Source organism: Nerophis lumbriciformis, linkage group LG20 (genome assembly GCF_033978685.3).
Source record: "Nerophis lumbriciformis linkage group LG20, RoL_Nlum_v2.1, whole genome shotgun sequence".
NCBI lineage: Eukaryota > Metazoa > Chordata > Actinopteri > Syngnathiformes > Syngnathidae > Nerophis > Nerophis lumbriciformis.
The window spans coordinates 29,888,214-30,015,000 of record NC_084567.2 but is presented as its reverse complement, the minus strand read 5'-3'; the positions used below and the strand labels follow the sequence as shown (position 1 = coordinate 30,015,000).

Below are 126,787 nucleotides of genomic sequence, written 5' to 3'. Positions count from 1 at the left end.
CGTGTTGACAGCCTGTTCACACGTCCGCTTTCCCACAATATAAACAGCTAATGATCGAGGGCGAGTTCTTGGTTTCTTATGTGGGTTTATTGTTAGGCAGTTTCATTTACGTCCTCCCAGCGCGGTAACAACACACAACAACATCAGTCAAGTTTCCGTCTACCATAAAGCAGTTCGTCTGCCGTAAACAGCAATGTTGTGACACTTTTAAACAGGACAATACTGCCATCTACTGTACATGCATATGTGACCCACCCATAATGTGTCACATTTTTGTGTTGATTTATTTATTTTATTTTGTGGTTTGAATTCGTTTTTGGAGCTGTCATTACACATTTATCAGTATTCACATTGGTCAGTAGGGGGCAGTAGGGCGTTTCTTCCCAATTGAATGCTATCACCTGCAGACCAGAAGTGTCTTGTCATTCTGATGAGCGCGACCAGTCTGTGAACAATTGAAACGTCCTGTGTGCTTTTTCCTCCTGTATAACAGATTAGTTTTGGTGAATCAACTCACTGAATAATATCCATGTGATCTTTATAAGTTTAAGTACACATTTTGATGGTGGAGCCTAACTCTAAAGTGTTTGTGAGTTGTAGTTTGTATTTGTGAATGAATCCAGTGCACAGCTGCAGTAATCAATACAAAATGGCGACGTGAGTACGCAATGTTTATATAGGAACTTCTGATCCTAATTCAGACTCCCAAATTAGAGCTCCCGTTTTCTTATTGATTTTATAATGTATATTTGTATAATGTGTGTGTTCTGAAATAGTGACAGAGAATAGAACAAGGATGGACAATTCAACCCTTAACTCAACAATGAGTAGATGAGTGTTGTGTGTGTATATGTGTAAATAAATGAACACTGAAATTCAAGTATTTCTTTTATTTATTTTTATATATATATATATATATATATAGCTAGAATTCACTGAAAGTCAAGTATTTCTTATATATATATCTTAACCACGCCCCCCACCCCCCACCTCCCGAAATCGGAGGTCTCAAGGTTGGCAAGTATGCATGTCTGTGTAATCATGTTTTGTTTTAGTCATGTTTTGTTTTGTTTAGTTATTGACTCTTTAGTTTCTGGCTTTTCACTCCCTTGTCTTGTTTCCATGGTTACCCATTAGTTTCACCTGTTCCACGTTTGGACTCATTATGCACTCTTGTTTGTCACCATAGCAACCCATTAGTTTTCACCTGTCATGTCACGCACCTGTTTTGAGTCACACACCTGTTGTTAATCATGTCTGTGTTATTTAAGCTTTTCATTTTCTGTTGTTCATCCTGGTGTCATATCTTTTCTAACCCTGCTATCCTCTCGTATCAAGCCCTGTTCACGGTCCCATGCCACAGTAAGTGTTTTTTATTTCGTGTTCATAGTTTCTGCCTTTGTGCAAGTTTTGTTTTCATTCGCCAAGTCTTTTTTTTTACGTCCGCCATTGTGCGCGCTTTTCGTTTGTTCCTTTTTGATAGTAATAAATAAATCATGTACCCACCTTCAAGCCATGTCCGATCCAAATTCACTTGCATCTTGGGAAAACAAAAACTCCATAGTCCACGTTCTGACAATGCTATACGTTTACCAAACAATCTGTCACTCCTAATCGCTAAATCCCATGAAATCTTATACGTCTAGTCTCTTACGTGAATGAGCTAAATAAGATTATTTGATATTTTACGGTAATGTGTTAATAATTTCACACAAGTCGCTCCTGAGTATAAGTCGCACCCCCGGCCAAACTATGAAAAAAACTGCGACTTATAGTCCGAAAAATACGGTATTAGTAAGTAAGCAAACAAAGGCTCCTAATTTATCTGCTGACATATGCAGTAACATATTGTGTCATTTTCCATTCTATTATTTTGTCAACATTATTAAGGACAAGTGGTAGAAAATGGATTATTAATCCACTTGTTCATTTACTGTTAATATCTGCTTACGTTCTCTTTTAACATGTTCCATCTACACTTCTGTTCAAATTTAATAATCACTTAGTTGTTTGGATGCTTTACATTAATTTAGGTATCGACCCGATACCAAGTAGTTACAGGATCATACATTGGTCATATTCAAAGTCCTCATGTGTCCAGGGACATATTTCCTGAGTTTATAAACATAATATAAATTTAAAAAAAAAACGAAAGAAGATGTTGTGATGCCAAAAAATATCAATGTAATCATAGTAGTATCGACTAGATACGCTCGTGTACTTGGTATCATTACAGTGGATGTCAGGTGTAGCTCCACCAATGGCGTTTGTTTACATTGTGACGCCGGTGAGCTACGGTGTGTAGTGAAGCATGTTTATTCCTCGTCCTGCAGGGATGATACTTGTAAGAAACTTACTTTATTTGTCGCCATGGAGACAAGGATTAGTGATTTAGAAGTAGCTGTATGTAAGTAGTCTGTGATTGTGCGCTGCCGAACATGCTCGTCTGCTGGCAAACCAGCAATGACACGAAGTGACGACGACGGGTACTTTTTAGAGGCAGTATAGCATACTTGCCAACCCTCCCGAATTTTCCGGGAGACTCCCGAAATTCAGCGCCTCTCCCGAAAACCTCCCGGGACAAATATTTTCCCGAAAATCTCCCGATTTTCAGCCGGAGCTGGAGGCCACGCCCCTCCAGCTCCATGCGGACCTGAGTGAGGACAGCCTTTTTTCCCAACGGGAGGACAACAGGGTGACAAGAACTAAATCATCCAAACTACAGATACATTTTATTATTATGTTTATCTTACCTAAAAATAAATATATTTATTAATTAAAAAAAAAAAAAAAAACTAATCACATTTTTACTATATTTTGCTAAAAACATCAAAATTAATTGTATTTTTATTTGTATTTTTTCTGACACCTTATTACATCCAGCCATAGAATTATACATTAAAATAAACATATTTGAAATAATTAATTTTAAATTATCATAATAATTCATTTAAATGACCATATTTAATTATTAAAATAATTGCTTGTTTATCAACAACTTTAGCATTTTATTCATTACATTTTGAAGCTCTCAGAAGCCAAGTTATGTTATATTCCTTAATATTTATTTATACAAGTTTGAAGTATCAATTATCTAAACAGTTTTGTTTGCATATTTTCAGGATGTAGATATATATATATAGCTGTCAATATATATATATATATATATATATATATATATATAGCTGTCAATATATATATATATATATATATACGGTATATATATATATATATATAGCTGTCAATATATATATATATATATATATATATATATATATATATATATATATATATAATATATAGCTGTCAATATACTCCTCCCCTCCTAACCACGCCCCCACCACCTCCCGAAATCGGAGGTCTCAAGGTTGGCAAGTATGCAGTATAGTACCAAATATGATTCATTAGTATCGCGGTACTATACTAATACCGGTATACCTTACAACCCTAGTATCTAGTGAATACTGTCATATTAGGGAGCTACATTAGTTATGAACAGGTACTACAAGAAACCATTTTTGTTTTGTGTTTCTACATCATCATTAAACTTTATTTTGGGCAGAAACATAGCTCGTGTTACAGTAAAAATGAAACAACGAGATGTTTAAAAAAATAAAAAAAAAGTTCATTTAATGCCATACAAGTGTTTCCAAAGACTTGGAGAAGAACCTGATTGAGCTTTGTACATGGTTGGTCAGAGTGCATACTTGTAGAGTCTGTTAGCCTTCAAACACCACTGCACATATACCAGTGTACATACACATATAGCTGTACATACGCATAGGAATGTACTACACAATAAGTGTACTTACATATACAACTGTACATATGTGTGTATGTACATAAGTACATAAATAGGTATACATTGGCATTTTCTCTGTGAGGTTCAAGAGGTAGTCACCCGCAATGGTTTTCACTTCACAGGTGTGCTTGAAGGTCATGGAGAGAATGCCAAGAGTGTGCAAAGCAGTAATCAGAGCAAAGGGTGGCTATTTTGAATATAAAACGTGTTTTCAGTTATTTCACCTTTTTTTGTTAAGTACATAACTCCACATGTGTTCATTCATAGTTTTGATGCCTTCAGTGACAATCTACAATGTAAATAGTCATGAAAATAAAGAAAACGCATTGAATGAGAAGGTGTGTCCAAACTTTTGGCCTGTACTGTATATATATATATATATATATATATATATATATATATATATATATATATATATATATATATATATATATATATATATATATATATATAATATTGTGCTGAAAAGTCTCCATTAGAGTATATATTATGATGTTTATTTATCATTATTTGTGTGTCACTGCCTTTTATTTAATTAGTTTCCTGTGGGTTTTCCCTCCTTTTGTAAATGGTACGCAATTTTAAATAAATGTTAAAAAGCCAGACAAAGGGCATGTTTCTCGCTAGTGTTTCTTTTAATAAACAATCAAACTGAGCGTTTTTCTCTTGTTTGGTGGAAAGTTGTACATTAAGTTATAGAATATAGCAAGCTACTTTTGCCATGTAGCTGGTAGTGTAGCTTGCTATAATTCTATAATTGCTATAATTCTCTGGGGATAGCTTTCACTCACTCACTCAGTCACTCACTCACTCACTCACGCATTCCCTCACCCATTCATTGATTCATCCACCCACTCACTCACTCACTCACTCACTCACTCACTCACTCACTCACTCACTCACTCATTCATCCACTCACTCACTCACTCACTCACTCACTCACTCACTCATTCACTCACTCACTCATTCAATAATTCATCCACTCACTCACTCACTCACTCACCCACTCACTCACTCATACATCCACTAACTCACACTCCTTCTCTCACTACTCACTCATTCCCTCACCCATTCATTGATTCATCCACTCATTCACTCACTCACTCACTCACTCACTCACTCACTCACTCACATTCATTCCTTCACTAGTCACTCATTCCCTCACCCATTCATTGATTCATCCACTCACTCACTCACTCACTCACTCACTCACTCATTCATCCACTCACTCACTCACTCACTCACTCATTCAATAATTCATCCACTCACTCACTCACTCACTCACCCACTCACTCACTCATACATCCACTAACTCACACTCCTTCTCTCACTACTCACTCATTCCCTCACCCATTCATTGATTCATCCACTCATTCACTCACTCACTCACTCACTCACTCACTCACTCACTCACTCACTCACTCACTCACTCACTCACATTCATTCCTTCACTAGTCACTAATTCCCTCACCCATTCATTGATTCATCCACTCACTCACTCACTCACTCACTCACTCACTAACCCATTCATTAATCCATTCAATAACTCACATTCATTCTCCCACTACTCACTCATTCCCTCACTCATTCATTGATTCATTCACTCACTCACTCACTCACTCATTTAATAACTCATCCACTCACTCACTCACTCACTCACTCACTCACTCACTAACCCATTCATTAATCCATTCACTAACTCACATTCATTATCCCACTACTCACTCACTCACTCACTCACTCACTCACTCACTCACTCACTCACTCACTCACACTCATTCCTTCACTAGTCACTCTTTCCCTCACCCATTCATTGATTCATCCACTCACTCACTCACTCACTCACTAGTAGTTAGTCCATCACTGTCGTGGGGTTACCTCCCGTGGTAGGAGACTTCCCCGAAGTATGGATGCTATTATTTTTATTTTTATTTTTATTTGTATATGCAAGTGAAGCCTTTATAAACCCTCCACACAGATTTCATACACTCACTTATGAACTCTTCCTATGCTTTTTAAAAATGTCACTCTAAAACTTACAAAATTTTAACATGAAACTTTATTGGGTACTGAAATCTCAACATACTCAATAGTACTTTAAAATCAACATACTCAATAGTACTTTAAAATCAATGTACTCAATAGTACTTTAAAATTGATGTAGTAGTTTTAAAAAGAATGAATGGATCAATTATTAATAGACTTTGACGTCCATATGGCACCAGATGCTGCAAAGTGTTGGACCCAGATAGATTACATTAATTTTGTGAAAAAACACAAAAATGAGAGAGACTTAATGTGATTTGAGTATCAGATGTCATTGTTCAAACACTAAATCGTGACACAAGGCTACTGAGAGAACAGATGACACAAATTAAATGTGCTAGAAAAGTGGACCCCATTAAAATGTTCTTCTCGTTGTCAATGGCAACAAAGTTATTGATGGTTCATTCAGTGAATGCTAGAAAATAGTTGTATGTTGTCCATCTCTCACACTTTCATAGCTTCAAAAGTATTTAGACACTGATATTGTTTTTTATCATTTTGCCTTTAAAACTCACCATAATAAATGTGGAATAAAACAATCCACATATGATGGAAGAGTAGACTTTCAAATTCATTTGAGAATTTTTCACAAAAATATGCTAATAACTTTCAGGAAATACGAACATTCTTCATGCTGGCTGAGACATCTATTTTGTTTACATTTAAAATTCATCTGCTTTTATTACTGTTGATATATTTGCTTATTAAGATGGTTCACAAGAACAATAAGGCAGTAATTCACTTTCATAAAAATGGTACCAAATAACTATTGTTCGCATCTATTTACTTTTATGACATTAAATACAACATCCTACATCACATTCTGTTTTGTCTGAAAGTCCACTTTGGACACATTTTTGATCTTTGATATGTAATCCCACATATTGGTAGCCTCATTCATCCATCCATCCATCCATTATATACTCACTCACTCACTCACTCACTCATTGATTCATCCACTCACTCACTCACTCACTCACTCACTCACTCACTCACTCACTCTCTAACCCCTTCATTCATCCATCCACTAACTCACACTCACTCACTCACTCACTCACTCACTCACTCATTGATTCATCCACTCACTCACTCACTCACTCACTCACTCACTCACTCACTCACTCACTCACTCACTCACTCTCTAACCCATTCATTCATCCATCCACTAACTCACACTCACTCACTCACTCACTCACTCATCCATTCATACATTAATTCATTCATTCACTCACTCACTCACAAACTCATTTCCACTCACTAACCTACTCACTCGTTCCCTAACCCATTCATTAATACATCTGCTCACTCACTCACTCACTCACTCACTCACTCACTCACTCACTCATTGGTTCATCCACTCACTCACTCACTCACTCACTCACTCACTCACTCACTCTGTAACCCATTCATTCATCCATCCACTAACTCACACTCACTCACTCACTCACTCACTCACTCACTCACTCACTCATTCTGTAACCCATTCATTCATCCATCCACTAACTCACACTCACTCACTCACTCACTCACTCACTCACTCATCCATTCATACATTAATTAATTCATTCACTCACTCATTCACTAACTCATTTCCACTCAATAACCTACTCACTCATGCCCTCACCCATTCATTAATACATCTGCTCACTCACTCACTCACTCACTCACTCACTCACTCACTCACTCACTCATTGGTTCATCCACTCACTCACTCACTCACTCACTCACTCACTCACTCACTCACTCACTCACTCACCCCTATTTTTTTTTTTTTTTTCTTGTTTTTAAACACTGACTTTTTGCAGTGTGTAATGTTCTATATTTTCAATGGAACATATAAAATGTTGGTGTTGTTTACTTGAGTCATATTGCAGTCTACACGTATCTCTTATGTGTGACTGCCATCTACTGGTCACACTTATCATTTCACCATGTACCAAATAAAATAGCTTTGAGGTCGGTAAGCAAAACCAGAATTATTTCAGCGCATTATAAGGCGCACTGTCGAGTTTTGAGAAAATGAAAGGATTTTAAGTGCGCCTTATAGCTCGGAAAATACGATATTTATTGAATCAGGCCCACAATTGTTTACCTTATGCACACTACTTATGACTTGTTATTTGAACCTTAGGAGATTAAGTTAAATTAAAGTTAAAGTACCAATGATTGTCACACACACACTACACTGCAAAAACTGAAATCTAAGTAAGATTAAATATCTCAAATAAGGGTGATATTTGCTTATTTTCTGTCTGAAAAGATAATTCTTCTCAATAAGCAGATTTTATGTTAGAGTGTTTTACTTGTTTTAAGGGTTTTGGTCCTAAATTATCTCAGTAAGATATTACAGCTTGTTGCTGAGTTTTGATGACCTATATTGAGTAAAACATGCTTGAAACTAGAATATCAACTGTTGCAAAGCTGTGTCATCAACACTCACAAGTATAAAACTACTTTTTTAAAGTAATAATTTCTTATTTCAAGCATGAACAAAAAAATCATGACAGACACAATTGTGTCTCATAATTAAAACAGATGACAGCCAAATGGACTTTGCTGTTTTATTTTCTATGAAACATGAGAAAATACATACTCATAAAGTAGTGCAGTTGGCACAGTTAATATTTAAACATTTAACATGTGACATTTCAAACTATTTTGAACAGAAATAGTTCATGCACATTCAGGTAAATTCTTCAAAATTACAATTAACAAAAATTGGGCTGGGGGCCGGGCTGTGTATATATATATATATATATATATATATATATATATATATATATATATATATATATATATATATATATATTCCTTGCGCACTAATGACTGAAAGAGCGCGATGATGTCATGTTATCGATGGAAAAATGCATCTTTAGACAATATGATTTGCCTGAGCGGCTAGGAGACCCCGAGAGTAACAAGCGGACCTTGTTGCCTTTCCATTAAGAAAAATAAACTAGTTTTTAGTATAAGTTTGCTGGTTTCAAGAAATGTAATGCCGAGCGCATATCATTATGTCAAGATAATAGCCCTAACATTTACTTCATTTAAGAATTTTTTTCAACAAATTGAGCAAAAAGGTCTCTTTTTTTTCTATCAAGAAAAGTGCACTTGTTATTAGTGAGAATATACGTATTTTAAGGTATTTTGGGTTCATTGAAGTTAGCTAATTTTATTTGTTTTGGAAAGTCTTGACAAGCCAAATTTTCTTGTTCTATTGGCAGATACTTTTGCTTAGTTCAAATAAAATACCCCTCATTTTTGTATTTTTGTTTTCAACACTGACTTTTTGCAGTGTAGGTCTGGTGAAATTTGTCCTTTGCATTTGACCCATCCCCTTGGGAATCATTTTTGGTGATTTAACCCCCAATTCCAACCCTTCATGCTGAGTGCCAAGCAGGGAGGTAATGGGTCCCGTTTTTAAAGTCTTTGGTATGACTCGGCCGGGGTTTGAACTCACAACCTAACGATCTCAGGGCGGACACTCTAACCACTAGGCCACTGAGAGGGCTAATAACTCAGACTCTATCTCACTTTTTAGGCTTTGGAAACCCCTTCAGTGTGAAAACAAAAAGTAAAGATACAGCAGAACACTAGTTTTTATTCTGCAATCATAGATACAGAAGATTCTAGAATATATTACAGTTCAGCAGAGATGATAAACAATGTCATGACAAAGCAGAGCAGATTGTCCTAGACTTCCCAGCACGGTCGGTAGACTCGTCCCACCATGCACCTCATGGTGTCCCGCCTCAGGATGGGGAAGCTCAGGTCCTGGTTGGCGGTTCTGTGTTCACCGGTCTGGCTCTGGTCGTCGGCTCGCCGCTTGTAGAGGGCCATGCCGTTGCGCAACACTTGCAGCTCCCGCCAAAGACTGGGATCGGCGACGACGATGACCCTGGACCCTCTGGCTTTGCCGTCTTCCGCCGGGTCCGCCTCGCCGCGGCTCTTTTCCGCCGCCTCCTCGCTCATCAGGGAGGCGAAGGCGTCCTGCTCCAAGGAGCCGTCCTCCACCAGGCCGGTTGGCGACGAAGAAGAAGAAGAAGACTGCAACAAGATTGCAGCGGCAAGTATGACGGACATGAGGGACTGTCTCATGGTAAGGATCTGTTCAAAGACTGATCAGGTTCACGGAGGAATCTCTCTCTGGAGGTCTGGATGGGACTTGAAGATCCGCCTTGCTCTTTTATACTAGTTGGTTTGTCCACGTTGGCATCATCAAAGTTCCTCCTTTTGTGTTCAGGAAATGAGCAGAAAGTCGTAAAACAGAGCCGAGTGGACATCCGGCGGCGTCCAAGCGTGTCGTCTCAACGCCCGTTAATTAAAGTTCTCTTAAGTGCGATGGAGGACGTCAGAGCGTGGATAATGAAACAGTAGGATCCCGAGGAGCCGGTGAGAACATGGGGAAAGGTAATCCAAAATGGCTAGCCTTTAAAATAATGGCGATGGATTAAACCACCCGTGAAGCGCATTGTGCTTTGATACACTCGTTCACTTTTGTTGTCGCCAACGTCGAAGCGGATTAATCGCGACTGAATGGTCGCTGAGGTGTTTGTTTGGTCCCCAGTGACACATCCTGTCAGCGTGTCGGAGCCGACATCACACCATCATATAACGAATCAATTTTAAAGTCCTTTTATTTGCTTTTAAATGTCTAAACAACCTCGCGCCAACCTATCTCTCCGACCTCCTTCAGCCTTACTGCCCCACCCGATCCTTAAGATCAGCCGATCAGCTGCTGTTGACGGTCCCTGACACAAGGCTGAAGCTTAGAGGTGACAGAGCTTTCGCCGTTGCTACTCCCAAGCTCTGGAACGACCTACCTCTGAGTATTAGACAAGCCTCCGCTCTTCCCGTTTTTAAATCTCTCTTAAAAACATACTTTTATTTCATGGCTTTTAACACTGAGTGATATCCATCCTGCAATGGCGCCCCATAATACACATGCTGTGAACCTGTTTTTATGTTTTTATGTTTTTATTCATCCATCCATCCATCCATCCATCCATTTTCTACCGCTTATTCCTTCGGGGTCGCGGGGGGCGCTGGAGCCTATCTCAGCTACAATCGGGCGGAAGGCGGGGTACACCCTGGACAAGTCACCACCTCATCGCAGATGTTTTTATTTATTCAATTTTTTATTTTTTATTTTTTATCGTGTTCTGTTTGTGTTGTGTTGTGTTTGCTCGGTACTCGTATTATCTTTTAACCTGCCCATTGTACAGCACTTTGGCTACCCCTGTGGTAAATTTTAAATGTGCTTTATAAATAAAGTTGATTGATTGATTGATAACATACTTGCCAACCTTGAGACCTCTGATTTCGGGAGGTGGGGTGGGGGGGCATGGTTGGGGGCGTGGCTAAGAGGGGAGGAGTATATTTACAGCTAGAATTCACCAAGTCAAGTATTTCATATATATATATATATATATATATATATATATATATATATATATATATATATATATATATAAAAGAAATACTTGAATTTCAGTGTTCATTTATTTACACATATACTTGTTGAGTTAAGGGTTGAATTGTCCATCCTTGTTCTATTCTCTGTCACTATTTTTCGAACCATGCTGAACACCCTCTCTGATGATGCATTGCTGTGTGGCATGCACAAAAGTGCTTTCATCAAATGCACTAGATGGCAGTATTGTCCTGTTTAAGAGTGTCACAACATTGCTGTTTACGGCAGACGAACTGCTTTACGGTAGACGAAAACGTGACTGCTGTTGTTGTGTGTTGTTGCCGCGCTCGGAGGACGTTATTGAAACTGCCTAACAATAAACCCACATAAGGAACCAAGAACTCGCCTTCGATCATTCTACGGTTATAACGTCATTGGGCAGGCACACCGTTTATATTGTGGGAAAGCGGACTCAGGTCCGCATGGACCTGAGTCCGCCTGAATTTCGGGAGATAATTTGTCCAGGGAGGTTTTCGGGAGAGGCGCTGAATTTCGGGAGTCTCCCGGAAAATCCGGGAAGGTTGGCAAGTATGTCATATAATCACAAATATAAACAAAATCCAAAACCAGTGAAGTTGGCACGTTGTGTAAATGGTAAATAAAAGCAGAATACATCCATCCATCCATTTTCTACCGCTTATTCCCTTCAGGGTCGCAGGGGGCGCTGGAGCCTATCTCAGCTACAATCGGGCGGAAGGCGGTGTACACCCTGGACAAGTCGCCACCTCATCGCTGGCCCAACACACTAGGGCCAATTTAGTGTGGCCAATCAACCTATCCCCATGTGCATGTCTTTGAAGGTGGGAGGAAGCCGGAGTACCCGGAGGGAACCCACGCAGTCACGGGGAGAACATGCAAACTCCACACAGAAAGATCCCGAGGCAGGGATTGAACTCACGACTACTCAGGACCTTCGTATGATTTGCAAATCCTTTTCAACCTATATTCAATTGAATAAACTGCAAAGACAAGATACTTAACGGTCGAACTGGAAATATTGTAATTGCTTGTTTTTTTGCAAATATTAGCTCATTTGGTATTTGATGCCTGCAACATGTTTCAAAAAAGCTGGCACAAGTGGCAAAAAAAGACTAATAAAGTTGAGGAATGCTCATCAAACACTTATTTGGAACAAAACACAGGTGAACAGGCTAATTGGGAACAGGTGGGTGCCATGATTGGGTGTATAAGCAGCTTCCATGAAATGCTCAGTCATTCACAAACAAGGACGGGGCGAGGGTCACCACTTTGTGAACAAATGCGTAAGCAAATTGTCGAACAGTTTAAGAACATTTCTCAACGAGCTTGTGGAGGTCTTCCTCCCTCCGGGTTCCATGGACCACCAAGAACAGACATGACGGCGAGCAGTTTCGTGACTTTGTTTATTTTTCAATAAACCTCTGTGCCCGTCGGGTCACTTTTCAGCTCCTCCTCCAACTGTTGCTTTTCAGCCGCCCACGTTGTCTTCTGCGTCTCGCTATTGGTCGCTTTCGCTCTGCATCCACTGGCTCTCCAACTCCTTCTCTGCTGCTGCCTTTTTACACACTGACAGGTGATTACAAAATTGCGCCCAGGTGGGCGATCCACGTACCTGTCGTCCATCTCAAAGCCGGTCCGGGCCTCGCTGCAGGTCTGCCGACCACGCCTTCTCGCAGAGCTATTGCAAGGAATTTAGGGATTTCACCATCTATGGTTCATAATATCATCAAAAGGTTCAGGGAATCTGGAGAAATCATTGCACGTAAGCGATGATATTACGCACCTTCGATCCCTCAGGCGGTACTGCATCAAAAAGCGACATCAGTGTGTAAAGGATATCACCACGTGGGCTCAGGAACACTTCAGAAAACCACTGTCAGTAATTACAGTTTGTCGCTACATCTGTAAGTGCAAGTTAAAACTCTACTATGCAAAGACAAAGCCATTTATCAACAACACCCAGAAACGCCGCCGGCTTCGCTGGGCCCGAGCTCATCTAAGATGGACTGATGCAAAGTGGAAAGGTGCTCTGTGGTCTGACGAGTCCACATTTCAAATTGTTTTTGGAAACTGTGGACGTTGTGTCCTCCAGAAAAAAGAGGAAAAGAACCATTCGGATTGTTATAGGCGCAAAGTTCAAAAGCCAGCATCTGTGAAGGTGTGAGGGTGTATTAGTGCCCAAGACATGGGTAACTTACACATCTGTGAAGGCGCCATTAATGCTGAAAGGTACATACAGGTTTTGGAGCAACATATGTTGCCATCCAAGAAACGTTATCATAGACGCCCCTGCTTATTTCAGCAAGACAATGTCAAGACACGTGTTACAACAGTGTGGCTTCATAGTAAAAGAGTGCGGGTACTAGACTGGCCTAGTTGTAGTTTTCATTACCAGACGAGGAGGCGTTGAAATCGCCATATAAAATCATTAATGCTAATTAGCAGCATTTATATCCATCGAACTAGCGCCTTTTGAAAAGTGGAGCCTTATTTTTGAGCGCTTTGTATCAGATACGCTTGGTTTGATGGCATGGATAATTCAATATTACATATACGCCGGTTTGCCTGCCAAGTGTTTGAGCCAGTGATGTCACGTAAAGCAAAGATATCAAAATATGATACTTTTGATTTTATCTGAATAGGTTGTTGCCTATAAAAGTACCAAATTCAGCAACCATCCCTATCTAAAAGTGACACAAGCACATTTTGTATTTATCAATTAGTATATGAATACTTTATGAGAGTAATATTAACAGAGTAACTAAATCAATGCTTGCGTGATTATCGATACCGTGGAATCGATACTTCAGTTGGGCATTTGTTTTCTTTGAACTCTTCTTATTTATTTTCAATGATTCTGACATAAACTCAAAACTGCTTTTGCAACAACACACAAGTGATAATTAGAGATGTCCGATAATATCGGCAGGCCGATATATGCGTTAAAATGTAATATCGGAAATTATTGGTAACGTTTTTATTATTATCGGTATCACGTTTTTGTTGTTGTTTTTTTAAAATTAAATCAACACAAAAAATACAAGATACACTTACAATTAGTGCACCAACCCAAAAAACTTTCCTCACCCACTCATTCACACTCATTCACACAAAAGGGTTGTTTCTTTCTGTTATTAATATTCTGGTACCTACATTATATATCAATATATATCAATACAGTCTGCAAGGGATACAGTCCGTAAGCACACATGATTGTGCGTACTGCTGGTCCACTAATAGTACTAACCCTTAACAGTTAATTTTACTCATTTTTATTAATTACTAGTTTCTATGTAACTGTTTTTATATTGTTTTACTTTCTTTTTTATTCAAGAAAATGTTTTTAATTTATTTATCTTATTTTATTTTATAATTTTTTTTTTTAAAGTACCTTATCTTCATCATACCTGGTTGTCCAAATTAGGCATAATAATGTGTTAATTCCACGACTGTATATATCGGTTGATATCGGTATCAGTTGATATCGGTATTGGTAATTAAAGAGTTGGACAATATCGGAATATCGGATATCGGCAAAAAGCCATTATCGGACATCCCTAGTGGTAATGATGAAGTTAATACCACAACAGATAATTTTTTCATAGACATTGCTCCTATGGACCTTCATTTTTATGTTAATAAAACCATTGGAGCACTTTTTATAAATAAAATATGACATGATATTTAAAAAAACAGGTTCCACTGTAAGCATGCTAATATATCCTCCTTATGGCTGCCAGATGATTAAAGGATTTGCAACATAATTCATGCAAGTGAGATGAGAATCTCTGCGTGCCCACATGCAAACATCTTCGACCTGCTTTTTTTGCCACCTTTTGAATGCCTATTTGATCCAATTATCTTTTTTTTTGCAGGGTGGGGGGTGGGGGGGGGGGCGGGTTGCATAACATGATTTATCATCCGTATAGTAAATGTTAAAGGGCTGAGGTACTGGTGTAGATATCAGACCTAAAAGTACACAAGATTGTTAGCGTATTTTCTGGACCATAGATTATAAAGCGCACTGCCGATGAGTGGGTCTATTCAGGTCTATTTTCACACAAAAGGCGCACCGGATTATAAGGCTCATTAAAGGGATCATATTATGATTTTTTTCTACATTTAAAACTTTTCCTTGTGGTCTACATAACATGTAATGATGGTTATTTGGTCAAAATGTTGCATAGATTATGTTTTACAGATCACCTTCAAGCCGCTTTCTGACAGTCTGTTCAGAATGTGCCGTTTTGTGGGTGGTCTTATTTACGTGGCTCAACTTCGGCAGCGTCCTCTCCCCGCCATCTTTGTTGTAGCGGTGTAGCGTGCAAGGACGGGAGTGGAAGAAGTGTCAAAAGATGGAGCTAACTGTTTTAATGACATTCAGACTTTACTTAAATCAATAACGGAGCTGCATCTCCTCATCCATGGCTTACTAGTGCACCCAATGCGGGACTCCCGGCGAGCTTCGGGGTGGCTCGGGGTGAGCCCTGTAGAAGTCTTTGATAAGGGAGCGGCCGGCACCCCAGGATCTATCCTCTGGTTCATAGCCCTCCCAGTCTACGAGGTAGACCCATCCTCTTCCCCGTCGTCGGACCTTGAGAATCTCCTTGACGGTCCAAACCCGGTCCCCATCCTCGAGGACCCTCGGCAGAGGGGGAGCAGGGGTGAGGAGGGGACAGGGAACTGCTGACTACTGGCTTGACCTGGGAGACGTGAAACACAGGGTGAGATCTCATGGAATTAGGAAGGTCCGAGCAAACTGCGGCAGGGTTGATCCTGGAGTTGACCGTGTAAAGCCCAACGTAACGAGGTGCTAGCTTCTGGGAGGAGATCGGAAGGTGGAGGTCCTTGGCCCGGAGCAGCACCTGCTGCCCGGGCTGGTAGTCGGGAGCCAGGATGCGCGCACTCCCTTTACTAGTGAGCTTGTTTCCTTAGGCCGTGTAGGGCAAGTCTGGATCACATGCCCCACACAATATAGAGACAAAGGCGCTGCCAAAACCTCCACTCTCGTTCCTTCGTGGATAGACAAGTCCTGCAGAGTCGTATAAGCTCCTCCACTCTAGTGGGTGCGAGGAGGAATCCAAACTGGTCTGCCAAGTAAGCTCCTCCCTGCGGTCTGTGTCCTCTACGGACTGCCTGCCTTTGTTTGGCAGACCGCTCCCTGAGTCTCTGGTCTATGCGCTGCACTAGTTGTATGAGGTTTTGGTAGGTGGCAGGACGGTCTCGCAGTAGTCTGTCCTTGATCTCGTCGTTTAGGCCCCGACGATAGGCGCTCAGTAAGGCCTCGTTCTCCCATCCGCTGTCGGCCGCAAGGGTGCGAAACTCGAGGGTATAGTCGGCGACAGAGCGGGAATCCTGCTGGATGGAGTGTAGACGTGAGGCGGCGTCTCCTCCATCGGCGGGGTGGTCAAACACCGCCCGGAACTCCGAGCGAAAAGAGGCAGTCTGTGCTGAGACCATGGTTGCGGTCAATGGCTGCCTTGGCCCACTGGAGGGCTCTTCCGGTCAAGAGGGAGAAAATTAAAGCTATCTTGGCCCCGTCAGACATGTAGCGGGAGGGCTGGTGACGGAAGACCATGTCGCACTAGACCAGGAAGCCACGGCAAAGCTCAAAATCCCCTTCAAAAGCCCTGGGGCTAGCAATCTTTGGCTTGTAAAATGAAGGGGACCGCCACGGGGTAGCGACGGCGGAGGTGACTGGCGGAGCGGAAGAGCTCGGGGACATAGCGTCCAATCTAGCCAACAGGTTAGCGAATGCGACATCCAGTCTGTTCTCCAGAAAACAAAAGCGCTCTTGGTGCTGCTGGAGTGCCGAGTGCATGACCGAGACGCTGGGGGTCGCGTCATGTCACTGCCGTCTGGTTCTGTCATGGCCAGAACGTACTGTGACGGGACAGCGGGAGAAGAAGACGGCAGAGAGGCGATGACGTCGTTAGCTGTCAGCGTGTTTATTGACAGCACAATGTGTCAGTACGGTGTGTGATTAACCCAAAGATATGTCGTGTGACTTTGTGTTACATTGAGTGCCCGGTGAGGAGCAAAAGCTGTCTTTGAACCTACCAAGAGTAAGGCTCGTAAAACTCCACTGTGTAGGGGGTAAGCAACGTGAAGGCGTTCCTGTTTCTTTCAAGGCCTACTGAAATGCAATTTTCTTATTTAAACGGGGATAGCAGGTCCATTCTATGTGTCATACTTGATCATATCGCGATATTGCCATATTTTTGCTGAACGGATTTAGTAGAGAACATCGACGATAAAGTTCGCAACTTTTGGTCGCTGATAAAAAAGCCTTGCCTGTACCGGAAGTAGCAGAAGAGTAGCGTGACGTCACAGGTTGTGGAGCTCCTCACATCCGCACATTGTTTACAATCATGGCCACCAGCAGCGAGAGCGATTCGGACCGAGAAAGCGACGATTTCCCCATTAATTTGAGCGAGGATGAAAGATTCGTGGATGAGGAAAGTGAGAGTGAAGGACTAGAGGGCAGTGGGAGCGATTCAGATAGGGAAGATGCTGGGAGAGGCGGGTGGGACCTGATATTCAGCTGGGAATGACTAAAACAGTAAATAAACACAAGACATATATATACTCTATTAGCCACAACACAACCAGGCTTATATTTAATATGCCTCAAATTAATCCCGCATAACAAACACCTCCCCATCCCGTCCATATAACCCGCCAATACAACTCAAACACCTGCACAACACACTCAATCCCACAGCCCAAAGTACCGTTCACCTCCCCAAAGTTCATACAGCACATATATTTCCCCAAAGTTACGTACGTGACATGCACATAGCCGCACGCACGTACGGGCAAGCGATCAAATGTTTGGAAGCCGCAGCTGCATGCGTACTCACGGTACCTCGTCTGCGTATCCAACTCAAAGTCCTCCTGGTAAGAGTCTCTGTTGTCCCAGTTCTCCACAGGCCAATGGTAAAGCTTGACTGTCATCTTCCGGGAATGTAAACAATGAAACACCGGCTGTGTTATCCGGCACAACAGTCAGGGGGTGCATTCTACGGCGGGGGTGCGTTATCCGGCACAACACCTTCCGCAATACACCGCTTCCCACCTACAGCTTTCTTCTTTGCTGTCTCCATTGTTCATTGAACAAATTGCAAAAGATTCACCAACACAGATGTCCAGAATACTGTGGAATTTTGCGATGAAAACAGACGACTTAATAGCTGGCCACCATGCTGTCCCAAAATTTCCTCTACAATCCGTGACGTCACGCGCAGGCGTCATCATACCGAGACGTTTTCAGCAGGATACTTCGCGCGAAATTTAAAATTACACTTTAGTAAGCTAACCCGGCCGTATTGGCATGTGTTGCAATGTTAAGATTTCATCATTGATATATAAACCATCAGACTGCGTGGTCGGTAGTAGTGGGTTTCAGTAGGCCTTTCATGTATTGTAATCAAACAAAAAGATATTGTCTGACCCAAGAACTACAAAAGCGAAGAGGAAGCAGGACCGGAATCCCCTCCAGGCGACCCCTTTTTCAACTGTTTTACGGACCTCTTTTTGAACTGTTTTGCGAACCTCTTTTTGAACTCTTTTACGACCTTTTCTGTGAACTGTTTACGACCTTTTCTTTTGAACTGTTCTAATCAAAGGCGATGGCGGTTAGAAGCAGCTGTTGTCATGTGGTCAGGGAAAGTCCAATTAAAGGGGGAGGCGTACAATCTTTTGCCAGAGCGTAATGACTCTGTACAAGGGTACAGATGTCCAAGCGTCTCTCCTCAAATTGAGCCAAATTGAATTCTGCCTCTGTTTAATTATTTGCTTCTTTCATCCATCCATTTTCTACCGCTTGTCCCTTACGGACACGGGGGTTGCTGGAGCCTATCTCAGCTGCACACGGGCGGAAGGCGGGATACACCCTGGACAAGTTGCCACCTCATCGCAGTTATTTGTTTCTTGTCTTGTTTAATAGATGTCATCAGTGTTTGAACCTGACAGAGGGTGTTAAGGGTGTGTGTTGAGATTGAGGCGGAAGTCTGATATGGGCAAAGCAGGCTCGGACGTCAGTGAGCAGGCGTGAGGTCGAAGTCCAGGAAGGCAAGAGGGAATCCAAAGGGGGTCCAGGTAAACGAGACACACAGCTCGACGACGAGGAAAGACGACGGGAAACTGGAGGACGACACAACACGAGAGACAGTAAACAGGACGGGAAGGGAACACAAGAAGAGAGAATGCACATGCGAGAAGGCTGGAGACGTGTTGGCTTACTGTACCGGTACTAGGTATGAGAAGCTACGTTCTGGCACCGGATCGCAAGATGTGCTGGCTTATGAAGGCTGGTCGCTCATCACAGGCTGGTGCCCTGATTGTAGATCACCTGCAGCCGCGCGGAGGTGCGCCCGCAGCGGAAAGGGAACACCCGTGGGCGTGGCCCGCGGTGCTCTCAGCAGAGCACACAGCAGGATGAGAGGCAGCATGAGTGTGACCCATAACAAAAAAAACGACAACATCACTAGGAATACTAAAAAAAATGCTCGTTCCCTCCCAGTATTTTCTACCTGAGGAGTGAGGATTATGTTGAATTTACTGTGGCAGCTAACTGGGGGCACAAGTCCGGTGCTGAAAGATACAATCATCCCATCAGTTCTGTTCTTACTTTGTCAATGGAAAGCGTATTGATAACACAGAATGTGATCTCTATCGGAAGTAGAGTTTGTTGCTATGCGCTCTGCGAAATCAATGCACCCAGGTAAAAAGTTACAGTAATGGGTCAACCAATGTTATTTAGAGAGATATAGGCAGAATAGGTGACTTCCCATGCAACACTTGAACTAGCAGTTTTACACTATTTAGAATGCACAGAAAAGAGAAAGCTTTTAGCTTTAGCTTTTATTATTGTAACATGCAACTTTTAATTATTTTTTTATTTTTGTAATGTTAAAACATTTCAAAAAAGTTTTTATTCTTGTAACATTGCAACTTTTTTGTAACAGTGCATCTTTTAAAAACCTATTTTATTCTTGTAACAATGAAACTTAAAAAAAAAAAAATTATTCGTATCATTATAACTTTTTGAAAAAAGGATTCTGATTCTTGTAACACTGCAACTTTTTATTTCTTAATTATTTTGTAACTTTACAACTTTAAAAAAAGATTTTATTCTTGAAACATTGCAACTTTTTATTTTTGAAAAATGCTTTAAAGTTAAAAAATTTTTTAAAGGATTTTATTCTTTTAACATGCAACTTTTTATTTGTTTTAATTTTTGTAACGTTACTACTTTTAAAAAAAAAAAAGGATTTTATTCTTGTAACATTGCAACTTAAAAAAAAAAAAGTTTTATTATTTGTGATGTTACAACTTTTTGAAAAAAGGATTCTGATTCTTGTAACACTGCAACTTTTTATTTCTTAATTATTTTGTAACTTTACAACTTTAAAAAAAAGATTTTATTCTTGAAACATTGCAACTTTTTATTTAATAAAATGCTTTAAAGTTAACAAATTTTTTAAAGGATTTTATTCTTGTAACATGCAACTTTTTATTTGTTTTAATTTTTGTAACGTTACTACTTTTAAAAAAAGGATTTTATTCTGGTAACATTGCAACTTTTTTGTAACGGTGCATCTTTTAAAAACATATTTTATTTTTGTAACATTGCAACTTTTAAAAAAAAATGTTTGTATTATTTGTGATGTTACAACTTTTTGAAAAAAGGATTTTGATTTTTGTAACATTGCAACTTTTAATTTTTTAATTTTTGGAGCATTACAATAAAAAAAAAAAAAAAAGATTTTATTCTTGAAACATTGCAACATTTTATTTTGTGCAACATTGCGTTTTAGAAGATTTCATTCTTGTAACATCGCAACTTTTTGTTTATATTCATTTTTAACGTTCCAATTTTTAGAAAATGATTTTATTCTTGTAACATGCAACTTTTTATGTTTTTTATCTTTGTAACGTTACAACTTTTTTTTTAAAAAAAGGATTTTATTCTTTAAACATTGCAACTTTTTTTTTTTAAACATTTTAAACGCGTTCTTTGGGGACGGCGTGGCGCGGTTGCGAGAGTGGCCTGTGCCAGCAACCTGAGGGTTCCTGGTTCGATCCCCACCGTCTACCAACCTCGACACTTCACCCTTGCTTTTGATGGGTCGTGGTTAGGGCTTTGCATGGCAGATCCCGCCATCAGTGTGTGAATGGGTGAATGTGGAAATAGTGTCAAAGCGCTTTGAGTACCTTGAAGGTAGAAAAGCGCGATACAAGTACAACCCATTCACCATTCTTGTCTCACATAAGGATTGTCAATGATGGGCAAAATAAAATAATAATAATAATAATAATAAAACAATGTTTTCTGTGATGTTGTGTTTAAGTTTAGGATTCCCTTAGTTCTGTTTCAGCACCCCTGTTTTGTGTTCCTGGTTGCCATGGGTGCTGATTATGTTCACCTGCTTCTGGTTAGTGGTCGGGACGCTCACCTGCTCCCGGTCACTAATCAAAGAGCTATTTATTACTGCCTCTCGCCACACTCTATCCGGCTGTTTTGTTTGTATTCACGCAAAGTACGTTGGTAAGCTTTACCATAGCTTGTTCTGTTTTTGTTTTCTTGCTTGATTTATTTACTAGAATAAATAATTTTTCTTACCTGCACCCTGCTTCCCGAGGTCCATTTGCATCTTGGGGAAACGACCTGCGCATAACCGTGCAACCCCAACATAACAGTTCTCTTTTAAAATTGTTGAACACTAGAGGTCAGGACCAGTCGTTATCAAAGCCTATGATGTCATAACTTGTTACTAATGCACATATTTTATAACTGTGTCACAAATATGACATGTTTGGTATGAATATGACACTAGAAGGGTGATTGTTCCAGTGGACATCACATACTTAGTTTAAGAAGAACTGACACGATAAGAAGTAATGTTGAGAAAGCTGCAGACGCCACTTGTAAGTATTGATATTGTTTGGCTCTAAGGTTGCATTATTATTATTTTAGACTTTTTTTTTTTTTTTTAAACCATCTGATTATGTAAAGGTATTTAATTATTAGGGTTGGCAAGTGATTAATTAATTCAATTAATAATTTTTCTTGCTTCAGATTAATCACACTCTAGAACTGTGATTAATCATGCATTATTTGCTTGCATAAATACAATTTGCTAAAGAAAATACCCCAATATTTGGGTAGAAATGCAATATGGTAGTCAGAATGTCATACAGGCACGATTTTGGTTGGTTTGTTGGTTTAAAATGTATTTCTAACATGTATACAATTACGAGTCATATCATATAGTTTACACATTTACATTTCTCTTTTCAACATGTTCGAAAAGGAGTAGGAAGAAGCCGATCTTATTTAATCCTACCCCTTTTCCAATTCATAGCAATTTAGCCCAGTCCTAATTTTGGAACGCAATTTTACATTAATGAACACAACAGATCTGTTAATAATAATTATGCCAGTTATGGTTCATATATGAGATGAATAATATCTCATTTTCAATCAGGTTCAAGATGTTCATCAAAATTCTTGTACTTTGTAAACACTTTTATATTCCATATTTTAATTCCACAAACTGATATACTAAATGTTTTAAGTGTTGTGCGTGCATATAAAATGTTTTGAATTAGATTTTTCTCTTAGCTTATATTTCTCCTCTTTTGTTGAGAATTGTTGTACATTCTTGGGTGGCAGGTTATAGTTTGCTTTGTACATAATTTTAGCGGTTTGCAAATGCACCAAATCATTGAATTTTAATATGGGTTAATAATATGTTGTGTAATTCATAAATAAAAACAGAGTACAATGATTTGTAAATCCTTTTTAACTTATATTGAATTGAATAGATTGCAAAGACAAGATATTTAATGTTGGAACTGAGAAACGTAATTTTTTTTTGCAAATAATCATTAACTTAGCATTTAATGGCAGCAACTCATTGCAAAAAAGTTGGCATGGGGGCATTTTTACCACTGTGTTACATGGCCTTTCCTTTTAACAACACTCAGTAAATGTTTGGGAACTGAGGAGACCAATTTTTGAATCTTTTCAGGTGAAATTATTTCCCATTCTTGCTTGATGTACAGCTTAAGTTGTTCAACAGTCCGAGGTTGTGGTATTTTAGGCTTCACATTGCGCCACACATTTTCAATGGGAGACAGGTCTGGACTACAGGCAGGCCAGTGTAGTACCCACACTCTTTTACTATGAAGCCATGCTGTTGTAACACGTGGCTTGGCATTGTCTTGCTGAAATAAGCAGGGGCGTCCATGGTAACGTTGCTTGGATGGCAGCATATGTTGCTCCAAAACCTGCATGTACCTTTCAGCATTAATGGTGCCTTCACAGATGTGTAAGTTACCCATGCCTTGTGCACTAATACACCCACATACGATCACAGATGCTGGCTTTTCAACTTTGCGCCTATAACAATCCAGATGGTTCTTTTCCTCTTTGTTCCGGAGGACACAACCTCCACAGTTTCCAAAAACAATTTGAAATGTGGACTCGTCAGACCACAGAACACTTTTCCACTTTGCATCAGTCCATCTTAGATGAGCTCGGGCCCAGCGAAGCCGGCGGCGTTTCTGGGTGTTGTTGATAAATGGCTTTCGCTTTGCATAGTAGAGATTTAACTTGCACTTACAGATGTAGCGACCAACTGTGTTGCTGCCATTGAATTCTAAGTTAATGATTATTTGCAAAAAAAAACCATGATTCTCAGTTCGAACGTTAATTATCTTGTCTTTGCAGTCTATTCAATTGAATATAAGTTGAAAATGATTTGCAAATTATTGTATTCTGTTTTTATTTACGAATTACGCAACGTGCCAACTGGTTTTGTGTTTTTGTAGATACACTGAGATTAATTAAGTCAGTGTTCATTGTGTTTTTCGTGGTGTTTTTTAAACTGCACCAATTTTCCCTCAGAAATCACTTGAAGTGTTCTGTCAAGAGGAATACATGTGATATGTACATTTTCAGAATGTGCTTGTTCAATTTTGGCACAAAGAAAACAATCTGAAGTTATGGTAGTTGTATTTTAAGTTATTATGCCGTGATTTTTACCCATTCGGCTCACGTGGGAATAGACTTTCGGGGTATAAGGCGCCCTGCCATTCATTCATTCGCATTTTACATGTGATCTGTGTTTTGTCTGAGCAAGTCCGAAGAATTCCACTGAGGGAGTTTTATGAAAGCAGTAAAGGCAGAGAAAGTCTGGGGGGGAAAAAACAAAACATTTCGTAACAACCTGCGTATGTCCTGCAAAGGTGTAATGAAGGCAAACAACAGAACTGCAGACATCTGGAAGAGTCCACACATGAAAGATATTATTTGTGACTCTTGTTGCTACTGAGTGGGTGTTGGTTGGAGGCCAGGAATAAATGAAAAATGACCATGAATGTGTTGCCGCGTAAAATAATCACTTTAAAATACTGCAAAATACACTATTGTAGAGTGCAACTAATACTTTCTTTGGATGAGTATTCACTAGTAAATTCTCATGTCAGAATAAGATTATTTGTTGATTTTTTATCTTTTCTCTTGTGTTGAATTCATGGACCAATTAGAATTAAGTGGTGGGCTTGGAAGAAGCCGACATAAAAAAAAAAAAAGAGTCTGAATGCCTCGTTTTCTACTCGGAGCTGATGTTCACGTTGTCATGGAGACCAGCTGTGGAACATGCCCACACAGGCCAGATTAGGCACACGGACTTGTTTGATGTAGAACTGTACTGGCTTAGGTGGCCACCGCCGAAACAAAACTCAGAGGAACGTCGACAAAATGTCTCTTTTTTTGCTTTGGATTGGATTTTTTGTTGAAACAAAAACACCGTGGGAATAATGACGGACAGGGACAGTTTTTGCTTTGAGAAACTGGAAGAAATTCTCGTTTCTCTGAAAGCAAAGGTCTTGCGGTACCCTGAGGGTGTCTGCTTAGGTACTGCAGGTGGGTCGTGAAATTTTTGATTGACAAGACTTTAAAAAAATAAAAAAATAAAAATGACTACCTGAGCATTTTTTTTTTACCACAAATGTCAAAGTATTTAAATACACATTGATGACCACACTGCAGTGAACAGATAAATAGAGGAAGAAACTGTCTCAGTCAGCAATGCACACATTTTTACGCAGATCACGCGTTGTACAAACCCCATTTGCATATGAGTTGGGAAATTGTGTTAGATGTAAATATAAACGGAATACAATGATTTGCAAATCATTTTCAACCCATATTCAGTTGAATATGCTACAAAGACAACATATTTGATGTTCAAATTGATAAACTTTTTTTTTTTTTTTTTGTGCAAATAATCATCTATCCATCCATCCATCTTCTTCCGCTTATCCGAGGTCGGGTCGCGGGGGCAGCAGCCTAAGCAGGGAAGCCCAGACTTCCCTCTCCCCAGCCACTTCGTCCAGCTCTTCCTGTGGGACCCCGAGGCGTTCCCAGGCCAGCCTGGAGACATAGTCTTCCCAACGTGTCCTGGGTCTTCCCCGCGGCCTCCTACCGGTCGGACGTGCCCTAAACACCTTCCTAGGGAGGCGTTCGGGTGGCATCCTGACCAGATGCCCGAACCACCTCATCTGGCTCCTCTCGATGTGGAGGAGCAGCGGCTTTACTTTGAGCTCCTCCCGGATGACAGAGCTTCTCACCCTATCTCTAAGGGAGAGCCCCGCCACACGGCGGAGGAAACTCATTTCGGCCGCTTGTACCCGTGATCTTGTCCTTTCGGTCATAACCCAAAGCTCATGACCATAGGTGAGGATGGGAACGTAGATCGACCGGTAAATTGAGAGCTTTGCCTTCCGGCTCAGCTCCTTCTTCACCACAACGGATCGATACAGCGTCCACATTACTGAAGACGCCGCACCGATCCGCCTGTCGATCTCACGATCCACTCTTCCCTCACTCGTGAACAAGACTCCGAGGTACTTGAACTCCTCCACTTGGGGCAAGATCTCCTCCCCAACCCGGAGATGGCACTCCACCCTTTTCCGGGCGAGAACCATGGACTCGGACTTGGAGGTGCTGATTCTCATCCCGGTCGCTTCACACTCGGCTGCGAACTGATCCAGCGAGAGCTGAAGATCCTGGGCAGATGAAGCCATCAGGACCACATCATCTGCAAAAAGCAGAGACCTAATCCTGCAGCCACCAAACCCATAATAATCATTAACTTTAGAATTTGATGCCAGCAACACGTGACAAAGAAGTTGGGAAAGGTGGCAATAAATACTGATAAAGTTGAGGAATGCTCATCAAACATTTATTTGGAACATCCCACAGGTGAACAGGCAAATTGGGAACAGGTGGGTGCCATGATTGGGTATAAAAGTAGATTCCATGAAATGCTCAGTCATTCACCAACAAGGATGGGGCGAGGGTCACCACTTTGTCAACAAATGCGTGAGCAAATTGTTGAACAGTTTAAGAAAAATCTTTCTCAACCAGCTATTGCAAGGAATTTAGGGATTTCACCATCTACGCTCCATAATATCATCAAAGGGTTCAGAGAATCTGGAGAAATCACTGCACGTAAGCAGCTAAGCCTGTGACCTTCGATCCCTCAGGCTGTACTGCATCAACAAAGGACATCAGTGTGTAAGGGATATCACCACATAGGCTCAGGAACACTTCAGAAACCCACTGTCAGTAACTACATTTGGTCGCTACATCTGTAAGTGCAAGTTAAAACTCTCCTATGGAAGGCGAAAACCGTTTATCAACAACACCCAGAAACGCCGTCGGCTTCGCTGTGCCTGAGCTCATCTAAGATGGACTGATACAAAGTGGAAAAGTGTTCTGTGGTCTGACGAGTCCACATTTCAAATTGTTTTTGGAAACTGTGGACGTCGTGTCCTCCGGACCAAAGAGGAAAAGAACCATCCGGATTGTTATAGGCGCAAAGTTGAAAAGCCAGCATCTGTGATGGTATGGGGGTGTATTAGTGCCCAAGACATGGGTAACTTACACATCTGTGAAGGCGCCATTAATGCTGAAAGGTACATACAGGTTTTGGAGAAACATATGTTGCCTTCCAAGCAACGTTATCATGGACGCCCCTGCTTATTTTAGCAAGACAATGCCAAGCCACGTGTTACATCAACGTGGCTTCATAATAAAAGAGTGCGGGTACTAGACTGGCCTGCCTGTAGTCCAGACCTGTCTCCCATTAAAAATGTGTGGCGCATTATGAAGCCTAAAATAGCACAACGGAGACCCCCGGACTGTTGAACAACTTAAGCTGTACATCAAGCAAGAATGGGAAAGAATTCCACCTGAGAAGCTTAAAAAATGTGTCTCCTCAGTTCCCAAACGTTTACTGAGTGTTGTTAAAAGGAAAGGCCATGTAACACAGTGGTGAACATGCCCTTTCCCAACTACTTTGGCACGTGTTGCGGCCATGAAATTCTAAGTTAATTATTATTTGCAAAAAAAAAATAAAGTTTATAAATTTGAACATCAAATATCTTGTCTTTGTAGTGCATTCAATTGAATATGGGTTGAAAAGGATTTGCAAATCATTGTATTCCGTTTATATTTACATCTAACACAATTTCCCAACTCATATGGAAACAGGGTTTGTATGTAGTACACTATTTTGCATGAAGAACCACATGTAAAATATCATTATCAATCAATCAATCAATGTTTATTTATACAGCCCTAAATCACAAGTGTCTCAAAGGGCTGCACAAGCCACAACGACATCCTCGGTTCAGATCCCACATCCCAGTGGGATGTCAATGAGAATGACTATGAGAAACTTTGGGGAGAACCGCAGATGTGGGTGAATCGAGAGAATGCCAAGAGTATGCAAAACAGTAATCAGAGCAAAGGGTGGCTATTTTGAAGAAACCAGAATATAAAACGTGTTTTCAGTTATTTCACCTTTTTTTTGTTAAGTACATAACTCCACATGTGTTCATTCATAGTTTTGATGCTTTCAGTGACAATCTTTAAAAGTCATGAAAATAAAGAAAATGAACACGTTAATGAGAAGGTGTGTCCAAACTTTTGGCCTGTACTGTATGTTCACTTCCTGTTCTCATGTTTTTTTTTCACAATTGATTGATTGATTGAAACTTTTATCAGTATATTGCAAAGGATGAGAATATTTGATATAAAACAGTACAGTTTTTTTTTTTTTTTAGTTTTCTTTAGTTTATTTCGAACATGAACACACTTACATCATAATACATCACACAATTTCATATCATTTCATTTTACATCATGCCCGAAAAGGAGTAGGAAGAAGCAAAGCTTATTTAATCCTACCCCTTTCCCACTTCAAAGCGTTTACAAATATATAGAATCATTTACTGACCGTTTTATATAATAAAATAACATCTATGAATTAGTATACAACAGTTTTGTAATATGTAATTAATTAATTAATTCAGTCATTATTAACATCCTGAGATGAAGAATATCTTATTTTCAATAAGGTTGAAAGTATTTCTCATAATTCTTCTTCTTTGTACTCTGTAAGCACTATTATTTTTGAACAACCTCTTAAACAGGATCATATCAGTACAATTTTTAACTTCTTTACTTAATCCATTCCATAATTTAATTCCACATACTGATAAGCTAAAAGTTCTAAGTGTTGTACGTGCATATACATGTTTTAAATTGTTTTTTCCTCTAAGGTTATATTTCTCCTCTTTAGTTGAGAAGAATGGTAGCAGGTTATAGTTTGCTTTGTACATCATTTTAGCTGTTTGCAATTTTACCTAATCACCGAACTTTAATATTTTTGACTTAATAAATAAAGGGTTTGTGTGTTCTCTATATCCAACATTATGTATTATTCTAACTGATCTTTTTTATAACACGGTTAGCGAATGTAGCGCACATTTGTAGTTATTTCCCCATATTTCTGCACAATAACTCAGATATGTAACACTAGCGAGCAGTAGAGAAAATGAAGTGATTTTTGGCCCATGACATATTTTGCTTTATTCAGTATTGAGATGTTTTTTGCCACCTTATGTTGTATGTTTTGTATATGAGATTTCCAGTTCATTTGATCATCTATTAATACTCCCAAAAATCTAGTTTATTTTACCCTTTCTATGTCTACTCCGTCTATTTGTATTTGTGTATGATGCTCTTTTCTACTATTACCAAATAGCATTATTTTACAGTTTACACAGTACAGTACATATTCCGTACAATTGACCACGAAATGGTAACACCCGAATACGTTTTTCAACTTGTTTAAGTCCGAGGTCCACGTTAATCAATTCATGGTATTTTACATCAATATACTTCAAATACAGCAGTTCGCTTAATAAATAGTTAAGCAATTTATGATTCAAATAATGACTAAAATCACATCTCATTTTCAAGAAAATTCCAGATGTGTATCAAAATTCCTCTTCCTTGTACTTTGTAAAGACTAATGTGTACTAATATGGACCATATTAGTACATTGTTTGACTTCTTTGCTTAATGGATGAACATGCTAAAGGTTTTAAGTGTAGACGTGCGTACAAATGTTGTAAATTAGATTTTTCTCTAAGGTTAATTTAATCCTCATTTTTTAAGAAGACATGTACTTTTTTATTTGGACTGGACTGAGTCGATTGCCGAGATGCCTTCTCTCCATAATCAATAGTCACTTACAATAGTAATGGTATTGACCATTAAAATTCTGGTATCATGACAACCATAGAATAATACAATTTTATGTCATATTTACACACATTATTATTATTACTACAATTACTACTACGTTACATAACATAGACAATGCTCACTCTGTTGTCATGATTACACCTTATTAGTATGAAACACTTCGACAATTAAACTTTAACACATTTATCACATTCCTGACATCGCTTCCTTGTTCTGCAGTCTTGTTGCACAAATACTCGCTGCCTGACAGCCACAACTCCGCTGCAGTTCCTCAGCAACGAGCTCCATGCTTTTGTCTCACATATTCTGGAACAAGACCAGGGAGTTATATTTAGCTTTGAGTAAAAACCGAGCACGTCAAGGAAACAACATACAGTTTTTTCCATTCGCTTACACACAATTTTACGATCCGCGTGTCTTTTTTCAAAAGGATTTACACACTTTTCCAAACACCACATTAAGTTTTCTTGATTCCTAGATTATTTGCAAAATGACACTTAGGTCAAAACATATGCCCATTCATCAAAATAAAGCAAGCATTTGTAAAAATGCAGTTTAATTGTCATCTCACTCACAGAGACTTCAAATGATAAGACACTATTGAAGTTAGTTACTCAGAACAGTGATAAATACAAAACACATTTGTAAAAAACCCTATTTTACTACAAACCCCGTTTCCATATGAGTTGGGAAATTGTGTTAGATGTAAATATAAACGGAATACAATGATTTGCAAATAAATTTCAACCCATATTCAGTTGAATATGCTACAAAGACAACATATTTGATGTTCAAACTGATAAACATTTTGTTTTGGGCCAATAATCATTAACTTTAGAATTTGATGCCAGCAACATGTGACAAAGTAGTTTGGAAAGGTGGCAATAAATACTGATAAAGTTGAGGAATGCTCATCAAACACTTATTTGGAACATCCCACAGGTGAACAGGCAAATTGGGAACAGGTGGGTGCCATGATAGGGTATAAAAGTAGATTCCATGAAATGCTCAGTCATTCACAAACAAGGATGGGGCGAGGGTCACCACTTTGTCAACAAATGTGTGAGCAAATTGTTGAACAGTTTAAGAACAACCTTTCTCAACCAGCTATTGCAAGGAATTTAGGGATTTGACCATCTACGGTCCGTAATATCATCAAAGGGTTCAGAGAATCTGGAGAAATCACTGCCACATAAGCAGCTAAGCCCATGACCTTCGATCCCTCAGGCTGTACTGCATCAACAAGCGACATCGGTGTGTAAAGGATATCACCACATGGGCTCAGTAACACTTCAGAAAACCACTGTCAGTAACTACAGTTGGTCGCTACATCTGTAAGTGCAAGTTAAAACTCTCCTATGCAAGGCTAAAACCGTTTATCAACAACACCCAAAAACGCCGTCGGCTTCGCTGGGCCTGAGCTCATCTAAGATGGACTGATACAAAGTGGAAAAGTGTTCTGTGGTCTGACGAGTCCACATTTCAAATTGTTTTTGGAAACTGTGGACGTCGTGTCCTCCGGACCAAAGAGGAAAAGAACCATCCGGATTGTTATAGGTGCAAAGTTGAAAAGCCAGCATCTGTGATGATATGGGGGTGTATTAGTGCCCAAGACATGGGTAACTTACACATCTGTGAAGGCGCCATTAATGCTGAAAGGTACATACAGGTTTTGGAGCAACATATGTTGCCATCCAAGCAACGTTACCATGGACACCCCTGCTTATTTCAGCAAGACAATGCCAAGCCACGTGTTACATCAACGTGGCTTCATAGTAAAAGAGTGCGGGTACTAGACTGGCCTGCCTGTAGTCCAGACCTGTCTCCCATTGAAAATGTGTGGCGCATAATGAAGCCTAAAATACCACAACGGAGACCCCCGGACTGTTGAACAACTTAAGATGTACATCAAGCAAGAATGGGAAAGAATTCCACCTGAGAAGCTTCAAAAATGTGTCTCCTCAGTTCCCAAACGTTTACTGAGTGTTGTTAAAAGGAAAGGCCATGTAACACAGTGGTGAACATGCCCTTTCCCAACTACTTTGGCACATGTTGCAGCCATGAAATTCTAAGTTAATTATTATTTGCAAAAAATAATAACGTTTATGAGTTTGAACATCAAATATCTTGTCTTTGTAGTGCATTCAATTGAATATGGCTTGAAAAGGATTTGCAAATCATTGTATTCCGTTTATATTTACATCTAACACAATTTCCCAACTCATATGGAAACGGGGTTTGTATAAGAAATCACATGTTTGGGGCATTTTAGCATATGTGATGAATGATTACTGTAACTTGACAAAATATATCGGCAAACCCACAGCAATCGTCATTGTAAATAAAGTTGATTTGATTTGATTTGATTTGTTTACTTTGAAGTGAGCCTATACGTAAGGAAAGTAAAAATATCCTGAAATCTTTTCAAAAACTGCTCAACAATGATGCTGCTATCTGAAAATGTTTATTTTTTTTTACCACAGTCAGGTAAAGTAACACATCACAGTAGTCAACAATGACATGCAGTACAAATTAAAATCTGGGACAAATAAAAAGGTTTGAAAAAAAATCTGGAAATAAATACAAATGACAGCATAAAGTATAGGCTACATGTGCAGACTTAGGCAAACGCAAGGTTTGAAAAACAATCTGGAGATAAAGATGCGTGTATCACAATCCTAGTGTGTGTGTAAAGTGTGAAAATAGGTGTATCACAATCGTTATCTGTGTGCAGGATGTGAAGATGTGTGTATCACAATCCTTATATGTGTGCAAGATGGGAAGGTGTGTGTAAAGCATTGTGTGTAATATTTTGCAATATCTGTGAAGCACAGTCTATGCAGTCTAATAAAGTTTTGTCAATTTGGTCTAGCCCGAAACATGTCTTTGTCTTTGTGTGTTGTACGTAGACCACATTGCTTAGCAGAGTTCAGTGATGCAAATGCATGCCAAGTTGATCAACAGATTGTATTATTCTCCAGTGCAATAACAGTACTGAAATGAAGGCTAAAAGGGCATTAATGGGAGCTTTAAAAAAAAAAGAAGAAAAAAAAAGAAGTAACTAAATAGTTAATTTTCTCAGTAACGCATTACTTTTTGGTGTAAGTAACTTAATAACTGAGTAACTTTTGAAATAAGTTAATGGTTTTCAGTAACTAACCCAACACTGTCAGGGACAGACGCAGAAGGAGATTTTTACAACGCATTTCTAAAGCTTAGTGATATATCAGATGTATCAGATTGAAGGTGGGTTTTTTTTTTTACCCTCCGCGTTCATATTTCACTGTGTTTGTTGCATTTTTGTTGTGTTTCGCTTGATTGTAAAATATGTCGACCGAGAGGGGGTGTGACGTTCATATGTTGTCAATATTCAATGTTTTATCGGTCATAGTTGTCAGGTTCAAACACTGATGACATCTATTAAACAGACAAAGAGGCAAGGAATTAAACAGAGACGGAATTAAATTTGGCTCAATGAGGAGAAACGCGTAGACACTGTACCCTTCTACAGTGTCCCACCACGCTCTGACGGAAGATTGTACGACTTTCGCTGATTACATGGCAACAGCTGTTTTTAAAGGGACAGGGGTCGTAAACAGCCGCTGGTCACAAAACACTTCAAACAAAAGGTGCCTGGAGGGGGGTCAGGTCCTTCTTCCTCTCCGCTTTGTAGATCTCGGGTCAAGACAAAATCTTCCTATGGATTACAATACATCAAAGAAACCGACACCTTCATGTCGCTTCCCACCCTACACAGTGGAGTTTTACAAGCCTTTTGATTGGTAAGCTCAAAGACAGCTTTTGTCTGCTCCCCGGGAACTCATTGAAACACAAAGTTTTGTGAAAACTTAGATACAATTATTCTGACAATAGTTAATATTGTAAATCCCGCTTTTTTTTTTATTTTTATGTACATTCTGGGTGTCTCATTCAGTAAAAAAAAACAACGTAAAATTCCATTCTGTTTATCATGTTTTTAGCTTTCAATCAGACATTATTGTGAGGTTTTGTATTAGTGTTCCTAAAAGTCAGACAGACCGGCCCCCAGACACATTTTTTTTTCTCAAAATTTGGCCCCACGAGTAAAACTAATTGCCCAGGCCTGACTTATGGTCTTGGAAGGCAACCATCTTAGATTCAGGATGGCTTGCTAATTTATGTTTCTGTTATGTTAAATTTGTTATTTTGCACTAAAAACATAAATTGTGTATTAATTTATTTCCCACTAAATGATTTTAGTACAAAACATGCATCAAATTTGATTCGCGTTAGATTAATAAAGTATAAAAATTAGGGATGTCCGATAATGGCTTTTTGCCGATATCCGATATTCCGATATTGTCCAACTCTTTAATTACCGATACCGATATCAACCGATATATACAGTCGTGGAATTAACACAATATTATGCCTAATTTGGACAACCAGGTATGGTGAAGATAAAGTACTTTAAAAAAAATAAATTAAATAAAAAAAATAAAAATAAATTAAAAATATTTTCTTGAATAAAAAAGAAAGTAAAACAATATAAAAACAGTTACATTGAAACTAGTAATTAATGAAAATGAGTAAAATTAACTGTTAAAGGTTAGTGCTATTAGTGGACCAGCAGCACGCACAATCATGTGTGCTTACGGACTGTATCCCTTGCAGACTGTATTGATATATATTGATATATAATGTAGGAACCAAAATATTAATAACAGAAATAAACAACCCTTTTGTGTGAATGAGTGTGAATGAGTGTGAATGGGAGAGGGAGGTTTTTTGGGTTGGTGCACTAATTGTAAGTGTATCTTGTGTGTTTTTTATGTTGATTTAATAAAAAAATTAATAAAAAAATAAAAAATGATACCGATAATTTCCGATATTACATTTCAAGGCATTTATCGGACATCTCTAATAAAAATCGTTTCACAAAAATAAAAAGTGAACAAAAATCTTGCTTGACTCCACATGACAGTTTGATTATTGTTAGCCTCCTGCATTTTGTATTATTACCTGCCCAACGCCTTTATTTTTCATTCTACTTCCTGTCTCCCTTTGTTTCCATGTCACTTTACTTCAGGCTTCAGTTTGTGATTTGGATACTCACCTGCTGGCAATCATTAATCAATTGTTTTGCTTGTTTCATGTGTTCTCTCTTCCAAGTGTTAATGCTTCCTTTGTTTTTTGACATCAAATATATTTTTACCTGCCGTCTCTGCATCTGGACTCTACAAAATATAGTCAGACTGATAAAACTAAAAATGATGCACTAATGCACATTTCTGTCAATAACAACAAAACTATATTTGTAAATAACAACAACAATATTCTATTTAAATAACAACACAAATATTGCATCTAAATAACAAATATAAAGTATTTTATGTAAATATTAACAAAAAATATTGTAAGTGGAGAAAACAAGTGTTCCAGGCCCCTTCCCATTGTGAGAGTAATAATAGATGAAGATGTAATGGATGAATAATTACATGTAATTACATGTCTTACAAGTGATCAAACGACAGCAGTGTGAGTGTTGTTGTTTCCTTTAATTGCACCTCTGGGGAGAATTTAACATTGTATAGAAAACACATTTTTACTCGAGCCGCTTCTTTGAAGGAAGATGTGCGCTTCATTCACTAACGGTGTTACAAAAAAGAGCTATTAGAATAATACATAATGTTGGATATAGAGAACATACAAACCCTTTACTTATTAAATCACAAAAATTGAAATTCAACGATTTGGTGCATTTGCAAACAGCTAAAATGATGTACAAAGCAAACTATAACCTGCTACCCAAGGATGTACAACAATTCTTCTTGACAAAAGAGAAATACAACCTCAGAGGAAAATCTAATTTAAAACATTTGTATGCTCGTACAACACTTAAAACCTTTAGCATATCAGTATGTGGAATTCAATTATGGAACGGATTAAGGAAAGAAATCAAACAAAGCACCAATATTAGGGCTGTCCGATAATGGCTTTTTGCCGATATCCGATATTCCGATATTGACCAAACCCTTAATTACCGATACCGATATCAACCGATACAAATATATACAGTCGTGGAATTAACACATTATTATGCCTAATTTGGACAACCAGGTATGGTGAAGATAAGGTCCTTTTTAAAAATAAAAATAAAAATAAAATAAGATAAATAAATTAAAAACATTTTCTTGAATAAAAAAGAAAATAAAACAATATAAAAACAGTTACATAGAAACTAGTAATTAATGAAAATGAGTAAAATTAACTGTTAAAGGTTAGTACAATTAGTGGACCAGCAGCACGCACAATCATGTGTGCTTACGGACTGTATCCCTTGCAGACTGTATTGATATATATTGATATATAATGTAGGAACCAGAATATTAATAACAGAAAGAAACAACCCTTTTGTGTGAATGAGTGTGAATGGGGGAGGGAGGTTTTCTGGGTTGGTGTACTAATTGTAAGTGTATCTTGTGTTTTTTTTGTTGATTTAATAAAAAAAACCAAAAAACGATACCAATAATAAAAAAACGATACCGATAATCGGCAGGCCGAATTATTATCGGACATCTCTAACCAATATGATTCAGTTTAAGAGACTGTTCAAACTACAAGTGTTCACAAAGTACACAGAACAAGAATTATGATGAACATCTTGAACCCTTTTTTTTTTATTGAGACAAAGATAATTTATGTATTTAATATTTGTTTACTTACTGTGCTGTATTATTTTATTATTATTTATTTATTCACTGTTATGTTACAGAGAACAAGGAAATTGGATAAAATTGCCATGGTATGAAAAGGGGTAGGATTAAATAAGCTCTGCTTCTTCCTACTCCTTTTCGGACGTGCTGTAATGACACAACTGGAAATATGTGATGAATTACATTGTATCATATGCATGTTCGAAATGAACTGAAACTGAAACTGAATCACACTTTTTAATCGTTCGCAAAAACAAAACCATTGTTGTGCCTTTTTTAATAACGAAACACTTTTATACGCGTGCACAACATTACAGTAGTTGAGTAGAATGAACATGGAATCCATATTCAAAAATGTTACTACAAATATAATCATTCCATTTTGAGAGAGATACAATAAAATGTATGTCTTCGTTTACTGCAAATGTTGGTTTTGATTTATCAGTGGCCTAAAATACGTGTATATTGAACTAATTGTGTGAATGCTCCAAAGCATTCACACATATTTTCTACACCAAAATGTATCTATTTATTATTCAACTTATTCTTCTTCTCCAGATTTTGGTGCACTCTACCTTCCACATTTTTCACCCAATTCAAACCGTTCCAACTTCAAACTGTTCAGCCTATTCGGGAATCGCTGGCTTTCTCTGGAAAAATTCCAAAAATTCCCAGATTTCCCAGAATTCCAGCTTTTCCGGGACATTTTTCCTATTCAAAATGAATTGGCCATTTTTCAAACTCTCACCATTCCCACATTGTTCAACCTATTCAAACCATTCCACTTTCAACACATTCCACCATTCTGGAAAATCAAACTAATATTTTTCCAAGTTCGAAAAAAATTCCAGGATTTTCCAGAATTCCTGCTTTTCCAAAGCCCTATTTCCACCGTTTTTTCTGGCGACTACTCCTTCCACATTTTTCAACCTACTTCAACCGTTGCACCGTGAAAACATTCCTTGTTTTTTGACCTGGAAACATTCCCAGTTTTCCCGAAATTCCAGGAATTCCGTAATACCATTTTTCAATTCAACATGTTACTACTTCAACATTTCTCGGCCGATTTGAAAAATTGCAACACCAACCATTTCAACTTATTCATACCATTCAAGTTTTTTACCATTTTACAAAAAATGTATTTATTTTTCCCTAAATTCCCTAATACCATTTACTACTTTAACATTTATTGCCCGATTTAAACAATTTTAACACCAACCAATTTAGCTCATTCAGGACATTCATGAGGTGGCGACTTGTCCAGGGTGTACGCCGCCTTCCGCCCGATTGTAGCTGAGATGGGCTCTGGCGCCCCCCGCGACCCCGAAGGGAATAAGCGGTGGAAAATGGATGGATGGAAGGACATTCATGCTCCTAATCATTTTCAAAAAATCCCCGCTTTTCCCAAAATTCCAGGAAGTTCCCATTGAAATGAATGGGACATTTTTCCAAGTTGCACAATTCCCACACTTTTCCACCTATTGAAACCATTCCAATACTAAATCATGTGCGATGGTGGTATAGTGGTGAGCATAGCTGCCTTCCAAGCAGTTGACCCGGGTTCGATTCCCGGCCATCGCAGCTATTCAACATTTTACCATGAATTGATTTACTTGGGCCCCGACTTAAACAAGTTCAGAAACTTATTCGGGTGTTACCATTTAGTGGTCAATTGTACGGAATATGTACTATACCAGTGGTCCCCAACCTTTTTGTAACTGCGGACCGGTCAACGCTTGAAATAAATGACCGTCATAAAAAAATACAATCATGTGTGCTTACGGACTGTATCCCTGCAGACTGTATTGATCTATATTGATATTTAATGTAGGAACCAGAAATATTAATAACAGAAAGAAACAACCCTTTTGTGTGAATGAGTGTGAATGAGTGTAAATGGGGGAGGGAGGTTTTTTGGATTGGTGCACTAATTGTAAGTGTATCTTTTGTTTTTTATGTTGATTTAATAAAAAATTTTATTTTTATTTTTTTCTTGTGCGGCCCGGTACCAATCGATTCACGGACCGGTACCGGGCCGCGGCCCGGTAGTTGGGGACCACTGTACTATACTGTACAATATACTAATAAAAGTTTCAATCAATCAATCAATAAAAAAAACCACATTCCTCTTATCCTGGAAATTCAAACTAATACTTTCCCAAGTTCCAAAACAAATTCCGTTTTTCCTGGAAATTCAAACTCTTCAACATTCAAACCATTCCAACATTTGAAACCATTACAGCGTTTAAACGATTTCAACATTTGGACCATTTCTACCTTTGTGATGTTATTCGCTAGGGAATATGAGAACTACCCTACCCAGCATGCAACAGTAGTGACGAGCATGCGCGGTAGCCCGGTGGAGGTTGTATGTTGTCATGCCATGAGCACGCTTTTTGTGAGTAAACGTTAAGAACCCAGCCAACACGCCTCGTCTGCATTATTTACAATTAGGCAGACAACACACCTTCACCCTACATTTCATTAGCATTTCAGTTCAGCGTCAGCTCTTCAATTTATTCAAACCATTCCAACATTCAAACTATTCTTACATTCATACTACATTCTGTCAGCATTTCAGTTCAGTTCATTCACACGCAATTCCTTCAGGAATTCCCTCTTCTAGTATAATATAATATTCTGTTTTTCTGCTCAATAAATCTCTCATACCGGATTTGTATCTCCGTTACCATGGAGACACTTCCGCCCACAGTAATAGAGGACGTACATTTTTACCAGCTGCTCGACGTTACTTTTACTCGAAAAGCAGTTCATAGTTCAGACATTTATCGGAATATGCTATATATGTTTAATATATCTTTTTAATAAGAAATTTGTCCCACAGATTCAGATACCATGTGGACCGAAGAGAACAAGGCCGTCGACATAAATCAACATGACGCAGACCAGGTGAGTTTTTAAATACACGTTTGTAAAAAATAGTCAACGGAACCGGAAGTACAAATATAGATTTGAGTATGATTTTGTATTTATAATTTCCGCCGTTCTAGCTAGAAGTTACGCTTACGAGTTTATGCGATTTAAAACTCAATATATGATCCTCACATTTATATTTTAAGTGGAAAAATATTAGAAAATATAACAATTGCTGGATTTTCGAGTTTTGGCGGGTTTTTTTTCTCTCCGAACATGTTTCGCAAAGAGACAAATATGTTCATTTTTTTATTTTTACTTTAAATACTACCCAAATACTTACGTTTTTATTCAAGTATTATTACACATTTCATTGGAATTATTATTATTATTTTAATAACTAAATTATTATTTACAACGAAGTCAGCGTCCATGCAAATATACGTCGCAGATCGGTGTCATTATTACACACACTATAAATCGTGCAATAAAGTCGATTGAGGAGAAACGTATATATTGTAATAGTTGGTTTAATATATTAAGAACAGACAAAAAAAAAAAATCAAAGTCCAGATAACATTTGATAAAGCTTTGTTTCATGACTCAGTTTACTTTGACAGAATTAAGGTACATCTTCGTCGTCATTGCAGTTTTAATAATTCATACACTTGGCATTAAATATTAAATTGATCACGAGGCCTAAACAAGTACACTGAATAAGTTCACAAAGCTTATGTGTTGCAGCAGCAATATAAAGTTGGAAGAAAGGTAGCTTGAGTTACCAGTTAAAACAGGGGTGACCAAAGTGTGGCCCACAGCTCGTTTTTAATTGGCCCTGGACATATTTCAACACAATAAATATACAGTACAGGCCAAAAGTTTGGACACACCTTCTCATTTGAATTAGTTGTCTTTATTTTCATGACTATTTACATTGTAGATTGTCACTGAACGCGTCAAAACTATGACACCTGTGAAGTGTAAACCATTTCAGGTTGAAGCTCATCGAGAGAATGCCAAGAGTGTGCAAAGCAGTAATCAGAGCAAAGGGGGGCTGTTTTGAAGAAACTAGAATATAAAACATGTTTTCAGTTATTTCACCTTTTTTTGTTAAGTACAAAACTCCACGTGTTCATTCATAGTTTTGATGCCTTCAGTGACAATCTACAATGTAAATAGTCATGAAAATAAAGAACACGCATTGAATGAGAAGGTGTGTCCAAACTTTTGGCCTGTACTGTATATTGAGAATCAGAATATTTAACACGCAAGAAATTTGACTTGGTAGATTGTGCAGTCCTGCGGCAAGACATATCATTATCTAACTTTCTTTATCACCTATAACTCGAAGCTAGGATTTTTGTCTAATAGCTTAGCACAGTGGTTCTCAAACTTACCAAGTACCACCTCAGAAAAAAACTTGACCAGAATGCCTAACAATAAAATACAGTAGTGTAGTAGGCCTAGATATCAATTGAAATCAAGGCAGAGGTTTTATTTAATAAGTATTGCATCGACCAGCTCTTCCTACCAGGGAATCTAAGTTACTGGTCAATCCCAAATTCTTTCGATGACCTATATGCTGAGTAAGAAGGACCATCAAGACAGAATTGGAATATTTTCAAGTTTTACTAAAGCTTTAGGAGGTCAACTTAACCAATACATTCATATAGGCTACTCTAGTTGATCTGACATTCAAACGGAAAAGCCCACTCCTTGCACACAAAGAAAGGCCCCATCTCCCCCCTTGCAACACTGATGAAGAAAAAGAGTGGTGGTTGTAGTTCACATTCCAAAGGTGAAGACACTAACCAGGCATCTAAAATGTCGAAAGAAACTGATAGAATATACAAAGGAAAACTAAAAAAAACATGGTTATGTAAAAAGAAAGAACTCTTAAACATATATGCATCCTCCACAGTATATTTAATATTTTTTGGCCATGGTAACAATACACACATTTTGAACAGTAACACTGTGATGGAATATTTAATTAAGCAATTATTTGGCATACCACTAGTGGCACGTGTACCACAGTTTGAGAATCACTGGCTTAGTATACATTGACCGACATAGATATAGCATATTTAATGCACAAAACATATCAAAGTGTCCTTTTTGTGTTTGCGGCCCTCGCTGGAAAAAAGTTTGGACAGATGCCAAGTAAAATAGTGCTAGTACTGCCAATAGCAATACTGACATCAATACTTGACATGTTTTGAGATCATTGAAAGAGTTTGTCATCTTACCTTTAATTGGTCGAACGTCACTAGTGGTGTCCTTATCCGAAATTGAAGCCAGTTACATCTAAATGTCCTCCAATAAGCACACATAGTTGGTATTTTCCTGTATTTTAGTCAAGTCATTTACAAAAGGTAGACAGGGTAGGCTATAGGCTACTACACTGCAAAAAATCAGTGTTCAAAAACAAAAAAGAATACAAAAATTAGGGGTATTTTATTTGAACTAAGCAAAATTATCTGCCATTAGAACAAGAAAATTTGGCTTGTCAAGACTTTCTAAAACCAGTAAAATTAGCTAACCTCCATTAACCCAAAATACCTTAAAATAAGTATATTATCACTAATAACAAGTGCACTTTTCTTGGTAGAAAAAGAGACATTTTTGCTCAATATGTTGAAAAATATTCTTAAATTAAGTAAATGCTAGTGCCATTATCTTGACATAATGTTATGCGCTCGGCATCATGATTTTTTTTTTCATGCTTGAAGTAAGAAATTATTACTTTAAAAAAGTAGTTTTATACTTGTGAGTGTTGATGACACAGCTTTGCAACAGTTGATATTCTAGTTTCAAGCATGTTTTACTCAATATAGGTCATCAAATCTCAGCAACAAGCTGTAATATCTTACTTAGATCAGTTAGGCCCAAAACCCTTAAAACAAGTAAAACACTCTAACATAAAATCTGCTTAGTGAGAAGAATTATCTTATCAGACAGAAAATAAGCAAATACCACCCTTATTTGAGATATGTGGCGTAACAGAAAATATTTGAGAAGCACTGCTAGTCCAACGTGTTGGTGACACAGTTGCTGCGCTTTTTTTTTTTTTATATATTGAGTACAACCGCAAAATAATCCACCCTGGGACCAAAGAAAGTTGTGAGTGACAGCACTTTGATCAAGACAGTGAGAAACACTATTGAATTCAAGAAAAAACTTAGTAAATTACAAAAGTGGCGTCCGCATGGTTCTCCCCTGCAGCCTGCTTTCTGTGTTGCCAACAAGTGTTCAGTAAAGTTAAAACTGATTTATATGTATTTCACATTGTTTTCTGCATGTTAAACTATCATGATTTTCTGTAAAATGTGTTTTTACCTTTGTGTGGCGCAGATTAATTGGATTTACTTTATTCTGTGTGTAAAATATTGCTGCAGTTTTCTAACAATTCAGTGTGCGTTATTAACAAAAAACCAGGTACACCCACATAATTTTAACAATATCAACATGTTAACAAAAAAAAACAACACACATTTGTAAAAATAAACATAGCAAAGAACTGAAAACTATTGAGCTCATCATGTTACCGTCGATTTGATACCGATGCTTCCTTCAATTTTTGGATTAATTTGCCCACTTTTAATTCATATTCATGCAGAAAAAAAACAAGAAGGAGGAGACAAAGGAAAAAATCAATTTCACGCAGAACGTTACCGACGTGCAGGAGACGAGGGAACAATTACTGCGACGAGGACACAAAGGAATATTCACTATGAACCCGGAGGCTAAGATGGAGAATGTCACAACTTTGAAGGCATCTTTTGCACCTCCTAGAAGTCCAGGAGTGAGACTGCGGGGTATGTATATACAAACCCCGTTTCCATATGAGTTGGGAAATTGTGTTAGACGTAAATATAAACGAAATACAATGATTTGCAAATCCTTTTCAACCCATATTCAATTGAATGCACTACAAAGACTCATACACTTTATTTTTTTTTTGCAAATAATAATTAACTTAGAATTTCATAGCTGCAACACGTGCCAAAGTAGTTGGGAAAGGGCATGTTCACCACAGTGTTACATGGCCTTTCCTTTTAACAACACTCAGTAAACGTTTGGGAACTGAGGAGGCACATTTTTTAAGCTTCTCAGGTGGGATTATTTTCCATTCTTGCTTGATGTACAGCTTAAGTTGTTCAACAGTCCGGGGGTCTCAGTTGTGGTATTTTAGGCCTCATAATGCGCCGCACATTTTCAATGGGAGACAGGTCTGGACTACAGGCAGGCCAGTCTAGTACCCGCACTCTTTTACTATGAAGCCACATTGATGTAACACATGGCTTGGCATTGTCTTGCTGAAATAAGCAGGGGCGCCCTTGGTAACGTTGCTTGGATGGCAACATATGTTGCTCCAAAATCTGTGTACCTTTCAGCATTATTGGCGCCTTCACAGATGTGTAAGTTACCCATGTCTTGGGCACTAATGCACCCCCATGCCATCACAGATGCTGGCTTATCAACTTTGCGCCTATAACAATCCGGATGGTTCTTTTCCTCTTTGGTCCACAGTTTCCAAAAACAATTGAAATGTGGACTCGTCAGACCACAGAACACTTTTCCACTTTGTATCAGTCCATCTTAGATGAGCTCAGGCCCAGCAAAGCCGACGGCGTTTCTGGGTGTTGTTGATAAACGGTTTTCGCCTTGCATAGTAGAGTTTTAACTTGCACTTACAGATGTAGCGACCAACTGTAGTTACTGACAGTGGGTTTCTGAAGTGTTCCTGAGCCCATGTGGTGATATCCTTTACACACTGATGTAGCTTGTTGATGCAGTACAGCCTGAGGGATCGAAGGTCACAGGCTTAGCTGCTTACGTGCAGTGATTTCTTCAGATTCTCTGAACCCTTTGATGATATTACGGACCGTAGATGGTGAAATCCCTAAATTCCTTGCAATATCTGGTTGAGAAAGGTTTTTCTTAAACTGTTCAACAATTTGCTCACGCATTTGTTGACAAAGTGGTAACCCTCGCCCCATCCTTGTTTGTGAATGACTGAGCATTTCATAGAATCTACTTTTATACCCAATCATGGCACCCACCTGTTCCCAATTTGCCTGTTCACCTGTGGGATGTTCCAAATAAGTGTTTGATGAGCATTCCTCAACTTTATCAGTATTTATTGCCACCTTTCCCAACTTTGTCACGTGTTGCTGACATCAAATTCTTAAGTTAATGATTATTTGCAAAAAAAAAAAGTTTATCAGTTTGAACATCAAATATGTTGTCTTTGTAGCATATTCAGCTGAATATGGGTTGAAAATGATTTGCAAATCATTGTATTCCGTTTAAATTTACATCTAACACAATTTCCCAACTCATATGGAAACGGGGTTTGTACATTTTCTTCTTATTGTTATTAGCTGTCGTAATTCACTGTTACACAAATATACAGAACATGCTAACTTATTTCTTCATTTTCTCCAGGCATTAGGTCAGAGCTTTTGGAAAGAAGAATTGCCCAGATAGTAAGGTGAGTATTATTAATAATACACACATCTTTTTAATTGCATATTATCAGGAAGTGGTTAGTAATTGTACACTATTGATGGTAATAGTCCAACAATACAGTGCAAACCGCTTATGTTGACCTAGCGTTCGGCGACATAAACAAAACTGAAATTAGCCGTTGAACCAAACGTGGAGACATTATATTGGTAAGGCAGTTGCGCGTTTGAACGCCACTCGAGGACAACCCGTATGAGCGGAAATGTGACAACAATAGTATAAAATGTGCGGGGATTGGACAAAGAACTTGAGTGAATCTGCATTGCAACATCCTATAGAGCAGTGATTTTCAACCTTTTTTGAGCCAATGCACATTTTTTTAATAAAGAAAATACGGAGGCACACCACCAGCAGAAAAGGTTCAAAAATGAAACTCCACCAGGTCGTCGTGCCTTATTTTGAGTCTGTTGTTGTTTTCCTGTGTGTAGTGCTTTAGTTCCTGTCTTGCGCTGTTATTTTGGTGACCCTTCCTTCCTGTTTTGTTGTTTGTTTTCCTGTTCCAGCTTCACGCCTTCCTTTGAGTGCTATTGCCCGACCTGCGTTGTGTTAGCAATCAAGACTATTTTAAGTTGTGCGTACGCTATCCTTTTTTGTGGGGACATTGTTGATTGTCATGTCATGTACGGATGTACTTTGTGGACGCCATCTCCGCTCCACACGCTGTAAGTCTTTGCTGTTGTCCAGCATTCTGTTTTTGTTTACCTTGTCGCAAGTTCAGTTTTGCTTTCGTTTTGCATAGCCATCCCTAAGTGCCTTTTCATTTCCCTTTTGTTAATTTTTGGTTTAATCATTGCATACCATTTTACCTGCACGCCGCTGTGCTCTGCATATTGGGATCACGACAAACCATCCTCGACACTTTCCAACTTCTACAAAGCAATGAACTACCTGCTGCCACCTACTGACCTGGAGTATTACACGGTTATTCTGCCGAGCTCTATAAACAGCACAGACACTCGTTAACAGCACATTATTTGCAGATTATAATTATTGATTTGCAAAAAAATATTTTTTGGGACCAATTAGGTAAAGTTGCAAAATTTCCCACGGCACACCAGACACTATCTCACGGCACACAGTGGTTGAAAAACACTGCTATAGAGCAGTGATTCTCAAACTGGTATGTGCACCACAAGTGGTACGCGGGCTCCATCTAGTGGTCCGGCAAATAATCACTTGATTAAAGTACAGTGTTTTATTTTACTATATTCCAACACAGTGTTACTGTTCAAACTGTGTGTAATGTTACAGTGGCCAAACATTTTAGATACGCTTGTTATATAAAACCTCTGCCTTGTTTTTAATGAACACTTAGGCCTACTACGCTACTGTATTTTAGCGTTGTCATTATGGTGGTACTTGGAGAGCCAAGTGTTTTCTGTTGGTGGAAAAAGTTTGAGGACCACTGCGCTAGACGGTCTGACAATATTGCCGTGGATCCGTTTGTGTTGACGCCCTTCAAGACTGGCTGACTGATGTTGACATAAGCGGTTGTCGACATAACTAAAAATCGAAAGCTGAAACTAATTCATGAAGCCTATGACGCGGTAAGTTGAATGATGCGGACGCGTTTGTTACTGGATATTTTGCCTTAAAGACTCTGTATGTGTAAGTAATATGCAACTATAATTATTTGATAATTGTTTATGTTGACAAATGTGCTGTTTTAGACTGTAATATTGTTCAATTAAGGAGGTTGTCGACAAAACTAAAATCAAAAGCTGAAACTAATTCATGAAGCCTATGACACGGTATGTTGAATGATGCGGACGCGTTTGTTACTGAATATTTTGCCTTAAAGACTCTGTATGTTTAAGTAATATGCAACTATAATTATTTGATAATTGTTTATGTTGACAAATGTGCTGTTTTAGACTGCAATATTGTTCAATTAAGGAGGTTGTCGACAAAACTAAAATCAAAAGCTGAAACTAATTCATGAAGCCTATTACACGGTATGTTGAATGATGCGGATGCGTTTGTTTCTGGATATTTTGCCTTAAAGACTCTATGTGTAAGTAATATGCAACTATAATTATTTGATAATTGTTTGTGTTGACAAATGTGCTGTTTTAGACTGCAATGTTGTTCAATTAAGGAGGTTGTCGACATAACTAAAATCAAAAGCTGAAACTAATTCATGAAGCCTATGACGCGGTTAGTTGAATGATGCGGACGCGTTTGTTACTGGATATTTTGCCTTAAATACTCTGTATGTGTAAGTAATATGCAACTATAATTATTTGATAATTGTTTATGTTGACAAATGTGCTGTTTTAGACTGCAATGTTGTTCAATTAAGGAGGTTGTCGACATAACTAAAATCAAAAGCTGAAACTAATTCATCAAGCCTATGACGCGGTAAGTTGAATGATGCGGACGCGTTTGTTACTGGATATTTTGCCTTAAAGACTTTGTATGGGTACGTAATATGCAACTATAATTATTTGATAATTGTTTATGTTGACAAATGTGCTGTTTTAGACTGCAATATTGTTCAATTAAGGAGGTTGTCGACAACTAAAATCGAAAGCTGAAACTAATTCATGAAGCCTATGACACGGTAAGTTGAATGATGCGGACACGTTTGTTACTGGATGTTTTGCCTTAAAGACTTTGTATGTATAGGTAATATGCAACTATAATTATTTTATAATTGTTTATGTTGACAAATGTGCTGTTTTAGACTGCAATATTGTTCAATTAAGGAGGTTGTCGACAAAACTAAAATCAAAAGCTAAAACTAATTCATGAAGCCTATGACACGGTAAGTTGAATGATGCGGACGCGTTTGTTACTGGATGTTTTGCCTTAAAGACTTTGTATGTGTACGTAATATGCAACTATAATTCTTTTATAATTGTTTATGTTGACAAATGTGCTGTTTTAGACTGCAATATTGTTCAATTAAGGAGGTTGTCGACATAACAAAACTGAAACTAATTCATGAAGCCTATGATGCGGTAAGTTGAATGATGCGGACGCGTTTGTTACGGGATATTTTGCCTTAAAGACTTTGTATGTGTAAGTAATATGAAACTATAATTATTTGATAATTGTTTATGTTGACAAATGTGCTGTTTTAGACTGCAATATTGTTCAATTAAGGAGGTTGTCGACATAACTAAAATCGAAAGCTGAAACTAATTCATAAAGCCTATGACACGGTAAGTTGAATGATGCGGACGCGTTTGTTACTGGATGTTTTGCCTTAAAGACTTTGTATGTGTACGTAATATGCAACTATAATTATTTTATAATTGTTTATGTTGACAAATGTGCTGTTTTAGACTGCAATATTGTTCAATTAAGGAGGTTGTCGACATAACAAAACTGAAACTAATTCATGAAGCCTATGATGCGGTAAGTTGAATGATGCGGACGCGTTTGTTACGGGATATTTTGCCTTAAAGACTTTGTATGTGTAAGTAATATGAAACTATAATTATTTGATAATTGTTTATGTTGACAAATGTGCTGTTTTAGACTGCAATATTGTTCAATTAAGGAGGTTGTCGACATAACTAAAATCGAAAGCTGAAACTAATTCATAAAGCCTATGACACGGTAAGTTGAATGATGCGGACGCGTTTGTTACTGGATGTTTTGCCTTAAAGACTTTGTATGTGTACGTAATATGCAACTATAATTATTTTATAATTGTTTATGTTGACAAATGTGCTGTTTTAGACTGCAATATTGTTCAATTAAGGAGGTTGTCGACATAACAAAACTGAAACTAATTCATGAAGCCTATGATGCGGTAAGTTGAATGATGCGGACGCGTTTGTTACGGGATATTTTGCCTTAAAGACTTTGTATGTGTAAGTAATATGAAACTATAATTATTTGATAATTGTTTATGTTGACAAATGTGCTGTTTTAGACTGCAATATTGTTCAATTAAGGAGGTTGTCGACATAACTAAAATCGAAAGCTGAAACTAATTCATAAAGCCTATGACACGGTAAGTTGAATGATGCGGACGCGTTTGTTACTGGATGTTTTGCCTTAAAGACTTTGTATGTGTACGTAATGTGCAACTATAATTATTTTATAATTGTTTATGTTGACAAATGTGCTGTTTTAAACTGCAATATTGTTCAATTAAGGAGCTTGTCGACATAACAAAACTGAAACTATTTCATGAAGCCTATGATGCGGTAAGTTGAATGATGCGGACGCGTTTGTTACGGGATATTTTGCCTTAAAGACTTTGTATTTGTAAGTAATATGAAACTATTAATTATTTGATAATTGTTTATGTTGACAAATGTGCTGTTTTAGACTGCAATATTGTTCAATTAAGGAGGTTGTCGACATAACTAAAATCGAAAGCTGAAACTAATTCATGAAGCCTATGACACGGTAAGTTGAATGATGCGGACACGTTTGTTACTGGATGTTTTGCCTTAAAGACTTTGTATGTATACGTAATATGCAACTATAATTATTTTATAATTGTTTATGTTGACAAATGTGCTGTTTTAGACTGCAATATTGTTCAATTAAGGACACTTAATACGTATTATTATTATTATTATTATTATTATTATGTCTAGTGTGTGCTATTGTGTGATTAGCTGTTGTAGTGTTAGCTCCTAGTAGCCTATAGCCTATCATGGTCCTAATTACTTGAGTAAAATACAAGAAAATACCAACCTTGTGTGCTTACTGGAGGACATTTAGATGTTAACTGGCTGTCCAGGTTTGCACAAGTAAACACCATTTTAAATGCAGTCCAATATCATCTAATACTTGTTTTTTTTGCTGGTATTAGACCAATATCCATTATCAATATTGAATCGGGTCACTCTTAAAAGTAGCAGCATCCAGTGCTTGTTGAGAAAAGTGATACAAGTTCTTTTAAAGTCTCCACAAGATGTGTCACTTTTTTGCTCGTTAAATGTGGCAGCAAATTTGCTAAGGTAACGACACTAATGATCCCTCCTGCCTCGTCTTCGTATTCTCTGGCAGAGCGGGTGTGTTGTGTGTGTGTGTGTTTTTTTTAATGTATTGCATTTGAGGCACACACTAATTTGTGTTGTAATCGTTTGATTGCAGAGACAATATTCAAGCAGAAAGGAACCCACCACTACCCCAAACGGACTTTAACACTGTCACTCAGAGGGACTTTCGGGTGAATGGTTTTATCCCCCAGATTACTCAAAACTCACATGTACGTCCAATGAGAAGTTGTTTATCATTCATCTTGTTTAGTAGTCCTTCACTTTTACACAAACATACACATTGTTTCCAGTTAGAGATGATTGATGCTGTTGTGTGTTCATGTCGCGTTGATGTCCCGCAACATAATCGCAAACTCTGATATAAATTTCATGCAACCTTAAAAATCCTGTTTTCAAAATGTGCGAGTACAATCTGCAACTTGCCAGTTATGAGAATAGTCTGTCATTGCCATAGCAACCGTACAGATGCCTTCTTTTGTGGCCGAGAACATTATTCGTCCAGCCCAGACACCTTTAAAACCTTCACTACTGAACTTAATCTTGATTTTTCTTTTCACAGCAAAGAACTTAATTTCTTGAAGAAATAGAAGCAATGTTATATTTATTTATGAAAACGTATAACGGGCTAGAATTATGTCCACACGCACACACCTGCCAACCTATGCTATGCTATACTATGCTATGCGATGCTATGCTGTGTGATGCTACCATGCTATGCAATGCTGTGCTGTGCAATGTTACTGCTATGCAATGCTCTGCTACTATCCTATACTCTAATTTGCTATACTGTTATGCTATCCTAGACTGACCATGCGTCCTCTTTTCCCCGGACATGTCCTCTGTCCGGGCGGAGTTTCTTAAATGCCTCAAATGTCCGGCATTTTGAGTTAGAGTTGCGTGTATTTTCAATGTACGTTCAGGGTTAAGAAGGGGTTAAAAACAAAACAAATTGTGAAGGTGCGCGCATGCAGCAGCATTGGTGAGGGAGGGGCAGAGACAGAGAGAGAGAGAGAGTTATGATAAACGTGCATGCGTCGCCAGGTTCTGCTTTTTATCCATAGATTTATCAGATTTAATTTTATATTATCTATAGCAGGGGTGTCAAAAGTGTGCCCCGGAGGCCATTTGCGGCACACAGCTAATGTTTTAAAGGCCCACGGCACATTCTAAAAATACTATTAAAATAAACAAAAACATAACAAAAGTGAAATAAAAAAGCTTAAAGGTGAAATGTAATTTAGAAAAAGTTGCAATGTTGACTAATAAAACAAAGCTGTTTTTTTTTTTTTTTCTAACTGTCATTGCTCAAAACATAATATTGAATCAAAATCAATGTTATTATGAATTATTGACCTATCCAAGGTTCCGATTACTTCACATCAAATATTCCACTTTGAAAAATATTTTTGGTGGAAGATTTTGCATATTTTGTGTGTGCCATTAAAAACATAGTTTTGTTTGACAAAAAGGGCAGAAAACAAACAAACAAAAAAACAACATAAAAAAACTAAAACATTTTGAAATGAGGGATAGATCTGAAGTTGATGTAGACCCCAGAGATTTAAGCGTTAAATATAAAATGTATGTATGCCCTGGCACAACATTATTGTCACGACTGGGACTGTGGCGTGGTTTGTTCTCCCGAGGTGCAAAAGATTTGGACCATATGTGGCGGGAAGGGGAGTACATGATTTATTTAAACACTATAACTACAAAAAAAAAGGATCAAACAAAAGGCGCGCACAGGTGCGGAAGTACAAAACTTGACTATAAACACAAAACTTGCACAAAGGCAGAAACTATGAACAATTAAACAAAACTTGCAAACTATGGCATGAATAAAGAAAACTTACTTGGACGAGAAACCGGCATGAAAAAAGAGCAGCAAGGGTCTTAAGGGTGTGTGGAGAGTGTGCAGAAGTATAAATGCGGGATGTCGCCAGAAAGACAAACTGAAAACAATGAACTTAAATACTACAGACATGATTAACGAAAACAGGTGTGTGACGTGACAGGTGAAAACTAATGGGTTGCTATGGTGACAAACAAGAGTGCACAATGAGTCCAAACGTGGAACAGGTGAAACTAATGGGTAACCATGGAAACAAGACAAGGGAGTGAAAAGCCAGAAACTAAAGAGTCCAATAACTAAACAAAACAAAACATGACTAATACAAAACATGGTCACACAGACATGACAATTATCATCATTTCATGACCCAAGCAAAACACTTTTTACACTTTTATACTAAAATAGATACACCTACAACTTAATTAAATAAAAACATAGAAAAAACTACCAGCAGCGGTAAAGTTTAGATCCATGAAGGAAAGAAGAAAGTGAATGAATGTTTATAACTGAATACATTTACATATGTATACAAATTTGTTTTATTTGGTATTATTGTTATTTATGAATTAAGTAACGTTTATGACAACCTTTTTATCCAAAACACAATATAGAATGTGAGAATAACAGGACAATGCATACATTTATCATTTGTTTTCAAAACCCTTACAAAAAAGTGGGACCGGACCCCCAAAATGTACTGTGGGACCCCATCTTTATGACTTGATGGGGTCCCTGGCACCCCATTTTGAAAATTCCTAGCGCCAACACTGCTGTCAACAGAGGAGGAAAAATGCTTTATTTAAATAAATATAGTATTTATAAAGCAGGTTCGAGTATCATTGGCAAATTTTCACCTACTCCCGGCCTTGGTGTGCTGCCCGCCTTGGCAGGCATATATGCAGTGACGTGCGGTGAGGTTCATGACTGGTGAGGCACTGAATTCATCACAGTCAGATTTACAAACATATGAACCCTAAAGAGTATCTTATTCACCATTTGATTGGCAGCAGTTAACGGTTATGTTTAAAAGCTCATACCAGCATTCTTCCCTGCTTGGCACTCAGCATCAAGGGTTGGAATTGGGGGTTGAATCACCAAAAATGATTCCCAGGCGCGGCGCCGCTGCTGCCCACTGCTCCCCTCACATCCCAGGGGGTGATCAAGGGGATGGGTCAAATACAGATGACAAATTTCATTACACCTAGTGTGTGTGTGACAATCATTGGTACTTTAACTTAACTTTAACTTTACACATACAAACTGTAGCACACAAAAAAAGCACATTTAATAAAAAAAACGTTATTATGGTCTTACCTTTACTTATAAATTAAGTCCATGCGCCGCAACTAAAGCCCTCACTTAAACTTTCCACGTGCAAGATTGAATCTATTTAAAAAAGTGTAACCGAGGGTTTATAAATGTCGCCTATACTGTATGAAACTACAAAATAACAAACACGGAGGCTCCAGTTTACACGAGGACCACTTAATTTACCTTCTTTCAAAAACCTCCGCAACGTGACATCACTTCCGCTCTTAGCGCCTTCAAAATAAGAGCTCAAGGCATATACTGTATAACAGCGCATAACAGGAACTTAACATCACAAAGAGGAAAGCCCATGAAAATAGGTTACAAAAGTTATTTAATAAGAAGCCAAAAAGTGCAAAAACAATAATGTTCGTGTTGGAGGAGTTGTGAATTAGGTACACCTGCAGTCTGCAGGTGTATCTAATGTTGTGTCCCTGCAGTCATTCACAACTCCAACACCAGCATTATTGTTTTTGCACTTTTTGGCTTCTTATGAAATAATTTTTTAAAATAGATTCAATCTTGCACGTGGAAAGTTTAAGTGTGGGCTTTAGTTGATATAACAATTCTACGGCGGGGGTGCAGGAGGCGAGCCTCAGCCAGTGCGTCTTTTGCAGCCGTTTTATGATCTCTCAGCACAAGAAATACGTTACACACATACAGTTGTTGACAAAATACACTGTACATTATATACCTCAGCTAACTAAACTATGGAAATGTATAATATAGTTCATATAGCAATACAGTCTCACTGCACAGCAGGCCAGCAGTTAGCCGAGTCATTGCGCAATCCATGTTGCGGCACTGAGTGACGTGCCTCAACTGGCTGCTGTTCACCGCACCGTCTCTTCTCAGTATTTGAACGGCAAATGTGAAAATTCAGCGATTTTGAATAAAAATAATCTAAAACTGGTGAAGTTAAATGGAAAATAACTTTATAGTATAATCACTGGATACATATAACAATTTAATATATATTTTTTTTCTTTTTACATTTTTTTTCTTTCCATGATAGCAGGTGAGGCCCCGCCTCACCTGCCTCTAGTGACTGCACGTCACTGATTTCAGAATATGGTCAGCCTATATAACATGGGCAAACCCGATAGCACTAAACGTGTGCAAAGTGGATTGCATCTGTTAAGTGAGCAGAATAAGGCGTGCAATACACTAGCTGTGTCTCAATTCGGGGGCCGCATCCTTCCAAGGACCCAGCCCATGCGGTCGACAAAGTTCAGCAGGGGCTCGAGCGATATGAATTGGGACGGTTTAGCCGACGGGACACTTCCTGGTTACGTCTGTTGTGCCCGCCCTTACATTTACGTCACGTATCTGCTGGATGAATAATGACAAACTTAGGATGTCGAATCGTTTTTTGGGTTCTCTTGGTCCTTTAGGTTATTTCGGAGGAAGAGGCTAAGAGCGGATGTCACCGCCGCCGTCTGACTTTCTTGCGGTTATAGCTGATTGCTCATGGGACATTGTTGTCATGAAGATGTGTCACGTGTTGACAAGCATGCTAAAGCTGTTACCTCTAATTATCAATTAAAGGTGGATTCATTTGGTGGGACATGCACCTTTTAAAAACCCGCAGACAATTCAGAAGATGTCCCAGATGGAGTCCTCGCGGTCTATCCATACAGCAACACCACACCATCTTATTTAGCAGTGACTTTATTAATATGTGATTCATAATTGATGAACGTTTCTAATTGTGTCATATTGCCACTAAATTGGCCCTAGTGTGTGTGAATGTGAGTGTGAATGTTGTCTGTCTATCTGTGTCGGCCCCAACCACACATCAGTGACGTGCAGTCACTGCCATCATGGAAAGAAAAAAAATGTAAAAAGAAAAAAATTTAATTAAATTGTTATATGTATCCAGTGATTATACTATAAAGTTATTTTCCATTTAACTTCACCAGTTTTAGATTATTTTTATTCAAAATCGCTGAATTTTCACATTTACCGTTCAAATACTGAGAAGAGACGGTGCGGTGAACAGCAGCCAGTTGAGGCACGTCACTCAGTGCCGCAACATGGATTGCGCAATGACTCGGCTAACTGCTGGTCTGCTGTGCAGTGAGACCGTATTGCTATATGAATTATATTATACATTTCCATAGTTTAGTTAGCTGAGGTATATAATGTACAGTGTATTTTGTCAACAACTGTATGTGTGTAACGTATTTCTTGTGCTGAGAGATCATAAAACGGCTGCAAAAGACGCACTGGCTGAGGCTCCTGTAGCCCCGCCTCCTGCACCCCCGCCGTAGAATTGTTATATCAACTAAAGCCCACACTTAAACTTTCCACGTGCAAGATTGAATCTATTTAAAAAAGTTATTTCATAAGAAGCCAAAAAGTGCAAAAACAATAATGTTCGTGTTGGAGGAGTTGTGAATGACTGCAGGGCCACAACATTAGGTACACCTGCAGACTGCAGGTGTATCTAATTCACAACTCCTCCAACATGAACATTATTGTTTTGCTCTTTTTGGCTTCTTATTAAATAACTTTTGTAACCTATTTGTATGGGCTTTCCTATTTGTGATGTTAAGTTCCTGTTATGCGCTGTTATACAGTATATGCCTTGAGCTCTTATTTTGAAGGCGCCAAGAGCAGAAGTGATGAAATGTTGTAGTGGAGCGGAGGTTTTTGAAAGAAGGTAAATAAAGTGGTCCTTGTGTAAACTGGAGCCTCCGTGCTTGTTATTTTGTAGTTTCATACAGTATAGGCGACATTTATAAACCCTCGGTTACACTTTTTTAAATAGATTCAATCTTGCACGTGGAAAGTTTAAGTGAGGGCTTTAGTTGATATAACACTCTCGTCAGGGGGTGCATTAATCCAGCACAACAGCGGCGAATGGACTTTATTTATAAGTAAAGGTAAGACCATAATAAAGTTTTTTTTATTAAATGTGCTTTTTTGTGTGCTACAGTTTGTATGTGTAAAGTTAAAGTTAAGTTAAAGTACCAATGATTGTCACACACACACTAGGTGTAATGAAACTTGTCCTCTGCATTTGACCCATCCCTTGATCACCCCCTGGGAGGTGAGGGGAGCAGTGGGCAGCAGCGGCGCCGCGCCCAGGAATAATTTTTGGTGATTTAACACCCAATTCCAACCCTTGATGCTGAGTGCCAAGCAGGGAAAAATGCTGGTATGAGCTTTGAAACATAACCCGTTAACTGCTGCCAATCAAATGGTGAATAAGATACTCTTTAGGGTTCATATGTTTGTAAATCTGACTGATGAAGTCAGTGCCTCACCAGTCATGAACCTCACCGCACGTCACTGCCACACATATATAATACAACTAACAAAAATACACTCATCTGTTATTATTTTTTAGTCACTGGAAGAAAGATTTGCGCATGTAAGAAAATATGATTGTCTTTGTACTAGACTTACAACAACAAATTGGCCACATCCGTTATGTTAAATGAGAGGAAAACATAAGAATTCAAATAAAATTGAAGGAATGCCATGTCGACAAAAAGTCGCAGGTTGACAATCACACATTAATCTCTTTTCTCCTCCGGACAAAGTCGCAAGTGCAAGTAATTATTCGTTTTGGTTTTCAAGTTCATTTATGTCGACAACCACTTATGTCCACGTCAGTCAGCCAGTTACATAATTATGCTATACTAAGTGGCAATCCCAGCTGAGTGTAAAATAATAGCTTTTAAATCTGTCAAATATATGAAGAAAGATGTAGCTAACATTCATTCTTCAACATTTATCCTGTGATAATTTCACTAAAATCATTTTTTTCCCCTTCCATTTCCAGCTTCATGATTATAAAACTGAACAGGCTATCAGCTACTGGAGTGATAACTTTCAGCAGATACAGGTGAGAAGTAACGTCCCTATTTCTTCTTACACACGAAAACATACAATATGACCAATGTATTTTCAAAAACTTCAGATATTCTTTAGTTTAGTAGTTTGTTTTGGACATGCACAAAAACATTAAGAATTAGCAAAACATAATAATAATTTTAACAAAACAGTAATGTTCACACAAAAAACTACTTCACAATAATAACTAAAGAAAAAGAAAATACATAATCATTATGTTTTTCATATCTGTAACCACTTTTACTCACACCCCTCATTCATAAATTAATTTTGTAGCTTCTTTGGCATTTTAATATATGCAATGATTCATTTATTGGTCTTATAATTTAATATTGACAACCTTTATCTTGCCTATTTAAGCAGACATACATAGCCTATACACCAGGGGTCACAAACGCGGTGCCCGCGGGCACCAGGTCACCCTAAGGACTAGATGAGTTGCCCACTGGCCTGTTCTAAAAATAGCTCAAATAGCAGCACTTAACAGTGAGCTGCCTCTATTTTTTAAATTCTATTTATTTACTAACAAGCTGGTCTCGCTTTGCTCGACATTTTTAATTCTAAGAGAGACAAAACTCAAATAGAATTTAAAAATCCAAGAAAATATTTCAAAGACTTGGTCTTCACTTGTTTAAATAAATTCATTTATTTTTTTTACTTTGCTTCCTATAACTTTCAGAAAGACAATTTTAGAGAAATAATACAACCTTAAAAATGATTTTAAGAATTTTAAACACATATACCTTTTTACCTTTTAAATTCCTGCCTCTTCTTTCCTGACAATTTAAATCAATGTTCAAGTAAATGTATTTTTTTATTGTAAAGAATAATAAATACATTTTAATTAAATTCTTCATTTTAGCTTCTGTTTTTTCGACGAAGAATATTTATGAAATATTTCTTCAAACTTATTATTAAAATTCAAAAAAATTATTCTGGCAAATCTTGAAAATCTGTAGAATCAAATTTAAATCTTATTTCAAAGTCTTTTGAATTTCTTTTTAAATTTTTGTTCAGGAAAATCTAGAAGAAATAATGATTTGTCTATGTTAGAAATATAGCTTGGTCCAATTTGTTATATATTCTAACAAAGTGCAGATTGGATTTTAACCTATTTAAAACATGTCATCAAAATTCTAAAATTAATCTTAATCAGGAAAAATTACTAATGATGTTCCATAAATTATTTTTTTTAATTTTTTCAAAAAGATTCAAATTAGCTAGTTTTGCTCTTCTTTTTTTCGGTTGAATTGTGAATTTTAAAGAGTCAAAATTGAACATAAAATATGTTTCAAATTAAATTTTCATTTTTTTTCCGTGTTTTCTCCTCTTTTAAACCGTTCAATTATTAACAATAACATAGAGTTAAAGGTAAATTGAGCAAATTGGCTATTTCTGGCAATGTATTTAAGTGTGTATCAAACTGGTAGCCCTTCGCATTAATCAGTACCCAAGAAGTAGCTCTTGGTTTCAAAAAGGTTGGTGACCCCTGCTATACACATACAAAGACAACGTGATGGTAATAATAAGTAAATTAATATTCAAACAATAATACTAATCCATAAATGTGATTATTAGAAACCTTCATTCTTATATATGCTAAAAATCATGTATTTATATGCCTTTTTAAACCGAACTATGGTTGCATTTTGTTTTAACCATTCAAACTGTTCCACAGGGAACTCCACAGGTACAAACAAAAGCTTTGCGTCATGCGTATACCGGTACTCCAGGTTTTGAGATTGAATAGATCTCTTAAATGATAAACTCCTTTCCTTTCAGTAAGTTATTTTTCAACATTTCCAGGGAGTGTTTATTTTCTTCTCCGATATGATAATATGTGATGTTTGTAATTCCACAACATCTTTGAATTTTAGTGTCATGACTTGGTCCTGGGGTTTAGTTTTTCTAGAAGGCAATGGAAAGTTGGCTCAGGCGAGACGTGAATGTGAGAACATATTTATTTAATTTTATCAAAAAAAAGTACAAACGAAAAGCGCGCACAGTGGCGGAGAAACAACTTGGCTATGAAAACAAATACTTGCACAAAGGCAGAAACTATGAACAACAACAAAAACCCCACTAACTGTGGCATTAATAAACAAAACTTACTTGGCATGGACAAAAGGAGCAGCATGAACGATGGACATGAAAAAAGTGTCAGAAATGTGCAGAGCATAAATGTGGGATGTCACCAGAAAGACAAACTGAAAACAATGAACTTAAATACTATAGACATGATTAACGAAAACAGGTGCGTGACTCAAAACATGAAACAGGTGCGTGACGTGACGGGTGAAAACTAATGGGTTGCTATGGTGACAAACAAGAGTGCACAATGAGTCCAAACGTGGAACAGGTGAAACTAATGGGTAATCATGGAAACAAGACAAGGGAGTGAAAAGCCAGAAACTAAAGAGTCCAATAACTAAACAAAACATTACTAAAACAAAACATGATTACACAGACATGACATTTAGTAGTTTCGACTGTAAGAAAAATGTATTTATGTGATCCAAACCTATATCCTTCTGCAGAGTGATAAGTGGATATTTGTTAAAATCCTCTGGATGGTAGATAAGATATAGAATAACCATTGAACAAACACAGAGTGTTTTGTGATCTACAAAACCCAAAACCAGTGAAGTTGGCACGTTGTGTAAATGGTAAATAAAAACAGAATACAATGATTTGCAAATCCTTTCCCACCTATATTCAATTGAATAGACTGCAAAGACAAGATACTTAACGTTCAAACTGGAAAACGTTATTTTTTTGCAAATATTAGCTCATTTGGAATTTGATGCCTGCAACATGTTTCAAAAAAGCTGGCACAAGTGGAAAAAAAAAGACTGAAAAAGTTGAGGAATGCTCATCAAACACTTATTTGGAACATCCCACAGGTGAAGAGGCTAATTGGGAACAATTGGGAACAGGTGGGTGCCATGATTGGGTATAAAAGCAGCTTCCATGAAATGCTCAGTCATTCACAAACAAGGATGGGGCGAGGGTCACCACTTTGTGAACAGATGCGTGAGCAAATTGTCGAATAGTTTAGGGGATGGGGTTTTTACCGTTTACGGTCCGTAATATCATCAAAAAGTTCAGAGAATCTGGAGGAATCACTGCACGTAAGCTATGATATTACGGCCCTTCGATCCCTCAGGCGGTACTGCATCAAAAAGTGACATCAGTGTGTGAAGGATATCACCACATGGGCTCAGGAACACTTGAGAAAAACACTGTCAGTAACTACAGTTGGTCGCTACATCAGTAAGTGCAAGCTAAAACTCGAAAGCCATTTGTCAACAACACCCAGAAACGCTGCCGGCTTCGCTGGGCCCGAGCTCATCTAAGATGGTCTGATGCAAAGTGGAAAAGGGACGAGTCCACTTTTCAAATTGTTTTTGGGAACTGTGGACGTCGTGTCCTCCGAAACAAAGAGGAAAAGAACCATCCGGATTGTTATAGACGCAAAGTTCAAAAGTCAGCATCTGTGATGGTATGGGGGTGTATTAGTGCCCAAGGCATGGGTAACTTACACATCTGTGAAGGCAACATTAATGCTGAAAGATACATACAGGTTTTGGAGCAACATATGTTGCCATCCAAGCAACGTTATCATGGACGCCCCTGCTTATTTCAGCAAGACAATGCCAAGCCACGTGTTACAACAGCGTGGTTTCATAGTAAAAGAGTGCGGGTACTAGACTGGCCTGCCTGTAGTCCAGACCTGTCTCCCATTGAAAATGTGTGGCGCATTATGAAGCCTAAAATACCACAAGGGAGACCCCGGACTGTTGAACAACTTAAGCTGTACATCAAGCAAGAATGGGAAAGAATTACCCCTGAAAAGCTTCAAAAATTGGTCTCCTCAGTTCCCAAAGTTTACTGAGTGTTGTTAAAAGGAAAGGCCATGTAACACAGTGGTAAAAATGCCCCTGTGCCAACTTTTTTGCAAAAATTCCAAGTTAATGATTATTTGCAAAAACAAATTAAGTTTCTCAGTTGGAACATTAAATATTTTGTCTTTGCAGTCTTTTCAATTGAATATAAGTTAAAAAAGATATGCAAATCATTGTATTCTGTTTTTATTTACGAATTACACAACATGCCAACTTCACTGGTTTTGGGTTTTTTAGAATGTGTGTGACTTTACACAACACTGCAATGCTTCATGACACTATTGTTTGTACAGTCGTCTTTCCTTTATCTCAGCCAATTGGCTCCAGGCCTGACCGTGGTGGTAAACACATTTCTGCAAAGGAGGGTTATTATTAATAAATCAAATATTTTCCTAGTTCGAGCATAAAAATAACTGTTTACGAACTTCTAAATATGTTTTTTAACCTAATTGGAGCCCTCTAAACATGAAATAAGACCCTTTCAAGTCACTTTTACACACCATTTCACTCAATCTAGTAGCCTTGAGTGTGTTCTACTGTAGAGTAGAGAATTCACCAATAGCCCAGAGGACCCTCCAAGCGTCATTGCTGTGGCTGTTGCCACTACACCACTACAACACAACCACTACATGGAAATACTTTATCACATCGTGGGTAATTCCTCTAAGCTAGAACTGGGCGTCTGTGTGCTAAAACCACGGGCATGTGTTGTTCTGCAAAAACGTGTTCAACTTCACAGTTGCAGCTACAACCTTTGGCCGTATTGTTAGCATTCTGTGTTGTTAACTTGATTGATTGATTGATTGATTGATTGAAACTTTTATTAGTAGATTGCACAGTACAGTACATATTCCGTACAATTGACCACTAAATGGTAACACCCGAATAAGTATTTCAACTTGTTTAAGTCGGGGTCCACGTTAATCAATTCATGGTAACTTTGCATGTCTTGCATTCCACATCGCTCGCAAAGATCACCAATGTCAAGTGGAGATGATGATGATGCCGAAGATGAAGTGCTAACAGAGCTCATCTCAACTTCAATCAATCAATCAATCTTTATTTATATAGCCCTAAATCACAAGTGTCTCAAAGGGCTGCACAAGCCACAACGACATCCTCGGTACAAAGCCCACATAAGGGCAAGGAAAACTCACCCCAGTGGGACGTCGATGTGAATGACTATGAGAAACCTTGGAGAGGACCGCATATGTGGGTAACCCCCCCCCCCCCCCCCCCCCCCCCCTCTTAGCATATCCCAGACAGCTGCTGAGAGCTGATAGCCGTTTTGTTAGCATTAAGTGGCGCGCCGCTACTTGTACGTTTTCAGTCTCGTCTTTTGATATCGCTCACGTCAAAGCCTCGCCAATGTGAAGTTGTCTTATTGATGAGACGAAGTAGATTAAAAAGTTGTGTCAAAAGTTGGTCGACTTGATTAACTGCCAAGTTTTTGTTAGCATTGTTAGCAAGTCCCGCTTTGTGAAAATCTATAGATTTGCGAAACATAATAGAAAATAGAATAAATACTGAAATGTAATAGTTTAGTTTATTATTTCTTCGTTCAGTGGTCAACATAACACATAATGCATGACTAAAACGTCATTTAACACTTAATTTAGGCCCCAAGAAAGGGGAACATAATTCTTTTTAAATAAGAAATTTGCGACCTTTGGAAGCCATAGTATTTAAAGCTGATGTGGCGAGGGACGACTGTATTTGGTTAACATGCGATTTCCAGTTGATTTGATCATCTGTAGCAGGGGTCCCCAAACTACGGATCCAGCCCACCAGCGATCAAAATCCGGCCCGCGGGAAGTCCCAAATAAAAAATTTAAAAGGAAAAAAAATGATAAAATAAAAATTATTTAAAATGTTTTTACATTTTTGTGTTTTTAAATATGTTTGTTCTAATCCATTTTCTACTGTTTGTTACTCTCGGTGTCTCCTAGCCGCTCAGGCAAATCATATTGTCTAAAATAGCATTTTCCCATTGATAACGAGACATAATAACCCTCTGAAAAAATAAAATAAAAAAATATTTTTTTTAAATAATATATGTACACAGTCGCACCTGCTGAAAATGCATAATAAAGAAGGAAAAAAACATATATAAGTCGCACTGGAGTATAACTCGCATTTTTTGTCAATTGTCGTATTATTATAGCTTACCAAAGTCGTCCTAAAACATGTTGATATACTTTTAAGCACCGTGTGGAATGTTCTATATTTTCAATTGAACATGTAACATTTTGGTGTTTGCCATATTTTTCGGAGTATAAGTCGCACTGAAAAAAATTTAATTAATAAATTAAAAAATCTAAATAATATATGTACCATATTTTTCGGAGTATAAGTCGCACCGGAGTATAAGTCGCACCTGCTGAAAATGCATAATAAAGAAGGAAAAAAACATATAAAAGTCGCACTGGAGTATAAGTGGCATTTTTTGGGGAAATGTATTTGATAAAAGCCAACACCAAGAATAGACATTTGAAAGGCAATTTAAAATAAATAAAGAATAGTGAACAACAGGCTGAATAAGTGTACGTTATATGAGGCATAAATAACCAACTGAGAACGTGCCTGGTATGTTAACGTAACATATTATGGTAAGAGTCATTCAAATAACTATAACATATAGAACATGCTATACGTTTACCAAACAATCTGTCAATCCTAATCGCTAAATCCCATGAAATTTTATACGTCTAGTCTCTTACGTGAATGAGCTAAATAATATTATTTGATATTTTACGGTAATGTGTTAATAATTTCACACATAAGTCGCTCCTGAGTATAAGTCGCACCCCCGGCCAAACTATGAAAAAAACTGTGACTTATACGGTATATGTATGTATATATATATATATATATATATATATATATATATATATATATATATATATATATATATATATATATATATATATATATATATGTATATATACAGCCTGGCCCCCGGACAATTTTTTTTAAAGGGGAACATTATCACCAGACCTATGTAAGCGTCAATATATACCTTGATGTTGCAGAAAAAAAGACCTTTTTTTTTAAAACCGATTTCCGAACTCTAAATGGGTGAATTTTGGCGAATTAAACGCCTTTCTATTATTCGCTCTCGGAGCGATGACGTCACGTTGTGACGTCACATCGGGAAGCAATCTGCCATTTTCTCAAACACCGAGTCAAATCAGCTCTGTTATTTTCCATTTTTTCGACTGTTTTCCATACCTTGGAGACATCATGCCTCGTCGGTGTGTTGTCGGAGGGTGTAACAACACGAACAGGGACGGATTCAAGTTGCACCAGTGGCCCAAAGATGCGAAAGTGGCAAGAAATTGGACGTTTGTTCCGCACACTTTACCGACGAAAGCTATGCTACGACAGAGATGGCAAGAATGTGTGGATATCCTGCGACACTCAAAGCAGATGCATTTCCAACGATAAAGTCAAAGAAATCTGCCGCCAGACCCCCATTGAATCTGCCGGAGTGTGTGAGCAATTCAGGGACAAAGGCCCTCGGTAGCACGGCAAGCAATGGCGGCAGTTTGTTCCCGCAGACGAGCGAGCTAAACCCCCTGAATGTCTTGGCTCACACCGTCCCTTATGCCACCAAAGATGATCAAGAGAAGAATATCGACCCTAGCTTCCCTGGCCTGCTGACATCAACTCCAAAACTGGACAGATCAGCTTTCAGGAAAAGATAGCGGGTGAGGGTATGTCTACAGAATATATTAATTGATGAAAACTGGGCTGTCTGCACTCTCAAAGTGCATGTTGTTGCCAAATGTATATCATATGCTGTAAACCTAGTTCATAGTTGTTAGTTTCCTTTAATGCCAAACAAACACATACCAACATACGTTGGTTAGAAGGCGATCGCCGAATTCGTCCTCGCTTTCTCCCGTGTCGCTGGCTGTCGTGTCGTTTTCGTCGGTTTCGCTTGCATACGGTTCAAACCGATATGGCTCAATAGCTTCAGTTTCTTCTTCAATTGCGTTTTCGCTACCTGCCTCCACACTACAACCATCCGTTTCAATACATGCGTAATCTGTTGAATCGTTTAAGCCACTGAAATCCGAGTCTGAATCCGAGCTAATGTCGCTATAGCTTGCTGTTCTATGCGCCATGTTTGTTTGTGTTGGCTTCACTGTGTGACGTCACAGGAAAATGGACGGGTGTATATAACGATGGTTAAAATCAGGCACTTTGAAGCTTTTTTTAGGGATATTGCGTGATGGGTAAAATTTTGAAAAAAACTTCGAAAAATAAAATAAGCCACTGGGAACTGATTTTTAATGGTTTTAACCCTTCTGAAATTGTGATAATGTTCCCCTTTAATCCAATGCTGCCCCCGAGTCCAAAAGTTTGGGGACCCCTGATTTATAGTTACCCCCCCCCCCCAAATTTGATTTGATTGACTCTTGATATCAACTGAATCTGTATTTGTGTTTTATACCATTATTATTGTTACAATCTCTTGTGAGCAGTAGTAGCATCAGCAATTATATTATGTATAATAGCAGCAGCAATTATATAACGTATAATAACAGAAGCAATTATATAACATATAATAGCAGCAGCAATTATATAATGTATAATAGCAGCAGCTGCTCCATCAATGTGATGCTTTTGTGCACGTAGGTTTAAAGGAGGATTAGAGAATTGGCTGGAAATGTTCTCCTCACAGTTGCTTTTTATGTACTTTTGCAGCCTTCATCTTGATCTAAAAAAAAATAAAATAAAAAATCAACCTGTCATGTTCCGATGCAATTGTGCGGCTAAAACATGCAGTATTTGTGTTTGCTGTTACAGGGTGTGAGTTCAGTAGAGAGCCCAAATACTCCCTTCAGGAAGTGTGCCCAGTTTTCAACACCCATCTCTGAGCAACGCCGAGATATTGAAGCCATCTTTGAAGCCACCATTGAGTAATTGTCTTCATTTTGAATAACTTTACAGCCGAATGTGCTGGAATATTTGCACTGCATGAATATCTAGACCAGACTCTAGTTACTACACTCTAGTACTGCATTATTGTGTTTTCTTGTCCTGGGAGATGACCTGACACATCAGCATCAAAACAAAGTAAAGTCAATTCCTTCACTCCATCACATCTTCTGAGTACATTTGGATTATTTCTGTTTACTCAGCAAAGAGTCAAGTCAGAGGTTGAGGACTTACACAGGAAACATGTTTATGTTGACAACCTGTTTATGCTGACCAACACATCAAGTGCCACATTTCTGTGTTTCTAATTTCAATAAAAAGTTAGTTGGCGACGTTACAAGTGGCGTTGCTACAAATTGCATTGTTACAAGTAGTGCTGTTGCAAGGAGCAATGTTACAAGAAGCAGCCTTGCGAGTATCCATGTTACAAGTAGCGATTTTACAAGTAGTGGTGTTACAAGAAATTATGTTACAAGTAGCAGTGTTACAAGTAGCAGCGTTACAAGAAGCAGCGTTACAAGTAGCAGCGTTACAAGTAGCAGCGTTACAAGTAGCAGTGTTACAAGAAGCAGCGTTACAAGTAGCAGCGTTACTAGTAGCAGCGTTACAAGAAGCAGCGTTACAAGTAGCAGCGTTACTAGTAGCAGCGTTACAAGAAGCAGCGTTACAAGTAGCAGCGTTACAAGAAGCAGCGTTACAAGTAGTAGCGTTACTAGTAGCAGCGTTACAAGAAGCAGCGTTACTAGTAGCAGCGTTACTAGTAGCAGCGTTACAAGAAGCAGCGTTACAAGTAGCAGCGTTACAAGTAGCAGCGTTACAAGTGGCAATTGTACAAGAAGCAGCGTTACGAGTGTCAATGTTACAAGTAGCGACGGTACAAGTGGCAATGTTACAAGTAGCGACAGTACAAGTGGCGATTGTACTAGAAATAGCATTACGAGTGGCGATGTTACAAGTAGCGCTGTTACAAATGGCGATGTTACATGTGACGATGTTCATAAGCGATAATCGATAAAAAATACAAGCAAACCAGAGTTTTGACCCAGAGAAGGCAGGGTCGGTAAAAAAATAATAATATTTGCGTCCCGGGGACGCGCGGACTTCCGGAAATTTGCATCCTTTCTGATTTCAATGCGTAAAAAGACACAAAGTGCGTTAACGTCAACAGTGAGAAATGTGACAGCTAGCGAGATTGCAGCTAGCGATGTTACAATAGCGACGTTACATGTAGTGAGGTTATATATAGGGGCGTTACAAGTAGCGACGTTACAAGTAGCGTTGTTACATGTAGCGACGTTACATGTAGCGACGTTACATGTAGTGACGGTTGAAGTAGCACTGTTACAAGTAGAGACGTTTGAAGTGGCACTGTTACAAGTAGAGAAGTTACAAGAAGCAGCGTTACAAATGCCGATGTTATGAGTGGCAATGTTACAAGTAGCAGCGTTACAAGTAGCAGCGTTACAAGCAGCAGCGTTACAAGTGGCAATTGTACAAGAAGCAGCATTACGAGTGGCGATATTATAAGTAGCGATGTTACAAGTAGCAATATTACAAGAAGCAGCGTTACAAGTAGCGATGTTACATGTGACGATGTTCATAAGCGATAATTGATTAAAAAAACAAGCAAACCGGAGTTTTGACCCAGACAAGGCAGGGTCGGTAAAAGAAAAAAAATGTCTGCGTCCCGGGGACGTACGGACGTCCGGAAATTTGCATCCTTTTGGATTTCAATGCGTAAAAAGACACAAAAAGTGCGTTAACGCCAACAGTGAGAAATGTTACAGCTAGCGAGATTGCAGCTAGAAATGTTACAAGTAGCGACGTTACATGTAGTGACGTTTCAAGTAGCGACGTTACAAGTAGCCATGTTGCAAGTATCAATGATACAAGTAGCGCTGTTACAAGTAGAGAAGTTACAAGAAGCAGCGTTACAAATGACGATGTTATTAGTGGCGATGTTACGAGTAGCAATGTTACAAGCAGCAGCGTTACAAGTGGCGATTGTACAAGAAGCAGTGTTACGAGTGGCAATGTTAGAAGTAGCGATGTTACATGTAGCAATGTTACAAGAAGCAGCGTTACAAGTAGCAATGTTACAAGTAGCAGCGTTACAAGTGGCAATGTTACGAGTGGCGATGTTACAAGAAGCCATGTTACAAGAAGAAGCGTTACAAGTAGCAGCGCTACAAGCAGCAGCGTTACAAGTGGCGATTGTACAAGAATCAGCGTTACGAGTGGCGATGTTAGAAATAGCAATGTTACTAGTAGCAATGTTACAAGAAGCAGCGTTACAAGTGGCGATGTTACAAGAAGCAGAGTTACCAGTGGCGATGTTGTCATTGGCGATGTTACAAGAAGCAATGTTACAAGCAGCAGCGTTACAAGTGGCGATGTAACAAGAAGCAATGTTACAAGCAGCAGCGTTACAAGTGGCGATTGTACAAGAAGCAGTGTTACGAGTGGCGATGTTAGAAGTAGCGATGTTACATGTAGCAATGTTACAAGAAGCAGCACTACAAGTAGCAATGTTACAAGTAGCAATGTTACAAGTAGCAGCGTTACAAGTGGCAATGTTACGAGTGGGGATGTTGCAAGCAGCAGCGGTACAAGTGGCGATTGTACAAGAAGCAGTGTTACGAGTGGCGATGTTAGAAGTAGCGATGTTACATGTAGCAATGTTACAAGAAGCAGCACTACAAGTAGCAATGTTACAAGTAGCAGCGCTACAAGTGGCAATGTTACGAGTGGGGATGTTACAAGAAGAAGCGTTACAAGTAGCAGCGTTACAAGCAGCAGCGTTACGAGTGGCGATGTTAGAAATAGCAATGTTACTAGTTGCAATGTTACAAGAAGCAGCGTTACAAGTGGCGATGTTACAAGAAGCAGAGTTACCAGTGCCGATGTTGTGAGTGGCGATGTTACAAGAAGCAATGTTACAAGCAGCAGCGTTACAAGTGGCGATTGTACAAGAAGCAGTGTTAGGAGTGGCGATGTTAGAAGTAGTGATGTTACATAGAGCAATGTTACAAGAAGCAGCGTTACAAGTAGCAATGTTACAAGTAGCAATGTTACAAGTAGCAGCGTTACAAGTGGCAATGTTACGAGTGGCAATGTTACGAGTGGGGATGTTACAAGAAGAAGCGTTACAAGTAGCAGTGTTACAAGCAGCAGCGTTATGAGTGGTGATGTTAGAAATAGCAATGTTATTAGTAGCAATGTTACAAGAAGCAGCGTTACAAGTGGCGATGATACAGGTGGCGATGTTACAAGAAGCAATGTTACAAGCAGCGGCGTTACAAGTGCCGATTGTACAAGAAGCAGTGTTAGGAGTGGCGATGTTAGAAGTAGTGATGTTACATAGAGCAATGTTACAAGAAGCAGCGTTACAAGTAGCAATGTTACAAGTAGCAATGTTACAAGTAGCAGCGTTACAAGTGGCAATGTTACGAGTGGCAATGTTACGAGTGGGGATGTTACAAGAAGAAGCGTTACAAGTAGCAGTGTTACAAGCAGCAGCGTTATGAGTGGTGATGTTAGAAATAGCAATGTTATTAGTAGCAATGTTACAAGAAGCAGCGTTACAAGTGGCGATGATACAGGTGGCGATGTTACAAGAAGCAATGTTACAAGCAGCGGCGTTACAAGTGCCGATTGTACAAGAAGCAGTGTTACGAGTGGCGATGTTAGAAGTAGTGATGTTACATAGAGCAATGTTACAAGAAGCAGCGTTACAAGTAGCAATGTTACAAGTAGCAATGTTACAAGTAGCAGCGTTACAAGTGGCAATGTTACGAGTGGCAATGTTACGAGTGGGGATGTTACAAGAAGAAGCGTTACAAGCAGCAGCGTTATAAGCAGCAGTGTTACAAGTGGCGATTGTACAAGAAGCAGCGTTACAAGTGGCGATGTTACAGGTGGCGATGTTACAAGAAGCAATGTTACAAGAAGCAGCGTTACAAGTGGCGATGTTACAGGTGGTGATGTTACAAGAAGCAATGTTACAAGAAGCAGCGTTATAAGTAGTGATGTTAAAAGAAGAGCTGTTACAAATAGCAGCGTTACAAGTAGTGATGTTACGAGTAGAAATGTTACAGCTAGCGAGATTATAGCTTGCGATGTCACAATAGCGACGTTACATGTAGTGATGTTACAAGTAGTGATGTTACAAGTAAGGGCGTTACATGTAGCGACGCTGCAAGTGGCGATGTCATACAATACTACAGTACATGACACTAAAGGTGTGAGGTATTTACGAGCGGCAATCCTCCACAATCTAATCAAGATATGCCAGCAGAGGAGCTGTTGCCATGGAAACCTGGGTCAACTTGGACAAGAACACCCTTCTTCAGGAGTATATCTGTTCTTGGGAAAAAGCAGGAGTCAAACATTGGCGTGACAAGATGTCTCCAAAAGTTGTGTTTCTTTGCTTCAAACCATCGCACCATAAAAATACTTCTAAGAAGGTGAGTATGAAAGTTGACAGCTGCCTGGTGAGTTTTTCTTACAAAACTTAGAACAGTCCCTCATTTTTCCCATTTTTGTTACAGCAGAGGTCTTTAACAGGGGGGGTCTGCAAAGGTACTGCAGGGAGGCGTGAAATTTAAATTTGAATAACTAATTCAAATTTTTTAACTTAGACTTTTTTAATACATTTTTTATATTTCCCTGCAAAATGTATAGAAATGTAAATGCTTTTAAATACACATTAACACTGATCAAAATGTTTGAGTTATATTAAATTCATGTTAGCATTTAAGATTAAATGTTCAATCAATTGTTATCATTATTATGGATAATAACAAGATTATAATTAATTAAAGTTCAAAATGACTTCATTACATTATATTTTTGTTTCAACTAATTGTAGCAAGAAAAAAATATTGTTCAATCTCCCTCAAATCAACAACCTAAAAAAGCAGCGACCACCAAATATCCAAAATAAAAATGTCAATCACAGAATCTGCTGATCCTCAACAAGGATTAGTGGGTGGTTGCTATAGCATAATCATAATAATCATAAGATTGTACGCCTCCTCCTTTATTTGAACTTTCCCTGACCACTTGGCTACGGCTGCTTCCAAAGGGACGTGGGTCGTAAACAGCGTCGCCTTTGGTTACAGAACAGTTCAAAAGAAAAGGTCGTAAACGAGTCATGCAGATTTTCCAATAGAACATGAAATAATACAAGAAATTCACAATACCTTATTGAACGTTCTTATTTGTGTCCTTTGTGTACTATATCATATTATTTGGGGGAAAAGGCAAAGAAATGTGAGACACGATCAGATAAATGACAGTTTTAGTAGTTCTTGCGTTTGTTTAGTTGTTGTGCATGAGACACTTTATTTTGTTAAAAAAAATTCTATGTAGCTTTCAATACCATACATCGTAATACATCATCGTTAGATTTTCAACAATAATAGAAAATTAAACATTTCATAAAAATACGTTTTATTAAAAATGCTAACCGTATTTTACCCCTTTTCCATTACATGTCACTTTTGTTCACTTCCTGTTCTAAATGTATTCGCAATATACTCCACAAATAATAACATTAATAAATAAATACATAATTAGTGAATTAAGCTGTATATTATTGTCAGGTTTAAACACTGATGACATCTATTAAACAAGACAAGAAGCAAAGAATTAAACAGAGACAGAATTCGATTTAGCCCAATTTGAGGAGAAACGTCTGGTCTGTACTCATGCACAGTCTCCAACACGCTCTGGCCAAAGACTGTACGCCTCCTCTTTTATTTGGACTTTCCCTGACCACATGGCTACAGCTGCTTCCAAAAGGACGTGGGTCGTAAACAGCGTTGCCTTTGGTTACAGAACAGTTCAAAAGAAAAGGTCGTAAACACTTCACAGATAAGGTCGTAAATTAGTTCAAAGAGAGGTTCGTAAAAGAGTTAAAAAAAGTGGTGTCTGGAACTTGGGCAGATCCTGCCTTCTCTCCGCTTTGTAGTCCTTGGGTTAAAACAATACCTTTCTGTTGATTACAATACATGAAAGAAAAGAGCACACCTTCATGTTGCTTCCCATCCTACACAGTGGAGTTTTACAAGCCTTCTTCTCGGTAGGTTCAAAGACATGTTTTTGCTTCTCGTTGGGAACTCATTGAAACAAAGTTTTTGTGATAACTTAGATAAAATGATTCTAACAATGATATGGTCTCCATGCCTAAGTGCTTGATTTTATACACCTGTGATTAGGACTGATTCTCATCATTTGGATGGGTGGCCAAGTACTTTTGGCAATATAGTGTATGTTAAGTAGTCAAAGGCTGTACTTTGGAATTGGGGAAAAAAATATTGTCTTACCACAAGGTTCATTTGTAATTTAGACTTAGAACCCTCCTATGATGAGACTTTTATTTTGAAGTGCCACATTTCTGTGTTTCTAATTTCAATAAAAAGTTAATTGGCGACGTTACAAGTGGCTTTGCTACAAATTGCGTTGTTACAAGTAGCGCTGTTGCAAGTAGCAATGTTACAAGAAGCAGCCTTGCGAGTATCCGTGTTACAAGTAGGGATGTTACAAGAAATTATGTTACAAGTAGCAGTGTTACAAATAGCGGCATTACAAGAAGCAGCGTTACAAGTAGCAATTGTACAAGAAGCAGCGTTACGAGTGTCAATGTTACAAGTAGCGACGGTACAAGTGGCGATGTTACAAGTAGCAGCATTACAAGTGGCGATTGTACAAGAAACAGCATTACGAGTGGCGATGTTACAAGTCGCGCTGTTACAAATGGCGATGTTACATGTGACGATGTTCATGAGCGATAATTGATTAAAACAAACAAACAAGCAAACCGGAGTTTTGACCCAGAGAAGGCAGGGTCGGTAAAAAAATTTAAAATCTGCGTCCCGGGGACGCACGGACTTCCGGAAATTTGCGTCCTTTCTGATTTCAATGTGTAAAAAGACACAAAAAGTGTGTTAACGCCAACAGTGAGAAATGTGACAGCTAGCGAGATTGCAGCTAGCGATGTTACAATAGCGAGTGACGTTACATGTAGTGACGTTACATGTAGGGGCGTTACAAGTAGCGACGTTACATGTAGTGACGTTTCAAGTAGCGACGTTACAAGTAGCGGCGTTGTAAGTAGCGGTGTTGCAAGTATCAATGATACAAGTAGCACTGTTACGAGTAGAAAAGTTACAAGAAGCAGCGTTACAAATGACGATGTTATGAGTGGCGATGTACAAGTAGCAATGTTACAAGCAGCAGCGTTACAAGTGGCGATTGTACAAGAAGCAGTGTTACGAGTGGCGATGTTAAAAGCAGCGATGTTACATGTATTAATGTTACAAGAAGCAGCATTACAAGTAGCAATGTTACAAGTAGCAATCTTACAAGTAGCAATGTTGCAAGTAGCAGCGTTACATGTGGCAATTTGACATGTGGCAATGTTATGAGTGGCGATGCTACAAGAAGCGTTACAAGTGGCGATTGTACAAGAAGCAGCGTTACGAGTGGCGATGTTAGAAATAGCAATGTTACTAGTAGCAATGTTACAAGAAGCAGTGTTACAAGTGGCGATCTTACAGGTGGCGATGTTACAAGTAGCAATGTTACAAGAAGCAGCGTTACAAGTTGTGATGTTACAGGTGGCGATGTCACAAGTAGCAATGTTACAAGAAGCAGCGTTACAAATGTGACTGTGTAAACAGTGATGTCCTCATTAAGTAAGCATTGCCAGAACACACACACACACACACACACACACACACACACACACACACACACACACACACACACACACACACACACACACACACACACACAGCTGATAATGAGCATCTAATGAGCGGTGATGTCATGACGACGCAGATGTGGCCGCTCTTTCCTCCCACTTCCTGTCGGCAGCTAAATGCGGGTGATTAAGTCGAAGCTCATTCAAAAAAACACTTTTTCTTTGAATTTTTCCAGCATAAAAAGCAATGTTCCGGTATGGGAAGACAGCGATAATAGAAGGGTGTTCAGATGTTTTCAATGAGTTTATTGGAGAAAATATCTTACAGTATTTGGATATACATATGTACACCTTGTATTTGTGTAACGCTAATAAAGGACGTGAATATAAACAGGAAATATTACATCAAAACACATACAAATCTAAATATAGAAAGCACAAAAACTCTTGATATTTTCTGTGAAGGACAGAAAACTTTATACAAAAAAAAAGCAAACAAGTTTTACTTTTCTTTTTTTTTTTTAGCGATTGCAGCATTCAGGTGATAAAAATACCTGATTTTTCCTGGTCTGGTGTATTGTTTTTTTTTTTTGGTCGTGTTGGTTTTCATCTGCATAAAAAAATGACCAACATAGAGACGTGTTATTCTAGAAGAAATGAAGAAGAAGCTTTGATCCTCTCAGATAACGTACACGTCAGTCTTCTCCCCCAGAAGCCAAAACGTTCTCATTTTCCCTTTGCCCTGAAACACAAACATCAACACCTTATCAATTACTGCACTGATTATTGACCTCCTTGTTGTCTTTTAATCATCATAAACATTGTTTATGATGATTAAAAGATCAACTGCATCATTGGTACACAATAATTCAAACTTAAATCTGCCAGTGTTTGCACATTTTTTATAGAGTGCTTCTACATTCTGTAGTTATAGGAGTGACACACATTGTAATATGTAATAATGTAGTACATTTTCACCTCATTATATAAAAATTCACCCCATTTTCACCTCATTATGTACAAATGTGGTACATTTACACCTCATTATATAATAATGTACCCCATCTGCACCTCATTATGTAATGTAGTACATTTTAACCTCATTATGTAAACATTTAGTACATTTTCACCTCATTATGTAATGTAGTACCGTATTTTCCGCACTATAAGGCGCACCTAAAAACCACAAATTTTCTCAAAAGCTGACAGTGCGCCTTATAATCCGGTGCGCCTTATATATGGGTTAATATTAATATTAATTTTCATAAAGTTTAGGTCTCGCAACTACGGTAAACAGCCGCCATCTTTTTTCCCCTTAGAAGAAGCGCGCGGTGCATGCTGGGATATGTGACGTTTCATTTCCATTTGTGTGTTTATGTAAAGACCCCAAAATGGCTCCTATTAAGTGTGTTGTCTGTCTAATTATAAATAATGCAGACGAGGCGTGTTAACTGAGTTCTCAACGTTTACTCACAGCGTGCTCATAACCACATTCTAACTGCCAGCATACAACAATGCTTCTCAGGGCTACCGCGCATGCTCGTCACTATCGTTGCATGCTGGGTAGTGTAGTTGTTATATTTGCTAGCTCATAACATCACATTAAGAGACACGCTTATGCGCTTAATTCAATACTCGCCGTCATTCCGGGTGGATTGACAAAAGACCTCCAGCCGCTAGATATTGGTGTCAACAGGGCATTCGAAGCTAGACTGCTAACTGCGTGGGAACAGTGGATGACAGAAGGCGAACACACGTGACGTTCACCAAGACAGGGAGACAGCGCCGGACGACATACGCCAACATCTGCCAGTGGATCGTAAATGCCTGGGCAGATATTTCGGTCACAACTGTGGTCCGAGCTTTCCGGAAGGCAGGATTCACAGAACTGCTGGACAACAGCGACACTGACTCCAATTACTTCGACTAGACGGAGCCGGCCATTTTGGATCCCACATTCGCCCAACTTTTCAATTCGGACAACGAAGGAGAATAATTCGAGGGATTTATGAATGAAGAATAACTTCAGAAAGTGAGCGCTATGTTTATTTTGTGTGTTGTGACATTAACGTTCGAGCAACATTATGTTGCTATTGCTCTGCACTATTTTGAATTTTACTATGTTTGTGATTGCACATTTGCGTACATTTTGGGAGTGAACAGAGTTGTTAGAACGCTGGTTTTTAATATATTATTAAAGTTTGACTGACCTATCTGACTGTTTTTTTGACATTCCCTTTAGCGCAGTTAGATGCGGCTTACAACACGGGCGGCTTATAGGTGGACAAAGTTTTGGAAATATGCCGTTCATTGAAGGCGCGGCTTATAACCCAGGGCGCCTTATGGTGCGGAAAATACGGTACATGTAAAAATGTAGTATATTTTTACCTCATTATGTAATAATGTAGTACATTTTCACCTCATTATGGAATAATGTAGTACATTTTCACCTCATTATGTAATAATGTAGTACATGTAAAAATGTAGTAAATTTTCACCTCATTATGTAATAATGTACATTTCTACCTCATTATGTATAAATGTAGTACATTTTCACCTCATTATGTAATAACGTAGTACATTTTCACCTCAATATATAATATTGTACCCCATTTTCACCTCATTATGTACAAATGTAGTACATTTTCACCTCATGCAGTAATGGAGTACATTTTCACCTCATTATGTAGTAAATGTTCACGTCATTATGTAATAATGTAGTACATTTTTACATTGTTATGTAATGTAGTACATTCTCACCTCAATATGTAATAATGTAGTACATGTAAAAATGTAGTACATTTTCACCTCATTATGTAATAATGTAGTACATTTTCACCTCATTATGTAATGTAGTACATGTAATAATGTAGTACATTTTCACCTCATTATGTAATGTAGTACATGTAACAATGTAGTACATTTTCACCTCATTATGTAATAATGTAGTACATGTAAAAATGTAGTACATTTTCACCTCATTATGTAATCATGTAGTACATTTCTACCTCATTATGTAATAACATAGTACATTTTCACCTCAATATATTACATTGTACCCCATTTTCACCTCATTATGTACAAATGTAGTACATTTTCACCTCATGCAGTAATGGAGTACATTTTCACCTCATTATGTAATAATGTAGTAAATTTTCACCTCATTATGTAATAATGTAGTACATTTTCACCTCACTATGTAATTCTGAAGTACATTCGCACCTCATTATGTACAAATGTAGTACATTTTCACATTATGTAATACATTTACACCTCATTATGTAATAATGTAGTACATTTTCACCTAATTATGTAATAATGTAGTACATTTTTACCTCATGTAAAAATGTTGTACATTTTCACCTCATTATGTAATGTAGTACATTTTTACCTACGTAAAAATGTAGTTCATTTTCACCTCATTATGTAATAATGTAGTACATTTTCACCTCAATATATTATATTGTACCCCATTTTCACCTCATTATGTAATAACGTAGTACATTTTCACCTCATGATGTAAAAACAGTACATTTTCACCTCATTATGTAATAATGTTGTAAATTTTCACCTAATTATGTAATTATTATGTAGTACATTTACACCTCATTATGTAATATTGTAGTACATTTTCATCTCATTATGTAATAACGTAGTCAATTTTCACCTCATTAGATAATATTGTACCCCATTTTCACCTAATTATGTAATTATGCAATACATGTTCACCTCATTATGTAATATCGTAAAACATTTTTACCTAATTATGCAATAATGTAGTACATTTTCACCTCATTATGTAATATCGTAATAAATTTTTACCTCATTATGTAATCATGTAGTACATTATCACTTTATTGGATAATATAATGTCACCCATTTTCATCTCATTATGTAATATTGTAGTACATTTTCACCTCATTGTGTAATAATGTAACACATTTTCACCTCATTATGTAATATCGTCGTACATTTTTACTTTATTATGTAATAATGTTGTACATTTTCACCTTATTGGGTAATATAATAATGTCACCCATTGTCATCTCATTATGTAATAACGTAGTACATTTTTACCTCATTATGTAATAATGTAGTAAATCTTTACCTCATTATGGAAGAACATAGTACATTTTTACCTCATTATGTAATAATGTAGTACATTTTACCTCATTATGTAATCATGTAGTGCATTTTCACCTCATTGTGTAATAACGTAGTACATTGTTACCTCATTATGTAATAATGTAGTACATTTTCACCTCATTATGTAATCATGAAGCGCATTTTCACCTCATTATATCATATTTTACCCCATTTTCACCTCATGTAAAAACGTAGTACATTTTTACCTCATTATGTAATAATGTAGTACATTTTCACCTCATTATGTAATAACGTAGTACATTTTTACCTCATTATGTAATAATGTAGTACATTTTACCTCATGTAAAAATGTAGTACATTTCACCTCATTATGTAATCATGTAGTGCATTTTCACCTCATTATATTATATTTTACCCCATTTTCATCTCATTATGTAAAAACGAACATTTTCACCTCATTATGTAATAATGTAGAACATTTTCACCTCATTATGTAATAATGTAGTACATTTTCACCTCATTATGTAATCATGTAGTACATTTTCACCTCATTATGTAATAACATAGTACATTTTCACCTCATTGTGTAAAAACGTAGTAAATTTTTACCTCATTATGTAATAATGTAGTACATTTTCACCTCATTATGTAATCATGAAGCGCATTTTCACCTCATTATATCATATTTTACCCCATTTTCACCTCATTATGTAAAAACGTACATTTTTACCTGTAATAACGTAGTACATTTTCACCTCATTATGTAAAAACGTAGTACATTTTCACATTATGTAATAATGTAGTACATTTTCACCTCATTATGTAATAACGTAGTACATTTTTACCTCATTATGTAATAATGTAGTACATTTTACCTCATGTAAAAATGTAGTACATTTTACCTCATTATGTAATCATGTAGTGCATTTTCACCTCATTATATTATATTTTACCCCATTTTCACCTCATTATGTAAAAACGAACATTTTCACCTCATTATGTAATAATGTAGAACATTTTCACCTCATTATATAATGTAGTACATTTTCACCTCATTATGTAATCATGTAGTACATTTTCACCTCATTATGTAATAACATAGTACATTTTCACCTCATTGTGTAATAACGTAGTACATTTTTACCTCATTATGTAATAATGTAGTACATTTTCACCTCATTATGTAATCATGAAGCGCATTTTCACCTCATTATATCATATTTTACCCCATTTTCACCTCATTATGTAAAAACGTACAATTTTACCTGTAATAACGTAGTACATTTTCACCTCATTATGTAAAAACGTAGTACATGTTCACATTATGTAATAATGTAGTACATTTTCACCTCATTATGTAATAACGTAGTACATTTTTACCTCATTATGTAATAATGTAGTACATTTTCACCTCATTATGTAATCATGTACGGGACGGCGTGGCGCAGTGGAAGAATGGCCGTGCGCGACCCGAGGGTCCCTGGTTCAATCCCCACCTAGTACCAACCTTGTCATAACCGTTGTGTCCTGAGCAAGACACTTCACCCTTGCTCCTGATGGGTGCTGGTTAGCGCCTTGCATGGCAGCTCCCTCCATCAGTGTGTGAATGTGTGTGTGAATGGGTAAATGTGGAAGTAGTGTCAAAGCGCTTTGAGTACCTTGAAGGTAGAAAAGCGCTATACAAGTACAACCCATTTATCATTTATGTAGCGCATTTTCACCTCATTATATTATATTTTACCCCATTTTCACCTCATTATGTAATAACGTAGTACATTTTTGCCTCATTATGTAATAATGTAGTACATTTTCACCTCATTATGTAATCATGTAGCGCATTTTCACCTCATTATATTATATTTTACCCCATTTTCACCTCATTATGTAAAAACGTACATTTTTACCTGTAATAACATAGTACATTTTCACCTCATTATGTAATATCGTAGTACATTTTTACCTTATTACGTAATGAGGTGAACATTTATTAAATGTTCACCTCGTTATTGTGTAAACCAGTGTGGGTGGCACTGGGAGCAGGTGGGTAAAGTGTCTTGCCCAAGGACACAACGGCAGTGACTAGGATGACGTAAGCGGGAATCGAACCTGGAACCCTCAAGTTGCTGGCACGGCCGCTCTACCAACCGAGCTATGCCGCCCATTGTCATCTAATTATGTAATAATGTAGTACATTTTCACCGCATTATGTAATAATGCCACTATTTGTAATAATGTGCCACATTCTGTCTTTAAATTGTATCATTTTTGTACAGGGTCTCTGTCGGTTTAAAAAAGTCAAATTTAACTTTTTTTAAGACCATAAATTATATAGTTTAAGATAATTTCACATCCATACGAACAAAAAAAAGTACAAGGACATAAAGGAAAACCAGAGGGCCAAAATGAATTGATTCAACTGTTCTTTCACAATGAAAACAAAAATGGTTAAACTAACTAAATACACCAGAAGATTCTCTATTGTAAACTAACTGGAAACTCCACTGCAATGCTAAGCTGCAACAACACACCACTGCACACGCACAGCACACTTGGTGGTATGCGATTAATTCCAGGTAGCCTACTTTAGTTTAGTTATAGCGTCTTCAAAAATCTAAACATTTAAAAGCAACATTGAATTTTTGAAAATCAGGAATTTTTGGGACATACAAAATAGATAGCATTGTCTTGAATAAGTAAAATATTTTAATGGTAAAATTATTGAAAAATGTATTAGTAAGTACTCGTAAAAGTAATGAATGGAAAGAAAAAATGGGTGAAATAAAAAATTGAAGAAAAATGGTGTTAAATATTGTATGTTTATTGTGTGAATGTTTCCAGGATTCACACATTGTTGTTTTCTATCTTTACTGGCAGCTACCATGAAAAGCAAGTCAAGACTTTTGAAGGCAAATCAAAAGAATATTGTTTAAAAAACAAACAAATCATGAGATTGTTGCTTACTGACGACAAAAGTGAAGGTTTGGCAAAACACTTCCAGTCACAATGTAAACTATTTTAATCATGACAACTGGAGTACAACAAATAGAAATACTTAGTATAAATAATATGAAATAAGTTGTACTTGAGGAATGTTCTAGTGTAAAAAGTAAAATGAGTGTTGAGTGAATGTTACCACTGCTTACTTTCATTTCTATGTCTCCTCGTAGTTGAAGATCAAAGTAGCCGAACTCATCCAACACTTCTTTAGTGGCTGAAGATACGTGAATCTTCAAAGCTGTCAGAAACAGAAAAATATCAGCATTTACTGTAAAGACTCCCATTGTCAGTTAGTCAGTATCAGTCAGTCAGTTAGTTCATGAATAAGTTAGTTAGTCTGTCAGACAGTGAGTTAGTTTGTCAGTTCATCAATAAGTTAGTTAGTCCGTCAGACAGTGAGTTAGTTTGTCAGTTAGTCAGTAAGTGAGTCAGTCAGTCAGTAAGTTAGCTAGTCAGTCAGTTAATTACTTAGTTTGTCAGTCAGTTAATCAGTCAACCGGCTATTCAGTCAGTTAATCAGTAAGTTGGTAAGTCAGTCAATGAGTTAGTCCGTCAGTCAGTTAGTCCGTCAGTTAATTACTTAGTTACTCAGTCAGTCAGTGAGTTAGTCCGTCAGTCAGTCAGCCCGTCAGTCAGTAAATTCGTCTGTCAGACAGTGAGTTAGTTTGTGAGTTAGTCAGTCAACTGACTGACTAACTAACTCACAGCAGTAAGTAAGTTAGCTAGTCTGTCAGTTAATTACTTAGTTACTCAGTCAGTCAATTACTTAGTTACTCAGTCAGTCAATTAGTCATTCAGTTAGTAAGTCAGTCAGTCACTTAATCAGTAAGATAGTCAGTCAGACAGTTAGTCTGTCAGTCAGTAAGTTAGCTAGTCCATCAGTTAATTAGTCAGTCAGTTAGTCTATGAGTTAGTCCGTCAGACAGTGAGTTAGTACGTCAGTTAATTAGTCAGTTAGTCGGTCAGTTAGAGTCAGTTAGTAAGATAGCTAGCCTGTCAGTTAAATAGTTAGTTAATTGGTTAATTACTTAGTTACTCAGTGAGTCAGTTAATCAGTCAATCAGTTAGTCATTCTGTTAATCAGTAAGTTAGTAAGTCAGTTAGTAAATTAGTCCGTCAGACAGTGAATTAGTCTGTCAGTCAGTTAGTCTGTCAGTTAATTACTTAGTTACTCAAGTCAGTCAGTGAGGTAGTCTGTCAATCAGTAAGTGAGTTAGTCCGTCAGTCAGTCAGCCCGTCAGTCAGTAAATTCGTCTGTCAGACAGTGAGTTAGTTTGTGAGTTAGTCAGTCAACTGACTGACTAACTAACTCACAGCAGTCAGTAAGTTAGCTAGTCTGTCAGTTAATTACTTAGTTACTCAGTCAGTTAGTCAGTGAGTTAGTCTGTCAATCAGTCAGTGAGTTAGTCCGTCAGTCAGTCAGCCCGTCAGTCAGTAAATTCGTCTGTCAGACAGTGAGTTAGTTTGTGAGTTAGTCAGTCAACTGACTGACTAACTAACTCACAGCAGTCAGTACGTTAGCTAGTCTGTCAGTTAATTACTTAGTTACTCAGTCTGTCAATTACTTAGTTACTCAGTCAGTCAATTAGTCATTCAGTTAGTAAGTCAGTCAGTCACTTAATCAGTAAGATAGTCAGTCAGACAGTTAGTCTGTCAGTCAGTAAGTTAGCTAGTCCATCAGTTAATTAGTCAGTCAGTTAGTCTATGAGTTAGTCCGTCAGACAGTGAGTTAGTACGTCAGTTAATTAGTCAGTTAGTCGGTCAGTTAGAGTCAGTTAGTAAGATAGCTAGCCTGTCAGTTAAATAGTTAGTTAATTGGTTAATTACTTAGTTACTCAGTGAGTCAGTTAATCAGTCAATCAGTTAGTCATTCTGTTAATCAGTAAGTTAGTAAGTCAGTTAGTAAATTAGTCCGTCAGACAGTGAATTAGTCTGTCAGTCAGTTAGTCTGTCAGTTAATTACTTAGTTACTCAAGTCAGTCAGTGAGGTAGTCTGTCAATCAGTAAGTGAGTTAGTCCGTCAGTCAGTCAGCCCGTCAGTCAGTAAATTCGTCTGTCAGACAGTGAGTTAGTTTGTGAGTTAGTCAGTCAACTGACTGACTAACTAACTCACAGCAGTCAGTAAGTTAGCTAGTCTGTCAGTTAATTACTTAGTTACTCAGTCAGTTAGTCAGTGAGTTAGTCTGTCAATCAGTCAGTGAGTTAGTCCGTCAGTCAGTCAGCCCGTCAGTCAGTAAATTCGTCTGTCAGACAGTGAGTTAGTTTGTGAGTTAGTCAGTCAACTGACTGACTAACTAACTCACAGCAGTCAGTAAGTTAGCTAGTCTGTCAGTTAATTACTTAGTTACTCAGTCAGTTAGTCAGTGAGTTAGTCTGTCAATCAGTCAGTGAGTTAGTCCGTCAGTCAGTCAGCCCGTCAGTCAGTAAATTCGTCTGTCAGACAGTGAGTTAGTTTGTGAGTTAGTCAGTCAACTGACTGACTAACTAACTCACAGCAGTCAGTACGTTAGCTAGTCTGTCAGTTAATTACTTAGTTACTCAGTCTGTCAATTACTTAGTTACTCAGTCAGTCAATTAGTCATTCAGTTAGTAAGTCAGGCAGTCACTTAATCAGTAAGATAGTCAGTCAGACAGTTAGTCCGTCAGTCAGTAAGTTAGCTAGTCCATCAGTTAATTAGTCAGTCAGTTAGTCAATGGGTTAGTCCGTCAGACAGTAAGTTAGTACGTCAGTTAATTAGTCAGTTAGTCGGTCAGTTAGTAAGATAGCTAGTCTGTCAGTTAAATAGTTAGTTAATTAGTTAATTACTTAGTTACTCAGTGAGTCAGTTAATCAGTCAATCAGTTAGTCAGTCTGTTAATCAGTAAGTTAGTAAGTCAGTCAGTGAATTAGTCCGTCAGACAGTGAATTAGTCAGTCAGTCAGTTAGTCTGTCAGTTAATTACTTACTTACTCAAGTCAGTCAGTGAGGTAGTTCATCAGTTAGTCAGTTAATCAGTCAGTTAGTAATTCAGTCAGTCAATTAGTACATCTGTCAGTGAGTTAGTCAGTCAGTTAATTATTTAGTTAGTCAGTTAATCAGTCAGTCAGTTAGTAAGTAAGTCAGTCAATTACTCAATCAGAAGATAGTCAGTCAGTCAGACAGTTAGTGACTTAGTCTGTCAGTCAGTAAGTTAGCTCGTCCGTCAGTTAATTAGTCAGTAAGTCAGTTTGTGAGTCAGTCAGTAAGTTAGCTAGTCTGTCAGTTAATTTAGTTACTCAGTCAGTCAGGCAGTTAAACAATAGATTAATTAGTCCGTCAGTCAGTCAGTTAATCAATAAGTTAGTTAATCAGTCTGTTTGTTAGAAAGTTAGTCAATTAGTTAGCAACATAACTTGAGAAGTTATGGGCAGATTTAAATGAAACCTTCAGGAAATGTCAGAAACAGGATAAAAACAAGAGATTGGATTATGGCACATTTGGTGTTTGCAAGCCAGTAGATTTCCCTAAAACACACACTAACTAAAAGTAACTAACCAGCACTAACCAGCCTCCCTAGAACAGAACACACATTGTGCATCGGGCCCCATTTTGCGTGAAGAAGCGCATGAAAAATATCAATGACTGAATGACATTTCGAGGCCCTTCCCTTTCCCAACATGAATTCATGTGTTGGTTAGTGCTCGGTTGATAAACAAACGACTGTCACTGAATCCCGGCTGAAAATGCGTAATTTTAATTATGTTCAATTAGTTAATTTTCACTAAAAATTAGTGAACCATTACATTCCCACGAGTTGGTTTTAGTACAAAACATGCATCAAGTTAAATTCAAGTTAGAATAAAAAAGTATCCACCCACCCATTTTCTACCGCTTGTCCCTCTCGGGCTCAATAAATATGAATAAACAAGTGTGAAAAAGTGTGTCATAGGAGGGGGAAGCTCAAAATAAAAATCCTGTTAGGGCCACAATTTACTGCTAACCACGTGTTTACACTTAGATTTTTTTTCTCACAACTTCATTTAAATGCTTAAATTTCAGCTATGGAATCGAATGATTGCTACACCTACTTAGGGCTGGGCGATATATCGAATATACTCGATATATCGTGGGTTTGTCTCTGTGCGATATAGAACATGACTATATCGTGAGTATTCGAGTACGTTCTCACGCAGATGTTTTTACATTATATTACACGACAGGCTTTTCTCACTCTTGTCTCTCCTTCTCACAGAGACATAAAACAAGCGCACCTTGTTACATACGTCACATACTGTCGCGCGTGCAACGTCATACGCCCTCGCCAAGCAGAGAGGGAGCATCGGTAAAGTTAGCTGTGGCAGATAACTTCCTTGGCAAGTGCAAGCGGAGCGGTGCGAGTGGTAATACGAGAGAAAGAAGGTGCGAATCTGGTAACAAATGAAGGAAGAATTAATTCCCAAGAGAAACAGCACGGGGTCCATCGTCTGGAGGTGGTTTGGCTTCAAGTGGGAATGTCGAACAGACAACCGTAATATGTCAAGTATGCGGCAAAAGCGTTGCTACAAAAAGTAGCAGCACAACTAATTCGTAGCATCATTTGAACAATGAAGAGTGCTTGAAACTCCGCATGTCAACATCTCCGGCCGGTGCCACACCCACAAAATGCCCAAGCAACCATTTCCACATCAACACCCTATGAAAAATAGTCAACAACAGAAGGAGATAACCTACCACATAGCGAAGGACATACACTATTCGATTTCCTATTATGCAGCTCATTTTTATTTGACAGTTATTGAAATATCTTGTGTGACATCATGCACCAAAGTGCACTTTATTTGTTTTAAACTATTGTAGTGGCGTTATGTACAAAAAGTGCACTTTAATTTAGTGTTTTAACAAGTCATCTTAGTGACATCATGCACAAAAGTGCACTTAAAGCTTGTTTTAAAATGTCTCTGACAATCTTGCACTTTTATGAATGTTTGTGCCACTGCTTAATAACTTTAATAAATACAGTTTTGGTCAATTGACTTAGTTGTGATTTCCCTCTCTGCATGAAAGTTTAAAATGAGCATATATTAATGCAGTATGAACAATAATATTTTAATGTAGACACATAGAATCATCATACTGCTGTGATTATATGCATTAAGTGTTCATTCAAGGCTAAGGCAAAATATGGAGATATATATCGTGTATCATGACATGGCCTAAAAATATCGAGATATGAATAAAAGGCCATATCGCCCAGCCCTACGCCCACTCTCTGGTAGAACCTTAAAATGTTTAACCCTTTGGGGAGTACATGGTTGAATAGCATTTCAGTAGTGCCAGGACGAAAAAAAAGTCCTCAGTATATTGCGGCTCCTATTTTAATTAACTTTAGTCATGAATAAAATGAGCAAAAGTGTCATAGTTGGTGATAATGTAACCCTTGACAGCCATGACTCCTTGCAAACGCGAGGGAAAGCAAAACAAATAATTACGACCACGAACAAAGTTTCTTCTGTCATGTCCGCATGTGTGCTGCACCTGTGGAGAAACTGCCACTGTGTGTGTGCGTGTGTGTGTGTGTGTGTGTGTGTGTGTGTGTGTGTGTGTGTGTGTGTGTGTGTGTGTGTGTGTGTGTGTGTGTGTGTGTGTGTGTGTGTGTGTGTAATGCGGCGAGGTCTTCCAGCAATCCAAAATAAAGGATACAATCTTAACACCATGAGGATTTTTTTCCCCTGGCACTACTTAACTGGGTTGGACTTATTTCCCAGTTTGAATCCAAAATGTTAAAATTGAACGTAAAAAAAACACTTAAAACTAGAGATGTCCGATAATGGCTTTTTTGCCGATATCCGATATTCCGTTATTGTCCAACTCTTAATTACCGATTCCGATATCAACCGATACCGATATAAAGAGTCGTGGAATTAACACATTATTATGCCTAATTTTGTTGTGATGCCCCGCTGGATGCATTAAACAATGTAACAAGGTTTTCCAAAATAAATCAACTCAAGTTATGGAAAAAAAAATGCCAACATGGCACTGCCATATTTATTATTGAAGTTACAAAGTGCATTATTTTTTTTAACAAGCCTCAAAACAGCAGCTTGGAATTTGGGACCTGCTCTCCCTGAGAACATGAGGAGGTTGAGGTGGGGGGAGGGGAGGCTAGGGGGTGTATATTGTAGCGTCCCAGAAGAGTTAGTGCTGCAAGGGGTTCTGGGTATTTGTTCTGTTGTGTTTATGTTGTGTTACGGTGCGGATGTTCTCCCGAAATGTGTTTGTCATTCTTGTTTGGTGTGAGTTCACAGTGTGGCGCATATTTGTAACAGGGTTAAAGTTGTTTATACGGCCACCCTCAGTGTGACCTGTATGGCTGTTGACCAAGTATGCATTGCATTCACTCGTGTGTGTGAAATGCCGTAGATATTATGTGATTGGGTCGGCACGCAAAGGCAGTGCCTTTAAGGTACGCCCCCAATATTGTTGTCTGGGTGGAAATCGGGAGAATGGTTGCCCCGGGAGATTTTCGAGAGGGGCACTGAAATTCGGGAGTCTCCCGGGAAAATCGGGAGTGTTGGCAAGTATGACTGGGAGACGCAACTGCTCTGTACTTCTCCCTACGTTCGTGTACCACGCCGTACAGCTGCGTTTTAAAAAGTCATAAATTTTACTTTTTGAAACCGATACCGATAATTTCCGATATTTCATTTTAAAGCATTTATCGGCCGATAATATCGGCAGTGCGTTATTATCGGACATCTCTACTTCAAATAACTTAAAAATAATTACATTTGGAGTAACACAACCTAAGTCATGGCCAAAAATAGAGCAACATTTAAAGGACTTAACAATTATCAATACAATCCAAGGGTTAATAATAATAATAATAAATACCGTATTTTTCGGACTATAAGGCGCACTTAAAATCCTTTCATTTTCTCAAAAATCGACTGCGCCTTATAACCCGGTGCACCTAATGTACGGCATAATTGTGGTTGTGCTTACCGGCCTCGAAGCAATTTCATTTGGTACATGGTGTAATGATAAGTGTGACCAGTAGATGGCAGTCATACATAAGAGATACGTGTAAACTGCATTATGATGGCAGTAAACAACACTAAAACTTTAAATGTTCCATTGAGAATATAGAACATTACACACGGCGTTCAAAAATCAGTCAAAATGTTTTTATTACGACTTCAGTAAGCTATGAAGCCGCACCGCTTGATGGATTGTTGGCGCTTTAAACATACAAGTATTATTATGGTGTGTGTATAAGGACAGCAAAAAAGCACCCATTAGCAGACATATTACCTGCCGTTTTGTTTCGCAATTATTGCAAAACCAACTTTTCTTACCTTCTGGTACCTGCTGATGTGTATTTGGGATCTGCATAAGTCCTGAAAATGTGTCAAGCTCATGTGTTTGCTATGCTGCTAACGATCGATGCATTTTTTAATATTTTCAATGCTGCTTCAATCACAGGCTTTATATTATGAGGGGCCGTTAGGGACATTATTCAGGAAAACGTATTACATACACTATTGAAATGCTCTCATGCACACTACTAAAATGCTCTCACATAAACAACTGATATTATTTTCTCTCACACACACTACTGAAACACTCTCATACACACTACTGAAATGCTCTCACATAAACAACTGAAATGTTTTTCTCTCACACACACTACTGAAACACTCATACACACTACTGAAACACTCTTATACACACTACTACAGTGGTTCTCAACCTTTTTTCAGTGATGTACCCCCTTTGAACATTTTTTTTAATTCAAGTACCCCCTAATCAGAGCAAAGCATTTTTGGTTGAAAAAAAAGAGATAAAGAAGTAAAATACAGCACTTTGTCATCAGTTTCTGATGTATTAAATTGTATAACAGTGCAAAATATTGCTCATTTGTTGTGGTCTTTCTTGAACTATTTGGAAAAAAAGATATAAAAATAACTAAAAACTAGTTGAAAAATAAACAAGTGATTCAATTATAAAATAAAGATTTCTACACATAGAAGTAATCATCAACCCTTTGGGGATTGTAATAGAGATCCATCTGGATTCATGAACTTAATTCTAAACATTTCTTCACAAAAAAAGAAATCTTTAACATCAATATTTATGGAACATGTCCACAAAAAATCTAGCTGTCAACATTGAATATTGCATTGTTGCATTTCTGTTCACAGTTCTTTTTGACAGACATTTAAAAAAAATCTCACGTACCCCTTGGCATACCTTCAAGTACCCCCATTTGAGAACCACTGCACTACTAAAATGCTCTCACATAAAAAATTGAAATGTTTTTTTCTCACACACTACTGAAACGCTCTTATACACACTACTGAAATGCTCTCACATAAACAACTGAATTTTTTTCTCTCACACACACTACTGAAACGCTCTCACACACACCACTGAAACCCTTTTATACACACTACTGAAATGCTCTCACATAAACAACTGAAATGTTTTTCTCTCACGAACACTACTGAAACACTCATACACACTACTAATACGCTCTTATACACTACTGAAATGCTCTCACATAAACAACTGAAATGTTTTTCTCTCTCACACACACTACTAAACACTCTCATACACACTACTGAAATGCTCTTATATGGCCCCTCATATTATATGACACATTCACACACTGTTTATTGATTTTTATTGGCAAACTTGAGTATTTTATATCACAATTATTAACACAGAGTTGGGATGTTGGTATACGAGTGCACAGTCCGGAAGCTTCCGGAAGGCTTGGCAGCCATGTTCTGGTGTTTGATCCTGATTAACGTCTGTAGTCTGGACTTTTTTACTACTGGGAGTTATGACCCGGTCAAAGTCTGTTTCTATATTTGATGATGAAATCTGCGCTTTGTGCCTGCTTGAGTACAAGTGAAGAGAGGACGTTGTGTTTTCTGTATTATCATTTGGAGGAGTCGATTTGAGACGAGGATCCTGACGGTGACTTTGGGTTCAGTTTACTGCTGCTAAGTGCTATCAATTATTTAGCAGCACAGGCGGAACACAGGAAGTGACTTAGTAGGTAATCAATACCTGCATTGATCTCTCTGCAGGTTAAGAAAAGAAGCGCCAGAATAAAAGTCCGGCTACACCTTTCGTTTCCAAATGCTGACTGACAGATTTGATTAAGGATCATTTTTCATGATGAGTAAACTTCCTTCATACAAATAATGAACTCAACCAAGAAATCTTGCTCATAGAAATAGAAACAACAACTTGTGAGTTTTCTGACAGGTGAATTCTTCCAGAGATCAGGGGGTTCTTTAAGGGCAGGAATGTGTGTGTGTGTGTGTGTGTGTGTGTGTGTGTGTTGTATTTGTACCCTTCTTCAGACATCAACAAGGAAAAGTACCTTCCATATGAGGACCGGTGAACAAGTTAGGACCGAGATCATGGTCCCGATACAGAAAAACCATTGCATCTAATAGAGAATGTCTCATTTGCACCCCTGGTGGTGAAATCTGTCAAAATGAGGGTGGTCCCAAAAAGGAAGGATTTTTCAAATTGACTGTCGTTTTTAAAAGTGCTCCCCCTCTGGTCAACATATGAATTAACAATTGTGTGTAAACAATTGAAGTGCTCCCCCTCTGGTCAACATATGAAATAACAAGTGTGTGTAAAAATTTGAAGTGCTCCCCCTTTGGCCAAAATTGATAAAAATAAATAAAGTATGTATATAGAGACATAATGTAATAACTTGAAGTAAATAATGATTATTAAAAAAAATTCTAAAAAATAAATAAATGAACTAGAAGCTTTTTCTCACAATGTGTTGACTTTTTTTCGTATAAAATTGGAAACAATTTCTCATACTGTTTCTGTAATATTGCAATATTTTCTTGTAAAATTATTACTTTATGTAAAATTATTAGTTTTTACTGCAAAATGGGGATTTGTCATATAAAATTCAGACTGTTATCACAATATTGCCAATTTTTTTGTTGTTCATGTAAAATAGTGACATTTTTTTGAGTAAAATTATGACTTGTCATAATTTTTCCAAGTAAAATTATGATTATTTTTGTAATATTGCCAACATTTTAATGTTTTCTTATATAATTGTGACTTTTGTCGAGTAAAAATTACGACTCTTTTCATAAAATTGCCAACATTTTAAGCTTTTCTTGTAAAACTGCGACTGTTATTGAGTCAAATTCCAACTTTTCCAAGAAAGATGTTCAGTTTTTCTTGTAAAATTTTTACTTGCGTTGAGTCAAACACAACTTTTATTATAATACTGCTAAATTTCTAAGTTTTTCTTGAGAAAGTGTGACTTTTTTCTTGTGAAATTCCAACTCATTTTTCACAACAAGCTTTTTTATATTTGCATAGTATGTATGCATTATTAATGTTGTAAATACTAATCTTTATATATCTAGAAAGGGTGGTCCTAAAGAGGTCTCAATAAGATAACAAATGCAAGAATGTTTGTGTGTGTTTGTGTGTGTGTGTTTATAGCTCGTACAAGAACATATTATTAGGGCGCATTAAAGGGGTCGTATTGTTATAGCTTACCAAAGTCGTCCTAAAACATGTTGATATACTTTTAAGCGCCGTGTGAAATGTTCTATATTTTCAATTGAACATGTAACATTTTGGTGTTGTTTGCCATATTTTTCGGAGTACAAGTCGCACTGAAAAAAATAAAATAAAAAAATTAAAAAATCTAAATAATATAAGTACCGTATTTTTCGGAGTATAAGTCGCACCGGAGTATAAGTCGCACCTGCTGAAAATGCATAATAAAGAAGGAAAAAAACATAAAAGTCGCACTGGAGTATAAGTGGCATTTTTTGGGGAAATGTATTTGATAAAACCCAACACCAAGAATAGACATTTGAAAGGCAATTTAAAATAAATAAAGAATAGTGAACAACAGGCCGAATAAGTGTACGTTATATGAGGCATAAATAACCAAGTGAGAACGTGCCTGGTATGTTAACGTAACATATTATGCTAAGAGTCATTCAAATAACTATAACATATAGAACATGCTATACGTTTACCAAACAATCTGTCACTCCTAATTGCTAAATCCCATGAAATCTTATACGTCTAGTCTCTTACGTAAATGAGCTAAATAATATTATTTGATATTTTACGGTAATGTGTTAATAATTACACACATAAGTCGCTCCTGAGTATAAGTCGCACCCCCGGCCAAACTATGAAAAAAACTGACTTATAGTCCGAAAAATACGGTACTTGAGTCATATTGCAGTCTGCACTTATCTCTTATGTGTGACTGCTATCTACTGGTCACACTTATCATTTCACCATGTACCAAATGAAATAGCTTCGAGGTCGGTAGGCACAACCAAGGTTATTCCGTACATTAGATGCACCGGGTTATAAGGCGCACTGTCGAGTTTTGAGAAAATTAAAGGATTTTAAGTGCGCCTTATAGTCCGAAAAATACGGTAATAGGCAGAAAAGAGCGACTCCCGTAGGCTCCATTATAAACTGACTTTTGATCGCATTTATTTGATATTTTGTATGCATAAAAAAAAGGATTGGTCAAATAATTTGTAATTTCCCATCTGGCAACACGGAGTAATTGATACTGTTCAGTGCCTCCACCGTTGTTTTGTAACAAAATGCCTGAATTTGCAGCAGCTTTTTCAGATCGCTGTAATGTTTTGAGGCTTATTTATGTCATGTCTGTGTAATCATGTTTTGTTTTAGTCATGTTTTGTTTTGTTTATTGATTGGACTCTTTAGTTTCTGGCTTTTCAATCCCTTGTCTTGTTTCCATGATTACCCATTAGTTTCACCTGTTCCACGTTTGGACTCATTGTGCACTCTTGTTTGTCACCATAGCAACCATTAGTTTTCACCTGTCACGTCACGCACCTGTTTCACGTTTTGAGTCACGCACCTGCTTTCACTAATCATGTCTATAGTATTTAAGTTCATTGTTTTCAGTTTGTCGTTCTGACGACATCCCGCATTTATGCTTCTGCACACTCTCCACACACCCTTAAGACCCTTGCTGCTCTTTTTTCATGCCGGTTCCATGCCAAGTAAGTTTTTGTTTATTAAGCCACAGTTAGTGTTTTTTGTTGTTCATAGTTTCTGCCTTTGTGCAAGTATTTCTTTTCATAGCCAAGTCGTTTCTCCGCCACTGTGCGTGCTTTTTTTTGTAGTTATAGTGTTTAAATAAATCATGTATTTACATTCCCGTCTCGTCCGAGCCAACTTTCCGTTGCATTCCGGAAAAGCAAACACCCAGGACCAAGTCATGACAATTTATTGTATGAATTTTTGTTATCAATGTTTTTAAGTGTTCCTTGCAACCTTAATCTCAAAAAAGGCCAGGATTTGAAGAAACAACAACACGCAGTAGTAACATTGCCACCAGTAGGACATTTGTGTCAAAAAACATGTGTGTAGGTTCTCGAAGGGGTTCTGGAAAAAGCAACTAAAAATAGATTTTGACACTCACCTTCTCCGTTGGACTCCATTCGTGAGGATGTGTTGACAGTGTCTCCAAACAAACAATATCTGGGCATTTTCAAGCCCACCACTCCAGCACACACTGGACCTGCCAACACATTGATGACATCACATCGGTAATGACTGACAATTAGGACAGACTCTTGTCAACATCCTCTACAAATACATGATGACATCATCACATTTTATTACAGTATATCTTCTTAAGGGACAATGCCACCGTCGACACTTTAGAGTAGTCAGTGTGCAGCTTGTATTGCTGTATAGATTTACTGTAAATTGGCAACACAGCAAAGGAGCAAGATCATTGTGTCTTGCTGTGTCTTATGGTCAAGAATGCTTAATAATATGTAATGTGTTCAATATTTACCGTATTTTTGGTCATTTTAATCATTGCGGTAACCACAAACCCCAAAACTGTCATGTCTGTGTGATCATGTTTTGTTTTAGTCATGTTCGGTTTTGTTTTTGGACTTTTTGTGCACTTTTGTTTTGTTTTGTCACCATAGCAACCATTAGTTTTCACCTGTCACGTCACGCACTTGTTTCATATTTTTGAGTCACGCACCTGTTTTCGTTAATCATGTCTATAGCATTTAAGTTCATTGTTTTCAGTTTGTCTTTCTGGTGACATCCCGCATTTATGCTTCTGCACACTCTCCACACACCCTTATGACCCTTGCTGCTCTTTTTTCATGCCGGTTCCATGCCAAGTAAGTTTTTGTTTATCAAGCCACAGTTAGTTATTTTTGTTGTTCATAGTTTCTGCCTTTGTGCAAGTTTTATGTTTATAGTCAAGTTTTTGTACTTCCGCCCTTGTGCGCGCCTTTTGTTTGATCCTTTTTTTTTGTAGTTATAGTGTTTAAATAAATCATGTACTCCCCTTCACGCCACGTATGGTCCAAATCTTTTGCACCTCGGGAGAACAAACCACGCCACAGTCCTAGTCTTGACAAAAACCAGTGAAGTTGGCACGTAAATCGTAAATAAAAACAGAATACAATGATTTGCAAATCCTTTTCAACTTATATTTAACTAAATAGACTGCACAGACAATATACTTAACAATCAAACTGGAAAACGTTGTTGTTTTTTGCAAATATTAGCTCATTTGGAATTCGATACCTGCAAAATGTTTCAAAAAAGCTGGCAAAAGTGTCAAAAAAACTGAGAAAGTTGAGGAATGATCATCAAACATTTATTTGGAACATCCCACAGGTGAACAGGCTAATTGGGAACAGATGGGTGCCATGATTGCGTATAAAAGCAGCTTCCATGAAATGCTCAGTCATTCACAAACGAGAACGGGGCGAGGGTCACCACTTTGTGAACACATGCGTGAGCAAATTGTCGAACAGTTTAAGAACAACATTTTTTTAACAAGGGATTTCACCATCTGAGGTCTGTAATATAATCAAAAGGTTAAGAGAATGTGGAGAAATCACTGCACGTAACATTGAATGCCCATGACTTTCGATCCCTCAGGCGGTACTGCATCAAAAAGCGACATCAGTGTGTAAAGGATATCACCACATGGGCTCAGGAACACTTCAGAAAACCACTGTCAGTAACTACAGTTGGTCGCTACATCTGTAAGTGCAAGTTAAAACTCTACTATGCAAAGCGAAAGCCATTTATCAACAACACCCAAAAACGCCGCCAACTTCACTGGTTTTGGGTTTTGTAATTATTCTGCGTGTTTATTTCCGTCTGACTCCTGGCAACAACTTGTGTTCCTACTTCTGGATTCAAACACGAGCGTGTGTTCTAGTCACGGCAGATTTGGTAACAAACAACAAAGACGATTATTTTTCGGACAAAAGAGGATTCACAACCTTATCTTTTTTAATATGAATTCATGGAGGATGAACTCCTGCTTCTAGAAGCCAGTACGAAGGAAGAGTGAGACGTGGGAGCAGACGGAAGCCGACAGAGTGAGGTGAAAGTGAAGCGAAGCTGCAAAAGGTGGAACTTGAAGCCAAGCTATTTTCGACATAAATGGAGTGTTTACCCATAATAAACCGAAAAAAAACCGTCCATGGTTAGCTGGACCAAACAAACAATTGTCCATCGAGTGAGTCACACTTTGTATTGATCATGATACACGCAGCTAATAATACCGTAGCACACCGATGTAGTATGCTAGAAAAATAGTTCTTACAATAACAATGTTGCTACAGCTTGGTTATTATACAGGTTACGGAATGTAAATGAAATATTGTTGATGGTTTTTGAAAGCATTTTTTAAGTGATTTATAGGTAGAATCGATTGCTCCCATTATCTGCATTGCTAGCCACCTCGAATAAGACGATTTTGACATGTTAGAAAGCGGAAAAAAAACCTTTTGTTTTCTTGTATCTCATAATGATTGTGAACGACAGGCAAAATTCCAAAAGCAAGTGCAGATCCCCTTTAAAAGTAGACAATAGACGGCAATAAAAGCACATACTCAGAACATATTGTCAAATTACTGTACTGTTTTAATTCATTACAACTAGAGATGTCCGATATTATCCGCCGACAAATGCTTTAAAATGAAATATCGGAAATTATCGGTATCGGTTTCAAAAAGTAAAATGTATGACTTTTTAAAACGGCGCTGTACAGAGTGGTACACGGACGTAGGGAGAAGTACAAAGCGCCAATAAACCTTAAAGGCACTGCCTTTGTGTGCCGGCCCGATCACATAATATCTACGGCTTTTCACACACACAAGTGAATGCAATTCATACTTGGTCAACAGCCATACAGGTCACACTGAGGGTGGCCGTATAAACAACTTTAACACTGTTACAAATATGCGCCACACTGTGAACCCACGCCAAACAGGAATGACAAAAACATTTCGGGAGAACATCCACACCGTAACACAACATAAACTCAACAGAACAAATACCCAGAAGCCCTTGCAGCACTAACTCTTCCGGGACACGACAATATACACCTCCCCTAACCCCCACCTCAACCCCCCCCACCCCCCCCCCCAAACCCCGCCCACCTCAACCTCCTCATGCTCTCTCAGGGAGAGCATGTCCCAAATTCTAAGCTGCGGTTTTGAGGCATGTTAAAAAAAATAATGCACTTTGTGACTTTAATAATAAATATGGCAGTGCCATGTTGGCACTTTTTTCCATAACTTGAGTTGATTTATTTTGGAAAACCTTGTTACATTGTTTAATGCATCCAGCGGGGCATCACAACAAAATTAGGCATAATAATGTGTTAATTCCACGACTGTATATATCGGTATCGATTGATATCGGAATCGGTAATTAAGAGTTGGACAATATCGTAATATCGGATATCGGCAAAAAAGCCATTATCGGACATCTCTAATTACAACTAATAAAAAGCGGTAGGAAATGGATGGATGGAATATTAGTAATAGTAATAAATTAGTTAAAACTATACAAAAAAAGGCTTTCTAATTGTCCAACATTAAGTTGCAGGCATTCTCCGTGTTTGTTTTACTCTTGAAAAGTGTTTTTCCGTCTTTAACATTCATTTAGGTTGGGTTGAGTTTTTTCTTGCCCTGATGTGGGATCTGAGGATCTGAGGATGTCGTTGTGGCTTGTGCAGCCCTTTGAGACACTTGTGATTAAGGGCTATATAAATCAACTTTGATTGATTGATTGATTGATGTTGCAACACGTTGGCCTCTCATCTGAGCAGGTTTAATCATCCATCCATCCATCCGTCTTCTTCCGCTTATCAAAGGTCAAGTCGAGGGGGCAGCAGTCTAAGCAGACAAGCCCAGACTTCCCTCTTCCCAGCCACTTTGTGCAGCTCTTCCCGGGGGATCCCGAGGAGTTCCTAGGCAAGCCGGGAGACATAGTCTTCCCAACGTGTCCTGGGTCTTCCCCGTGGCCTCCTACCGGTTGGACGTGCCCTAAACACCTCCCTAGGGAGGCGTTCGGGTGGCATCCTGACCAGATGCCCGAACCACCTCATCTGGCTCCTGTCCATGTGGAGGAGCAGCGGCTTTACTTTGAGCTCCTCCTGGATGGCAGAGCTTCTCACCCTATCTCTAAGGGAGAGCCCCGCCACCCGGCGGAGGAAACTCATTTCGGCCGCTTGTACCCGTGATCTTGTACTTTCGGTCATAACCCAAAGCTCATGACCATAGGTGAGGATGGGAACGTAGATCGACCGGTAAATTGAGAGCTTTGCCTTCCGGCTCAGCTCCTTCTTCACCACAACGGATCGATACAGCGTCAGCATTACTGAAGACGCCGCACCGATCCGCCTGTCGATCTCACGATCCACTCTTCCCTCATTTGTGAACAAGACTCCGAGGTACTTGAACTCCTCCACTTGGGGCAAGATCTCCTCCCCAACCCGGAGATGGCACTCCACCCCTTTCCGGGCAAGAACCATGGACTCGGACTTGGAGGTTCTGATTCCCATCCCATTCGCTTCACACTCGGCTGCGAACCAGGTTTAATCAGTTGATGCTTATAGACTTAGATTGGTCAGATCTGGTCTTTGGCATCATCATTTAGACTAGATCTGATCCAATGAATGGCTTGAGAAGACAAAGCACAAAGTAACGCTACAGTTGGGTGAGGTGGAGGAACGCAAGATGTCTGAAATCCAGCAGTGACGTCGTCATGGCGGAGTGGAAGAGGATCCCAGTAAGAACATGAGAATATCTGATCAATGTCTAAAGCAGGGGTGTCAAACTCAAAAAAAGAGTGGGCCAAAATTTTAAACTGAACAAAGCCGCGGGCCAAGGTTGAACAAATTAACCTTTTAATAGGGACCTAAACAAGTTTTGCATTGAATATTGAACAAGCAAGGCTTGTATAACTTTATAGTGACATGCAAAATCGAGTTTCAAATAATAATAATAATAATTACAAAATATCAATGGCATATCAAATACAATTTAAATAAAAATTGAATGCCTCTTTTCTATTTGCAGCCTTCTGAGGTAAATATCAACATTAACTTTTTCCACAGGCTAATAATTTTGAAAATAAAATGATGAATAAACTAACCATTCAGGACTTTAAACTGCTCAGTTTGCAACACACTGATCTAATCTGATGTACCTGACATCTTTTCTTGGATGCAAGTTCATTAATGTCGGGGCTCAGACTTTGAGCTGAGGCAACCTTCATTATTGAACAAAGGTGTTCATCAGTCATTATATCTCGTATTCCACAGTCTTGGGAGCGTGCCTTACAGGCACTGCTTTTAACGTCCTCTACGAGCTGACGTCACGTCCGCTTTTCATCCCTTCTGACAACGTGCCCGCCCAGTCACAAGATATGAGCGGCTCCTGTACGCACACACACGTAAATGCAATGCATACTTCATCAACAGCGATACAGGTCACACTGAGAGTGGCTGTATAAGCAACTTTAACACAGTTAGAAATATACGCCACACTGTGAATCCACATCAAACAAGAATGACACACATTTTGGGAGAACATCCGCACAGTAACACAACATAAACACAACAGAACAAATACCCAGAACCCTTTACAGCACTAACTCTTCCGGGACGCTACAATATACACCCCCGCTATCCCCAAACCCTGCCGCCCCCCACACCTTGTAGCGTCCCGGAAGAGTTAGTGCTGCAAAGGGTTTTGGGTATTTGTTCTGTTGTGTTTATGTTGTGTTACTGTGCGGATGTTCTCCCGAAATGTGTTTGTCATTCTTGTTTGGTGTGGATTCACAGTGTGGCGTATATTTCTAACAATGTTAAAGTTATTTATACGGGCACCCTCAGTGTAACCTGTATCGCTGAAGATCAAGTATGCGTTGCATTCACTTGTGTGTGCGTGCCACAGCCGCACATATTATGTAACTGAGCCAGCACTCGTTGGACTGGACGAAAAGGGGACGTTACAATTCTCGGGAGGGGCACTGAAATTTGGGAGTCTCCCAGGAGGTTTGGCAAGTATGAGAAATTTGGCCCGCGGGCCAGAGTTTGACACTCATGGTCTAGAGCGGGGGTCAGCAACCCGCGGCTCTAGAGCCACATGCGGCTCTTTAGCGGCGCCCTGGTGGCTCCATGGAGCTTTTTCAAAAATGTATGGAAATGGAAAAAAAAAATTGTAATATGGTTTCTGTAGGAGGACAAACACAACTTAAACCTTCCTAATTGTTAGAAAGCCCACTGTTTAATATGTTTGTGTTTATGCTTCACTGATGAGAGTGCCATTTTGTCCTACTAATTTCAGCGGCCCTTGAACTCACCGTTGTGTGGACTGTGACTCAACAGTTTGTTTACATGTATGACTTTCTCCGACGCTGCCACAGAAAGACGTGTTTTATGCCACTCCTTTTTTGTCTCATTTTGTCCACCAAACATTTTATACTGTGCGTGAATGCACAAAGGTGAGTTTTGTTGATGTTATTGACTTGTTGGAGTGCTAATCAGGCATATTTGGTCACTGCATGACTGCAAGCTAATCGATGTTAACATGCTATTTAGGCTAACTGTATGTACATATTGCATCATTATGCCTCACCATCTTGTTCCAGACCACAGCAAACATTACCCAGCTTGCAAAGATTGTAATAAATCCATTAGAAGAACACAGCCTGCTGTTTCCTTTAACTTGGACACACACATCTATACCGTTGACCATTCTAAGACAGTCATTTCCAGGCGTTATCTCACCCTCTGAGAAGTTTTACTAATGTTTCCAATGTAAAAATGTGTAGAATAAATATTATATTTCAACATTTCTGTCAATGAAGATTTGCGTCAGCCTGTGACACATAGTCGTTTTGATAGTAGGCTAATATAGCTAATTAGCTACTTACATCATGTGTTGCCATCATTATAACATTTATATAAGTCTTTTAAATTTTTGCGGCTCCAGACAGATTACTATTTTGTATTTGTGGTCCAATACGGCTCTTTCAACATTTTGGGTTGCCGACCCCTGGTCGAGAGGATTAAGGACAAAGATCACACTACAATGAAACGGTCCTTGACTGTGAGCTGGACCCATTTGTGTTGCCATTGATTTACAATAGAGCATTGTTGCAAATCTATGCGGTTTCAAAAGCTACACAACAGTGACAACTCCAGGTTATGTCCAAATGTCATTTCTATTTGAGAAGAAGTCTCACCTGTGTGAATACCTATCCTGAGTCTCAGCTGGTCGTTGGGTCTGTGGCGGATCTTGAAGGTTTTCACCTGCTCTAACAAGGCCAGCGACATCCCGGCGATCTCCCTGGCGTGGAGTTTCCCGTTTCGCACCGGCAGCCCCGACACCACCATGTAGGCGTCGCCGATGGTCTCCACCTGTTGGAGCCACGCAAACGTGCACAAAACTGATCAGCTCGTGTAAAAACTTGGAACTAGATTCCAGCGGCCAAACTTGGACTCACCTTGTAAACATCAAAGTTATCGATGATGGCGTCAAAGCAGGTGTACAGGTCGTTGAGCAACGTGACCACCTTGAGAAATAGAATATCTAATATTTATTGACGAAAACACATGTGATACAGTCAAAGAAGTAAGCAGCGGTTGTTAACGTAATTGAAAATAGTTTGGAGCAAGCTTTCAAACATGGAAATATTACTTTAAAAGATTGTATGGGGATGAAATACAACTGAGAAGAGAGGACCATTTGTCCTATTCCAAAGCTGTGAAAGTTAATTCCTGGCTTTTGGCTCCTCCCACATTCTTTCCCTTCTTACAGAAGGTACGTTTTTACCCTAAACGTAATCTACTTATCAAAGTATTAGGTATGTACAAATTGTGATTCGTATTTGTTGTTTGGGATGGGTACCGAAATCGGTATTGACCGCAGTCCATTGTTACTACCGGGTACCGATTTACGTAAAATTATATTATGTTTTAGTGTTGTCCCGATACCAATATTTTGATACTTTTCGGTACTTTTTGATACTTTTATAAATAAAGAGGACAAAAATGGTGGTATTGTGGCCAAACAGCTAAGTTTTTATTTCATCTGACCACAGAACTTTCCTCCAGAAGGTCTTATCTTTGTACATGTGATGTCAGATGAAACAAGATCTGAGCTGTTTGGCCACAATACCCAGCAATATGTTTGGAGGAGAAAAGGTGAAGCCTTTAATCCCAGGAGCACCATTCCTACCGTCAAGCATGGTGGTGGTAGTATTATGCTCTGGGCCTGTTTTGCTGCCAATGGAACTGGTGCTTTACAGAGAATAAATGGGACAATGAAAAAGAAGGATTACCTCCAAATTCTTCAAGACAACCTAAAATCACACACCAAAACACACATCAAAAGTGGTAAAGAAATGGCTAAATCAGGCTAGAATTAAGGTTTTAGGATGGCCTTCCCAAAGTCCTGACTTAAACATGTGGACAATGCTGAAGAAACAATGTTTCGTTTCAGCAAGGCAAGAGGAAAGCACATAAAAGTAAAGCTCCATTTTTCATTGATGTTATTTTACATTGGATATGTCATAGATTATGATTAGCATTAGTAATCTCCATGCCTTTAACACCTCCAAATTTGGTAATAAAAACCACAACCAAGGTGTACATTAAAATCAAACAGTTGGTGTGTAATAAGTACAATACTTACAGTATAAACACTTTGTAGGACTTTACAAAACACATTCAACTTTGTGGCAAATACTACTCCCTGAATATGGCAACACACCGTAGTCTATACAATACAAGTACTACATAATACAATAAAGGACCTTTTTTTAACAGTACAGTATTTGCAAATGCGACACATAAGTGTCAGAAAACAAGATAACAACCGGACAGCATTTAATTTAATTGATTAAATTAAATGTGTTACTAATGAACATTTAATAACACATTTAAATGCACGCAAGAGTACCGGAAATTACTACCCTTAAGTAGAGATGTCCGATAATATCGGCCTGACAATATTATCGGCCGAAAATGCGTTAAAATGTAATATCGGAAATTATCGGAATCGTTTTTTTTATTATCGTTATCGTTATCGTTTATTTTTTATTTTTTATTAAATCAACATAAAAACACAAGATACACTTACAATTAGTGCACCAACCCAAAAAACAATCAATCAATCAATATATATCAATACAGTCTGCAAGGGATACAGTCCGTAAGCACATAATTGTGCGTGCTGCTGGTCCACTAATAGTACTAACCTTTAACAGTTAATTTTACTCATTTTCATTAATTACTAGTTTCTATGTAACTGTTTTTATATTGTTTTACTTTCTTTTTTATTCAAGAAAATGTTTTTAATTTATTTATCTTATTTTATAAAAAATTTTAAAAAGTACCTTATCTTCACCATACCTGGTTGTCCAAATTAGGCATAATAATGTGTTAATTCCACGACTGTATATATCGATTGATATCGGTATCGGTAATTAAAGAGTTGGACAATATCGGAATATCGGATATCGGCAAAAAGCCATTATCGGACATCCCTACCCTTAAGTATTGGTATCAATTCCCAGGTATTGGGACTTGGTATAATATCGAGAAAAAAAAAATATGAGTAAAAGTAATTAAGAGTTATTTTTTAAGGTCATTCCTGCAAATATGAGGGTGTAAGTTTGTCAAGTATAACCTGCTGACTGCTTGGACATCATTATAGTATTCTTCCGGAAGTGGAGGTAGTGGGAGACATGTTGTTGCGCAATATCTCAAATGACTCAACTCTGCGTCAACCTATTCTGTGTTGAACTATTCTGGGCTGCACTGGGAACGTGTCAGACTCACTGCAGACGGGAAGTTCGGACATGGAACAGTTTCCACTGGCTCCCTGTTCATTTTAGAATTGATTTTAAAACCTTGCTGTTTGTTTTTAGAGCTTTACATGGACTGGCACCTCAGTATATCTCGGACCTCATCCAAATTTACACTCATGCGCGCGCTCTGAGGTCCGAGAGCCAGCTCCAGCTCGTGGTGCCCAAGACCAGACTTAAATCCATGGGAGACAGGGCCTTCTCTGTGGTCGGCCCTAAGCTCTGGAACACTCTGCCCTTCCATGTTCGAACTGCTCCCACAGTGGAGTGTTTTAAGTCTCGTCTTAAGACCCACTTTTATTCTTTGGCTTTTAACACTACATGAGTTGTGTTGTCCTCTGTGTTTTTTTATAAATTTTGATTTCTATTTACTGTTTTAATTGTTTTTTCCCTTTAAAATCTGTTTTTAATCATATTTATTTTTTATATTGTTTTTATATTGGTTCTATATTTATTTACTTTTTGTTTTTATTCAGTCATTGGTGGAGCTAAGGATAATATTTAATTATTGTTTTTAATATTGTTTTTAATATTGTTGTGCAGCACTTTGGAAACATTTTTGTTGTTTAAATGTGCTATAAAAATAAAGTGGATTGGATTGGATTGGATTAAACGTTAGCAAATACAAAGTAAATGGGTTGAATTCAGATGAGGATACTTCATTAATTACAGTGGTAATATAGGTGATTATTCGATTAATTTTAATTATATTCGCTTACTTTGATTAATCGAAAACATTGTTAAAATTTGCTCAGAACTTTAAAGGGGAACATTATCACCAGGCCTATGTAAGCGTCAATATATACCTTGATGTTGCAGAAAAAAGACCATATATTTTTTTAACCGATTTCCGAACTCTTAATGGGTGAATTTTGGCGAATTAAACGCCTTTTAAATGTCACATCGGGAAGCAATCCGCCATTTTCTCACTTTCGTCGGTGTGTTATCGGAGGGTGTAACAACACGAACAGGGACGGATTCAAGTTGCACCAGTGGCCCAAAGATGCGAAAGTGGCAAGAAATTGGACGAAATTTGTTCAAAATACATGGGTGTGGGGAAAGCCGACGAAATGGTCAGTCGTTTGTTCCGCACACTTTACCGACGAAAGCTATGCTACGACAGAGATGGCAAGAATGTGTGGATATCCTGCAACACTCAAAGCAGATGCATTTCCAACGATAAAGTCAAAGAAATCTGCCGCCAGACCCCCATTGAATCTGCCGGAGTGTGTGAGCTATTCAGGGACAAAGGACATCGGTAGCACGGCAAGCAATGGCGGCAGTTTGTTCCCGCAGACGAGCGAGCTAAACCCCTTGGATGTCTTGGCTCACACCGTCCCTTATGCCACCGAAGATGATCAAGAGAAGAATATCGACCCTAGCTTCCCTGGCCTGCTGACATCAACTCCAAAACTGGACAGATCAGCTTTCAGGAAAAGAGAGCGGATGAGGGTATGTCTACAGAATATATTAATTGATGAAAACGTTATTCATTAGTCGCGGTTTTACGTAAATTATTATACATAAACTGTGTTTACCAATAATTTAGCTTAAAAACATTGATTTTTTTCAATCATTCGAGTACATTCGGGTAGTCTTGTGTATTGCAGTATTTTGTGTCTATTTAGGTATGGTTAACCTGAGTGCTGAAATCGTGGAAAAATATATGTTCTTAGCGCGCCTGAAATGGGCTGTCTGCACTCTCAAAGTGCATGTTGTTGCCAAATGTATTTCATATGCTGTAAACCTAGTTCATAGTTGTTAGTAATTATCTTATCAGACAGTGTTAAGCCGCTGAAATCCGAGTCTGAATCCGAGCTAATGTCGCTATACCTTGCTGTTTGTTTGTATTGGCATCACTGTGTGACGTCACAGGAAAATGGACGTGTGTATATAACGATGGTTAAAATCAGGCACTTTGAAGCTTTTTTTAGGGATATTGCGTGATGGGTAAAATTTTGAAAAAAACTTTGAAAAATAAAATAAGCCACTGGGAACTGATTTTTAATGGTTTTAACCCTTCTGAAATTGTGATAATGTTCCCCTTTAAATATTTTGAAAATTTTCAAACTAGAATTTAAAAATTATAATGATTTATACTAAAATCAAGATTATGATGTAAAGTCAATGACTAAAAATAAGTAATTATCTCTTAAGACAAAGGGACGTTTCTAGAAATATTTAGTAAAATATTGGCAAGTGGTAAATCATTTGCAGTTTACCTGCAGAGGTGTACTTTCTGCCGACAAGGACGTGAAGCCAACAATGTCGCTGAAGTAAATGGTGACACTGTCAAAAGCTTCTGCCTGCACCGTCTCTCCTCGCTTCAGCTGCTCTGCCACTGAACTTTGTAAACAAAGAGAGAAAACAAGTTGAAGTCGTCAGCGATGAAGAAGGCAGGCAGCACACATAGCATACGAGGTTGTCACCAGTAAAAATACACAAATATTTAAACAAAAAATGCTAATTATGGAAGTACAGTCGTGGTCAAAAGTTTACATACACTTGTAAAGAACATAATGTCACGGTTGTCTTGAGTTTCCAATCATATCTACAACTCTGTGATTGGAGCTTCCATCTGTTGAAAAGCTCTATGGAGATGATGATTTAATTTTCCAGCATGATCCAGCAGTGCCAAAACCACCAGTAACTGGTGTACTGACCATGGCATTACTGTCCTTGATTGGCCTGCCAACTCCCCTGACCTGAACCCCATAGAGAATTTGTGGGGTATTGTGAAGAAGAAGCTGAAAGACACCAGAGCCAATAATGCAAATGAGCTAAAGGCCGCTATTGAAGCATCCTGAGCATCCATAACACCTCAGCAATGCCACAGGCTGATTGCCTCCATGCCACGCCACATTGATGCAGTAATCCGTGCAAAACGATTCCCAACCAAGTACTGAGTGCATTAATTGACATTTTCAAATGTTTGATTTTGTTTTGCTGTTATAAATCTTTTTTTTAACTTGGTCTGAGGAAATATTCAAATTTTTTGAGATACGATTTTTTAGTTTTCTTAAGCTGTATGCCATAATCAGCAATATTAAAATAATAAAAGGCTTGGAATATTTCAGTTGATGTGTAATGAATCCAGAATGTATGACTTTTTTTTTTTTTTAATTGCATTACAGAAAATAAATAACTTTATCACAATATTCTAATTTTCTGAGACAGTCTTGTACTTGTTGGTCACAAAAAACATTCATGAAGACACAGAACCACAGAACCTTCCTCTAGAAGGTCTTATCTTTGTCCATGTGATGTCAGATTAAACTAAAATTCAGCTGTTTGGCCACAATACCCAGCTATATGTTTGGAGGAGAAAAGGCGAGGCCTTTAATCCCAAGAACACCAGGCCTACCGTCAAGCATGGTGGTGGTAGTATTATGCTCTGGGTCTGTTTTGCTGCCAATGGAACTGGTGCTTTACAGAGAGTAAATGGGACAATGAAAAAGGAGGATTACCTCCAAATTCTTCAGGACAACCTAAAATTATCAACCCAGAGGTTGGGTCTTGGGTGCAGTTGGGTGTTCCAACAGGACAATGACCCCAAACACACGTCAAAAGTGGTAAAGTAATGGCTAAATCAAGCTAGAATTAAGGTTTTAGAATGGCCTTCCCAAAGTCCTGACTTAAACGTGTGGACAATAAGAATTGATGATATGGAGATAGAAAGGGTGTATTCAACAACATTTTTGGGAATCTATATAGATGACAAATTAAATTGGAAACTACATAAATATACTCAAGACAAAGATGTCAAAAATCATTGCTATGTTACATAAAATTAAAAACTCTGTAAATCAAAAGTCTCTTAACATGTTATATAATTATTTCGTACTCCCATATCTTAATTATTGTGTTGAAATCTGGGGTAACAATTACAAATCAAACATCAACTCTATATTCTTACTTCAAAAGAAAGCGATTAGAATTCTAAAGTATGCGGATTATCATGACCATACCAATGCTCTGTTTATTAAATTAAAAACATTAAAACTGCACGATCTTGTTGACCTCAACACTGCTATTGTGATGTACAAAGCTCATAACCACATGCTGCCTGGGTGTCTACAGGAGAGGTTCAAACCTCGGTAGAGTCCCTATGACCTCAGAGGTTCAGCTGTCTTTCAGAAAGCAAACATAAGAACAAGCTTAGAAAGTAGATGTGTTTCTGTCAGGGGGGTTCAACTATGTAACAGCTTAGATCAGGGGTGCTCATTACGTCGATCGCGATCTACCGGTCGATCTCGGAGGGTGTGTCAGTCGATCACCAGCCAGGCATTAAAAAAATAGTCCTAAAAATGAGCGATCATAAATCTTCACTATGACGTCACTTTCGTCACTTGATTGACATTCACGGCACCCGAGGGTCTTCTGAGATGACGCTGGCTGCTGCCAGATCATTAAAATTACCGACTGGAAGGCGAGAAACACTTTATTTCAACAGACTCTGGCACCGTACCTGTCGTCAAAACTCCAAAGACCGACTGCACAGTTGCACAATAAAAGCTCTGCTTCATCCTGCCTGCGCTACCAAAATAAGAGTCTCAGAAAGCTGGCGTGCACAAGCTAGCAAGCTACGGAGTTTGCTGACAATGTATTTCTTGTAAAGTGTATACAAAGGAGTACGGAAGCTGGACAAATAAGATGCCAAAAACCAACCACTTTCATGTGGTATTGGACAGAAAGGAGGACTTTTTTTCTCCTCCATTCGAAAATGCGGACGTTATCATCACCACTGTCTGATTCCAATCAATGCAAGTCATCAGAATCAGGTAATACACCAACTTATATTCTTGTCTTCATGAAAGAAAGGAATCTATATGTGTTAAACATGCTTGTATTATCTTTAAACACCTTTAGATTGTTAACAATATTAACTATATGTGTTAAACATGCTTGTATTATCTTTAACCACCTTTAAGTTGTTAACAATATTAACTATTTGTGTTAAACATGCTTGTATTATTTTTAACCACCTTTAACTTGTTAACAATATTAACTATATGTGTTAAACATGCTTGCATTATCTTTAAACACCTTTAACTTGTTAACAATATTAACTATATGTATTAAACATACTTGTATTATCATTAAACACCTTTAATGTATTACCAATATTAATTATATGTGTTAAACATGCTTGCATTATCATTAAACACCTTTAACTTGTTAACAAAAACATATATTTCATAAATAAGTAAATATAAATTATATATATGAATGAGGTAGATCCCCACGACTTGATCAATTGAAAAGTAGCTCGCCTGCAGAAAAAGTGTGAGCACCCCTGGCTTAGATGATTCCTTAAAATGTTCCAGTTCCATTCACACATTTAAAAAACACTTCCAGACCAATGTCTTGGAAAAATATATCACTATTGAATCAACACAGTAGTTAACACTATGATCAATGTTAATTAAAAACTAAATGTTGGATATAAATAATAATGGAAGTATAATTGTTCGTACCGTATTTTTCGGACTATAAGTCGCAGTTTTTTTCATAGTTTGGCCGGGCTCCAGTGCCAACTTATATATGTTTTTTTCTTTCTTTATTATGCATTTTCGGCAGGTGCGACTTATACTCCGGTGCGACTTATACTCCGAAAAATACGGTATATAGTATATAATTGGTGCAAAGGTTTAACATGTGTACAAGGATATTTCACATGCCTTTACTGTGTATATAATTGAACAGTATTTATGTTGTGTACAATGTGTATTTATAATATGTTGTGAAAAGGAAATGTCATAATTTTTGGAAGCTCATCTTGTATTTGACTTTGTTTATAGGGTTAGGCGCAATAAGTGTTCAACTTCAGCCTACACCCTTTCGGTCTGCAACATTTTTAATTTATGAATGTACAACTGTTTGTTTATGTAAAACTGTTTGTTTATTTTGTTGACCATTGACCGAAGAAATAAATACTACTACCACATTTAGCTGAACTGCACCAATTTTGTCAAGAGGAGTGGTCAAAAATTCAACCAGAAGCTTGTGGATGGCTACCAAAAGTGCCTTATTGCAGTGAAACTTGCCAAGGGACATGTAACCAAATATTAACATTGCTGTATGTATACTTTTGACAGCAGATTTGGTCACATTTTCAGTAGACCCATAATAAATTCATAAAAGAACCGAACTTCATGAATGTTTTTTGTGACCAACAAATATGTGCTCCAATCACTCTATCACAAAAAAATAAGAGTTGTAAAAATTATTGGAAACTCAAGACGGCCATGACATTATGTTCTTTACAAGAGTATGTAAACTTTTGACCACGACTGTAATTCTGCTGTTCTTCTCAATGGAACAAAAGCAGGCTATGAGGAAGAAGATGATTAACAGGGAACAAAAAAGTGATATTAGTCTTTGTGGATTAGGTTAGAATAAAGAATAAAGATTGAAAGAAGGATAGGTCTTGTTTCTCAGGCTCCTATAAGTCTGCTCTTTTCTTCAACTTCATTAATAGTTGGTGTGTGAGTATTTTCTGTTCCCTTTCATCTACGCTGAGCTCGCCCTCAGGGAAAAGTCGAAATGAGGAATTGAGAAGGGTTTAAGGTCTTTCACTAATGTCAGGATTTAGCACAATTCCTATTGGAGTTGAATAAGGCTATGTTCCTGCTGCAGGGCATGTATGGGCCAGTGCATGTTTTGGTCATTTTTTGTATATAAATGGGAATAAAAAAACAAAACAAAACAGTTGTTTATTTTTATTTGATTTTGAAATATGACAAAAAAAAACCTGAAAAAAAAGCGTGGTTTTTTTCGTGTTAAAAAGCAATGACTAGATATAAGAATTGTTTTAATTTTCATTTCAGATTTCATAGAACATAATAAAAATCACCAGTCAGCAAAAATTAAAAATCAGAATTTTTTTTTTCCATTTTGTGTTGTTGTATCTTAGGTTTATATTATTTTAGTCAAGTCTATCAATCAATCAAAGTTTACTTATATAGATCTTAACAGTGCAATACTTTTTCATAACATGGTCACTACTGCCTAGTTTATCTTGTTATATTCTTATTTTACTGTTATATTTTTATTCTCATTGTTGCTTTTTATTTTTATTCTTATTGTAATATTTTTCTATTTTGTTTCCGTTTATTCCCCCATTATTTACTTTTTACTTTTAAATTCGATCTCAATTCTGTACACTGCTGCTGGAATTTAAATTTTTCTGAGGGAACTCTCCTGAAGGAATCAATAAAGTACTATCTATCTATCTATCTATCTATCTATCTATCTATCTATCTATCTATCTATCTATCTATCTATCTATCTATCTATCTATCTATCTATCTATCTATCTATCTATCTATCTATCTATCTATCTATCCATCCATCTATCCATCCATCTATCCATCCATCTATCTATCTATCTATCTATCTATCTATCTATCTATCTATCTATCTATCTAATCAAAAATGCTTCAAAGGGTTGCACAAACAAAGTGATATATATATATATATATATATATATATATATATACGACCCCAAAGGGAATAAGCGGTAGAAAATGGATGGATGGATGGATATATATATATATATATATATATATATATATATATATATATATATATATATATATATATATATATATATATATATATATATATATATATATATATGTATATATATATATATATATATATGTATATATATATATATATATATATGTATATATATATATATATATATATATATATATATATATATATATATATATATATGTATATATATTTATATATATATATATATATATATATACATATATATATATATATATATATATATATATATATATATATATATATATATATATATATATATTCACACACAGTATTTTTCGGAGTATAAGTCGCACCGGAGTATAAGTCGCACCTGCCGAAAATGCATAATAAAGAAGAAAAAAAACATATATAAGTCGCACTGGAGCCCGGCCAAACTATGAAAAAAACTGCGACTTATAGTCCGAAAAATACGGTATATATATATATATATATATATATATATATGTATGTGTGGGAAAAAAAATCACAAGACTATTTCATCTCTACAGGCCTGTTTCATGAGGGGGGGTTTCCTCAATCTTCAGGAGATCCTGATGATTGAGGAAACCCCCCCTCATGAAACAGGCCTGTAGAGATGAAATAGTCTTGTGATTTTTTTCCCACACATACATATATTGCGCTCTACTACGGTATCGAGCACTATTTTTTGGATAACCTTATTAAGACATATATATATATATATATTTGTAATAAGATGGCATTCCACCTAGTGCGGGGGTCGGCAACGCGCGGTTCTCGAGTCACAAGCGGATTTTTAGCGCCGCCTTAGTGGCTCCCTGGAGCTTTTTCAAAAATGTATGAAAATGGAAAAAGATGGGGGGAAAAAAATGTTTTTTGTGTTTTAATATATTTTCTGTAGGAGGACAAACATGACACAAACCTTCCTAATTGTTAGAAATCCCACTGTTTATATTAAACATGCTTCAATGATGAGAGTATTTGGGGCGAGCCATTTTGTCCTACTAATTTCGAAAGTCCTTGAACGCACCGTAGTTTGTTTACATGCACAACTTTCCTTGATGCTGCCACAGAAAGACGTGTTTAATACCACTCCTTTTTTGTCTCTATTTGTCCACCAAACTTTTTATGCTGTGCGTGAATGCACAAAGGTGAGCTTTGTTGATGTTATTGACTTGTGTGAAGTGCTAATCAGGCATATTTGGTCACTGCATGACTGCAAGCTAATCAATGCTAAAATTCTATTTATGCGAGCTGTATGTACATACTGCATCATTATGCCTCGTATTTTAGGTATATTTGAGGCCATTTTATTAGCATTTTCTGTTTCCTTCAACTTGGACACACACATGTATACCTTTGGCCATTCTAAGCCAGTAATTTCCAGGAGTTATCACACCTTCTGAAAAGCCTCCGTTTTAGTAATGTTTTCCAATGTTGTAAAAATGTGTAGAATAAATATTACATTTCAACATTTCTGTCAACGAAGATTTGCGTCACCCTGCGACACATAGTCATTTTGATAGTAGGCTAATATAGACACTTACATCATGTGTTGCCTTCATTATAACACTTATATAAAGTTTTTACATTTTTTGCGGCTCCAGACAGATTTTTAATTTTTAATTTTTGGTCCAATATGGCTCTTTCAACATTTTGGCTTGCCGACCCCTGATCTAGTGGTGCACCAAAGAATCACTTAATTAAAGTTTATTTTCCTATATTCAAACACAGTGTTACTGTTCAAACTGTGTGTAATGTTACAGGGACCAAAAACATTAAATATATACCGTATTTTTCGGAGTATAAGTCGCACCGGAGTATAAGTCGCACCTGCCAAAAATGCATAATAAAAAGGAAAAAAACATATATAAGTCGCACTGGAGCCCGGCCAAACTATGAAAAAAACTGCGACTTATAGTCCGAAAAATACGGTACTTGTTTAATAAAACCTCTGCCTTGTTTTTAATGAATACTTAGGCCAACTATGCTACTGTATTTTAATGTCGGCCATTATGTTGGTACTTAGAGAGCCAATTGTTTTCTGAGGTGGCATTGGTGAAAAAAGCTTGAGAATTACTGCTATAACACATTTAAAAAATGTTTCTGTATGAGATTTTGACATTAAAATTGCATTTGTGTCCAAATATTGGGGTCTTTTTTTTAAAGTTAATTCAAACAAAGCTACACAAATATTTTAATACAAATAAAATTTACGTTCTGATATTATAAATTAATTAATTTGCAGCCAAAACGTTACTGTTGATTTTTATTCCAAAAAAAAACAAAGTGTAGCCAACGAACACATGATTAACTTCATCAAATCTGAGACTTTAAACTTTTTTTTAATTGTTTTTTATCTTCTATCTTTTTATCTAACAAATTGTTCTTAGGGTAATTTGTATTAGCTTTTTCAATGTCTATTTTATTTCGGTTTTAAATGTTATTTTTTAGTCTGTCCTTTGCCTCTATTTCTTTGTGGTGTACAGCCCTTTGTTCTTCAACCGTGCTTGTTTTTAAAGGGCTTTATAAATAAAGTTGGTATGGTATGGTATGGTAAATCTGTCAGTAAATTGAACAACGGTCTTAATCCAGTTGTTCAGCTCATCAATGGACTGTATTTTAAAAGTAACTTTAAGAGAGCAACAAATATTATCATTGATGATTTGAAATGATTGTATTGCAGTCTGGTGCATACATGTATTTGTATTGATGCATTTATTCATTCTATCACTTAATTAAATGACTGTGACACTATGGTAATGGTTATTGCTAGTGGACATAAGGGTTGTGTTTTTACAGTGCTATTAAACCCCGAATTGGACATAAAGTTCTTCATTGTAAATGCAGCCTTGGCAGTGAAGGACAAGAAAAAGTGTTTTCATATCTTCTTACTGCGGTAAAATTTGATAGAGGAGATTTTCAGCTTTTCTTTTTTCCTCCAGGTAGGCTTGTGTTCGCTCCTCCACCAGGTTCTCCAGGTTGTTGGCATACTGCTCCATCCTGGACAGCAGGTTGTTCAAGATGCTGGTGCTGCCCTCTCTGCGGGAAATGAGACGGGAACGGATTACACCAAACGTGACTGACAGGAGCCACCAAAACTGAGGCAGAAGTACCGTATTTTCCGGACTATAGGGTGCACCGGATTATAAGGCGCACTACAGATGAATGGTCTTTTTTCGATCTTTTTTCGTATATAAGGCGCACCGGATTATAGGGCACAATAACCCTCGTGTAACGTTCATATTGTTGTTACTCAGCCAGCGTTTGTGGGTCTGATGCATACTTGCCAACCCTCCCGGATTTTCCGGGAGACTCCCGAAATTCAGCGCCTCTCCCGAAAACCTCCCGGAAGAAATTTTCTCCCGAAAAACTCCCGGAATTCAGCCGGAGCTGGAGGCCACGGCCCCTCCAGCTCCATGCGGACCTGAGTCCAATCCAACACAAAACCAACTAGTCCCTCCCGCACTCAGCTACCGCTCCCTCTCTTCTCTCGCCCACACACTCACTGACGTCACTCACCTCACATGCTGTCACCTGTTAAAGGGCCACACACACACATACTCTACTCTCATAACACACAGTACAGTTAGTAGAACAACTGTGTTTTCATTACTGTGTATTTGATAGGTGCCATTGCCCCGGAATTGTATTGCATTGTACTTTCAAGTCCAACAATGAGTAGAGGAGTGTTATGTGTGTGTATATGTGTAAATAAATGAACACTGATTCAAGTATTTCTTTTATTTATATATATATAATAAAATAAATAAATATATATATAGCTAGAATTCAATGAAAGTCAAGTATTTCATACATATATATATATGAAATACTCGAGTTGGTGAATTCTAGCTGTAAATATACTCCTCCCCTCTTAACCACGCCCCCTGCCCCAACCACGCCCCGCCCCAACCCCGACCACGCCCCCCACCCCCCACCTCCCGACATCGGAGGTCTCAAGGTTGGCAAGTATGGTCTGATGGACCCGTAGCATTTTGTGACTTTTATGTTAAAATACTGAACAGATGTTTACCTTATCCCAATAAACATCTGTTCAGTATTTTAACATAAAAGTGTGTGATTGTGAGGCGTTAAAAGCCACAAAATGCAACGGGTCCATCAGACCCACAAACGCTGGCTGAGTAACAACAATATGAACGTTGCACGGAAAATTTCTCTGCCAGTTTCTGCATCCTACAGGGATTCTTCTTTTGTGTATCTGCACCTGCGGTTCCCACACAAGGTTGCAACGTTGTTTGTCAACACTGTCTGCTCTCATTTTCTCGCACATTTGACCCTCTGATGTTCTGTGTACCTACACTCTGTCCTCCTCCTGTCTAGGACTGCTGTGTGTGTGTGTGTGTGTATGTGTGTGTGTGTGTGTGTGTGTGTGTGTGTGTGTGTGTGGTACACAGAACATCAATTTCCACACTTCTATTAACCCCAGGTCCAGTGGACCCGGACATCTTATATGTAATAGAAATGTGTAGGGGGGTGTATGGTGTGTGGTCATTAAATAAGTATTCTGATATATGTTCTTCACAGAAAATGAGCCAAAGTCAGTGAGTCTCAGTTTGAAAAATTAATTAATTGTATCATTTTTCTTTTAATAAAAAATGAAAACGGGTCCCACAGACCCGAACACCACACAAGGGTTGACACCTCTGGAGTAATATATATTTAAAAAATTCTAAATGTAAAACACTATCTTGTGGTCTACATAACATGTAATGGTGGTTCTTTGGTCAAAATGTTGCATAGATTATGTTTTTTTAAAGATTATCTTCAAGCCGCTTTCTGACAGTTGCTTCAGGATGCGGCGTTTTGTGGGGGGTCTTATTTACGTGGCTCACCTTCGGCAGTGTCTTCTCCCCGTCATCTTTGTTGTAGCGATTTGATTGATTGATTGATTGATTGATTGAGAAGTTTATTGACATCTTTAAAGAATTTAATCCATGTAATGCTTTAAAAAGGCAAATGGATGGCAAAAAAACCAAGGTCCATTAAATAGTCATCACATTTGATACATTCAATAATAACATATATATAACCTGTAACATGTATATCAAAAATTACGTTAAAAAAATGGTGTAGCATGCAAGGACGGGAGTGGGAGAAGTCTCAAAAGATGGAGCTAACTGTTTTAATGACATTCAGACTTTAATTAAATCAATAATGGCGCAGCATCTCCTCATCCGGAAACAACAACAAGGCCGAAAATGTGTCCCGTAAAAAAACGTCCCACCGGAACTCTCTTATAACTAAGTTCCTTGGGTGAATAATGTAAACTCACTACACCGGTATGTTTTAGCGCTTTCATGGCGAATTTACTGACAGATATAAGTAAGAACTTTACACTACTTGATATTAGAAATGGCAACAGCGGAGGATGAATGTCCCATAACAAGAAGATAGAGAAAAAGAAGAAGCTTATCGACTACGGTGTCGCCAAAGGCGGACTCACGCAATTTTTCAGGACTTATGCAGATCTTAAATACAGATCAGCAGGTACCAGAAGGTAAGAAATGTTGCTTTTGCATAATATTGCGAAACAAAACACCAGATAATGAAAAATGTTGCATGCATCAAATTCCAAAATGAGCTAATATTTGCAAAAAATAACTACGTTTTCCAGTTCGAACGTTAAGTATCTTGTCTTTGCAGTCTATTCAATTGAACATAAGTTGAAAAGGATTTGCAAATCATTGTATTCTGTTTTTATGTACGATTTACACAAGGTGCCAACTTCACTGGTTTTGGGGTTTGTATAACAACATACTAAACGTATATAAATCACAGGTGTACAAAGTGCAGCTTGGGTTACATTGTCGTGATAAAATAAGCAGCAACAATTAAAAAATACAGCAAAACAATATCATTTAACAATACAAATACAAATACAACAAATACATATGTTGATATTAATAACCCCCCCGCGACCCCGAAAGGGACAAGCGGTAGAAAATGGATGGATGGATGGATGGATAATAAAAACTAATAACACATGAAAGTTTTGTTGTACTTGTGCAATGACAATAAAGACCTATCCTATCCTATAAATGTGTGTATATGTTTTTTTTTTTAGCTTTAATATGAATATTTGTTACAGCCAATTATGCAAATTATACAATTATGTAATTTGGCACCACCCCAGCCATGCCCCCACCACACCTCTGGCCACGGCCCTTCCTTCAGTGGGAAACACTGCAAAAACTACATTCAACTTTCAAGAGCTATGTTGTGCAAGCATCCCACCTTGGAAATACACTATATTGCCAAAAGTATTTAGCCACCTGCCTTTACTCACATATGAACTTGCAAGTGCCATCCCATGGAATTGTCCAAAATGTTTTGGTATCCTGGAGCATTTAAAGTTCCTTTCACTGGAACTAAGGGGCCAGGCCCAACTCCTGAAAAACAACCCCCGACCATAATTCCTCCTCCACCAAATTTCATCCTCGGCACAATGCAGTCCGAAATGTCATCATCATCGGCGGTCACTCGAACGAGTATGACGATCCTCCTGGTAGGGGTGTATCCCTTTATGGAGGATGCCTGTGCGTGACTTAGTTTAACGTGGGGAGACTGGTGCACAGACAGTCACCACACGATCCTTGACAGAATCGGGTCAGGGTCCAGTGGCATGGAGTCCAAGACGACTGGGGACCCTTTTCTGCTGCAGCCTTCTTCCGCCATTGCAGCCGTTGTGGTAGTTCTTAAAATCTACCGTCTTCCGCCGTTGAGGTCTTCACCGTATCCCTGGCTAGGGGACAGTCAGGTACTAGGCCTTTGTCAAGGGCCACCTGGGGTAACAGTAGTAAAGGGGTTAACCTCCTAGTGCCCCAAGACCCCATAGAGGAGCCTCCACTGCCGGGTGCACTATAACGTCATGCCCAGGACATAGTCCGAAATGTAGCGTTCTCCTGGCAACCTCCTAACCCAGACTCGTCCATGATTGCCAGATGGAAAAGCGTGATTCATCACTCCAGAGAAGGCGTCTCCACTGCTCTAGAGTCCAGTGGCGAGGTGCTTTACACCACTATATCCAACGCTTTGCATTGTACTTGGTGATGTATGGCTTAGATGCAGCTGCTCGGCCATGGAAACCCATTCCATGAAGCTCTCTGTGTACTGTACGTGGGCTAATTGGAAGGTCACATGAAGTTTGGAGCTCTGTAGCAACTGCAGAAAGTCTTTGCACTATGCGCTTCAGCATCCGCCGACCCCTCTCTGTCAGTTTACGTGGCCTACCACTTGGTGGCTGAGTTGCTGTTGTTCCCAAACAATTCACTTTTCTTATAATAAAGTTGACTTTGGAATATTTAGGAGCGAGGAAATTACACGACTGCATTTGTTGCACAGGTGGCATCCTATGACAGTTCCACGCTGGAAATCACTGAGAGCGGCCCATTTTTTCCACAAATGTTTGTAGAAACAGTCTCCATGCCTAAGTGCTTGATTTTATACACCGGGCCAAGTGATTAGGACACCTGATTCTCATCATTTGGATGGGTGGCCAAATACTTGTATATATTTATTCCATAACTAACTAAGCCTCCAAAATGAATGAAAGAAACGCAAGCTTGTGATTCGTGTATGGCAGGGGTCGGCAACCTTTACCACTCAAAGAGCCATTTTGACCAGTTTCACAAATTAAAGAAAACAATGGGAGCCACAAAACTCTTTTGAAATTTAAAATGAAATAACACTGCATACAAAGTTTATTTTTTACTTTGTGCGATATATAAACCAGGGGTCTCAGACACGCGGCCCGCACCTTCATATGACAATTTAATGTTAGTGCGGCCCGCAAGTTTTATATGAATGGCGCTTGACTGCGTCATACTTGCCAACCCTCCCGATTTTTTCCGGGAGACTCCCGAATTACAGGGAAACTATTCTCTCGAACGTCTGTTGATTTTCACCCTAGCAACAATAATAAGGGCGTGCCGTGATGGCACAGCATTTAACGCCTTCTACAACCTATTCAAACAGCGTGCCAGCCCAGTCACACGTTGTATGAGGCTTCTGCTTGCACACGTAAGTGACAGCAAGGCATACTTGATTAACAGCCACACAGGTCACACTGACGGTGGCCGTATAAAACAACTTTAACACTCTTACTAATATGCGCCACACTGTGCACCCACACCAAACAAGAATGACAAACACATTTCGGGAGAACACCGTAACACAACATAAACACAACAGAACAAATACCCTGAATCCCATGCAGCCATAACTCTTCTGGGCTACATTATACACACGGAAGGGGGGGGTGGGAGGTTGATGTGTGGGGAAGCAGGGTTGGGGGGACGGGATTTGGTGGTAGTGGGGGTGTTGAGTTTGAGTTTGAGTTTATTTCGAACATGCAAGCATACAACATGATACATTACAATCTCCAGTTTCTCTTTTCAACATGTTCGAAAAAGAGTAGGAAGAAGCAGAGCTTATTTAATCCTACCCCTTTTCTTTTACATAACAGTTGCTAAAACTTTTGTTCACTTCCTGTTCTCAATTTATTCACAATATACTCCATAAGTAATCACAATAAAAATAAGTAAATAAATAATAATTGGTGACGTAAGTTACATGTCATATGTTGAGATAAGTAAGATTATTTTGTGAGTGAAAGAATGGATGAGTTAAATAAATTCATAATGTTTATCATGGTTCTTCTTCTTTGTACTTTGTAAACACTTTAAGTTTGAAGAGTTTCTTGAAGTGGATCATATTAGTACATTGTTTGATTGCTTTGCTTAATCCATTCCATAATTTAATTCCACATACTGATATACTGAAGGTCTTAAGTGTTGTACGTGCATACAAATGTGTATAATGTAGCCTGGAAGAGTTAGGGCTGCATGGGATTCTGGGTATTTGTTCTGTTGTGTTTATGTTGTGTTACGGTGCGGATGTTCTCCCGAAATGTGTTTGTCATTCTTGTTTGGTGTGGTTTCACAGTGTGGCGCACATTAGTAAGAGTGTTAAAGTTGTTTATACGGCCACCGTCAGTGTAACCTGTGTGGCTGTTGATCAAGTATGCCTTGCTGTCACTTACGTGTGCAAGCAGAAGCCTCATACAATGTGGGCCGGCACGCTGTTTGAACAGGTTGTAGAAGGCGTTAAATGCTGTGCCATCACGGCACGCCCTTATTATTATTGTTTGGGTGAAAATCAGCAGACGTTCGAGAGAATAGTTGCCCTGTAATTCGGGAGTCTCCCGGAAAAATCGGGAGGGTTGGCAAGTATGACGCTGTCAAGCGCCATTCATATAAAACTTGTAGAGGGCGTTAAATGCTGTTTCATTACGGCACACCCATATTTTTATTGTTAGGGTGAAAATCTGAGAATATTTGCCCTGGGAGAGGCACCGAAATCCGTAAGTCTCCCGGGAAAATCGGGAGGGTTGGCAAGTATGCAGCTGAGCCGCATCAGAGTGGTCAAAGAGCCGCATGCGGCTCCGGAGCCGCGGGTTGCCGACCCTTGGTGTATGGGAATGTTTGCATGGGAATGAACAAACCCCCAAAGCTACTTTCACCATCACACAACAATCGCGCAACATATTTTTTATTTTTCCCCTCATGAACACAAATCCGCCTACAGTGGAACATCTTTGAGATTGTTTTTTTTTTATCAACGATATAATGCATGCATATTATGTAATGTGTGTCTGAAGAGATGTCTGTTTTCATATGCTCACACACACACACACACACACACACACACACACACACACACACACACACACACACACACACACACACACACACACACACACACACACACACACACACACACACACACACACACACACACACACACGAGTCAATAGAGTACATTTCCAGGCATCAACTCAGATGAAGCAAGAACGTGAGTCACCGACACCACATTGGCGGTTTTAAGTATCAACACCTGGCTCCCTTCCATGTTTCTTGTGCGCCCGACATCTTACACCCGCCCACATTTGCTTTAAGTGTAAAGAACAACACTGTGAGACATCACACACACACACACACACACACACACACGACCATTAATGCAATCTATCACACAATTAAGCTGCTACATTCGTATCATCATTCATTTAATCGTGTAACTACCGTATTTTCCGGACCATAGGGTGCACCGGATTATAAGGCGCACTGCCGATGAATGGTCTATTTTTGATTTGTTTTCATATATAAGGTGCACTGGATTATAGGGCGCATTAAAGGAGTCATATTATTATAATTTTTTTCTAAATGTAAAACACTTCCTTGTGGTCTACATAACATGTAATGGTGGTTCTTTGGTCAAAATGTTGCATAGATTATGTTTTACAGATCATCTTCAAGCCGCTTTCTGACAGTCGCTTCCGGATGCGCCGTTTTGTGGGCGGTCTTATTTACGTGGCTCACCTTCGACAGCGTCTTTTCCCCGTCATCTTTGTTGTAGCGGTGTAGCGTGCAAGGACGGGTGTGGAAGAAGTGTCAAAAGATGGAGCTAACTTTCCTGTGACGTCACACAGTGATGACAATACAAACAAACATGGCGGTAAGAACAGCAAGATATAGCGACATTAGCTCGGATTCAGACTCGGATTTCAGCGGCTTAAGCGATTCAGCAGATTACGCATGTATTGAAACGGATGGTTGTAGTGTGGAGGCTGGTAGCGAAAACGAAATTGAAGAAGAAACTGAAGCTATTGAGCCATATCGGTTTGAACCGTATGCAAGCGAAACAGACGAAAACGACACGACAGCCAGCGACACGGGAGAAAGCGAGGACGAATTTGGCGATCGCCTTCTAACCAACGATTGGTATGTGTTTGTTTGGCATTAAAGGAAACTAACAACTATGAACTAGGTTTACAGCATATGAAATACATTTGGCAACAACATGCACTTTGAGAGTGCAGACAGCCCATTTCAGGCGCGCTAAGAACATATATTTTTCCACGATTTCAGCACTCAGGTTAACCATACCTAAATAGACACAAAATACTGCATTACACAAGACTACCCGAATGTACTCGAATGATTGAAAAAAATAAATGTTTTTAAGCTAAATTATTGGTAAACACAGTTTATGTATAATAATTTACGTAAAACCGCGAGTAATGAATAACGTTTTCATCAATTAATATATTCTGTAGACATACCCTCATCCGCTCTCTTTTCCTGAAAGCTGATCTGTCCAGTTTTGGAGTTGATGTCAGCAGGCCAGGGAAGCTAGGGTAGATATTCTTCTCTTGATCATCTTCGGTGGCATAAGGGACGGTGTGAGCCAAGACATCCAGGGGGTTTAGCTCGCTCGTCTGCGGGAACAAACTGCCGCCATTGCTTGCCGTGCTACCGAGGTCCTTTGTCCCTGAATAGCTCACACACTCCGGCAGATTCAATGGGGGTCTGGCGGCAGATTTCTTTGACTTTATCGTTGTAAATGCATCTGCTTTGAGTGTCGCAGGATATCCACACATTCTTGCCATCTCTGTCGTAGCATAGCTTTCGTCGGTAAAGTGTGCGGAACAAACGACTGACCATTTTCGTCGGCTTTCCCCACACCCTCGTATTTTGAACAAATTTCGTCCAATTTCTTGCCACTTTCGCATCTTTGGGCCACTGGTGCAACTTGAATCCGTCCCTGTTCGTGTTGTTACACCCTCCGACAACACACCGACGAAAGTGAGAAAATGGCGGATTGCTTCCCGATTGCTTCCCGATGTGACGTCATCGTTCCGAGAGCGAATAATAGAAAGACGTTTAATTCGCCAAAATTCACCCATTTAGAGTTCGGAAATCGGTTAAAAAAATATATTGTCTTTTTTCTGCAACATCAAGGTATATATTGACGCTTACATAGGTCTGGTGATAATGTTCCCCTTTAATGACATTCAGACTTTACTTAAATCAATAACGGAGCAGCCTCTCCTCATCCGGAAACAACAACACCGGAAATGTGTCCCGTGGAAAAACCGACCGACCGGAACTCTCTAATGACTAAAGTTCCTTGGGTAAATAATGTAAACTCACTACACCGATATGTTTTAGCGCTTTCATGGCGAGTTTACTGACAGATTTACCGTATTTTTCGGACTATAAGTTGCAGTTTTTTTCATAGTTTGGCCGGGGGTGCGACTTATACTCAGGAGCGACTTATGTGTGAAATTATTAACACATTACCGTAAAATATCAAGTAATATTATTTAGCTCATTCACGTAAGAGACTAGACGTATAAGATTTCATGGGATTTAGCGATTAGGAGTGACAGATTGTTTGGTAAACGTATAGCATGTTCTATATGTTATAGTTATTTGAATGACTCTTACCATAATATGTTACGTTAACATACCAGGCACGTTCTCAGTTGGTTATTTATGCCTCATATAACGTACACTTATTCAGCCTGTTGTTCACTATTCTTTTATTTATTTTAAATTGCCTTTCAAATGTCTATTCTTGGTGTTGGGTTTTATCAAATACATTTCCCCAAAAAATGTGACTTATACTCCAGTGCGACTTATATATGTTTTTTTCCTTCTTTATTATACATTTTCGGCCGGTGTGACTTATACTTCGGAGCGACTTATACTCCGAAAAATACGGTAAGTAAGAACTTTACACTACTTTATATTGGAAATGGCAACAGCGGAGGATGAATGTCCCATAACAAAAAGATAGAGAAAAAGAAGAAGCTTATCGACTACGGTGTCGTCACGGACTACAAAGGCGGACGCGCGCAATTTTTCAGGACGTATGCAGATCCCAAATACAGATCAGCAGGTACCAGAAGGTAAGAAAAGTTGCTTTTGCATAATATTGCGAAACAAAACGCCAGATAATATGTCTTACCTTATACACACACCATAATAATACTTGTATGTTGAAGCACAGTATAATCCATCAAGCGGTGCGGCTTCATAGCTTACCAAAGTCGTACTAAAACATTTTGATAGATTTTTGAGCGCCGTGTGTAATGTTCTATATTTTCAATGGAACATGTAACATGTTGGTGTTGTTTACTTGAGTCATAGTCAGATTGTAAATAATGTAAATAATTCAATGTATATACTCTGAGGATTAACTTGTGTGATGACTGTATTATGCTGATAGTATATATTTGTACTATGAATTGATTAACGTGGACCCCGACTTAAACAAGTTGAAAAACTTACTCGGGTGTTACCATTTAGTGGTCAATTGTACGGAATATGTACTGTACTGTGCAATCTACTAATAAAAGTCTCAATCAATCAATCAAATTGCCATCATATTGCAGTCTACACGTATCTCTTATGTTTGACTGCCATCTACTGGTCACACTTATCATTACACCATGTACCAAATAAAATTGATTCGAGGTTGGTAAGCAAAACCAGAATTATTCCGTACAATAGGCGCACCGGGTTATAAGGCGCACTGTAGAGTTTTGAGGGGGAAAAAAATGATTTTAAGTAGGGATGTTTGATAATGGCTTTTTGCCGATATCCAATATTCCGATATTGTCCAACTATTTAATTACCGATTCCGATATCAACCGATACCGATATCAACCGATACATACAGTCGTGGAATTAACACATTATTATGCTTAATTTGGACAACCAGGTATGGTGAAGATAAGGTACTTTAAAAAAATAAATAAAATAAAATAAGATAAATAAATTAAAAACATTTTCTTGAATAAAAAAGAAAGTAAAACAATATAAAAACAGTTACATAGAAACTAGTAATTAATGAAAATTAGTAAAATTAACTGTTATAGGTTAGTACTATTAGTGGACCAGCAGCACGCACAATCATGTGTGCTTAGGACTGTATCCCTTGCAGACTGTATTGATATATATTGATATATAATGTAGGAACCAGAATATTAATAACAGAAAGAAACAACCCTTTTGTGTGAATGAGTGTGAATGAGTGTAAATTGGGGGGGGGGCTTGGGTTGGTGCACTAATTGTAAGTGTATCTTTTGTTTTTGATGTTGATTTAATAAAAAAAAAAAGAAAATAAAAATAAAAAAACCCAAAAAAAACGATACTGATAATAAAAAAAATGATACCGATAATTTTCGATATTACATTTTAACGCATTTATCGGCCGATATTATCGGACATGTCTAATTTTAAGTGCGCCTTATAGTCCGGAAAATAGGGTAATCAAAAATTAGGTATGCGCCTATCAGTTCTGAACAATTCTGTGAAAAAAACGTTATCGTCCTATGCCGATTAATGATTTTAAATGCCAATCACAAACGCAGATTCTCTCTGGCTGATACTTATTTATTTTTGGGTCCCCGAGTTGACGGAAGCGGCTAGCAGCTAACTGTGTACGTTCATACACAAAATGACTAATCGTCACCTCCATTGCAGCAAATAAACTGCTTTTCCTACACGTAATATTATCACCGGAGGACAAGGCTAAACATGATACTTGTGTGACCTGTATGGCTGTTGACCAAGTATGCCTTGCATTCACTTGTGTGTGTGAAAAGCCGTAGATATTATGTGATTGGGCCGGCACGCAAAGGCAGTGCCTTTAAGGTTTATTGGCGCTCTGTACTTCTCCCTACGTCCGTGTACCACTTTGTACAGCGGCGTTTTAAAAAGTCATAAATTTTACTTTTTGAAACCGATACCGATAATTTCCGATATTACATTTTAAAGCATTTATCGGCCGATAATATCGGCAGTCCGATATTATCGGACATATCTAATTTGGATGATCATTTAAAAGCAGTATTTTTTATAACCTATATAAATTAAATAACTGCGATGAGGTGGCGACTTGTCCAGGGTGTACCCCGCCTTCCGCCCGATTGTAGCTGAGATAGGCTCCAGCGCCCCCCGCAACCCCAAAGGGAATAAGTGGTAGAAAATGGATACATTAAATAAATTAATAATCTCATGTGCTGAAATTGCAGTTGTTGTGATTCATTTCCTCTGCCTTCATTGCAAATAATAATATGATAATATGCTATCCCAATATTAACTATTATTGGTGATAATGCAAGCAATTTGACACGATTAGAAAACTACATAAATTGTGATTCACATTGATAAAGTGACTGCTAAATAAGATTGTGTGGTGGTTGCTGTATGGATAGACCCTGAAGACTCCTTCTGGGATGTCTTCTGGATTGTCTGCGTGTTTTAAAAGGTGCATGTCCCTCTACAACAACCATTCACAAGCATAAAAATAAATCCACCATTAACTAATAATTTGGAATAACGGCTTGAAAATGCTTGTCAGCACGTGACATATCTCCATGACAACCATCTCCCATGATCGGTCGGCTCTAACCGCAGGATTATCAGAAGCCGGCGGTGCTGAGCCTCTTCCTCTGATAAAAGGTGAAGGATCAAGAGAACACTAACAACGATTCGACATTCTTCTTTTAAAAGGACTTGCACTTTTTTTTGGAATTTTGCCTATCATTCACAATCATTATGAAAGACATGACAACGAATGGATTTTTTTTTTTATGCATTCTAAATATTGAATAAGTGTAAATAAAACATGGGAGGTCCTCTATTTCACCCATAAAACCCAATAAAAAAACATCCAAAAAGCGCCAACAATACTTCTTTTTTACATTTCGTAAGTTGAATTTTAACCAATTTTATTAGTGATATTGTTATTATAAGTGCTAACGCAGACAAACTATATATCGCGGCGCCTTGATCACCACCGTGTGTACCTATGTTTACATCATCGAGTGTTCTGCTGCTTCCTCGCTTCCCTGCTCCCTGTAAGTTTATTGTAGATCATAAATCACCTAGACAGAAGAAGAAGTCTGAGTAGGTATTTCAACAAGTTGGCACACTTTGACAGCCATTTAGGACTTGAAAATGGTGAGAACAACACAAAAAGACGCTTGGTCCCGCCCCGCCACGTTACTTTGTGAGGATTATGAGTCATCTAAATGGGAATATATAACCATTTTAGCAGTTGGCATCCTAATGACAGCAGACATTGTACAGCAAGTGACGTTTTATTATGTTTGTTGGCTCTCATAAAGTCTGCAGTGAGTAACAATCAGTGATAAAGAAAACAAAGCAAAAGTTGTGATGTGTTTTTTTTAATTACGGTAATGCGCCGCGCTTGCATAAAATGATCAACATATATAAATATTTAATGATGTTATAAATGTGCCCGTTACTACATATATATATATATATATATATATATATATATATATATATATATATATATATACTTATATATATACTTACATCTTATATATAAAACCCTATGAATGTATGTATGAATAACACCGTTATTCATACATACATACATACATACATACATAGGTACCTACGCTCCCACATACATACACAAACACAGTACATACCTACATACTCAAAGTTCCTACATCCACAAT

At 38.0% G+C, this 126,787-nt stretch overlaps 3 protein-coding genes and 1 non-coding gene across 5 annotated transcripts in view; 2 read left to right on the top strand and 2 right to left on the bottom strand.

The window, feature by feature from the left end:
• Window positions 1-9,441: 9,441 nt before the first annotated feature.
• Window positions 9,442-9,952, bottom strand: pmchl (pro-melanin-concentrating hormone, like). Its single transcript, XM_061981064.2, has one exon. The coding sequence runs from the start codon at window positions 9,944-9,946 to the stop codon at window positions 9,542-9,544; it is 405 nt and encodes a 134-aa protein (XP_061837048.2). The 5' UTR covers window positions 9,947-9,952; the 3' UTR covers window positions 9,442-9,541.
• Window positions 9,953-22,187: 12,235 nt separating this feature from the next.
• On the top strand, window positions 22,188-66,047 carry spag8 (sperm associated antigen 8). Its single transcript, XM_061981063.2, has 7 exons — window positions 22,188-22,232; window positions 39,475-39,539; window positions 43,123-43,321; window positions 44,955-45,000; window positions 50,100-50,214; window positions 56,959-57,021; window positions 65,750-66,047. Exons 2-7 carry the CDS (start codon window positions 39,486-39,488, stop codon window positions 65,864-65,866), a joined length of 594 nt encoding a protein of 197 aa, XP_061837047.1. The 5' UTR covers window positions 22,188-22,232; window positions 39,475-39,485; the 3' UTR covers window positions 65,867-66,047.
• Window positions 38,139-38,210, top strand: trnag-ucc (transfer RNA glycine (anticodon UCC)). Its single transcript has one exon. It is a non-coding gene; the product is annotated as a tRNA-Gly (tRNA).
• Window positions 66,048-73,906: 7,859 nt separating the features above from the next.
• npr2 (natriuretic peptide receptor 2) overlaps window positions 73,907-126,787 on the bottom strand; it is a 233,698-nt gene continuing 180,817 nt past the window's right edge. The window contains exons 16-23 of one of the 2 annotated variants that reach the window (XM_061980768.2): window positions 113,314-113,460; window positions 105,099-105,222; window positions 100,513-100,581; window positions 100,252-100,426; window positions 93,143-93,241; window positions 80,840-80,931; window positions 74,282-74,331; window positions 73,907-74,199 (exon numbers count right to left, since the gene is read on the bottom strand). In XM_061980768.2, coding sequence (XP_061836752.2) covers window positions 74,196-74,199; window positions 74,282-74,331; window positions 80,840-80,931; window positions 93,143-93,241; window positions 100,252-100,426; window positions 100,513-100,581; window positions 105,099-105,222; window positions 113,314-113,460 — 760 coding nt within the window. In that variant the 3' untranslated portion in view covers window positions 73,907-74,195. Of the gene's footprint in view, window positions 74,332-80,839; window positions 80,932-93,142; window positions 93,242-100,251; window positions 100,427-100,512; window positions 100,582-105,098; window positions 105,223-113,313; window positions 113,461-126,787 lie in introns of both variants that reach the window. The other variant, XM_061980767.2, reaches the window with a different exon arrangement.

Excerpts from the sequence above, each read along its gene's own strand:
- pmchl (XM_061981064.2), bottom strand. The coding sequence starts at position 9,946 with ATGAGACAGTCCCTCATGTCCGTCATACTTGCCGCTGCAATCTTGTTG.
- spag8 (XM_061981063.2), top strand. The coding sequence starts at position 39,486 with ATGTGGACCGAAGAGAACAAGGCCGTCGACATAAATCAACATGACGCA. Across the intron at positions 43,322-44,954 it reads TCCAGGAGTGAGACTGCGGG|GCATTAGGTCAGAGCTTTTG; the intron begins GTATGTATATAC and ends CATTTTCTCCAG. Across the intron at positions 57,022-65,749 it reads ATAACTTTCAGCAGATACAG|GGTGTGAGTTCAGTAGAGAG; the intron begins GTGAGAAGTAAC and ends TTGCTGTTACAG.